The 144,179-nt window shown below is 41.3% G+C and overlaps 2 protein-coding genes and 1 long non-coding RNA gene across 3 annotated transcripts; all 3 read left to right on the top strand.

Annotated features, from left to right (window-relative positions):
- The first annotated feature begins 66,284 nt into the window (after nucleotides 1-66,284).
- Nucleotides 66,285-76,461, top strand: GHITM (growth hormone inducible transmembrane protein). The gene is made up of 9 exons (XM_083866058.1): nucleotides 66,285-66,377; nucleotides 67,777-67,936; nucleotides 69,422-69,521; nucleotides 69,736-69,847; nucleotides 71,143-71,284; nucleotides 72,320-72,428; nucleotides 73,501-73,689; nucleotides 74,234-74,405; nucleotides 75,243-76,461. Exons 2-9 carry the CDS (start codon nucleotides 67,808-67,810, stop codon nucleotides 75,328-75,330), a joined length of 1,041 nt encoding a protein of 346 aa, XP_083722184.1. The 5' UTR covers nucleotides 66,285-66,377; nucleotides 67,777-67,807; the 3' UTR covers nucleotides 75,331-76,461.
- Nucleotides 76,462-85,223: 8,762 nt separating this feature from the next.
- On the top strand, nucleotides 85,224-92,366 carry LOC310911963. Its single transcript, XR_014590606.1, has 3 exons — nucleotides 85,224-85,321; nucleotides 87,370-87,426; nucleotides 89,970-92,366. It is a non-coding gene; the product is annotated as an uncharacterized lncRNA (long non-coding RNA).
- A 9,672-nt stretch (nucleotides 92,367-102,038) lies between these two features.
- On the top strand, nucleotides 102,039-143,036 carry CDHR1 (cadherin related family member 1; the record flags this gene model as incomplete). The annotated part of the gene is made up of 17 exons (XM_083866934.1): nucleotides 102,039-102,099; nucleotides 102,872-102,967; nucleotides 110,902-111,047; nucleotides 111,872-111,922; nucleotides 112,751-112,840; nucleotides 113,341-113,427; nucleotides 114,940-115,056; nucleotides 116,635-116,778; nucleotides 119,063-119,141; nucleotides 121,979-122,079; nucleotides 123,799-124,002; nucleotides 127,019-127,171; nucleotides 130,102-130,266; nucleotides 132,319-132,386; nucleotides 134,811-135,039; nucleotides 135,927-136,181; nucleotides 142,485-143,036. The coding sequence occupies 17 exons, from the start codon at nucleotides 102,039-102,041 to the stop codon at nucleotides 143,034-143,036; spliced, it is 2,598 nt and encodes an 865-aa protein (XP_083723060.1).
- Between the last annotated feature and the right edge of the window lie 1,143 nt (nucleotides 143,037-144,179).

The following is a 144,179-nucleotide window of genomic DNA, read 5'->3' as shown; positions in this document are numbered from 1 at the left end:
GCCTCCTTGCTGTATCACAGAGAGATTCTGATGATGCTGATTACTTTTGTCTCCATCTGTTTTGATTGATAACTCAGGCAATTATTAGCATTCTGAACACAGCAGGAGCTTTTCTCAGCTCGTAAGAGGACAGTGGCAAGGAGGAAGGGAATTTGTAAGCAGAATCCCAGGGAAAAAAATAACCTACAGGGTCAGAAAGCATTAATGAGAGAAGTGCTACTATAATTAGATGCTGTGCATGTGTACAGTACACACATCCTGCATTATGCTCTTCTTGGGGGGCAGCCCTGGAATCTCACAATAACCAAGATGAAGATACCTGAGGCTTACCTGCAGCCTTCCACAGTGTTCCCTGCATGTGCCTTTACAGGTGAAAGGAAGGGTAACACTGGGCTTGGATTCAGTGGCTGAATATGGGATTGCCATTGGAATGGCTCTTCCTGGGCTGACTGATAATTCATCATTTATTACAAGGACTGCAGAAACAGCACAGAAAATTAGTTTGCAGTGCTCTGTAGCATTACCCTCAGAGCTCATCAGAAGGATTTATCTTAAAATGCTCCAACAGCAGAAGGGGGATTGAAGTAGCTGATTTTAGGCTTCCCTAGTGCACCAGCAGGTACATTGGTCCAACAGTGCTTGACATACTTTGAAGCCTTCCTCTTCCTACAAAGCCTCCCCCTCCTCCCCACAATTCACGTGGGAGGCTGGATCCATCTCCAGTGCCAACACTCTGGCAAGTATCTATTCCATCAGAGTGTCAAAAGAGTATTAAAGTCATTGTGGCAGAAAACTGAAAAGCAAAGAAGCTTTATTGTGGTTGATGTATGACTCCAAGAGTCTGGGTTTCAGAGCATGCTAATAATGCCTTTCCATAATCTAGGTGGTTCTTTTGGGCTGGGAGCACAACCAAAAGTGTCCCTGAGTTCCTAGAGCAGGGGAATAACTGAGAATAATCAAAAAGCTGCTTGACTACATAAATAGGCAGATGGAAAGTGTAGCTGTTGTTCTCAGATCACAAGTAGTAGATTAAGTAGTGAGTGTGTGTTCTTGGCTCTGGCTGGCAGGCACAGTGGGTGAATAGGAAATGAAAGTAGTAGGGTGAGCTTTTTGGGGTATTTGAGCAATTAGAGGTTATTCCTAAAAGAAAACTTAGTTTATATGTTATAACTTTCTCCCCTGACTGGACTAAGGTCTCTGCTGCTTTTTTATGAAGATGATGTCCCTGGTTGTGTCATTGGGTGGGCATGGTCATCTGGGGATGAAAGCAGCTCATTTTACTGGCAGGGTCACAGAGACAAGGTTCTGCCTCAGGGAGCAGAAACTCTTGTGTATGGCAAACTGTGGACAAGGGGGAAGAACAATCACCAAAGAAAATGAGATATGCCCACAGAGCTTCCTCCCACTGCACAGCTCCAGGATGAGCCAAGCACAGCCCAGTGTGTGTAATTCCCACAGCTCCAGGGCCTCACACTCTGCTTCCACAGCTCTCAGTGCCTTCCTGAAGGCAAAACTGGGCTTGAGGGGTGCACGAGGGCTCAGCCTGGAGATCACACTCTGCCATCTCATCATGAGATGTAAATCTCTGAGGCTGGAGTTTGTGTTCATTGCTGATTCAAATCCTGGCAGCTTTGGGAAACACAGATCTCATCTGAACCTCTAAAGCCCACTGACAAGGATGCTGCTAAAATCTGTAGCTGGTTTCATGGAGTGCAATAGGATTTAAATCTGCAAACAGTCTGCTCTGCACAGGGGCTGATTTGAGATCTCTTGGCCAAATGGAGTACACTATTTTTTTTTTTTCTACATCACTTTTTTGCTCTTTTTTTTTCACATATAACTTTGCTCATATCTGGCTGGTGTTAGTAATAGTGATGAAAAGACTTGATGAAAGGATGTTATTTCCTTTTAAAATAAGGACTTGCACTAAAAGGGCAAGCCCAAATGAGGGTGATGTCTGAGCTATTGATGGACCTCTAGTGTTACTGACTGGATTATTATGTCAGCCTGAAGTTAATGGAAGGGTAATGAGGACCTAACCTTAAACAAGCTCACTTGAGGAGAAGGGGTGAGAATGTTTGACACTGGACTGACTTTTAGGGGTCTCAGGTGACAACTCGAATGAGTCATTGATGTGCTGTTCCACTAGGGAAATTCACTCAGTCCACTATCAATTTCCCCTGACACACACAGCCCTCGCAGGGTTTATTTGTTACCAGGCAAAAAGAATTTGATTTTCATACTCCTTAAGTGAAACAAAGTTGGAGAAATGAATAAGACAAACAAGGTCATCTCCCGTGCATGGTTTTGTAAGTTAGATTCCATTTCATGCACACACAGAAAAAGTAATAGCTGGTTTTCTTATTTCTTTACAGCTTTACTTTCCTTCAAAGTAATGTGTGGGTTTCTTATTTTTTAAGCCAATATAAAAGACAGACAATAGGTGAAGCAAGAAAAATGTGCAGCTCTTTTCAGAGGGGGCATTAATCTCATGATACAGAATTGCTGACTTCTGTTGGCCTTCCACAGTTCAATATCGATACGTATTTTGAGGGCCATTAACACTATTGCTAAACAGCTGCTACTGAGGCTTTTCCAAACTGAAATTCTTACGTGCCAGAGCAGGATTATTTCTTGTTTTACTGTGTGATGGGTAATGGTAACAACTGCATGAAAAACAGTTTTTGGGATGGCAGCCCAGCTCTGCTAAAATCACCATCTCAGGTGAAAACCACCATGTTACCAGGACTCTGGTAATTTGCAGTGAAGTATGAAGCACCCAAGTATTAATTTCGGATGAAGCTGAGTTGCATTTTGCTGAAGCAAGAACCTAGAAGAAAGCAGTGATGCTGTGCTCAGAGATGGGGAGGATGGCTCCAAACCTTGTGCAAGACTTCCCAGGCACCTTTTACATAAGAAAATAACTTTCTCAAAAGGTGCTGAAAGAAGTAAATGTGTCCCAAAGAAACCTTACCACAAAAACATCCAGGCTCATTTGTGTGAGATGTGGAGGTGAACTGGGGGATGTTAAAGCCGTGCTTCTTACTCTGTAGATAAAAGTATCTGTGTTTAGAAAGTGCTTGTAAACCCTCAAAAAGTGCTCCTGAAATATCCTTCAAGTGCAGCATGGTAAAAATTTAGAAAGAAACAGCTGCCTTCTGCAATGGTTTTAGATGAAGAGTAAAACAGGATAATGATTCCTCCCAGAATGTCAGGAAAATTTTTTAAGCAAAATTTTCTTTTAAGGTTGACTATTACATTTGATGCCTTTTTAATGACAATCTCAGGTTTGTGAACCACAGCATAAGATCACTGCAGATGAAGACATACAGATGAGACTTCTATGAGAGGTTGTGTTCATTTTAACTTCCAATTTTTCTTCCGCCAAGTTCCGTTTGTCAAACACGGTTTAAATAAAAATTCAGGACATCAAATAACAGATAGCAAACACTAGGATATTAAAAGCAAAAGGCCCAATTGCATTTCAGTTCATATTTCCTTGGAGAATCTTTAATGTTCTTGTTCAGTAAGACATTGCCTGACCTATCTCTTGTACAGATCCATGAAATGTAATCAAAGCAAGGCTTCTCTCAGCATCTCTGGCTGTTCTCTGACTATGCAGAGATACCTGTTCATATTGGATCAATCTCAGCCAAAAAATAATCTCTGCTACATTTATGCTGGCAGAAGACCAATAATATCCAGGAACAATGGCTCATAAAGTAGGAGAAGGGATTTTTTTTTTTTTTTCTGTGTATCCTGTTATGTCTTTTCTTTACCTTGCAAAACATGAATGGTATCTGAGATAGTGAACAGTGGCCTTTAAGTGACAGTGCTCTCAAGAGAAATGCAAAGTGGTGCACTTGGTACCTCAGTTCCTCAGGCTGTCTTTTCACTTGCCACTACAAGGAAACTGTCTTCAGTCTTCCAAATAAGCAAATTAGTTTAATCTGAAAAGTGCCAAATAGTATTAAGCTTTTCTTAGGAATTAATCTAGGCAAAAGGAAGTCTGGGCCCTCTAGGCAAGGGAGTTTTGTATCTATAAACTGCTGCTGCTCATTCTGTGTGAAGCACTACAGAATTAGTATATTGCTGATAGCTTTATATTTTCATTTGCCTACTCAGCAGTTACATTCCAGTAGCTTCCCCAAATTGGATATTAATGATTCACACTCTGCAATTTGTGTATCCACGAAGTGGAATTGCATAATCTAAAAGAACCAAAGACCATACCAAGGCACTAACAAGATCTTCCTCTTGATTTACTGGCTGATCCTCCATTCAGCCTGATTTAATGGCAGTCAATGCATTAGAAAGTTTTACTGCATTATCAACCTAAAGGAGGGGCCCACCAACATCCCTGTGTGCAGAAATGGTAAAGGAGCATTGAACTTTTCATCCTGAGGCTCCAGAAAGTATTAACCCTTTTTTGGAGCACCCTGTGGTGATGAGTAGGAGCTGTAGTGTGCTGGACAGAGAGAGCTGGAAGCAGAGATGGTGTTGACAAACCTCTCCTGGTCACTTGTGCATGGAGCACTGCAGGAGCACAATATCCATTCTCCTGGTTCCTCTGGGAAATGTGAAAGTGTTTTGTTTGGGTGTTTGGGGATTTTTTTTTGTTTGTTTGTGGTTTTTTTGTTTGTTTGGGGTTGTTTGTTTGTTTGTTTGTTTTGTTTTGTGGGTTTGTTTGTTTGTTTGTTTGGGGATTTTTTGTGATTTTTGGGAAATTTTTTTTGGTGTTTTTTGTTGTTGTTGTTGTTTTGGTTTGGTTTTTTTTTTAGCAGGTTCTGAGTGCAGCAGCTCATTTTCCCTCTTGGTTCAAATGAGCTCAGTTTTCTGCTCTTGGGGCTCTTCACTTCCAGGGTATCCAGTGCTAGAGAAAAATCCAACCTCCCAACAGTGGGATTCAGCTCTTGCCCAGGAGGGCATTGTTAGAATTGAGGAGGGTAATTATGCACTGCTCTATTCCCTTGCCTTATTCCACATGCCATAAGAAATTGTGCAAGGAGATGAAGTAGCAGCCATGAGCTGCTGATATTAGCATTACTTACACAGTCATGAAAGCAAAGAGCCCTTGCAGACAGCTCTGCCATGGATTTGTGAGCCTTGGTCACCCCTGGGTCTGGAGTTGTGCCTTTGTTTCTTACCTGCAGTGGCCTGTTCCTCTTCCTTACCTCAGCACTACAACAAATTAGACAAAAATTATCTCTGTGCTTGCACAGCTTGTGCTGAATCCTTCGTGTGCAGGAGGATCTAGATCATTGCTGGAACAAGATACAAGCTGATAATAACCCCTGCTATAAGTCCATTTAAAATGGGTCAAAAAGATGACCTAATTGTGATAATTGCCTTCTGGCATTGCTTGTGCAACAAACCTTTTGGCTGCATGTGTAGGCCTGTGCCCAACAGTAGGCAGTCCTGTCTCTAATATCTGAGCTCAAAGATTAAACTTGCATTCCATAGAGCTGCCATCTGCTGCAGCTTGTGTCCAGCCACTGAAGAGCCTTGATCACTGATCTTACACACAGCACTGGCCTTGTCTCTGTGCTGGTTCATGCCACCTTACTGGGATGACTTGTTGTCTTGAATTTTTTTGCTTTCAAGTGTTTGAATCTTCGCAGCATTTGTGATAAGAAGATAGGATGGCACTATTTGTACTGAGCCAAAAGGAGCCCAGGCTACATTTGCACTCTCTTGTGCATGTTTCTGTTTGCTCTACTTTGGTGGTGGAGAGACCTGCCATCCCATCTCCAACAGAGCCGAAATGCAGCTTTTTTAGCAGACTGTCATAAATTACATATTGGCACTTTAATTAATTCCATTCACTGCTTGGAGACATTTAAACTTGGAATCCTTGCAGGCATGAAAGCAGCTACACCCCAGCACCAGGAGCTCTGGGGCTGGCCCTGGACTTGTGGACTTTCAGAAATGATGTGCAGAGACCAGGTCTGGGAGGAGGTGACTCTGGACTAGGATGTTTGCAGTGGGTCAGTGATGAGGACCACCCAGTGCTCTGGACTGAGTGTTTTGAGTGGCAACTATGTGGTATAGTAATCTCTGAGAGCCAGATGGAGTGGATTTAATGTCAGGAGACGTTTTCCAGGGATCAAAGCAGCTTATAGAAATATTTTTTTTTTTTTTACCTTTAAATTAAGAGAAATATGATAAATGTTAAAATGGCCCTTAATTCATGAGCTTCACATCCCTGGGGTATGATTAGCACCAGATAACTGGGTCTCCCTGCTGTGCCTTGTTGCTTAGTTACGCTGCACAAGTACACTGTGCTTTCATTTTCTGTCTCATGTGAGCAGAAGCAGCATGATATTAAAGTTCAAAAAAACCCTGGAAGACTCTGAGAGGACTCTCAGCTGTATTCCAAATCACTTGGGCTCCAGCAACACCACATGCCCTGTGCTTGCTGTGAGTGGAAAGAAGCTTATCCTGGGTGTAAGTCAGTAGAGACCCCATTAGGTGCAGCTGCTGGAATAAAGCAGTGCAGAGTCAGAATCAGGCCCACAAGACTGATCCTTTGTACAAGCAATTTGTTTTCATTAAGAGAAATTAGCATCACATTGGTGTGATAAACTTAAATGGCCTTGGAAGTGCTATTATTTTTCTTAAGTAAATATTGCTTCCTTTAAAAAAAATTAAAAAAGCAGATTGCATATTAATCTCCTAAAACAGAATTGCCTTGAAGAGATGGATACTTGAAGAGTGCACAGTGTCTTCCTTTTTACTGGCTTTATTAATGAGGGTTTGGTTGTATCATAAAAAATCAGAGCTGGCCTGTGCTGGGTCTCATGAGAGCCATTAGTCTGGTGCAGCTGGGAAATCTGGGGAAAGCTCCATGCAGGAAAAACATGAGGACCTGAAATGGAGAGAGGGACATCAGTGGCTTGCAGAATAAGGCTTCTGTTCACTTAAGAGATTTTCTGCTGACTGTATGGAGAACATGTCTTTCACAACGCTTTCTTACTGTCAAAATACTTATTTTCCTATTTCCTTTGTACTGTTAATGGATTCTTAAATACAGGAACATAAAGGTCTCGTAGGAATTAAGAGAAAGCACAGTTTTGCTTAATTTTTTTTTTCTGGCATTCCAAATGGTTTTGCAGAAATTCTGAAACACCTCACTCTAAGTACCTGGCTGAGTGATAACTGCAGTTTGCTTGGGGGATTGATAATATTTCTTTGCCCACAGTGGCTACAAAGTCTGTTAACACCAGCTTCTATTAATCCTTTTATTTCATAGCTGGGTCTTCAATTACACAAAATCAGAGAACAGGGAGGTTAGTAAATGTTAGTTAGTTAATTCCCTCAGACTGAAGTGGGTCAAAGATCCTTAGATTCTTCTGTATTATTTTGGTCAGCTGTTAAATTTGACTTTTGGGGGGGTTTTTTTGGATTTTTTTTCAAAGAGAGCCATGTAAAAGATGCCTCAAATAGTAGTTCAGCAGTAGTTTTTAATAATGATTTAATAAGTGTATGTGTTAAAAATTAATTTTCCACTTCCAGTGGGGGAAGTGAGGGAGATGCTGACATAGTAAGGCAAAGAACTGGCTAAAGAGGGGATTCTCATGAATTGGCAGGTCTGTTCTAGGTTTTGGAGGGTGAACAAAAGATGCTGTTTTCTGGCAGAGAGCAGCTCTCCTGATTGCCTCATCTAAGGGTTATTATCAATCAGCCATTGGTTTTTTCAGAGCTGGGAATACCCAACACTGCTGTTGTTACATGGACATGGTGGGAATGTTCTCTTGCCAAGGCCAGAGTAAGCAAATCCAGGGAATCTTGAGGTGAACAATTACCATAGTTTTCCTTCAATTGACTTTTGACTGATGATGGCTCCAAAGTGGTAAAACCAAGGCAGCAGCTTTGCCAACTTTATTGCTTTTATTTTCCAGTATTTTTTATGTGATGATACATACACTCCTCCCTCAGATGTATTCCCCTTATTCTCAAACACATTTTACACTGTGATCCCTGCTTTTAATATCCTTGTATTTAGACAAGCAGCCAGCCTTTCTGTAGCAACAGATAGCTGTGTGATTAACTGAGAAAACACTTCCTTTCCTGGATACTTAATAATATGGAAGAAGTTTTTATCCCGGGGAGCCAGTCGTTCCTCCCCTGCTACCTGCAATAGATAAGATATTGCATATTTAACTAGAAATGAATAAAGACAAGATTTTTTTTTCATTTTCACTTGTAATATCTCCAAGGTACTCATCAGCAGGCTCCTTGGCTGAGAGCTTTTGCCTGGCTCTCAGCTGACAAGCCAATAAAGCTGCAGGAATGTGGGAATGCAGTTGGTCCATGTGGATTTTACATATTCATCCCATTAGCAAGGGACAAAGGAATCTTCCCTTTTAGATTTGGGTGGAGGGTTGTTTTTTTTCCTATTTGATGTGAACACATGCAGTCAGTAAGATAGTAATCAACCATGTAAAAATCCTTAAATGAAAGAGGAGAAAGAAAATGCATGCCAGTAGAGATTTTTAATTTTTTTTTTGCCCTAAAGTGGAAATCTCTAGATTTCTTTCTCACTACTTTACTATGCTTCAGCACAGTGACTTCCTGCTTGATGTGGTGCAAAGTATGGATGCTGGAGCATTTGGTGTATCATTTAAAAACATAACAAATAGCTTTAAATAAATTTAAAAAACCCTCAGCTAGGTATTAAAGACAATTCTTTTTTAACCACGTGCATCTTACCATAACTGTAATTATTACCCAAGAGAGATGGCAAGGCATCATTTTGAAGCTAAATATCCCCTAGGACAATACATATGCTATCCAGCAAATATTTGGGTTGCCTTCCTGAGGAGAAGTGCTTCAATGGGAAAACCTGCCCAGTCAAAAATGCTTCCACAGTGCAGAATGCTTCCTGCATAAAGGGATAATATCTGCCTCATATTTTTTCCTAAGTGTAACACCACTGCAGTTTGAGATAGGTTTAAATCAATGTGGATGATATTTAAGCATTCTGGTTTAAAAATGAAAAATTGATTTTCACCAGGAGGATATTTCAATAAGGTCAATAGGGGCACGACGATTGAGTAAATCAGCTTTTGTTCACAGTTTACAAAACCTCTGTCACAATAACTTAGGCATGTAAACATTTGTAAAACTAGTGTCCCTTGAGGGAAAAGGGTTTTCTCCTAGAGAGAGAAGAGCTTGGCTCTATTGCTTATATCAATAAGCATTGATTGAGTTCAAAGGAGGTCTGTGGATTTACATATCCAAAAGTCCTGTTAAGGAGATTAGACACATCTGAGCTGTTCTGCTTTCTACCTCTGATACCATGTGGTTCAGATGGTGCAGTTTGGTGTCCTCACTGCCCTGGACAGAGCAGAGAGCACACCCTGCCTTAGGACTTTGCAGAGCAAAAAGATCTGCCCAGTGATTTGTGGTTGGACCTTGCCCTCTGCTCCATTGGGCTTTGGCTAAGGAATACCACCCACAGTGTTTCTTGCTCCTTCAGTAGTCATCAGAGATACAGGATGCTGTATTGATTTGCCATAGCCTGGGTTTTGGCAGTGAGGGAGCCACACAGGTGGCTTCTGTGAGAAACTCCTGGAATCTTCCACCATGTCCAGCAGAGCCAATGCCTGATGGCTCTGGAGATGGACATGCTGCTGGCCAAAACTGGGCTGATTAGAAAGGCTGATAACCCCTCTGTGATAACATTTAAGAAGGAAATCAAAACAAAGGACACACGGTTTTTTCCTTCCAGTCAGAAAAGAGGAAGAGGTGAGAACATGTGAGAGAGAACAACATGGAGACACCAGCTTGAGACCAGTGGAGCATTTTGGACAACTGCAAAACTGGATCTAAGTTCTGGTAACTCCTGCATCAAGGAATAGGAGTTCTGTTTCCCTTGGGCACTTGCACAGATTTAACAGGCTTGGGATAAGTAAGGTATATATTCATCCAACCAATCAGTGGGAATAAAGGGAAACACCCCAGATCCACATTTTCATGAAGAAAACTAAACCCTTCCTTTTCTGGCTTACCTGTTTCTAGTTTTATCACAAAATTCTCTAGGTTTGCTCTGTTTTCACCAAGGAACTGCTTTTCTGTTGTCACAGCCAAAGCAAATTTCAGGTTTCATGAACTTCTTTTCAACTAATTAGACATAAGCAGTTCTAGGAAGCTGTTCTTCCTTTTATCCTGGAAGGTTTCAAAATGTGAGGATCAGTAATAGAAAGTTGTAGGCATCAGCTTCAGAGAATATTGTAGTTCTGAGCAGAGCTGATTGATATGGAAATGCTGAGGATTAGCAGTGGAATATTCACTCTACCTCTGTACACATTTTACAAGTGGGAAAGGCAAGTGGTGATTTTTTTTTCCCCTCTAGAAGTTTTGACTGGAGATAACTCTAAATGCAACTTTTCTAAAACTTCAGTGATTGTAACATGGGGAATGCAGATGATGGGGAAAAGTTGTACCCTGTTAGCTTCTTTTATCTGGCTGGGGTCTGTCAACAGTAGAATATAAATAAACCTGTTATAACAGGAAAGCAGAGTGGGAATGGAAGGAGGAGCTTAGCAGAAATCCCAGCCAGAGACTATTTGAACTGAGTGACTGTGCAGCTGGAACCTGAATTAACACCACTAGTGAACACTAGATGAGAAAGCTCTACTTGGGGACAGCTCTGACTAACCTGCATTTTAAACCTACAGTGCAGTTCTGCAAAGCTTTCTGTCTTTGTAGGTCTCCTGATAATTTCTTCCTTGCTTAACATACCATGAAAAAGTTTAACCTTCCCTTATCCAAACAGACACACACTTGAAAATTGAAAGAGCCTCCTGAAATTCCTTCTCCCAAATAAGTTTTGTTCTTGTTTTTTTGGTGGCCACTTGTCATGGTTTGAAAGCAAAATGAGTGAGAGGCTCCAAGTCAGAAATACAATTTAATAAGAAGAAAGGGAAAAAGGTAAAATAAAATAAATGCAATAACACAAAGGAGCACTGACAGAGTCAGAACACACCCTGAGCAGGGTGGTGGCAGCAGTCCAGGTGAGGGGCTCTTCCTGAAGCAGTGATCCCACAGAAAGGTCTGGGAGCTCTGCTCCTCTGGGAATCCAGTGGCTCAGGGCTGCTTGTCCTGTCCCAAATCCCAGATTCTCTCCAGGTGGGAATGCTTGGCTCCTCCCCCTGGGCATTGGGAGCATCTCCCAATGGGATGAGGAGTCGTGCAGTGGCTCCTTGATGGCCCATTAAACAGAGAGAGCTCCTGGAGGGAGTTCCCTGTGAGTCCTGGGCAAGGCATTGATGGGCCATGAGCAGAAGAGCCCAAAGGAGGGGCCTGGGAAAACACTGCCCCACCTGGTTCCAACAGCTCATGGGGATGGGGAGAGAATAAATACTGTGTGTACATCCTACACTGCAACCCAGGACAACACTTGACAGTTTAAGCACCTGCCTAAAGGAAGTGGATTGTCAGCCCTGCCAGTCCTCACTGGGGCTGTGGGGTGGAGCTGTTTGCACCCTCCCATCCCTGACACATCCTCCCCACCTCGGGGAACAGTCCTACAATGCGACCTCTTTGTGACACAGGTGCTCATTTAATTTCAGCAGTTGCTCACATGCAGTGAAGCCAAGCGTGGCTCCTGGGGAATTCTGTTGACTTCAGGAGATTTACCGTTGTGTAAATCAGAGGCCAAGTGACAGAGGAAGCCCATATGTTCTCCTGGAGTGCTGATTACAGGGGAAAGGAACTGGATCAGAAGAAAATGATTGCACCCAGATTGTTTTCAATGTTTTAATGACTAGCTTAAGGCAGCAAATAAAAACAGAATCAGGGGTGATTTATATTTTTTGCTGAAATCTAAACAGGCCTGGCCCTAGGCATTTGCATTTGTTCCTGTCTAACACTGTGGCTGACTTCAAATCTCTTGAACTGCAAGAGCTGCCAAAAGAGTGAAGTGAAAGCTGCTTGGATAAATCAATGTCAATACTCTCAGAGGCAACATAAAGGGCATGAGGGGGGATAGGTATGGGAAGAATTGGGTTGCAGAGGAGGAATATCATATTTGTAGGGAAAGCACTGCTAACCATGGGAAATACCCTCCACTCCCCTCCCTGATTAGCAACAGCTACTCTGGTAAACCTGTCTCATTGAGATCAAGAATTATTACAGAATCACAGAATATGCTGAGTTGGAAGGGACCCACAAGGAATATCAAGTCCATCTCCTGGCCCTGCACATCATCATGCCCAAGAGTCACACCACGTTCCTGAGAGTGTTGTCCAGACACTTCTTGATCTGTGTCAGGCTTGGTCCTGTGAGCACTGCCCTGGGCGGTCTTTTCTGATTCCCCAACCACTCTCTGTGTGAAGAACCTTTTCCTGATATCTACCCTGATTCTCCCCCAGGACATGGTTGGCCCTCCTGGCTGCCAGGGCAGTGCTGAATCATGTACAACTTTCTGTCAACCACATCCCTTTCTGCAGTGCTGCTTTACAGCATCTCATTCCCAGGGTTATCCCAGTTTGGGTGTATCAGTGTCCTCCAGGATCAAGAAGCTCAGAAATGCAATAGCCAGAACCCCTGAGCGAGGAAAAAGGGCTGAAGCCCTTTCTATATAGGCAGAGGAGAGTAGAAAAATCTGCATATTAAATGGATGTTTGCTTTATACATGGAATAGTGGATCCTTCTTGCATTCAAATTCACATACAAGAAGAGGTGAAGTCTGTTCTTCCTCACCCACTCAGAGATGTGCTGTGGGTGTTTCAGTGACACACTGAGCTCACAGCACCATTTCTCAGCTCCCTGTTAATGCCTGCCACAGTAGAAATCTCATTCATGGGTGACACTGATCTTATCACAGATATTGATTCATCAGCCAGAGCTGAGTATTAGTGCTGAATTTTTCCTACACAGTTCTTTGATGGCTCTGATGTCTGATACCAGTGGAATAGGCTGCTGTTGGCTGATTTGGAGTAGGTGGTCTCAATGGAGATGTTTTCTTTCAACTGAGGCTTCTCTGTGATGCTGTGAAGACACGATGTGTGGGTTTGGGTTGCGTATTCTTCATCAAAGGGACTCCTAATTTATTTTTCCAGCAGTTTCCACTGAACTCCAAGTGTCTATTACAAAACAGCAGATCAAAATGGGGAGGAAGGGTGAGGTGACCTGCTGACATTTGCTGGTATTAATTGGAATGACTCTTCCAAATGAAATCTCTCATTTAAAAAATCCATTTTAAAATGTTAGTCCTAGAAACTGGAATTTGGGGTGTATTGGAACAAACAATACTAGGGAAGGGAAAGTGTAGCTGTTGGAATAATTTATGGTTTTGTCTGTTTTTGTAGAAGAAGGGAATACAAGTGACCTGGCCCCTGATAAGCAACAGCTGTGTTAATTACCCAATACAGCCTCACCCCTGATGAGTCCCAGCTGTATCCAATAAAGACAAGTGTGATAAAAGGAGTGGGTGGGCTGGTGAGGGAGAATCGGGAGGAAGGAGGAGCCTTGAGGAAGAGGGAACTAGAAGGTCATGAAGAAGCAGGATCCTGAGGTGAGAGAATCACTGCTGTGAGGTGAGTCTGGGTGTGCAGTCAGAGCCTCTTGTTGGAACCTGCAGTCACAGTCTGGCTGGGTAAAAGCCTGCAGTCAGGGTTTGTAAACTGGTCTCTGCAGTCAGAGTTTAGCAGGAAATATCCAGCAGTCAGAGGCTGCAAGGGAAACCCCCAGCAGGAGCTGTTGCAGGCAGAGTCAGTGGATGGTTGGAGTTAGGATGGCTGAGCTGTAAAGAGGAATAAACCAGGACCCTTTTCATGCTGGGATAAACGAGAACTCTGTGTCTGGGCTCATTTCTACCCTTTAACAAGAGGGCTGCTGCAACATGTTTTCATTCTGTTTAGGGATTATGGGGGAAAACAAGTGAAATTTGTAGTAACCATAAGGCATTTTAGCTGCTTTAAGTTTTGTGTTACAAATTTGCTTGATGCTTTCTTCCCTCCAAAAATTCTCCCTTAATTTGTCAATCTCATCACTTTTATCTGGAAATCATCTGTAAAGTAGATCTGAAAGATAATGAGTGACGTTAGGCTTTTGAGCAATTCAGTGTTGCCTATTTGTGGCATTAGTTATCTATGGATCAACAAAAAATAACAGGTGAAGACCCCTAACTCACAACAGCTCAGTTCTGGGCTTTTCAGGTCTTACCACTGACAGTTTATGGCAAGTGTCCATTGCTGAAGTAAGTCCATCTGGCATGTCATATTTGAGTCCTCTATAGAAGCTTCCATATGAGGTCAAAGCAGCAAAGAGGAATGCTCTTGCATTCTCAGCACTGCATTTATGAAAATGAAGAGATTAATACCACAAGTGCTGTTCCATCCTCTCACAGAGACACGCATATACAAAAAAAGAGAATAAAAATGAAATAATTCAAATTTTAGGGACTCCACACCAAGAGTGTACAGACCTCTCAAGAGAGGATGCTTTGAAATGGACATGTGCATTTCTCAAGTCAAATCCAGCTCAGTAAGTGTGAGGAAGATGAAAGGGTGGGAATATTTGAGGTTCTGCTGCTCTGGAATGCTCACACATTCATTGCCAATCAAAGTTATGTGGATTGTGTGGAAAGATGTTAATCACAGAGCAGGTGTCAGTTAAAGGAAACTTCCCATTTTCTGCCAGTTGTAAGGGAAAGGGATGCTTAATGAAAGGAATTCTGTTTTGAGCTCATGGCAAGCAACCCAACAGAGCAGTGCAGTCTGCTCTTCAGGCAAACAGGGACTGGGGCACAGATCCCCTTCACTTCCACCCAAAATCTTTATTAATCCCTTGGTTACAATAAAGATTTGTCTCAGTCACAAACTCCTAGTCAGACTGCCAAAATACTGCCCAGCAGCAGGATGGACATTGGAGCTGGGGAGACAGACATCTGCCAAAGTATAATTGCAGGACTGGGGGCTTAGGTTAATCAGAAGTTTGTTCCCAGATCTGTTAAAACCATGAAAAAAATTCAGTGGCTTTGGATTAGGCCTTCATTTATGGTATTTAGCTACCATGTGCCAGATTGATTTCTAAATGGCTGGCTTAGGTAGGTTTTAAGATGTTAGTGTCCACTCCCTTCAGGTTTTAGCTTGGAAGATTCATATCACTTGGGGAAAGATTATTCCATAATTACTGTGAATCCTGGTTATAAAAAATTCATCTCATTAGAAACGTGTTTTCCTTGCTGATTTTTCAGGAGGAAGCAGGAGAAAAATTGAAGTTTCTGGACAAAATTTTGGAAGCATTTTAAAAGAATCTGTGGAGAGAGAGAGAGATATTCTAAGTTTCCAGGTGCCATGGGTTTGGGGGTGGTTTTGTTGTTCTTGTTTTGGTTTGGGTTGTATGTGGTCAATTTTCTTAGATTTTTCTTATTATTTTTCTTTCTGATCCCTAATGAAATTTTGGCTGGTAAAATCCCTCATGAGACATCCCAGACAATTTCACCCCGTGTTTTACATATTATCAAAATACATGTCTCCAGCCCGTGCAGCTGCTTGCTGTCAGGTTTATTCCATCCTGAGCATCCATGCCCCCCAGTGATTCCTGCTGGAGCCTCTCTCATTCATTGTGGGAGATGACAGACCCTGAGGAGAGCAGCTGATCCTCACAGAGGTGGGAGTGGAGCTGCCAGATTATTGTCCACAGAGGGCAGTAGGCACTGAGTCAGTCTGTGAGAAGGAGGATACAACAGGCAGTTGGTTTTGTCTTTCTCTGGAGCATTTCATTCACGTTCCTGGATGACATGTGCTTTGTCTTGCCTTCGTTGCACATAATAAACTGACAATGGCTAAGGATTTTAAATCTTTTGTCCTTTTGTTTCCCGTGTGTTCCTAGAAATTGGAGAGGGAAGTGATGCTGTGTGTTGCAGACAAAGCCAGTTTGTCCTCTACAGAAAAGCTCAGTGTGTTTTACTGCATGCAGTGTTAAATCATCCAGAAGTGCCATCACAAACAATTACACCTCGGTGCTTTACACTCTCAAACAGAGAGGTGGGAGGGTGTGTTGCAATGTGCATTTTGGGTTTTCTAAAGTTCTGTATGATTTTTGTTATTGAGTTCCTGTAATGCTTCATTCCTACGCCCTTCCTTAATCCATGTTGTTACCCCCTCAATAGGCCTCTCTTTCTCTCTCCATTGTACCCCCTTAATAGCCTCTCTCAGTCTATTGTACCTTCTATTGTATCTTATCAATGGACACACCCTGGTACTTGATGGCTCTGGCAAAGCCAGATGGTTCAGCCAAGGCTTCAGGTATCCCCACACCCCTTTTGCCCCAAAATGGTCATGTCAATGCCCCCTGTACCTAAATCACTCCCCCTCATTTCCATCAGTAATGCCCCTGTACTTAAGGGCAGGGGAGAGCCCAAATCCTCACTCACACTCACACTCTCACACTCTGGGCTTTTGCCCTGAATAAACACCTTAATTACCACCAAGTGTGAGTCGGCTCCTTCTTCCAAGCCAAGATCATGTCTCAGTCTGAAATCTGGATCCAAAGGAATAACTCATTTATATGGTATCTAAAGAGCAGAGTTGGCTGGGAGACAAGCTCAGAAGAACCATAGGGTGGACTTTTGGAACACACTTCTCCTAAATACATTGGTGTAACTCCACAGCTTAGGGAATCATTGCTGCCCTGCAGAGCCAGTTGATGCAGGATTGCAGTTGAGGAGTGTGTGTGTGTGTGGCACACACGTGTGAGCTGTGCCATTTCCTGCTCAGTGCCCTGTCCTGGAGCACACATGTCCCCCTGTGACCCAGGGGACACCAACAAGGCAGTGGCACTGGGAGGTTGGCAGTGTCACAGGCTGACAAGAGCTGCCACAAAGCTTTCCCAGCAGGGGAAGAAGTTGGCATGGCTGCAACAGCTACTGCCTTGCTCTGGATGGGTGGGACCTTTTACCTGAGAGAATGAGCAAAGCTGTGAGGTACACAGGCCAGCAGGATCAGCAGTGACCTGGGCTAGTGACCCCATGGTGAGGAGAACCATGAGGGGGAAAAGGGCACCTGGATCTGGGCCAGCACTGCAAAGGCTTCACCTTTAACATTTCTGTGCAAGGCTGAGGATTCAGGTTTGCCTGGAGCAGTATGAGGTGTAACTTGACTGTTAGTGCTTGTTTTAAAGTCCAGCTCTCCCCACATGGCAGGATTTTTAAATGACAGGTGTGTGTGCTTCTATGAAAACATTGCCTTATTTCCCCAAACCCTCAGCTAAGTGATCTTGTCAGGTGAACAGTCAAAAAGAAAGGCAGGAGAGGAACTGTTGTTGCAAAACTACCATTTACAAAGGATGTCTGAGTCGTCCACAGTTCATCCAGGTAGCTGATGACTGAAGATCATTGTTCAATTTAAAGTGACAAGGGAATTTGAACAAAAATTAATATGATTCTGCACCTGCAGATAGACAAACATGGGATGGGTGAATGTGAATGTTCAGTCTGACACTAAGGGAAAAAACACAGTGTTTAGCTCATCTGAGCATTCGGGTCAAGGATTTCCCTGCCTCCCACTTCATTACAGCATTTAGTGCCTTGTCACAGAAGGGCTCTCTGAGGGCTGCCTTTGTGATCACAGCCTGAGTCCTGTGGCAGAACCCAGAGAAATACAACATTGTATTGCATCCCCAGCAGAGATCTGAGCTGACAACAGTTGTGTTTGTAAACTTAGTGCCCTTTTATGTTACCCTGCACATAAAAAAAAAGAGCAAATAACACTCAGAATGCATCACCATGAATCCTTCCTTCCCATAGGAAAGACTAAGGACTAAGCAGAGCAACTCTGATCTTCACTCTGGCACTGGCAGAGGGGCACTTCCATATCAAACACATTTCAGGCATGCTGTGCATTTGCTGTTACCTGGAATGGCTGTTTAGCACAACACAGAGTCTGGTGCAATTTAAAGCCTCTAAACCAGAACCACAGACATTCCCTTTCCTAATTTGATGCTGGCTCAGGTCCCCAGATGACTCCAGCACATCAGGGCAGATCCAGTCCTGCCTCTGCACCTTCTCTGCAGCAAATCCATGAGTCCAGATTATTGATCTGGTAGTTGTTGGAGGATTATTTTACGTTTGAGAGGTCTTTTTGGTTGAGTTTTATTGTTACTAGGATTTGGGGGGTTTTTTGGGGCAGAGGAAGAGAGAGGATGAGGGGTTGGATCTTTTTCTTTTCCCACCTTAGGTCATCTCATATCCTTCACTCTTCTGTGTGGCTCTTCCTCATGTCTAAATGTGTTTTTAGTAAATCTATTACTCTCCACTCTGTTTTTGCAGCTGCAAGTGGTCTATCTTCCTCCTCTCTCAAAATAATAATTGATTTTGAAGAGAAAGTTCATATTTTTTATTTTCCTTTATAGCTATCCATTGCCTCTTCCTCATAATTCAGTATTATCCCTTCTTCTTACTTCCAGGTTAGTGGCAGCTCTTAGCTTGAATACTTTGGCCACCTCTAATGTGATAACAAATTGCTGATTATCAAAGGAGTGGGAGCACTTACTTAGACCCCACCACACACTAAATCTAGATTAAGGAATATTAGAAATGAAATGTAGGGAAGAGAATGGGTGGTTTCTTAATCAGAATGCCATTAAACAGCAGATCCACAGCCCATTACTGAGGGGAAAAAAATTAAGAGATATAATGGAATATTTAATATGACAAATATGATTAAATAGACATCTGTTATAGCCTATCATGTTCTAAAATAAGCAAAGAAGAGGACAAGTGAAGAGTGTTTCTCCCAATGGTTATGGGAAGGGATTAAAACCTGCCTTTTGTTTTTGACTGCCTTTATGGAGAGTTCTGTCTGTCTGGTGACTGTTCCACTGTCCCTCTGCAAAGTGGCTGTAGCAACACCTGGTTCCTTTACTGCACCAGCTCAAACCACCCAGTCTGTGGAGTACCTGGGATTTTTTTTTTCTGATTTTCTCCTTCCAAATGAGTAATAATGTGATATTTTTAGTTCTTTATCTCTGTTAGTTTTTTGGTTTTGGTTTTTTGTTTCTTTTTTTTCCTTGAGGACATCTTAAATTGAAGCCCATATTTAAGAAGAGATTCTGTTTTCATGTCTCCAAGTTCATTTATAAGAATGGCCATTTTAGGACAGCAATTCCTGTTACTTTAATTCTATTCTATGCCTTAGAATTTTTCTTAAACTTTAATTTTGGTGCCAAGAAGTCTCTGGGTGTAAGTATCTCTTATAGAAACACACATTTTTGTTTTCATACAGAAAGATCAGAATATCTGAAAAACATAGCAGCAGTGTATATAGATGCCAGGAAAACAAAAAGAAACTAGCAAAATAAGCCAGGTGATCTGGTTGTTAATGCGAGAATAAGAAAAAAGGTTAATGTCTTTTGAATGATTATGTTAAGAATGAGTTTTAGGGCTTTGTTTGGAATTAGTTTTGGAGGCACTCCTTTTTGCTTCTAACTTGCCACAGAGCAGTACTAACTCTTTCTTCTGTATTTTTTTTCTCCTGTCTGAAAGAGCAGAAAGAGGCACTTCTATTTATTTATAATCCCTTAAACTGAGATACATAGCCTGGTGTTCTTGGCAGATTGCATAAAAGACCCATCTATGAACCAATAAAGAAATGCTCCCAGATTGATTAGACACTGGATAAGGCTTAGGCTGAGGGGAGCTGGCCCAAATCCATTTTAAGTTGGGTACAGGTCTGAGTTATGCTTCATCCCTGCCTGCCTTTTCCTGCCTTCAGCTGCAGTCCATTGGAGCTGTTGTCTAGGATACAGGCAGGCTTATTTTATTCAGCCCATGGTTTAAATGCAGAAAGAAGGATGGTTTGGGGACTGATGCAAACATCCATGTGGCGTTTAACAAATCACTTATCAGAGCTGGTTTCATCTTTCATGTGGGAAGCTGCAAGTTCTTAGGAGGGGCCTTGAAAGTGCAGTGATAGAGACCACAACAGGTGAGAGAGAGAGAAACAAACATCCTGATGTCTGCATCCTACAGCTACATCCTTCTGTGTTCTGTATTGGTGTTGCACAGCTGACAGTGGGGATAAAATCTTCCGCTTTATTCTCTAGTTTCACTCAAGTGTGAAACTTCCCTTCCTACTCTCCTGGAGAGCCCTAAGGACCTGAGAAGCTGCAGAAAGTCTCCAGGGACCATCCTGAGCAGCAGGACACAAGCCTCTCTGTCTGTGGCCATCCCTCATGAATGGGTGAGAATTTGAAAGCCACATTCTGTATGGCTGCATCCCCACTGAGCAGCTTTTCCTGGCTGCAATGGGCACAGTCAGCATGTGAGGAAGAGGAAGGGTAATATCCTTCTGCTCATGGGCTTTCCTTGCTGGGTGATTATGGTGAGGAAGCAGGAGCCCATCATTTTCTGCTTGCTTCTGTCAAGGAGGGTCATGGAACTCCTGCTATGACCACTTCCATTAGGGAGAACGTTCACCTAAGGAAACGAAATCTCCTGTGTCACAAAACATCATAAAATTACTGAAATTCTACTGCAAGTGATTGATTTTGAGACATCGGATTTTCCAAAAAGGGTGATGGGTTCAGGCTAATATGTAAGGGCTTGTGCAAGTCAGCCTTTCCCTTCCTCTGGTGCAGGAGTTCTCTATGGCATGGAAGACAAACTTTCAAGCAGAGAAATTAGCCAGTGTCTTTGGAAAGCAGTGCTCTGCCTCTCAAGAATAAGCACACAGGAAGGGTCTGGTAAGACTTTCTGAGCTACAGAGCTTTAATCACAGAAGAAACTGCAGGGAAAACTCCATTATTTTTCTAAAGATTAGCAAGGGGAAAGAAAAAAAAAAAAAGAACAAACAAATCCCCAATAATAACAGCTCATAAATTCTTCATGGTGTGAACAGTCCTTAGGTAGATACATCCACCATGGGAGGTATGTGACAGCTCCTAGGCACAAACTGCTGCCCTCGGTGTGGCCTACAAATTGTTGTGTACACTGGCTGACACTTTGCTGATGGGCTGGGCTGTTTAACAGGAAAGAGCTCTTGACTGAAAACAGGCCATTTTTCTCCTTCCAAGCAGATCTATTTTCTCATCACCACCTTTCATAGTAATTCAGCGATACCCAGTTTGCTGTGCCAGCATCATTTTCCCTGGCTGTTTAATACCCAGGCTCTGAACCAGAGCTGCAGAGTGTCTCATTATTCTGCTCCAAAGGTAGGAGAGGAAGGGGAAGATGTGAAGAAAAACATCTGTTTCTGAGCATGTCATAAGTAAGGTTATGCTGCCAACTGCAGTATAGTGTCTGGGATGCTGCAGTCAGTATCCCTGCAGCAGCTGTAGGAGAGGAATGAAATGAGAGGAAAGAAAAATCAACGTGGAAAAAACATTATTGATTTCTTTTCTGCGGCGCTGAGTTTAACCTGAGTTTAATATTACTTGAATTTAAAATATTTGGGAGCTGCTGCTTGCTAATCCATTTGCAGAGTCAGGTGAAAGCTCCTATTTGTTGTCTCTGGAGGATTTGCAAAATCAGAAGGCTCTGCTGACGTTCCCCAGTGCCTCAGAAAGGAGATCTGTTGACTCATATGTCCACTAGGGAAGTCAGAGCATTTTGAAGTGTTATGAAAGCAGCATCCAAGGAGAGCTTCACTGCTGTGAGAGAAATGTCCTTCAGAGCAGCACAAGGGTGAAAACTGGAATATAACAGCCTGCAAAGATATGTGGATCAGCTTTCCCAGTACAAAATCTGGAGTCTGGGGTTAGTTTTAGCAATGTCACAATCTGTGACACCCAGGGCCAGAGGTGCAGAGGCAGCAGGTCAGAGAGGCCAGAGGAATGGCACTGCCATCAGCTGGCACTGCTGATGTGCCCCAGCAGGGACCAACAAATCCTGAGGCAGAAAGAATTGATGGATGCAGCTGAAATGTTTGGCTTTTGCCTTTTTGCCTCTCTATTCTCACAGGTTTTTTCAGAGCACCGGTCTGGATTTAATCTGGTTGCTGTGAAAGTCCAGAGAAGTGCTTGGACATGACACCAGGTCTTTTCACCTTCTCTACATAAACCACATTTAATTTTAAATAAATTTCTGATGGGAATATTTGACATTAAATTTCTCAGCTGGCAGAGCATTGCCCACCACAAGCTGTGTCTTTCTTTCTGGATGTTAGAACTACAGGAAAGCCTGAAAATTACTTTCTTGTAATGGGACTGCCTTCTCTTCACTAGGTTTGCATTGATTTTTTTCTATCCTTTTCAGCCATGAGTTAGAGGACATTTCAATCCTGCCGCTCCAGTATCTGCAAAGGTAAAGCATTCTGCCTGTGGTATTGCAGTGACTATTTCAGCATGGCTGGAGTTAGTTGAGAAAAAGTACTTCAAAGGTGTTTTTAGGATGACTTTGCTTTTTTAGCTGCCTCTTTGAAAACAAAGAAAATATAAAAAAATATTAGAAGTTCTATAAAAGGATGACTAGGGGAAATGTGGACACTTTGTGGAAGGAAATGGGAGACCTGGTTACCCAGGTCATGAAGAAGTCTGAGGTCCTTAAGGACTTTTTTTTCCTGTCAGTCTTCACTGGTCATGAAGTTCAACAAGGCCAAGACTGGGTCCTGCACCTTGGTCAGGGCAATCCCAAGCACAAGGACAGGCTGGGTGGAGAAAGATCAAGAGCAGCCCTGAGGAGAAGGTCCTGGGGGTGTTGGTTGATGAGAAGCTCAATGTGACCTGGCAAAGTGTTTGCAGCCCATAAAGCTGTGTCTGGGCCTGCACCCAAAGCACTAAGGGCAGCATCTTGAAGGAGGTTATGTTTCCCCCCACTCTGCTCTGGGAAGATCCCACCTGGTTTTCCTCCCTTTATTTACTTACTTTCTTCAACAGCAAAAGAAAAAAAAAAAAAAAGTACTTTCTGTATAAGGGAATACAGGTGACCTGGCCCCTGATAAGTAACAGTTGTGTTAATTACCCATTACAGCCTTGCCCCTGATGAGTCACAGTTGTAGCCAACAGAGTGTGATAAAAGGGAGTGGGTGGGCTGGTGAAAGAGAATCATGAAGGAGGAGGAGCCTTGAAGAAGAGAGAACCAGAGGGTCATGAAGAAGGATTCTGAGGAGAGAATCACTGCAGTGAGGTCAGTCTGGGTCTGGAGTTAGAGCCTCTTGTTGGAACCTGCAGTCACAGTCTGCACACCAATCTGTGCAGTCACAGTCTATCTGGGTAAAAGCCTGCAGTCAGTCTGCACGCTGATCTCTGCAGTTAGAGTCTATCCAGGTAAAAGCTGCAGTCACAGTCTGCACACCAATCTCTGCTGTCAGAGTTCAGCAGGAAATATCCAGCAGTCAGAGGCTGCAAGGGAAACCTCCAGCAGGAGCTGCTGCAGGCAGAGTCAGTGAATGGTTGGAGTCAGGATGGCTGAGCTGTGAAGAGCAATAAATCAGGACCCTCATCATGCTGGGATAAGCAAGAAGTCTGTGTCTGGGCTCATTTCTACCCCCTAACAAGAGGGCTGCTGCCACTTTCTATTGCTAAGACAGGAAGGTTTAGTATAGTTGTTTAGTATAGCTGGAGGATTCAGGAGCATCATTCAGCAAGTCCAAAACATTGGTACTTTCATAACACCTGTTAGACTGTTTAAGATGGAAAATCTTGCAGCAAATGAGATGAGCCTCTTTCAAAAGGTCTCTTTGTTTTTGAAAGCTTTTGGAAGACTCCTGAGACATGAGCCCAGAAGGCTGCCCATTTAATAAATGAGAGACCAAATTTTGTTTAATATTGTCTGTTTCAGAGAAGATGCTCCTGGCAGATGCTGTTTATTGAAACAAAAGCTTGATGGGTTTTGCTAATGATGGTGTATCCTACAAAATATTTATGTTCTGGGAATACTCTGAGTTGTGATCTTTTGGTAGGAGTTTTTATTGATGGAGTCTAGTAACCCATTATGGCAAATTTATCCTTTGCTTAGAGTTATATATATAAAACCTTTCCTCTGTCATTAGTTTTCCTGTCTCCAAAATGAGAATTAGCATTGCAGGATATTATGGTATGGGTGAAAAGATGAATCGTTACTCTTTGGAAAGGTAATTAACCTCCAAAGGCATCTGCCAGCGAGCTGCCATTATACCATCAGCTGCACTCTGTTTCAGCTTTAGCCTTTTGCTGTCCTCCTCCAACTCTCAGAGGTGTGTTGTTTATCAGCTCAGCTCAGAGCAGGCAGGAAGATGGATACCTGCAGCACAACACCTGCAAGGAGCAGGGTGACAAATGTGGGGCTCTCACCAGAGGAGCACCCTGTGCTTTGCTCTCTTGCCATCAGGATGCAGAGCAGAGCTGTGACCTTGGCAGTGCATCTGGGCAGGTGTTGGCAACATCCAGTGATGCTGATTAATTGTGCTGGCTCAGTGCAGGGAGGGCTGCTCGTGGATCCAAGACTGTGTCAAGGAAAGAGGAGACCCTTAGGACAGGGCCCTTAGGTGAGCCCTGCTGCTCTGTGTCACACAAAGACAGCTGTACAAAAGGCACATTGACTTTGTGGCAGAGAGAAGGGGCAAGAGCAGCTCTCTCACTGGCAGCTCAGGTGTGAATCCAGGTAGGAGTTGTGCTGTAGCACTGAGAGAGAAATGCTTAGCCTGTCTAAGGCACTTGTTTGGTAGTAAACAAGAAACACTGTTCCAAACAGAGATGATCAACAGTGACAGAAAAATTTAGGAATTGGGTAGAAAGCTTTATTCTGCCTTGATCACAACTACCCATTATGTCAGTAGGTTCTGATTTTTTTCAGACTAATGGTAGGTGTACACTCATACTAACGTGAAACTGTGCACTGATCTCATCCTCAAGGGACTGGGGATTTATCTCTAATGCTGTCAGGTTTATTTATAAAAGATAGGATACACTTACAAATGCTCCATTGTGCTGTTATTTGGAACAGAGTGAAACCTGGTCTCAAGGGATAAGGCAAAACGGAAGAGGGGTTTTAAGTCTTTGCCCTCTCAAATGAAGTGATTTTTTTAATTGAAACCTTCAATGGGTTTCTATCAGCATATATGGAAAAAGGAAAAGACAATGAAGATTTCATACAGAATCCCTGGTAAAGAATGTACATTTTGTGGCAATGTTAGAGGAGTGCTCAACTTCCTGTGACAATGATAGCAATAACCAGTCTGCTGCTTCTTCTGCTGCAATGCATGTTTTCCTATTTAGACAGTTTGGGTCTCTCACCCTCCAGTGACCAAATTGTAGTTTAGCTATAGCAAAGAGCTGGAAAGATGGTGGAGATGATCAAGAGACATCTCAAATAGCAAAAACTCTCATGTTTCCTGGATGTCTTGTCTTCTTGGATGCCTCTGATTTTTTTCTTAGACACTTCTTTGCGTTATTGCCTACCTAGGTTTGTACATGCAGTCTCTAGTGCTGGAGAGAATGCTCTTGCTAGATCAGGAAAGATTTCCAGAAACTTTAAGGGGTTTTCTCCCTCTTCTTATGTCTACTGCAGCATGTTTATCCAGATGTTTGCCTTCCCCATCCATAATGTGGTTGGATTTTTGTGCAGGTGGGCATGTGAGTATCTGTTTGCAGAAAAAGCGTGGCTTCTTGTACAAAAATCTCTGCTTACACAAGAAGCACACTGTTCTCAGCAGACAGTGAGCTCTCTTTAAACCTCAGCTCTTCATTAAGATCCAAATGCCACAGTGACAGGATTGAACTCACTTTAGTATAAAGACACTAGGAATGCATCTAAGCAGTACTTGAAGCTTTCAGGTATGGGTAAGTGCTGCTGCATAAGAAAAAGCAATTCTTTCCAAGCTCTGTTGGTGATTTTTTATTTCAGTGTTTATGTTGCATTCAAAGCATGAAATGATGCACCTCCTGAGGTGCAATGCTCATTTGAATCCATGGGTTCCAGCCTCTCCCAGTCAGTGGGAGTCTGTGCATTGATCTTGGCAGGCTCTGGACAAGTGTAGGCGGAGAAGACTGATTGTGTCACCAGAATGATGAGCAAGCTGCACCTCCTCTTCTGTTATTGAGAGCTCAGCTCACACAGGCATTCTCCTCAGGTTCTTGTTCTTTCCCAGGTAGTAAGCAGGTTTCACATGTACATCTTTGCATCCCTATGCAATCCTTGCCTGGTAAGGAATGCTTTGTAAACAACCGTCCTTTGCCAGAACAGTGCTTTTCTAGGGCTTTGAGTCTGACAGTTTCTGCAGGGGAAGCATTTCCTCCCAACAAACTCTTTTGTATCTCCTGACAAATGGCTCTACTAAAAGAATTGTGAATTTGTGTGGGTTTGTTTCTCTTTGCTGCCTCTGCTGCTTGAAGTATTCTCAGGGAGGTCAACTGACCTTTATCAAGCCCTGGCCACTGGCAAGATGATATCCATAATGAATGTACTTCAAGCAGCCAGTGCTCCAGCATGAGTGGTTTAACATCTGACCCCTTCAGTACAAATAGTGCAAGACACAGAAGATACTTGACTCCTTTTCCTAGAGGAGAGCAAACTCCAGCTGTGTACCAGATAGGGTATAAAATATCATGACCTAGCTAGAAAAATAATGCATCCAGTCCTTTGCTCAGTTAAACATAACAGTTCTTGCAGCTTGTTTAGTTTTTTCACTGTATGTGTGACCTGTGCTGCTGTCTGGAAAGATGCAAAGCTTTTACTAATTTCCTGCTAGCGTTTAGGTTTCTTTTAATGTCACTTGCCCTACCCTCTAAAGGAGAAATACCTTAGTTAAATCATTAATATATGAAATAGTAAAATGAGGGCAAACAGCAGCCTTGAGGATGTAACACATAATTTTCACTTTCTGTGATACAGGACATAACTCCTGCTCCACACTGACCAGGGTTTTTACTAACACTGACGTTGTGTTTCTCAATATAATAATGGAAACTTTTTCCCAGTTAAGCAGAAGTGGAGCATTTAAGGCACCTTGTGATGAGAGCTGACTGAAAGGTGGCAGTATGGCAGTGTGGGCCTTGAGTGAATACAGTGAGCTGGAGCATAAATGAAGCACTTCCTCACTACTCTCACAGATTTTAATCCATGGCTTTTTTTCTTAAAATTAATAAAATGGTCCATATGAAGCCAAGCATAATGCAAACATGTTACTGAAGTAATGCTTTGTCTGCTGTAGGGTTTTTTCCACATGAGCTCTCAGGCCAGACAAACATAGTGTGTACCACAGGGAAATATTGATGGGAAATCACTGTTCTTCCCTGTGTTTGAGGGGACAAAAATGGGGAGATCCCCTCTGAAGGGGAAAGGCTCATGCATTGACCTTAAAATTTTTAAATTTGCATGTGTTATGACATTTCATTATCTTAGTAATAGCATGACTTTCTGCTCATCACGAGGTGTGGTTATTGCACTCTCCTTGAGGTTTTTGTCTGATTGTCTCCTTGGGGAGAAGCAGCTGAGGTTTTGAGGTGGACTGGGTTTCTGGCTTAGTGTCATCTAACAGCTTTTAAAGGAATTACATCTTTCTCTTTGAGCACTGAAACTGTGACGTTATGATGTATGATTTATATAGGGAGAGACCACCCATGCCCACTGCAGTGTCCTTATTTTCTCATTTGTACATCCAAATGTACTTCGGTTCTATGCTATATTCATAAGTGACCTAAAATTAACTTGGGCTTTTGCTGTTGCACTTAGTTACTGAGTTTAATGGCAGAAAGAGTAATCTGGATTGATTGTTTGGGATTAAAAGTCTCTGACTCCCTTTCTCCACTCCCTGGTTCAGCCAGTGCTGTCCTGTGACACTGGGTGGTACAAGAGTTTGCCTCTCTCTGACATCGGGAGGGCTGAATTCAAATCACTCTATGTGGAATTTAACTTTCTCTGAAAACTGAAATAGTTTGTCTCCTCTGTGCAGAAGGTGTTGTTAAGTGATATGCATTTCTTATAAGAAGATTAGCTCTGTAACTCCATTTTTTGGGTTTCACTAGTACCCTGTAGTTGTGCAGCTGTTGCACAGCTAAGAGCTCTGCCCAGAGGGTAGAGACCAAGTCAGCCCATACGCAGAGGTGATCCCTTGGAAAAGGGAAGAGGGCAACAGCAATGCACCTGAACTGGGGACTTTGAAGAAGTTAATTTCTTCTCATTTCCTCACCCAGGTGATACTCTGAGTTTACTGGAGCACTGGTTCTGCAAATAAACAAGGCTAAATGCTTTACACAAGAGATGGAAATAAATAACTGAGGTTAAAACTTACTAGGATACCTACACTTCTTTGACTAAAGACTAAATTTCAAATAAAGATGTTACCAGCATGACAAATATGTGACTTTTTATATGCTGTCTGCAGTGCAGCCATTTTTTCAAACAAAGGAGGGAGGATAAAGCCAAACAGATTGGGTAGTAACAGCTGTCACTAATCAAAGAAACAGGAGAAAGTAGAATTTAATGAAGAAAAAGTCCCAGCAAATATGTCAAGATAGGATCTACACTAAGTAGGCCAGGGGATGTACTTGCCCCAGTGATCCATGTGTATATTATGTAGCTAACTCAGTTGCTAAAGCAGACTTCCATTTCAAAATCCTGATCAAAATCCATGTGTTTCAGGTTGGTTTGGGTGATAACCAAAGGTGCCAAGTGTTATTTCCATTCTGATAAACCGAGTTAAGGTTTAAAACTCAAGCAGGTTTCAAAGGCATGTTTGTATCTGGGCCATTTGGGTTTTGGCTACTTTAAGCTTTAACTTAAATCTCTACTAGATGTTCTTATATCAGCAGTGTTTGCTGGGGGTTTGTGTGTTGAGGCTTTGGTGGGGATGAATTTGTTCTGGAGGCTTGTTAGTTTTTCTTTTTGCTCAGGAGTCAAGTAGTTCCTCTTGTGAGAGCACAATAACCCTTTTGGTAGGGGGTTTATACTGACATTTGATCATTATGTGCAGGTAGATTTATTGTTGGGTATAATTTTAAGGACAGCTAGGCTTTGGAATACTCTCTTCCACAACCAGAGGATACACAAGAAAAGTAATAGTGGTGCAATCATTTGAAATAGCTTCTTATACTCAGAAAATTATGATCATTTATTCCCTGTTCCTAATTCAGTACTCATCCTGATTTAGAGATTTTAATTTTACTTGTAATGTTATTACCAGTTGTTAAATTATAGAAGTCTATTTTTCTTCTGTACCTCTGATCTAGATAAATGCATAATCAGAAGTTACTTGAGCTCATTTGAGATTAAATAAAAGAAAAATGAGAGAGAAGCTTGAGGAGGTGGAAGTATTTCAGGATGTTATCACATATTGCCTGAGCACTTAGATTCCAAGGTGATACATACCTAAAAAGGCCAAAGACAGATGTATCTGGCATTATCTCATCCTCTAAATGCTTGGTAAAATTACATAAAAAGTGAAACAATAGAGAAAAGAGGGGGTTTTTTTCTTCTTTTTATACCTCCACCTGTGACAGTTACCCTGAAGAAAGCCTGTCACATCTTTTGATAAAAGGTCCATCTCCAGTCTTAAATGGGAACTATCTATGCTGAAGCAGAGATTCAAAAGCACTTTGTGTAAACAGCCCCTTGGGAGCCTTTAGCTCGGTGCTAACACAACAACAACAAGAGAATTCAGCTGCAGAGTGGGGCTGTCCCTGTCAGGGGAGGCAGGGGAGCCTGAGCCAGCTACAAGCTGGGCTGGGCAAGGCACTGCCCTGAGCAGGGTGTCAGTGTAGGAATCAACACATAATCACTGGAGATGATGGTATGTGGTGCTTTATTGAGAGCTCTGGGAATTGGGGGTCCTGGACGTACCCAAATCTGACTCCACCAGAAGTTCAAAATAGACACAGTTTTATACTTTTCTTGTTACATATTAATCATTAAACCCCATTGTTCCATTGATTCTACTCAAGCATGAACCTGTAACAATGATTCTCGTGATTCTTGTTTAAGACAATGATCATATTCAGTGATCAAACTAACGTTACAATTAACAATGATGTCATTTGTCATATTGATGATTATACAGGTACAGATCCACCTGACCTATCTAACTTTATTCCCAGGACCTACATGTTTAACTAAGAATCACAATCATCCCCCCTCTCCCCATTACCCAGGCAAAGTCATACTTAATTTGGTTAAAACAATAGCATGCAATAACATCCTGGTTGCAGTGAAGTCAATGTCCTGTTCTCAGTCCTGCTACCTCAGAAATCATTTTAACTCTGCACTATCACAGGTGGGTTCATCTGCACTCACAGGGGAGCTCACAGCCCTTCTGCACACACAGGAATTATTCCAGCCTGGGAGGGGGGAGTCAGGCATGGGTGGATTCCTCTTCTCTCCTTCAAAGTCTGAGGCAGCACCGTGGAAGTAAATGAAGCTGCACTCTGCTCTCACAAGCAATTTTAGGGATGTGGCAGATAAATTTCTGTGGCTCTGGAGAAAAAGAAGCAAGAGCTGAGGCCAGGTCCTCACCATGGGCAGCGTGGTGCAATGTCTTGCACTTTCAGGGAACTGTGACCGTTCAGCCCAAGTGAGGATTTGTCCCCAAGTCTGCAGGCATCTGTCCCTGACCTCTGGCAGCAGCAGCTGCAGGAGTTTGGATGGGAGAGAAGCCTGTAAAGAGCCCAGATTGTCTTTCTCCTCCTTTTAGCACAGGCTGTTATCCAGGACACTTGCTTGCAGAAAATGCTTTTTGTGCAGTGGTAAAAACTCCCTGAATGCTGGTGAAGGACAGTTTTTCTTTCCCACACATGCACTGTGTCCAGTAGAAATTGCTTTAGAAACCAACAGACAGAAAAAAAAATCCTATCCCAAGAGGCATCCAGGGTGAATTTTCTAATTTGTTCATGTGGGAGGGAATGAAAAGCTCTGCATCCTGCTGGTTACTTCTCTGCACTGAAGGATCTCACCGGGTCTGCAGCACAGGAGAAAAGGCAGTGATGGACAAACAGAGCATGTCTGTGAGCAGGAGGGAACAAGGATCTCTGTGTGGCTGCAGGATCTGAGGAGAAAGAGTGAGTAGCAAGAACCTCTCCTTTGAGACAGAAATACTTAAAAACGTTTTTCTAAAAGGGGATGTCTAGTATAGACTCAGTGGGAAACACACACAAAAAAACCCCCTTTCAACAATAGAGCTGCTGCAATGGTGAGCTCGATGGTGCCACCCAGAGTACCTTTTTGAATAATATATGATGCTCTGTGTGGGTCTGGAGACTGGGAAGATTAAAGCAGATGATCTTTCTGCATGCAAAGCAGCCAGAGACAGCATGATGGATTATTACTGAATACATTTCTGACCGTGCATAATTGTGTTCTGATCTTCCTTGTTGAAGTTGTACCACCATCTCTCTGCCAGACTATGTTACTTAACTCATAAGAGCCAAAAATACTCTCTACTTCTCCATGTTGTGACCTTAGCTCTCTCTGGGGTCACTTGCATTGGAAGTGGGTTACTGCCAGCTCCAGTAAAATACTAAAATAGCATCAGGACAACCTAGAGCAGACCAGCAAGGTGAATCAGGTTCATGCAAAGCTGCATGTCAAGTCTGGGGAAAAAAAGTGTTTGTTCAGATTTTGATAGGCATGAGCTCTGTTTAACACTTTCTGGTTATTTCTGCACTGTCTGATGTCTGATTTGCACTGAGAATGTTACTGCAAAACAACAGAGGGGGATTGTTTTGTCATTTAGTTTCCTGTCATTTCTATTTGACCTTTATCAGACAAATATTGTGCAGTGCAATTACCAAATAGGGGTTAAATAATCCTTAATGTGTAGTGGTGAACAATACAGAAGAAAAATTCTCTCTTGCTGACAAATGAAAAACAAAGTTAAAATGAAAGTGGGAGTTTCAGGAGCCTGAGCTGCAGCTCTCCTGGGGACAAGATTTCTGGTGATGTGGTTTGTACTGCTGTCCTCTGCATTGCTTAGAAGAGATTTATTGCAGGCTTGTCAGTGTGGATCATTACCTGCCTTTACACCTGTGGGGTGTCACCTTCTTCAAATAATCTGTAATTTATCCCCCGCATTAAACAACTTTTAATTGCACGTGGTACCTATGAACACTTAAGTGCCTTTCACTTTGTAATAAATACAAGTGGGAAATGCAGAAACTGCAAGAAAATGTCCTCCTCCTTTCTCTTCTCTTCCCTAACTCAGTAAAGAAAAACTGGAAATTTAAGGAAAGATTTAAATCAAACCTATGTTTAGATATTTTTTTCTCTGAAATAAATAGCAAAAGTTATTTTGAAGCAAGGCTTAAAATGGAGATATTACTCCTTCACTCAAATCCCAGAAGCATTTAAACAGTCTTTATTTCAACACTTACCATATTGGCAATTACTCGAGATTTTATATATATATATATAAGTATAGATATACCCACAAGCAGTCTTCCATTTACATTTAATATTACTGCTGGTCCTTAATATCAGGCTGTACTAATTAAGTTGTAATGAACAAATGTGCATCATTTGCTTTCCAAGCTTTTTTCATCTAAAAATGTGAGATTTTTATGTTCATTAGAACATTAATTCTCCACTTGCATACTGTTACTGAGCCTTTTGGATATAACCTTCAAGAATATTGATGCTTTCTATTTTCAACATTTTAATTTCTAGCCTTAAAAAGGGATGTCAACAGGTGAAAAGTGTACTTTAATGCCTTATTATGCTGCTCAGCTCTGTCTCTAATACTGTGAATATTTTTCATTTATTGAAAATGAAAGAATTTTTGTCATAAATACACCTTAAATTATTTTACGTAATAAATAAACGATACAAATAATACATTTCTCACTCTCAAAGACATAAGTATGGTTTAATTTGGATGAGCACAGAGCTAGTAGGGATATATAATTCTTTTGGATGCCTCCATTTTTTTCTTTTAAGATGTCTGGAATTGTCTCATTCCAATTTGCACAGGACTCCAATACAAAATGACACGTTTGTAGAAAGCAACTGGTTGCCTCTAGACAGAAAAAGCTTGGTTTTTCCTGACCTCAAAATGTTTGCTTGTCATGAGCTGCAGAGAAAGGAACCATTTGGCTCAGCTCTGGTTTTGGCTGCCATTTCCCCGAGCTGTTCACTGAGCTCCTCCCTGTCCCCCAGTTGCACTGCAATATGTTCAGAGTGGCTGGAAATTTCGTGGCATAAATTGTTGCCATGCTCAGCAGAGTCTGGTTGTGTGGCCCCGAGGAATAAATTGCAGGCATATTTTCCATGGGGCAGGTTTTCCACGTGTGTTCTTCTGTTTTGGGCAGTGCCAGGAGAGCACCCCTGGTGCTTCCCTGCGGCTGCACCTTGTTATCAAACACTATGTTGGTGCCTCCTTGCTGAGGAGAGTCAGTGAAAAGAAAACCTGCCTGCAGGATTAGTTGTGTCTGTGAAATTGAGCACTTGTGATGGTTGTTCCTTTTGAAGCCAGTTCTCCCCCCTAGAAGGATTCTGAGATGCAGTTTCTTGCCAGACACTCCTGTGTTCCCACTTGCAGACCAAACCACAAGGGCTGGCACCAGAAATAACTCCATGGTCCGTATCCTAAAGGATACCTGTACTGAATCCTGTTTAAAATACAGAATGTGTGCAACTTCCCTGTGGTTGCAGTTGTTTTCCTGCCTCTGGGTGACTTGTGGTGAAAGCAGCTTCTCTTTCAGGAGTTGTGCAGCCTGTTCCTGCAGCTGGGGGGAGGTGGCAGCAAAACATGCCTGAGTACACATCAGAGCCCCCAAAGCCACAGGGAGACCCTGATGTGCCCCAGGAGATCAGAAAGCCTAAAGAGATAAAGAGATGTGACAGCAGTGTCAGTGTTGAGAGAGCAAGAGAAGAATAGGGAGAGCATGTGTGGTTCTCCCTGCACACCATCCCCTGCTAGGTGCATGTTTCCCCTACATGGCACTAGGAAGTTGCAAGCAGGAACTTCAGGCGTGGGGAAAAAATGGAAACAACAAACCTGTCCTGCAACAACCACAAAGTCTTTTTCTTTTGTTCTGATGGCAGCATCCTACTGCTGTCTGGATGGGCTAAGATGTTTTCCCTTTGGGATTCGTGGGGTTTTCACTGTTTTTACTCTTGTCTGTCATCTATGTCTTAGGCATAGTCCCTTTTTCCTCTAGAGAATGCACTGAGGAATTAGTTCATGCAAGTCATTCCTGAGCACAACCAAAAAGCCTTGAAAGTGATGAAATGTTTTTGTGTCATCTGTGAATGCATTGATATTTATCCCTATTATCCTTCACATTTTCAATTCAAGCAGCACATAATTTATCAGCTCTGTTGTCAAATGCTGCATGTAATTGTGTTAAATAGAAAGCTTGGTGGGAGAGAGGGGAGAACAGATGGGGGGAGATAACCATTCACTTTTTCCCCAGGAGAATTGCAGAGTAGACCTTGCTTTGGATTTGGTGACCATCTACTCTTTTCAAGTACTTCCATGGTACATGTTGTAAAAGTTGAGAATGTAAAATGTGAGAATGTAGTTCAGCAGGGGCAGCACAGGTAAATGTCTTACTGGGATTATGCAGAGCGTGAGACTGGAAATGCTTCAAGGGTTTGCCAGGCTGAGCAGTTGCACAGCAGCCCCTTGCTCGTGGACATCTCTCTGAAAATGAAGTCCCTTGGATGCAAGATGCCAGTACACTGCAGTGGTCTTGGTATCAATATTATGCTGCTTTGAGTAGAATTTAGTTTAGTTCTTTTAGTCTTCCTCATGAAAATGTGTATGATACAGTTAACAGATGGCGCCACTTAGACTGGGAATGTCAGCTGCAAAAGAGGCTGGAAAAAAGCTACTGACATGCTTTGATTTCTGTAGGAGAACATGGCTCTGTGTTCCCTGGTTGTTCTGTGGAGTCACAGCAGAAGACCTGACAGTCAGATCCCTTAATGTGCACTTTGCAGAGTTGCCAATTAAGACACACATTTAAGGAGCACACCTATAAAGTATGGCTATGAAAGTAGCAAAGGGGACAACCTGGGGACAAAGGTCTCCACTTTATTCCCCACACTAAGGCTACTGCAGTCTGTGTGACAACTGATTCTTCTGTGGCTTCTCCCTTTCTCCATTTCTCACCATGACCTCTGGTGTGTTGACAGAACAGTCCTTCTGAAAGTATTCTTGCTTATGTCTTTGTCAGAGACACATGGACAGATTCTCACCAAGGGTTTTTGCATCTTGTAGACCTAAAAAATGACACTGAAAACATTTAGATCTTCCTGCCAGCTGCTGTCTTCCACTCTGGAGGAGCTGCAGTGCAGGGAGTGTGTTGGGAATTGACAGACATCTGGATGGGTTTCCCTGGACCTGGTAAAGCTGGTTAGGAGAGAGCCCTTCTGCAATTCCCTTTTTCCAGCACACTTACAGGAGCACTGAGGAAGTACATTGCTGTTGGAAGAAACAGACTCAGTGCCTGCAGTATGGGGAATTTTAAGGGTACTAGGGAAAGAAATCCTTTCTCTTTTTTATTCTTTTGTTCCTGAATGGAGATATGGAAATTGCAACAAAACTCCCAAGGAACTTTGCTCATGGGAAAAGGGAATGTTGTGACCTGGAACCTCAGCATCTTAAGAGCTTCAACATTAAGCCTGTTCTTTGACTGTGATGTGTTTAAAAGAGGAGATTTCTATAGTTTGGATTGGTCTCCCCATTGGAAGGATGCTTTCCTTTCCATGATGCAGAGCAGTACTGTGGTATTACTCCATTGATAGAAACTTGTAGTAGGGCTTTGTCTTTTCCCCTGCTGAATGCTGAATCTGTGCTGGGAACCTTAACTGGCATTGCCTGCTTGAATTGGACAAAACAAGGCAGTTACTGAGCTGTCACAGGTGTGGGGAGGCTGGAGAAGAGAGCCCCATCCAGGCACCAACTCCCAGCAACCACACAACCCTTCAACCAGCCTGGAGGGAAAAGCTGCTCCTGCTGTGATGAAACCATGCCCCATGCACTGACTGCACTGACAAGTTTTGTGCTGGAGCTTGAAAAGAAAAAAGGGACATAGGATGTGGTCTGCTCTGGTGTTTCATCCATTTGGGAGCACTAACAGTGATGAGTGCCTGTCTTAGGCAGAACAGGGGCTGTGAGGGATTTGAGCAAAAAGGGTTGCCAGGCTGATAGTTTGATGTCAACCCTCACTGTGCCAGAAGAGCAGCTTGTCCCCTGTCAATAGATTAGCAGGAATTTCTGTGCCTCTGCAGCATATTAACAGCAGTTTGCCTCCGTTTTGTTACATAAATAGATTAAGCTTTAGCTGGGCTCCTATCAGACAAATTTTCTTTGCCTTTTTTTATTTTTTGTAATAGTAGTCAGATAGTCTCATCAGTTTTTTCCTACAAGCAAAGCTTGGAAAAAACCCTGAAGAGCTGACTGAACAGTTGCTTTTCTTTCAGCATCTGTAGCTGTTTAATATTTTGCTGGTCTGTCTCTTCAGGTGCACAGGGGAGAGAGAGCTGCTCTCTCCAGTCTGTATCAAGACAAGCAGAACTTGATCAACCAGGGAGAGAGGATGAACTGCCACAGCAGTGCCAAAATTTCTGGCTCATGTTCTTGAGCTCTGCTGTTCTTGTGTCAAAAATTCAAAGTGTAACTGGGTGAGTAATCCTCAGGCCATAAAATTCATAAGTGTTTGGGTTTCAGCCAGCTCTTTAGTGGGGATTTTGTGTGTCCAGTTTTAATTCTTCCTTCCATTTGACATGGGAATCGTGTAATTTATGCAGTTCTGGAGGTGTGGAACCAGGCAGGGCTTTTTATCATTTCTATTTTATTTATTACTTTATTTAAATGCAATGGTGACCTGTTCCCCTCCTTACAAAGTCAGAATTTTACAGTATTTAAAGCAAACTGTAGAATGCATCTGCATTTTAAAGTATTTAAAGCAAACTGACATGTGAATGAGCATTGTATATACTTCTGGATACTCACTCCCACAAGCTAAATGGACTTATATTTGTTTAAACAATAAAAAACATCCTGATACTGCTGTTGTAATATAAACACCTGCTATGGTGAGGTCAGGCATCAATGACAGAGCTTTCTTTAAGCAATTTTGCAAATAGTGATTGTTTCTTTCATGGACAAATTGCTTTTTGTGTCAAATCTCTGCTTCAGAACCTCCTCTAAAGTCAAATCACTACAATGCCACAACAGTACTTAGTATCTCCTATAACTTTTAGCCTAATACTTACCTCTTGGCAGCCTCTTCAGGCATAGCCAGTAATGAATTCAAGAGATATTTTATGCCTCAGCAGGGAGTTTATTTATCTCTCTTCTGTGGATCCACAGAGTGAAAAGACAGGGTATTGACAGCATGTCTTGCTGGCATGTACTGAGAATTATATTGAAAACATATCCCTAACTACTTTTATACATCTGAATCCTGTGCAACAATTTACTCTCTAAGTAGCTCAAAATGTGTCTGACCTTCTGTAGTGAAACTATATCAGCATGAAATGAATCTTCCTTGGACAATGGTGAAAGGAGTTAAGTGCACTTCAATTTTTTTTTGATTGGCTGGTTGATTTTGGTGGGTTTGTTTTGTTGTTGTTTTGTTTTGAGTTTGTTGTTGTTGGTTGGTTGCTTTTTCTGTTTGTTTTGGGTTTTTTTGACACAGACTTGCGTGCCTGTGTTGAGGTCCTGATGCTGTAGGCTCTCTATGTGACGTTGCAGAAATATATTAATATTCATGACCTAACCTAGAATGTTATTAATGCTCTCCTGCATTCTGCTTACAGTGTGAGCATGTAGACATCTCTCACTAATTCTCCAGAGCCAGTAATCCAGATTTAGTCTTGCAGAATTTGCTCTTATACATGGTAATAAATTGTGGGAATGATATCTGTGGTCATCTTAAGTATAAAAGCATTATCAGCTCTTGAAGGTTGAGCTACAAGTTATTTCCACGAGGCTGCCTAATTTTATTTCTCTTTGTGTAGAAAGGAGAAATAATAAGAACAAAAGCTTTTGAGAGTAGCAGGTGAAGCTTCTTGGAAATTTTTTCACCTAAATCGGTGATTCCTCTGTAGTAATCAGATGCTGCTCATTTGCGCTTTTTTTATTATTATTACAAAAGTATTGGTTTTGTGGATTTTTTTTTTTTTTTTTTTTTTAATCACAGCTGTGTCAGCCCTACTTCCACCCCCTCATTCCCTCAGCAGTGGATGAGAATTTGCTGCAGTGCATTCTGATAGCCTCAGTGCTTGTCCTTTAAGTCAATTCTGTGGTTAAACAGATACTTTGAAAAAGATGACAGAATCCAAAGAGGATGAAAAATCATCCCAGTTTTCCCTAGGGAAATAATATCCTTGATGTAGAGTCTGCGTTACTCAGTTTTAGTCCGGTATCATTTTTGTGCTGTCTTATTTTTCCCCTTCTCAAAAAGACACAGGGATCTTGCCAGGCACAATATCAGCAGATGAACTACAAAGGGCCCTAAAATGCATCTCCCTGCGTGTCAGGACAGCAGAGTAAAATACTGCAGCTTTCTGTGAGAGTCCATTTTGTACCACTGGATTACAAGAGAGTGTCACATAAAATTTATTCCTATTTTCTGACCTAGAAAGACAGATGAATAATGTAAGATTGTCATAAAAAAGAAAACTAGCTCAAGATTTATTCTTTAAAAGAAACAAATACTATTAATTCCTTCCTCTCTGGTCCCTTCTTCTTGACTAGCTCCCTAGCAATCACTTCTAAAATTCAAATTTGCCTTTCTGCCAACTTGGCATGCTATATAGAAACAAAGCCTTTCAATAATATATGTGCTGTGCCTGCTCTGAAAGCATATTTTGGCAAGGGCTTTTCTGACTCGAGCTGGTATCCTCTGTCAGAGATTACTTTTCTATTACTATTTAATTTCAGCACAGCCTGAGAGAAGCTGCTGTCCAAGGTCCTGGAGAGCAGCGTTACACAAGCAACTGCTTCCTCCAAGAATTTAGGGGCTATCAAGGAGCCAAAGCAGCAGCCCTGGAAGTTTAAATCCTGAATGCAAAGAGCAAAGCTTTCCCTTGACTGTGCTCCCAGTGAGGTTCAGAGCTGTTGCTCCTCAGGGATTTCTGGGGACTCATGAACTTGCTACATCCAGAGAAGTTCGGTGCTGAAGGTCTCTGCTGCTGCTGATCAGCCCCAAGGGCAGAGTTGGACACTGAGACTGTTAGGACAGCCTTTCAATTTCCAGCACTCCGTGGGGAGGGTTTTTTAAGAGGTTCCTACTGATTTCTGTCTTGCCAAAACCAGTTTGTGGGCCAAAATTATTGCTAGTGAGAAATCAGTTACGAGGAGCATATCCACAGATCTAAGTCCTGGGGGCAGGTTCTTAATATTTTCTCTGATCTGCTGAATCACAGAAGATGGACACAACATGGTCTCCTTGGGTTTTCTGGTTGTTGTTTTTTTTTTTTTCCCTTGGGTTTTCTGGTTGTTTTTGGTTTTTTTTTTCCCTTGGGTTTTCAGGGTTTTTTTTCCTTGGGTTTTCTGGTTGTTTTTTTTTTTTTTTCTTGGATTTTCTGGTTGGTTTTTTTCCTTGGGTTTCCTGGTTGGTTTTTTTTCCTTGGGTTTTTTGGTTGGTTTTTTTCCTTGGGTTTTTCTGGTTTTTTTTTTCCTTGGGTTTTTCTGGTTTTTTTTGTTTTTGTTTTTTTTTTTTTTTTTTTCCTTGGGTTTTCTGATGGTTTTTTTTCTTGGGTTTTCTGGGATTTTTTTCCTTGGATTTTCTGGGGTTTTTTTCCTTGGGTTTTCTGGTGTTTTTTTCTTGGGTTTTCATAATCTGAAATGATGATGTGCTTACTAGTTCTTACTAGGATGAATACAAACTCGTCCCTGGATTTAGTCCACCCTTAGAAGCCTACCATTCACAATATGCTGTAGGATATTCAATTGCTGGATTATTTATGCTAAAAAATAGAACCATAGAAGGGCCTGGGTATTAGTCATGGGTATGAAACTGTAAAAGTCTATTTTAGAAAGTTATTTTAGAAAGTGTTTGTGCCACAATGTAAAATTAATCTCCTCAGTATATTGATATTTGTTCCTAATGTGTAATTCTGTGAATAATTTTATAGGAAGCCATGTGATAGGGTGAGTGCTTTTAGGAATTTGATACTAAGAGATACAATAGACTACTTTTTTTTATATAAGTAAAACAATAATTACAGCCTGTTCTTCTTACAATTCTCATGGCTTTGTTTCTGAAAACCAACCAAAATTAAGAATTGCTGAGGCATGAAATGCTGGCAGTTAAAATCTATATTTTTATTCTATTATAGAGAAATACATGTGAAAGAGAAACTTCAAAAGGATGAGGATTTTTAGTAAATCTTACTTCAGAATGAACATTTTTCCTTATTTTGAGGTTTGGGAAGAGTTTTTTCCCAGTTAGATTGTTTTTTCTCATTTGTGACACTGACTGTGTACTAACACAAGTTGATGATATGCCAAATGGTGTGTTTATATTTACCAAAAAATTGATAAAACCCTTCCCATTTTAAGACTTTTTTTTTCTTTGTTCAGTGGCAAAACAGTTTTATTTTTCATGAGATAGAATTGCAAAAATTTTTCAGTATTTTTACATAAAGTGATACAAGCTGCATCACAAAACAGCTTCCACAGAAAATTTAGAAAAAGTGGTGAAAAGCCGTGCAATGTTTTAACTTCAGATTAAACCCCAGCATTTCTATCATTAGGAAAGTAACGGTAAAAATGTATGGCCACCATCAATTCTCAGGATCAGCAATCACTGTAGGGAGTTTTTTTGATTTTCTGTTGCCTTACTCTATCAAATTGTTGCATTTGAATATTTAGCTCAGCTCCTTTGACCTCCTTCCTCTATTCAGCTCACGTTTCTGTCTGTACTTCCTCACATTGACACATAATGAGGAATTATTTATAGATAATCGAATCTCTCTCAGTTTTCTAGTCACTGTGAGCCTGCTATATTGCATACATTTGTCAATAAACTACAGCGTGATTTATTTTGATGCACCTAAAGCCATCTTCACAAACAGAATTCACTTGCAAAAAAGATGTTCACCTGCTTTGCAGAATTGTTCCTCTCAGGTACTGCTCTCATTTTGACAAGCTTGAACAACAAAACCAAAGCTAACAAAGTAGCTGTAGCAGCCTCTCCATTGTGATTATTGTTGGGAAATACCAGTGATTTTTTTGGAGTTGGGTTTGAGCTTCTCCACAGACATGCTCTTATGGCTTGCCTTCCTCAAAATTCCTTCACTTCTCCATTTTGTCGCCATATTTTTTGATGGTATTTACAATACACTTGGTGCATTCTCAGTTGCAAGGCTCTGTGATCTGTGGGCAGTAAAATGGGATCAGCTTTATGCACATTTGTGGAGCAACTTGGTATGGCTGGAACATGTACAAAGTGCACGTGGGAGAATGAGACAAGTGTATGGGAAATCAAAGGCAGCAAAAATTAATTTGGATCTCTTGCTTATTTTCCTAAGCACACTGGCATCTCTCTTTACAAGAATGTTGGCCACACTGCCAGAGGATTCTCCTGTTAACTATACTGCCATACAGTGAGTTTCCTGCTTATCACAGCTGTCTCATTGCTGAAGTGTCCAGGGATATGAGGCTGTCATCTTGCTCTGTGGAGCCAGAGCCATGTCAAGCAGCTGCCACCCCATATTCATAACCCATCTTGAATCAGTCTGAAGGCTGCTTGCCTAAAGGGACACTCAGAAAGTCCTTAAATACCCAGATTTTCTTATCTAAAAAAGAGATCTTGTAACTTATAGGTATCACCTTGGTAGGTGTATATTTAAAGTCCATTTTTTTTCCCCTTCTAACATATCTCAAGTTTGCAGCAAAATCTGTATTTCAGCAGGCATGCAAATATCCAGCCAGAGCCATGTCAAGCAGCTGCCACCCCATATTCATAACCTATCTTGAACCAGTCTGAAGGCTGCTTGCCTAAAGGGACACCCAGAAAGTCCTTAAATACCCAGCTTTTCTTATCTAAAAAGGAGATCTTGTAACTTATAGGTATCACCTTGGTAAGTGTATATTTAAAGGCCATTTTTTTTCCCTTCTTCTAACATATCTCAAGTTTGCAGCAAAAATCTGTATTTCAGCAGGTATGCAAATACCCAGTGCACATCCAGTCTTTGACCGTCTGTGTGGATGCTGTTAACATTATTTATACATTACCAGACATGGGCTGGAAGCAGCAAGATAAAAGCTGTATTTTATGAGTGCTTCCAGAATGACTACCCTCAGTTGCATAATTACCTGTGGCATCTGCTGGGAGACCTGTGTTACCAAACAGTGGGAGCTATTAATTTGCATGCAACTATCACTCTGGTTTTCCCCCATTTGTCAACTGACCACAGCACACTCAGCAGCCTCTTCCTCATCTAGAGGAGGACATTATCCCTGCTTTCTTCTGAAGCCAGGCACACAGTGAGCAGCAGCTGTTGGGAAGGGAGAGGAGGGAGGTGGAGGTGTCCCACATCACTTGTCTGTGTGCACAGCAATGTTTGGTACGTGCCTGTGTGTGCAAGAGAGAGGTGGAAATGGGTTGAATGTTATGCTGCAGGCTTCCTGTTGGCCTCCTGCAGTACTAGGAAGAATTGCACATCTTTAATCAAGCACATAACTCTAATTAATAATGAGGAAGGCCATCCTGCCTAATTAGGGTTTCCCTGCTGACCCTGCAGGAAGTTACTTATGAACCTCATCAAATCTGCATTCATTCACTCAACAGAACATCGTTCATGAATAACTTTTCTTTTTGCCTGATGCTTCAGCTGTCTGCCTTTCTCTTCCTAATACCATCTTTTCTTGTCCCCCTCCACAAATGCAATGCCAGACAACACCTATTTCTTCCACTCTTCTACAGAAAGCATTAGTCCAAACTAATGCACTTCATACATGCATTTGCATTTTTGCAGTGGACAGGAGAACAGGATTTGCATTTGAGAGGAATAAATGCTTTCTGACAGTGAGGAAGATGAAATAGACTTCTTTAGGTAGGTGGTCTCCCTTGAACTAAAAGGCTTTAAGAACAGTTTAGATTATTTTTCACCAAAAGTGCTGTAAGATGTAGTTGAATTTGTTGGGAGGGCAGGAACTTAAACCTGGTGATCATTCAAGATCCCTTGCATCATCATTATTCTTGCAAAATAAATTCTGCAGGTTCAACTCACTGCCTGCCACTGTTTCCAGTTAAGAGTTTTTTGGGGTTGGGGACATAAAATATAGGATGATTAATTAAACTGGCAAAATTTTCAGTGGCACTTTTAGGTACCTCCAGGCTCTGCTGTATGCAGAGCACCACTTAGAGCAGGTGAATGTTATCATATCACTGAAAAGTGTGATGTACTCCCCCTGACAAATTTCAGCTCTGGTAGTTGAATTCTTTCTGCCTACATTCCCCTTCCCATTTCAATGGAGACAGGTATACTTCAATTCTTTTTCTAAATATTTATGTAGGGTTAAGGGGGGGAAATGAAATGTTTCTTGCTGTCCATTCCTCATTTGGTTACAGCTGAGCAGTGAGAGTGTGAGCCATCTGTATCACTACATTTGAATGGTGAATTGCTTTGAGAACTTTAGGGCATTTCATACCAAACCTCACCCCCAAATGTGTTTCATTAACTTCTTACAAAATACTGTCTGCTCTTAATCTTGGTGGAATGACATGGAGGTCTCTAATATACACTGTAGGTCTGTGAAGCAAGACAAGATACAGGTAATGAAAGGTGAGTCTGGTCTGTCAAACCCAACAATTGATCAAAAGTTGAATAATGCCAGTGCCTCTCCAGGTCCACAATTGTTTCTGGAAAATTTCTAATTGAAATTGAAGGCTTTTCCTGAGTTTCTCCCAAGCTATTTCTAAAGCCACTGATGTTATAAATGAACAGAACACACTTTTAGTACTTATTTTTCTATATATTTTATGGTGGTTTCTTTTAAATGAGCCCAAGTATCTACAAAAAGGAGAAACAGTCAAAACCCCACATCCAAAGGAATTACAAGAGGAGAAATCCATAGTATTCTAGTATAGAATGAGGTCTGGTAATAAGCCTATTCTAGTACAGAACAGTGGTGCCTCATTTTCAAAGCTCTGTTTTTTTGTAAAGGGCTAAAGTATGCAGTTAAGGAAAGTATATAAGCAGATTTGATTTGCTGGAGAGCAGTCAGCTGGGATGCCAGCAGCTTTGTCCCTGCAGGCTGCATCAGCTGGCACAGCAAGGGACATTGTGGTGACTGCAGGGACATGATGGTGACCTGCCTGTGCCTGCAGCCCCTCTGTGCTACTGCCTGTGGCTCCCTGCTTTGGTGTCTACTCAAAACCCTGCTCAATGCCTCAATGTTACCCCAGCTGGTAAGATTCAGTGTAAGTGCTGGAGAGTTTCTAGAGTTGAATCAATAGTTGCTATGGCTGCTTTCTGCCAAGACTTTAACCTTTTTTTAAGGCAGTTGTGCACAACGTTTATGAGTCTCTGCAAATAGAAGCCTGTATTAAATTGGCACTGGAGTTTGTGCCCTGGAGTTTGTTCAGACACTAAATGCAGCTGAAGGGAAAGTCTGAGTATTATTCTAAAATGTTAAGTACCCAGAATTTCCTCTCTTCTTCAGCTGATGCACAGCAAGTCATCCCTTCGAAATGACCCTGTTAGCTTGAGTTAGAGGCATTTAGTGTTATGACTCAGCCGTTGCAAGCTGTATCTATTTAATTCATTCCTCATCCTCCCTTCCACTCTGAGGGCAGCTGATGGATGCAGAGATGGGGCTGGGTGAAATGCCAAAAGCAGCTCTCAGCATGCTGTGAGCATTCAGGAACCAGCCTTTATCTACCAGGATTGTGGGCTAAACTGATAGGCCATGTGTATGTTCTCTGCAGTGCACACACACCTCACACACAAACCTCTGCTCAGAATGTAAGTCTTTATGGTATTTCTGGGAATTGCTCAGATTAATGAGCAAGATGCCTGAAATGATGCTTTCAGCATTCTTCATATGAAAGGTTTGTTTAATAATCATTACATCTTAAGTCTTGAATGGCATTTCAAGCCTTTTTTGCCATGGCATCTGATTATAGCTCTGTTTGCTTCACAGACAAAATATGCAAATCCCCACAACACATCTCTACAATGAAATGAGAAATTATCAGAATTTTATTGCTGGTTTTCTTCTCTACTACCTCCTGGACAAAAACCACCTTCAGATAGTTCCTCTCATCTGGTCGGTATCAGCTGGGCTGACAAAGTAAAACCATCAAGATCAGAAATAATTACAAAAGCTTATGGGAAATCTCAAGTGTGCACATTCTTTGGAAAAGAGACAAAGCACATTTTCCAGATCACTGAAACGAGTGAGCATATTCCATATAGGTTTTGTTAAATTATATATTTAAGAAAAAGAACCCCTCATCTTGTCAATTGGACGGAAGGAATCAGAAGGATTTAAGTCTGAAAGTGGGACATGATATGTGGATTATTAAATGCAGAAAAATTTAAAAGACTTTGCAGGATGGAAAACCAAAATGTGACAAGCTTGGTCATCTGTGGCACTCAGGCTTCTGAAGACACTCATGGTTGATTGGGAAGTGCTACAACAGGGTAGCGGGAGGACCAGGCTCTGCTGGGCAAAGCAGACTGAGGTAAGCATTTCAAGGGTAAAGCAGAGGGAGGAATGGATCTTCCAGCATCGAGGTGGATGTGGAAGGATCTACTTCTGCTTCCATGGACCCATAAAATTTGTTCAGTACTGCCTCCATGAACACTGGGGTTTTTCTGGTGGGATACTGGAAGCTTTTGTCTTCTCCCATCTTCCCTAGCAAGATGAAAGGAAGGGAAGCTGATAATCCTGAGAGTAGGGGTGCTGGGAGAACAGAGATTCCATGGTTCTGCATGATGTGGGCAGAGAATAGAGCTGTTTAAGATGAAGCCAGCATGTTGGCTATGAATCTTGGGACTTGTGGGCTCCTAGGATGTTTGGGGCCATCAGCAGATGGCTTTCCTCAGTAATTGCAAGGACACAGGAGACTTTGGAGTTTATGGAAACATGGGATTATAAAGCCATTGGTGTAAAATAGTACAGTTTAATTTTCTGAAATAAAATTTTTCTGAAATTAAATTCTGGTCCATTTATTCCCTCCCCACCTAAATATCAGTATTTTTAAAATATCACTTAAGTGAGTGACATTAAAATAGGTCTAGACTTCCAGTAAAATATTGATACAGTTTTTCATTTCATGGTGTTTCAAGATTTTCACATCAGGTTGGGTTGGTTTTTTATAGTCTATGCAGCCTGAAGTAGAGGTTGGAGATGTTACCTAAGACTTATTCCAAGTGAAGGGTATTTGGTAGTGGTATGTGTTTGAACTTGCTTGTTTTTCAGAGATTTCTTTACTTAGCACTCCCTCTGAGGTTAAGCTGCCAAATAGCACAGCTTGGACTCTTTTACTGGTTTAGGAAAGACAGAGAAAAGTTTCCCCTGAAGACCATTAGAGGTTAGATCTCTTCCTCTAGATTTAATTTGCTGAACTCCACTCGTATGGAAGGAAGGAGCTTTAGTACTCTTGGCAGACAACTGTATTGTCATTAACAGCTCAAAATAAGCAGTTATCTGATAAAACTGATAAATGACTGCCTTGCAGGGAGTGTGTATTTAAGAGGCATTACCTCAACTGAATTATAAGTTGGGTAAGAACACCCCTCCTTCTGTGTGAGTGGAACAGAAGGGCACACTGCATCTCAGGTTATGAGATTTATGCTGCTCCACACTACAGCATGTTAGAACAATCATACAAATATTTCCATGCTGCTTGCAAGCTGTTGGAAGGGGTACACTTGAGAAGTGGAAAAGGATGCACATTAGTAATGTTTTTATCATGTGTTTACTGTTTTGTATATTTAGAAGTATGGGTTTTTAGAAGCTTACTAAAGGTAGGCTGTTGCCTAAGAAATTGCAAGCAGAACCTCCATGTTGATAATTTTTCAAAGCAATCAACACATAAATCCCACTTCAAGTTTTCCTTTGGTGTGATGTTGGCATAGAGTCACAGAATCTGAATCCAGATATAGGTTTGGAACCTCCCTAAACTTCAGGGAAAATTAGATCTGAAATTTGCTTTTCATCATTCCTCACTATTTCTGTTGGTGTGATACCACCAAGAGACAATTCCCAGTAGAGAGGAAAGGTGGACCCTATGTCTGACTGTGGTATTTGCTAGATCTGAGCATAAAGAGCATTAACATTTAAAATCAATCCTTGAAATTTGCCCTCTCCTGCTGGTAGGAGATGTTGACCAAAACCAAAATTCTAGACTGGTGAAATTCTCCACACTTCAGTTGTGTGATGAGACAGGCCATGCAGTCAGGTTTAGGCTGCTCTCACATTTGTGGCTTGTTTTAGACACATATCTTTGATGGAATCATGACTTGGCAACCAGTGCTATCTGACAGGCTTTATGAGAATGAGATTGAAAGCTTTTCCATTTTGTACATGTTTACAAGAGCAGTTACTCTTCTTTAATACAATAAAATGTTTTATTTTGCTCCTGTAGTCACCTGTACAGACATTGAAACCCAGCAGTTTAGTAAAATAGTCTGGAGGAAGGTGTGGTTATTGAATTTAATTGTGGCATGTAGTTTTCTGTCTCTGAAGTCTCTGGGTATGATGTATAAAATTGGGGTCTTTCAGGATACCAGCACTCTTTCTCCCATTCTTATGCTTCATTTGTATAATGGGGGTTTTTCTGGCCTTGCTAAAGTATCATTAATCCATCTGAGTTCACTTAAAACCTCAGACTTTCCCAGAAGAATATTCATCTTCTCAGATGCAGAAAATCCTGCTGATCTTGTGTCATTAAATATCGTGGAATATTTTCAGGCAGAGTAGGATGATGATCCTTTTGGTTTGGACAAAACATGGGTCTGACATCCAAAATTTTTCAAAGAATTCAAGGAGTTAACAGGGTTTCTCTTTGTATTTCCCTCTACAGAGTCTTGTTATCAGCAGAGACAAACATAACTCTTGTTCAGTCCTAGGCCCTGATTCTGAGAGGGCTTACACATATGATTAGATTTCAGTGGAGCAGCTTGTGTATAAATTTAAACAAGAATTTGTTGCAGGGCTGGAACTATTGTGAATAGGATGCATATTACCCCTGGGATCTTTTGATGAAAGGTGTTGTAATCAGTATCACTCAGATCAGATATGTTGCTTTTACATGAGTGCTGTGCTTGTAGTCAATTCATTTTCTAACATTTAAAATAAAAGATACAAACCCTGGATGACCTGAAAAGAGAATCAACATATCACAGGCACTGCATATAGATTTCTCCTTAGCACAGCTGGCTGACAGGTATTTCATGGAGTTAAAGGTCATACATTTTTGTGTGTGTCAGGCTACAGTTTGCACACAGATCAGGTATCTTTGATGTTTGTATTCACACACTCCACTTAAAAATCCTTCCTGCTGACTGTTATGGAGCTCAGATTTAGCTGGCTGGCTAAATTCACACAACCTGATTTTTCTTTTGTGCTGCCCACCACCACTGGCTATTATTAGATGTGGCAGAATTATCAAAATGCTCATAAGCAGCCACCGATTTGTGGCCAGAGCAGGAGCCCTATGGATAGGCTTGAAAAATGTCATATGAATAAAAAAGCATCTGCTGCTTTCCTTAGGAGGTAGTGCAAAAACAATGATTTATTTTCTCTCCGTGCAATACAGAGATGGAAGGGAGAGCTGCTTGCAGCTCTTTTCTCACTGGAGGATTCAAACTCATCAGGCCTCTGAGAGCCCAAGACTGAAGCTGTCATTTGCCTCAGTCTGTGATCCCTGTTATATTCTGTGGGCTGAACATCAAAATCAGTGAGCTATCGAGATGGGCTTAAGGATCTTGTCATTACTTGAAAGATCACCCCAAAGTTTCCTTTGTGGTAGTTTTATCAGAAATGCCATTTCTTCATTAAAAGGCTGACATCCTGAGCTTGTTCAGGATTGCGTGTTTTGCGTTTGATTTCAGTTGAATCAGGATTTCACCCAAACTGGTCTACACGTGGTGTCATTGTAAAGTGCCCACCACCTGAGTGATGTAAGGTGTGTGTTCTTTCAGGAGCACATTTTGTACAGATTTGCCTGGTTTCCTCCTCATTCCTACTGAGATATTGCTATTTGCCTTCATACCCAGTCATTCTATGTAGAGCTAAAGAGAAGGTGTATTTAAAGTGCCCTATAAAGAGCACCACCAATGGGTTCCACCCTTTTCAAAGCCAGAGGCTGAAGGTTGGATGTGTCTCAGAGCCAGTGTTTACATGCTCCCTTAGTCAAAGGATAAAAGTAGCTGTTGCTACAGCATAACCCACCTGTGCTGGTTCCATTTCTACCTCAGGAGCAGATAAATCTGGAAATGGCTATTTCTCTCCATGGATGAAATGAGAACGTAGCCAGAGAGTTCAAATACTTGTTTTGTAGACCTGTAATTTGCATACACAAATTGTGCTGAGCAGGAATAAAGCCCTAGTGGGAAGTGGGATAAGCAGTGCAAAGTCTCATAACCCTACAGGTTGGAACAATTTTGTGGACAGAACACCTGTCTGTGAGGCATTTCAGCACATAACTGTATTTAAAAGTCACCACTGCATATGTTAATTAACTAGCTTTTCTTCATTTACTTTCTAGTATAACTGTGCATGTAAAACTGAAACAGTAAACTCCAGGAACTTTATCTGTGGGTTTAATATGGAAGATACCAGTTTTGTCTATGAACTTGGAGCACTTGCCATACATCTCAATGAAAACCAATAAAGTATCTTTTGTATCAAAGATAGGGAAAATAAAAATCTACCTCTGTAGTGCAGTGAGCTCCGCCAGCAAAAGAATGTTGGGATAGTTTTGATTGCAACAATGACATTATAAAAAACATTCTAAAGTAAAAACTTCTTACCACCACATGTTAAGGGCCAAGAGTGAACTCAGAGCTGCAGAATTCTGTCTTTGTGCTGCACTGCCATTGATATGTATGCTCATCAGGGGGAAAGTGATTCACCCAAAGTAGGATGTCGACAACTTTGCTCTTTCCCACACACTGTCTTTGAACTAAGGGGTTTTTATTGTCAAGGTCCCTCAGGATCTTAGTTTATGAGAAACTTTATGCAAGTTCAAAACCTACTTGAGTCTTTTCTTGGTGCTGCTACTTAAACGAGGCAGCTTTCTTCAATTATTTAATTTCTACTTTCTACCAGCAATGACTGGCTTCATTTTTTCTTCAGGTGCTTGGTTTTGTTGCACCACTGAAACCCTGGTATTGCAAGGGTTTGGATTGGAGTTTGTTGTTTGGGGATTTTTTTTCTGAGGGTCATATCAAGGATAGCTCAGCATATTGAAAAACAACATACTTAGCACTGAAATAAATAAAAACAAATCTAGAAAGGCATTTAATTCTGACACCTAATGGCATGCCAGGATCACACACACACACTACATACCTGATAAAGCAACAGCTGCAATCGAGTGAAGGGGATGGGTTTCAAAATGAAGCTTCTTTTAATGTTCTTGTTGTTGCAGAACATCACGAAATATTAAAAGGGACCAGTAAAGAAACAGTATCGCTTCCATCAGGAAAATGAAAACCAAGTTCATTGCACAGCCACATGACTCCCATCAAGGGCTTAATAGACATTCCCTTTACTGCTGGATCATGCTATAAATAAGCAGATGGTGGTGATTTGGGGTCCAAAGTGTTGGATTTACATACAAAATGTCTTTGGATAGCAGGAAGAAGGTTGAATAGCTTTAAATTAAACAATAAAAGCATACTGTATTTAAAAAAAGAAAAAAGATGGAAGCAAGAGCAACAACACTATCAGTATGAAAAGCTCAAAGTCTGCAGTTCTGGCAAGGTTTTAAAGCTGAGTGAGATAATACATAATTAAGATTACTCAAATACAGTAAATTGAAAAATCAGTGCAGGCTTGTTGATTTATAGCAATAGAGTTTTGCTTTTATGCTCTTATGATTTTATTTTCAAGTTAAGACTTCAAATACATTCATTTAAAAATATTTAGTAAGCTCTAGGCATAAGCCTATTTTGGATGGTTCTGGTTACACAGCTTGCATCTGAAGTTTTCTCTAAGTAATATTTGTTTTTAACCTACTTTTCAATCAAGCTGATGGAAACCTGCCTGCCTTGTTTTACACCCTCAGAAGGATTTGTGCCATAAGATCACTCCTGCCTGCTGTTGCAATGTGATCCTGCCCCAGCTCTTACAGCTCATAAAAGAACACACAAATGGAAAAACTCATGACAGTGTTGCCTACCTGATTGACTTCAGTCCTGAGCAGCAGTATCTACATACAAAAAGCTTTATGCCAATGAAAAACCATGTTATATTGATGTCTTTTGCTTCTCTGGATTCATTGTGTCTAGTGTAGATGTCTCCTGGATGCTTTTACATCTAGATACTGCTGCAGTGTTTTGTAGAAGTGTTCAGTGTGCAGTATTTGAGAGCAGCATGGGCAATAGCACATGGAGTATTTGCCCTGGAGCTCATGGACCTGCTCAGTTGCCCTTGAATGACAAACAGAACCTCCAAGAGGGACAAATGAGAAGGCAGCCACATCACTGAGACAGGATAACCCTGCCCAACATCCCTCTGCAGCTCATGGCTAAACACCACATGTTGTAGAGGAAGGTTGCTTGTAGCAGCTTATGTTCTCATACAGAGGATAAAACTACTTTGCCTGCTGAAAACGTCCTCCCAAGCATGAGCCTTGTGACCTCATGAGAAGGGACAGCTTTCCCTCCAGCTGCTGTTTTCATTTGGGTAGTTAAATTCCAGATGAATGTAAACTACTGGAGGGGAGTAGAAAAGCTGGAGTTTGTCCAGGTAAATATTGGCATGTAATAATTGCAAGTGAGTTTGTGTTTGCTTCTCTGGGAACAGGTCATGAAATCCATGTACAGGCTTTGCCTTACCCACAGCTTAAATGCAGCTGCCTCGGGGGAAATATGGAGGTTATTTAATAGTGCCCAGCAATGACACAAAACAACTTAGGGCAGGAAGAGAGAAGGCACCATATTAAATTAAAACTGCACAAAGCAAAATTTAGGAAGACAGAATGTAATTACCTAACTTGGACCCTGGCCAAGGCACTGATGCTAACACCTTTATTATTAAAAAAAGGAAAAAATGCCGTGAGAGCCAGGAAAATCAAAAAGAGATAAGACCTTGCTTTCAGTCTCTTTTCTGAAAGATGGCACCTCAAGTAGCAGAGTGCCTGTTAGCACTATGCCAAGGTATTGATTCAGAACCTACTAAGAAAGAAGAAGGCCACCCACTGAAGAACATGCATAATTAAAGCTAAAAAAATGAGCTGCTTTCTCTGTGAAATACAGAGTTCTCGTTGCAGTGTTTCCCCAGGAATAGACCATTGGGGGGAAAAAAATAGTTTGCACTTCACCTCCAAGGAATTTTTCAAAGGTCAAACACTAGAGCCAGTTGGATGCATTATTTAGTGACTTGACCATTTTATTACTGAATATTTCATTTGGTTTGTTTTTACAATCAACTATTTCTGTTCACTAAATCCCATTTTTACTGTGGTAGACAGTGAGACAGAGGCAGCCAAAGGAAGCAGATATAACTAGTTGTCCTTGATGTTCAGCAGCTTCCAGTTCTTTTGGGTTCCTTTAGTAACTCCCACCTTCCAGTGATTCTCTTAGTGTTATTCTAGGAGACTGCAACAGAGATCAGGATCCTTGTTCCACAGAATTACTCCAATTACCCCATGAGGCCCTGAAGACACATCATGGAACACTTGCAAGGTTCTGTGGGTGTGTGGGAATAGGGAAAGGGAGAAAATGAGTTGAAGGCAGAGGCACAGTTTTGTATTCTCTGTGCAAACTAGAGCCACACAGACTGGAAGTGACCCATATGTTTACCACAGTTATGATTTCAGCCATGGACTCAAATTCGCCCTGGAGGTAGCCATTGATCTTTTACAGAATAAATGTCTTATTGAAGGAAAATCCTGAGATTTCACCTTGATCAGAAGTTTCATAGTTGCCTGAGAAATCCTTTGAGATTTTAAGCTCCATGTTGGGCAGAAGTTCTTTTCTGGCTAAAATTCAATAAGCCTGTGTCAGATGGTTACTCAAATACATTTTTTGCCTTCACCAGTCCATTGTGTTGTTTTGCTGAATGGGTAGATCTAGAGTTTCAGAAAAACAGACACAGAAGGCATAGACAGCCTATGCAAAAGTTGCACATTGTCATTTATTTCATGTTCAAAAACATGGGCACTATTTATCTCAATTCCTTGCATGTTTGTTTGGTTTGGTTTGAGGGGTTTTTTGCTACTGGGATATTTTAACTTTCCTGGGTGCATGCTAAATTATTTGTAAGATCAAAATTGCAGAGCAGAGCCTGCCTTTTATGAATGAATACTATTAAGCACATTATCTACTTATGCTAAGTCTTCACAGGCAGCAGCTTCTACTGTATAGCTTTTCTATATAATATGCCCTTCAGAGCCTGTGCGTACCAATGTGATTTTATGGGTATCTGTAGTAAGCTGGAACATTTTAGATTAATAAATTACACAGCAGCATTATTATGTGCAGGTTGTGTTTGCTCCACAGTTACAGCTGAGAATGATTTTACACTGTGAACCCAAAAAGCACAGCTGCCCTGAGATAACCAGAAAAGCTCTATCCACTTTAAGTTAAGTAAAAAGTTGTAGGACACAGAACAGGAGAATAAGAGGCTCTGTATTCCTCAGGCCTCATCTTAAATGCAGAACATTACATTGAGTTGAAAGAATTTCAGAATATAACAAATACAGCCACAATATACCTGCAGTATCTGAGGAGAAAATTCTGCAATTAAAAGAGGTTTTTGCAAACATAGATTTGCATGGGTCCTGCATGAGCAGGTCCTTAATACCATTAAGAACTCCTGTTTGAAAAACCACTGCATGCTTTCAATATTTATGATTTATCGTGGATGAAGGGTTTTTCTCTCCACAAGACAATTTCTTGACTTTTGGGAGCTCTTTTTTTGATCAATGCTGAGTGATCAAACTCACTTTTCAGAGTCCTTACCTGTGGTGTGTGCATGAAAAGAAATATAAACTTTTATTCAATCTTCTTTACATACAGAGTCTTCCTTTGTTAATGAGTTGAAAAGGCTAGAATGCTTTTCTCTTAATCATATAGTAATTTCACTAATTCCAGCTTTCTTAGTGATCATACCACAAACCACAAAAACATGCACTTTAAATTTCTTACGAGACAAAGAGAATACTGTATGGGGTCTTCATTAAGATACCAGGCACTACCCGTTATGATGAAGCATCATTAAAAAATGAGTGAATATGTTTGTAACCTTCTTGGCCGGTGGCACACAATTACTGCATGTGTATAAAAAGGAAAATAATGATCTGATGCCGTAACCAGAGATACAGATTTACACAGTGAGTCAAGATCCATTTTATTTGTTGTCATTGCTGCGTTTGGAGCTTGGATGTGCAGGGGTGTCTGACAGCCAGAGACAAAAAGGAAGCAGTGGTTCATAGCTCTGAATTGGGATAACTTACCTGGAGTTTTATCCACAGTGGAGACTCACCCCACTCCTCCACAGGGCCTCTGCTGTGGTTCTGCCACACCCAAAGGGCAGTGGGCAAGAAGCTCCCCAGCTCTCAGTACTTTTCATCCCATGTTAGTGCATGAAGGGTTGATAGTCTGTTGCCTGGAAGGCTGACCTGAAACAGAGAACTTGTATAAGTTTTGGGTTATTTGCATATTGGGCTTTAATTGTCTAATTACAGCTTCAAATTGTGAGATTTTATTTGTTTTGTTTTACTCTTCAGTCCACTGTTGTTTGTGCTTTTGGGCTTGAAATGTGTCATTGGTGCTCTGCAGAAAAAGGATTTGTTTTGTCTACCTGTTCTGTGAAGAGAGCTGAGTGACACTTAATATGAGGCTCAGAACTCCATCCCTAGGCAGCACAGAATCTGCAAACATGGAAACTAAAACTTAAGGCATCAGTCACAAAACTGTACCTTTCCTCATCCCAGCACCAAGCTCTCCTCCAGCAGGTTCTAGCAAAGCCATCCACAGGGGACTGAGCTTTGAACCGTAGCCAACCCTTCCTGCTGCTACATGGGATGGCCACAACATGCCCCTGAACTACAGAAGCAATGCTTTTATAAAGCTCCTATGTAAGAACATAGTGACAAAAATAATACCCAACATTCATATATTGGGATTGCTGTAGAGGCTTCTTCAAGATTTTTTTTTTTTTTTAAATTACGTTATTTTGCAAAAGTATTCGAGGCAAAAAGGTCACATTTTGTTGGAGAGGTACCATCTTGGGAAAGGAGAGAGATGAGGGTACAGCCATATCCACACTTCTGAATGTTTGGCTTGGCATCATGCTCAGTGTTTAAAGTAAAGGGAAGAAGGAGGAATGGAGGGATATTTGGAATGATGGTGTTTGTCTTCCCAAGTAACTGCTGGGAGTGATGGAGCCCTGCTTCCCTGGGGACACCTGATTACCTGCTTGCCCATGGGAAGTGTTAAACTAATTCCATGTTTTTTTCTTTCCTTGTTTGTGTGGCTTTTACTTTCCCTATTAAATTGCCTATGTCTCAATCCATGAGTTTTTCAGCTTTTACCCATCTGACTGTTTCCCCAGTCCTGCCATCGTGGAAATGAGCGTGTGGCCATGTGGGGCTTGGTTGTTCCCTGGGGTTAAACCAGGACAAGGTTACTCCCCACCCAAAGAATAGCCCTGATTCAGCTAAAATTCTCACTCCCATAAAGAGGAAAATACCAGCTTTTCTCTGAGACTTGAGATTTTGTTATTACTATTGATTTAATAATCACCTTTTCAGATACTGCAGTGACAAGAAAAAAATTACAAAGGGGGTAGATAATAGGTAGTATCCAGTCCAGGATTCTATCTGAGTTCTTTCAGTCTGTTTTAGAGTGATGCAGTAAGAATAATAGGACCGAATTCAGTGCAAGCAACTGTAATAGGGTGGAGAGCCAGCGATCTTCTCATGGTAGCTCTAGTAAGTACTCCAGTATTCACTAAAAGAGGAAATCCCTCCTTGCCTTCTTTCTTATATTTTGTAGCTTTTAGTTATGAGCAAAAATGTAAAGGGTTTTGGTTGTCTTATTTTCCCAAAAGGAATGATTCTATAGAAAACATCCATTACTGCTTACTCTTTAACTAGATGTTATTCCCAAGTGCTGTGTAATCATTAAGTGAGCTTTAATTTAACAAGTGTGCTGCTCTTAGCACATTTTCACTTATGTAGTAGTAAATTAGCTATAACAGATTGTAACTGTTCTCCATCATTTAGCAATAAGTAAATCTTCCCATAAATATCTTTAAAACTAAACCAAGGTATTTTTATGGCACTTGCTCACTACTCGTTCTTATTTCTCATCACAGTTTAAACAATATCCATTTGAAAGAAAAGATTATTTTTCATGCTGAGGTTTAAAATTTCAGTTCATTTGCATTCTGGTTACTGGGAAGGAAACTGCACCACCTGAGGTATGTCTCACTTGGCCAGCTCTGGTAGATGAGCAATGCTTTGATAACAGGGATGGGAGCACTTCAGTGGCCTAAGTGAATTCTCTGGATCAATGAGGCATCGCTGCATTTCCACAGTGATTTCCTTCAGTGTCTCATAGTTTCACACATTTATATCACAGATTTTGCTTTGGCAGTAATCAGCAGCAAGTTTGTGAATTGCTACAATGCTAAGGGGCAAATCCCAAAAACACAGTAACCAAACCAGAGGCTGATATTTAGAGGAGCTCTCACATTTTTTATCTGTAGCCTTCTGGGTTTGTATGTTAAGTCAAGCCTCTATGCTTGTGTCTAAAGGGGGGAAAGACTGTCCTTATGTGACACTTCTTCTCTCTGTCCCTATACAGATAGGGAATGACCATGATTAATTAGAACAGCTACTAAAGTAATTTCTTGAGAACATGATGATATTTAACTTGAATATTGTTTTCTCCGGGGCTTTGCCCCTATCCTTTAGGACTGTGCACTTCAAAGGGGAAAAATGGCTCTGGCACTTACATTTATGCTGGGCTGACATTGTTGGTTTGCTGCCAAAGAGACACATCACAGAGGCACCAGCTGAGGGATCTCAGCCACTGAACCTTGGTGCTAGCCTTACAAGAAATCACTTAAGTGGTGACATGGAATAGCTCTGTTCATTTTGTCCTTAAAGTTACAGAAATGCCAAGTTAAATCACAGCTTTCTCATGTAAGTACATGACCCTTCAGAATCAAACTGATGCCATCAGCTCATTTCACAATTCACAGCCTGAAGCAAAGTCTTAGAGGATGAAATTTTGCTTTATAATATAATATAAAAATCCTGTTCTATCCTTACTCTCTTATTGCCCCCTTCATATCACAGACCTCTTCATAGGACATTATCCTCATAGGACATTATCCTTTCTCTGGAGTTTTCTGTATTGTGGCTTTGGGTTTAGTTTCTGCTTGTTGATTTTTTTTTTTTTTATATTTTTAAGGGTAAAACCAAACATGACATTAAAACAACTGTTATTCTCCTGACATCAGGAACAAAAATGGGTCTGCATTTTAAAAAGATTGAATTTTCATTTTAAATCTGTTTAAACATAGTGGCCTCTTGTCAGCATTCTCACTCTGAAATGTTTTTCTGATTATTTGACACCTCTTTCTCTCTCAGTTCATGGGGATTTCGGTCTCTAGCAGAAACCAGCTTGGAACAAAGGAGCTAAAAGAGGTTAGTGGAATCTGAGTTGCACATGGATGTTACATTCATTATTTTTCCACTGAGTCCATATGTTCTTCTAAATATACAGAATGATGGCATTAGATGTGTAATAATCAGTGATTTCTCTCAGTAGTTTTAGCTGAATTGTGAGATAGAATTGTTCCCTGGAAGCTTATTTTCACTTGGCAAAAGGAAATACATTCATCTAGTCATGCAACTGCAAAAGCAAGACAGAACAGGAATCTGGCCAGCATTTTCAGCACTTCAATTTTTTAACATGCAGAAACTTAGCTTTTCCTTTATAAAAAAGGAAATCAAGACAAAGTCTTTCTTTTGGAATCTGGGGGGGTTTTTTGAGGGGAGTTTTGGAAGTGGCCCACTATCACTAGAAAATTCTATAAATATTGCATATATTTATTTATTTTATAAATATAAATATATGCTGTATTTAGGATCTGGATTTCTGTCTGGCCAATGTGTGTGTACAACAGCACTGTGTCCACTCCTCTTAAGGATTTTAGTTTGTCAATCCACATTATATAGATTTTTATTATTTTATTATTATGCTATTCTGAAAAAGGAGAGAAAATATTCATAGAGCATTGTATTTTTTCAAATGTTAACATTTTTCATTTGTAAACAGTACCCTTTAGAGTCTGTAGAGAAAGGCATGTGTGGGCAAGTCCAATACAAGTTATTTTACTCCTGCATCTCCATTAGGTAACTTTGTTCTCAGTTCATGTGGTGCCCTCTGTCTGTCTTGTCCTGGTGTATTAAACTACATCAGCAGAGGTTTGATCTGTATTATGTTTATGTGGCTCTGCTAAAAGTTATCAAAGGGCAAGTTCTTTAGGACAGACTTCTCTCAGTAGTGGCACTTGTTTCACAATATTTTGAGAGCATCTGTTCCCTCTCAGTCTTTTCTTTGACAGCCATAAGTCAGAGGGTGCTGCAAGCAGAATAGCCCAGAGTCACTACAGGTGTCCTGGTGATAAGACTGTGCTATGACTCTGATTGGAAAAAGATTTGAAATTTTCATCAGATATGTAATATTAAAAGCCTGCCGGATAAATTATGAAAAGAAAAATGGAAAGTAGCTGAGTTGTTTAACACTTTAAGTAAAAGGAGAAAAAAATAGGTGGATCAAAGAAGCCTAAAAAGCAAGTCTGTTTGCTCTTTTATCATCAGATGTTACTTGGACCCCGGGGGGTTTCATTATCCAGCTGGAAATTATGGGGTTTGTTTATCAGAGTGCCAGGGCTCACACTGAGATCACAGCCTGGTCTGCAATCCCTACAGGATGGTGTGGGCAGAGTCACAGGCACAGGTGAGCTCCCTGATGCTTCACCTTTGGCTGGGATCCTTGGAAACTCTGGTGTAGCACAAGTTCAAAACTTCACACAGTCTGTTTCCTCAGCCCTTCATTGAGAACAGGGCCTTTGGCTGCAAACTCCTTTTGCCAGCCTTTGATTTCTTGTCTGCACCATGTGGCTGCTATCAGTTTACAAATAAAGAAAAATTAAAATTGGTTTGTGAGCTGTTATTATTATTATAACTGAGTTCTGCTATTAGCTAGGTCTAAATGTTTTCATATATTCCACACCTCTGTTGCCCTTTGAGATTTTTAACTGTTGTTTTCTTGTACATTAATAATTTCCTTGTATAATTGTTCCCAAGAGAATGAGCTGAAAGAATTATGAATTAATTTGCATCTTTTAATGTACTAATAAACTTTGCAAGTAGAAAATTTCACTTGATCCAGGTGGAAACCAATCACTTTAAATCAAAGCTTACTGAATTTCAAATAGGTTTTTTTTTTCAGGAAGTTGCAGAAGAACAGTGCTCTGCATGTTAAAAGTAATTAGAAAGCACAAATAGCAATTTCAGACAAAGCCCTGGGTCTTTTTTTTTTTTGCTGCAGCATAGAGTTCACAGGCACTTAGGAAAATGAGTATTTGTTGGATTTAAACAGAATGAATGGCAATTTCTTGGAGGTTGTGAGGTCTCAGGCTGTAAATGTAGATTTCACCCTTTCATTGGAAAATATTTTTAAACTGTTTTAGCTTTTTTATTGTCTGATGTAAATAAATAATTCATAGTGTAGCCTCTAAGACAGCGTTCAAGAAAAAAAAATGTCTTTTATGTACAACTTATTCAAACAGAATCTCAAGTGAAAAAAATGTTCTATCCCATGTATTCATTTATAACCAAACAATGTCAGGTCCTTGTTCACCAAAGCACTCAACTTCATTTATCTCTGAGCACTTGAGAAACCAAAGTTTTTCTTCTGAGTAACTAAAGAAACAAGTTCTGAGGCTCTTAGTTTAATACGTGAGGGTGTTACTCACACAGTTACTCACAAGATTAAGCAAATTACTGAACTGGTGATTTGACATCCAAGTTTATTTGCCTTCATGTATTGTAGCCTTGGTTAAATCTGGGAATAGAAATGCAAGCTCTAGCCTCCATTTTCCTCATAAGACACAAAATATATATAATATATAATATATATAATATATTGAGATATAATATATAATTAATGGAAGAGATGGGTCTTGATATCAAGTTTCTGATTTTGGAAGTTTATTTTAGTCGTTGCTAAAGTTTAGCATTAGCATTTGACAGGGGAAAAAAAACATTTGTTTAAACCATCAGGGCCAGAATGAATCCCAGCTGGTGTGGGGAAGGGAGGACAGTGCAGAAGAGGGAAGGGACTGATGAAGGACAGAGAGAAAGAAAGGATAAAACAGGGCAGGTTTGGAAAAAGGCAGAAGAGTGTTGGAATTGTGACCAAGAGGAGGCCAAGGGAATGTCCCAAGAGGTGAGAAAAGGCCAGGTGGGGACTTGCTGGGGAAAGAGTAAGAGGAAATGGGGATGTCAGGCCAAGCAACAAGGCAAAGGGAGCTGTGCCTTGTCACTTTAAGTCTTTTTGCTTTCGAGTGTTTGAATCTCTGAAGTGGAATTTCTCACGCACTTTTATGTAAACTATGGATATATTTAAAACTTATCTATTTGTTTACATATTTCTCCTCTGGAAGGAGAAATATGATTGATAGTGATGTTCACCAATGAAGTCAAAAAGGTAGCAACCTGTGTAGCCAATCTTTTGCCTTCTGATCTAACTGTATATAAAATAGAATCAAAAAATTAAAATAGAACTTTTCCTGCCTGACCTTCTGTTACCTGCCTCGTCCTTTGTGTATCCAAAATAGCAACAGTGCCTCTTCCCTGAGGGAGCAGATGCAGATTAGGGGCACAACTTCATCAGGATTAAAGCCCAACGCAACCTGGGAGACGTCTCCTCCTGGAAAACAGAAAAACAAAGTAATTTCTAAAAATATGATCAAAACACTGCATGCAGGGATTTTTCAGCAGATCTGGATGTTTAGACTTTTTATGCCCCTTAGGGATTTGAAGAACATAAGCTTCTTTACCAACCTAGCCTGATAGGATGCTCTTTTCTTTAGAATGCCCAAGAAGGAAAACATTGTATTGACTGAAGACACCCCCAAGAGAAACTATTTCTCCCACAAAACTACCAGGCACACACAGGTTTCCACAAATTCTGCCTGAAAGTGTTTTTCTGTTTTAAGTTTGAAGTTTGCAGAGTGCTTGCAAAGCAAACTTGTACATGTGCTCAGAGCACTGTTTGTCATGAAAAGTACTGACAGCAGCAAAACACCCTTAGCAGTATGAAAATACACATTTAAAACAGTTGCTAGTTTAATTCTTTGAGATGTATTGTTTGATTTTTTTTTTTTTAGTCTGCTGCAGAGACTACACACAGGTATATTGTTTGTTTTCCATTCTTAAATGATTTTTATATAAATGTATATATAAATTAATTTTTTAATGTCTATGGTAATTAAAGGCTAATTTTCCTGTGCTCAAAACAGCATTTTTACACACAAAACATCCAGCTATCCTTTAAACAGCCCAGAAGACATTACTTGACACCAGAAGTGTCTGCCATGATGGATTTGTTTTCTTTTAGCAACAGACAAAACATGTGAAATTCTTTATAGCAGACAACTTTTCTCCAATTCCAGACTGGAATTACTTTTGCTTAATGTAAATACGTAGGAAAGTCCTCAAAATATACAAGTTGCAGTACAAATTTCAGTGCAATGCTTTTTAAAACAGGCAAGGTGAAAAAATCATGACAGAAAGGAGGGAAGACTCCTCAGAGCCAGCACAGTTCAGTACCACTGAAATGAGGCTTCTGTCTAATTGAGATGTTTTGAGATCTGGCCAAATAATCCAACACCCTGAAAATTATCACACCTGTAGAAAATATGGACACTGCTTCACTTCTGGCACATCCCAGCTGCACAAATTCCTGCATGGAAGGACTTATTCTTCCATGGTAAAGTAATACTCTACTTAATGACTTTTTTTTTTCCTCACCAGGCTTTAAGAAACTCATCAGTACTGTCTCCCCAAATTCCCTCCACACTGCAGTGTTTAATGGTATCTAATCTAAAGCAAGAACATGGTGCTTAATGAATATTGATTTGTCACACGAATACCAGGAATAGATTAAGTCCAAAAGTCCCCTGGAATCTGCTGGGAGAGATATGTGGAGTGCTGGAGTCAGCATAGCCAGAAAACCCTCAAAGTATTTTTCTTCAGCACTAATTTGAACATTTCAATGGCAAAGTTTACCCTTAGGAGAAATGGTGCTAAGCACAGATTTATTTATTTCCTGCTGATGAACATAGCCATGTGAACAACTGAGATGTTTTGTTTGAGGTTTTTTTTTTCTTGCAGGAGGGTGCCAGAGCTGTCAAGTTAAAAGCTTAAGCTTCAAAATTGACATTGGCCCTATTTATTAGCATAATAATGGCCTTGTTGTGGCTCCTGTGGCTTTCCAGGATTGCAGAGGGTTATATGTAACTGTGGTTTTGCTGTCCCAAGGCAGGGTGCATGGTTGAAAATACACCCTGTGGTGTCTCCTGGAAGATGATGGCATTACTCCTGATCCTCACTTTCAGGGCAAGGCAACAAAATCCCTTCAGAAACTATTTATCTCTGAGAACAGGCTGACTTCGTTTTTTGAAAACACATGGTGTTTTTCCTGCAGGACTTGGGGAGCAGAGCTTGGATGAATTTCTTTTGGAGTCAGGCAGATCAGCTTTCCCCTTGGGCAGGGCAGTTGGAGGCCACCATCCCTTAAGCCATTTGTGGGAATATCACTGCTGGGAATTAGCAGGGTTGGGAAGCAGGTGCAGAAAGGCTGTTCCTCACCTGGTTCCTGTCTGGAAGAAAGGTAGGATTTGGAGCCTGACTTCACACTCCCCTCAGGATACTCAAGTCCCCTCATAATGGCATTTTCTGATCTTGCAGAGAAGTTAACCTTCTAATATCAAACTGTATTTGACCTTCCCTAGAGAAATGTAAGATTTCCAACACATGCAAAACATGTAACATGTTACGTCATGAAAATGTGGCCTATTGGAAAAAAAAAATTGTAAGAATTTTTACGTACAAGTAAAAATTTTCAGTACAAGTTTTCCTGTTTATACTTTTGATGGCTGAGGAATTGTTCACCTATTTTCAAAAAAATGGTATCTTCACTAGGTTTCATTTTTATTTCTATTACTTTTGTTGCTTTGAAAATAACTCTTTTTTTACAACTGCTTACTGTTTTCCAAACACCTCCTATTGGAGCATATAAGCCCTAAAAAAGCCATAAGTGCTTCAGATCCTTCAAGATTCATCAATACTTCATAGAATCATAGAATAGCTGATGTTGGCAGGGACCTCTGGAGATGATCTAGGCCAACCCTCCTGCATATAAGCAGGTTGCTCAGGACTATGTCCAGTCAGCTTTTGAAAATCTCCATAGAATGATTCCACAGTGTTCTGAGCAACCTGTCCCACTGACAGTAAAAAAAGAAAAAAAATCACCAAAAAATTTATACATTAAAAAAGAAAGTCTTACATTTCAGTTTAGGTCCATTGCCGATTGTCACCAGAAATCACTGAGGAGAGTCTGGCTCCTTTGCTTCCTGCCATCAGCTATTTTTACACCCTATCATCCTATATTCTAAACTCTAAAAACTACTTTTCTTATCTACTTTTTCCCTGATGCCTTGGCAGGGTGGAGAGGGGCTGCACCCTTGGCTCCTTTTTTTTTCTGTCCTTCAACTTATCTCCAGCTCATCCCCGACTTCCTGCCTGCCATGATCACATCTCAGAGCTGCCCCTCATTTCTATTTCACTCACAGCTTTTACATGTCCAGTATTTCTTACCAGGCAATCACATCCACAAGCCCTTCCTGTCCCATCTTTCCCAACACATTTGGTCAGCTGGAGCACTTACAGGTGTTCACCCTCGAGGAGGAAAGGAGCATCTCTTAGCAGGAGAATTTCTGTGAGAAGGCTTCTACATCTGAGTTTGCTGCAGGGTGGGCCCTGTGTAGATTTGGGTTGCCTCTGACAAAATTATCTGTTTAAGAAACAGTTTGGGGAAAGGTTGAGATAAGGATCTTACTTGAAAGTCTCAGGAGAGTTCTTTACATGATTATATGCTGTGGTAAAGGAGATAAGTTTGATTCTTTGCATAAATTATTACTATTAATAACTTAATTAAAAATTTAAATATTAATTATTATAATGAATCCTTTAGTGCCTAACAATTATAGAGTGTTACAAACTCTGAAATAAGCACTACAAGTCTCTAAATAAACAACATTTTCATGGCTTGAAACTGACTTTTTTTTTTTCCTTGCATTGTAGGAGACCTCAATACCACAGGCACCAAACCTCTGGATTTTCACTTACTCCAAGAAAAAGCAAACAAGTGTCACAATAAGAATCGGATCTCAAATCCCAGTAGGTCTGGCCTCCTCTGATGGAATTTCCACCCTTTTGTCATGTATTCTTCTGCTTCCTTCTTCTAAATTCAAATTCTTCCTCAAGATCTTATATGCTGGTGCACTTTCAGACCTCCTCCATATCTGATCTCTACTATCTTGACTTTCATTTTGTGAACTAGCAGGTCACTGTATTTCCTTTCTTACAGCTTAAACAAGGAGGCTCTGAGATAAAGAAAGGCTAATCTCACAATTCTCAAAAGCATATCTGTGAGTCTAATTCTATTTCTGGACTTAATTCTATATTCAACGCATCTTTTTTTATTATTTTTGTCTTTGATCCTGCTCAGGACTCTTCACAGTCTGTTTTACTTGGCAGTGAAGAACCATGGCCATGTGTAGTGTTAAGGCTGAATGAAACTAGAGAGCTGTGGCTGGAGTGGAGCTGGAAGGGGGCTCCCAGAGCAAAATTTGGTATCAGTTTGAGGATTTGATAGTCCAGGGAAGTGCTACTCTGTCGTTCCTAAAACTCAGTTTAGGATTAGAGTTAAACTTGGAAAAAATCTCAGCACTGCATTTGGAGTGAGGCTGGAAGGAAGCTGCTAGTAGAGAAATAGTTTAGCCCAAAATGAAATGTTTAGCCCTGGGAAGGGCTGTTGAGTGCTCCTGCAAGGCTGGGATTAAAGCTGGCAGCATCCATTTTTGTAATTTACATCCACAACCCTGCGTTTTGTACTCATTTGGCATGTAAACACCAGCCTTAAAGTTGCACAAGGAAGAGAAGTGTCCTTCCAAAGAGGTTACAAATGGGGAGATTGACCTCCCACTTCCAGAGTGTCGTGCTGTATGGGAATGAGATGCAAAGGTCCTGAGCTTTGTGACATTGGGAAGGACAAGCCTGGAATATTCACAGGTGGAGAGCAGAGGCCATGGGCTGGGCAGGCATTGAACACCTGCAACACTCATTGGTGCTGCCCTACTGAAACATCGCTCCGTTATAAATGTATGTCATAAAGTCGGCTTTTCACAAGATTAATGACGTTGTGGTAAGGATATAAGTTTTTTATTTCTGCTATTAGTAAAGAAAATTAGGCATAGTGGTAGTAGTTGCTATACTCTGCTTAAACTGTCTGTTTGGTTGGGATAACATCCAGTGAACATGTAAAGAAGACTCTGCTATTGATACACCAACTCTCAGCATCTCCCATCTGAAGAAAGTCTGGCCCAAGGCCCAGCTGGAGGTGATAATGAAGACACAGCCCAGAAACACAAATGCTCTAAAAAGGCAGAGCCAAGGAGGAGCCATGCAAAACAGTTCCTGGGATATGGAAACTACTTTGTGGAAAAATATGAATATTCAACAGATTGAAACAATAGAAAAGGTACTTAAAGAATGTCTCTGATTTAGCAGAGTGTGGACTTGGCTGAATGTGAAGTCACCCGGCTCGGCCGTACTTTGCTCTTTTTCTATCTCCTAACTGTCTTATTTTCTTATTATTATTCCTTCTTATTATTAAACCTACTTCTTAAAATTTAGAAAGCAAAATTTACACAGAAAGCAAAGCTCATTTTTCACAGCCCTGTTCCCACCTCAGGACTTCCCGTCTGTGGGCGCGTTCCCGCCTCGGGCGCGTCCCCGTCTCAGGCGCGTTCCCGCCTCAGGACCGGCCCCTGGCGCGCCCCCTGGCGGCGGCCCCGCCCTCCTCCCGCGCGCTTCCAGAACCATCGCTGCCCCCGCCGGCCAATGGCGGCCGCGGGATTGGGGTGGGAGGGGTTACGTAGCCGGGAGCGAGCCAGTCGCGTGGCTGGGGCGGCGGTGGCGTCACTTCCGCTACCGGGGCCGGGCCTGGGCCTGCTGCTGCGGGGGCCGAGTGCGTAGGAGGCGGCGGGGACCGCGCGGGGCCGGGACAGGTGCGGGGCAGGGCCGGGATGAAACCGAGCTGAGAACGGGCTAAAACCGGGCGTGGGCCGAAAGCGGGAGAGGGCCCGGCCCGCCCTGTGCTGAACCGGGGGCTGGGAGGGGTTTCTGCGCCCTGGGGTGCGGCGGTGATTCCACAGCGCCCGGGTTACATGTGTGGGAATGTTGTTCCGCTTTTAGCTCCCTGCCCTCCGTGCTCTTGGTGGTAAAGCTCTTGAAGTTACCTTGCTCTAAATAACGGATTCTGAAAAATGAAAGCTAAAATCGCCGAGGTGACCCTGTCTGTTCCTGCAGGCCGTGTCATCCCCGTGGGAGAGCCGCGTTTGGCATTTCATGACCGCGCTCAGAGCAAAGTGACTTTCTCCCATCAGGGTTATTATATTCTGTGTCACTCCCCTGTGACTAACGCGAGGTGTCCGGTGCTGTGCGTGCTTGTTTCTCACCCCTGTTTAAACCTGCCTGGTTTTAGAACACTCTTGGCTTGTATTGATCACTGCACACGTAAGATGTGACTGGGCGTTTGGAGAAAGGCATTGGTGGTTTGGGTGTTCCGTGATACATCAGAGGTTGTGTGTAATTGTAATTAAAGTACATTGAAGTGACTCCAAGGCCTTGGGGTGGGGGTTTTTTTTGGTGGGGTTTTTTTTTGGTGTGGGTTTTTTTTTTTTTTTTTTTTTTTTTTGTATGATGTGCACCATTTGTGGCAGTGAGCTGGCAGTTTTCCTGCTGCCAGTGGGACACACAGGCTGGTCCTGCTGTGAGTGGTGTCACTGTTTTCTGGTCAGAATTGCACCTGAACCTCCATTCTGGGCTGTGACCTTGGCTGAATTCTCTGCCCATAAAGCTGATTTTTTAAAGGATGGCTTAAAATCTTTCTCTGACTATTTTCCACCATACATATCGTGCTGTTTGTTCATTTGGGTTTATGTTTTGCTCATTTGGGTTTATGTTTACATGGAGTTTTAAGTAAATCTGGAGCACAGAGTAGTCATGCAGTGTTTTGTCTCAAAATGAAGGTTAGTTGCCAAAGTAACTCAAACTTAAGTACATGAAGGGTCTTGATTTTATTTAAAGTATTTTATTTATTTATTTTAATTATTTATTTAATTTTAATTTATTTTAAAATATTGTGTGCTCCTGTTTTTGAGTAAATCATGCGAGAGAAGTCTCTGATGGAACTGGTAGACTAAAGCAAGATTAAACTTTGTATTTAAGAAGGTTCTACCTTTTATTACAGTACTTGAATGATAATACTGTTTTCACTACATATTTTCATGAGTTGGTTTGGGTTCTTTTCATGACTTCTGTTATAGCTGAGAATAAGCAGCAAGCATGCCTCGTCTGAAAACCGTGTAACCAAACAGAAAATTCCATTTTCTTGTGCATTTTCAGGAGCAGAGCGAGTTAAGTTACCTCAGGAACCATGCTGGCTGCCAGGCTGGTGTGCCTGAGGGCACTGCCCTGCCACACCATCCGCCCCACCCTCACTCAGGCCTCCCCAGCCTTGAGGAGCTCCAGTATTAAAGTCTACAGGCTGTGGCAGCCCAGCCAGGTAAGGGAATTCTCTTTCAGGGTTGAGTGTATTGCCTAAAGAATCACTTTGCATGGAGTGCCTGATGTGGATGAGCACAAGTCTTCTGCTTGTTTGAGGTGCCTGCTCTGGTTTACTGAGAGGAGGATGTTGTTCAGTCAAAGCACAAGGGGTTTGGAGCAGTTGAAGTGAAATCTTCTGTTTCAGTGGCTGATTTGTGTCTTGAGAATAATGGGCAAAAGAGCTCAAAGAGGTTGTTAGGGATGGACAGGCCTTACTAGGTAAGGTGGGAGGAACAGGAATTCTTGTCTTGTCTCCCTGTTCCCAAGTTAGAGTCTGAAATATAGCATTAAAATAAACACTTTCTTTCCAATTATTTTAGTCCCAATATGTGTTTAGAGCTATAGTCCAAGATAGAGCAATTTCTGAGCTATGGGAGGACAATCACAAATCTAACCATCAGTTTTAAAAACTAATCTGTCATTATCCTGAGGCCCTGTTTATTCTTCATTGAGAGAGGATGTTGCAGAGCTGCAGCTCACAGCTGTTAGGGGCTGTTGCTGCTCTTTTGTCATCTTGATGAAAGTCCTAGTGGAAAATTCTTCACCTCCTTTGTATTTTCCTCTGAAGCATTATGAGTTTGTGGCTACATGGTGGATTTTTTGTGTATTTGTTTTCCAGCATTGGGCTGGATTTCATTAGCTGCCAAACAAAACCAAACTGAAGGGCTCTGGTAAACCCCTTGAATTGTGATGTTTTAATGGCTGATGAGAGTGATGCTCATAGGTTTTGTATTTTAGTGTTGAAACAAACTCATAGCTTGATGTGAGTCCTTGACTTTAAAATTTTAATTTAAAAATTTCTGTAAAAAATGGCCAGAAAACTTCAAAAGTTATTTTTGAACTTAAATTCTGTGTTGATCTTGCAACTTACTAAGATTTTGAGCAGCATATTGTAATCATTTGGAGCTTGTTGACCTTAAAAATCTTGAGTTTCTAGGCCTTCATTCAAGGTTTCTTCTATAATTCAAGGCTAGACTTGAAAGCAAAAAATTTGTGCTCCTTTTCCAGCTTTGATATCTGTAAAATACAAGTATTGTGTAAGAATTTTTTTTTGCATTGAAGTGTTTGCATGAAGAGTGTTTTAGCATAGAAAGCAAAACACATTTTTACAAAACAAAGAAGTAACAAATATGGTTTTATATTTAACAAAGAGGCTTTTGTTCAGTGCAGGACTAGAGTAGAAGAAATGCAGTCTGAAAATTCCAGCTTCTGGAATTCACTGCATTGGTTCTATACTTCTGGAATATGTGAATGTTTTTCATAAAGGTTCCTAAACTTTAATGTTTGCCTGTTTTCCTTGAGCACAGTTGCTTTGTAGGTATGAAGGTGAGCACAGATTAATAAGAGATTAATCAACAATTTTAAATGTAGCAAGTAAGTTGATAAGACTGTCTTCTATTTTATTTCATTAAATATTTCTTATGTTTTTTTCTGAATCTAACAGAGTTATGCCAGCAGAGTAAGAACGAGTGCCAGGCGTGGAAAATTTGGCCAGGAAGTGAAAGAAGCAGCATTTGAACCATCTGCAGAAGCTGCACTTAAAGGTAGGGGAGCTCTGCTTTAAATACTGAAAATCTTTGAACCTGAACTTAAAACTTCCTCTGGAAGGAATATGTTTGTCATTACTGAAACTGGTAGAGAACCGAGTTGAAATTAAGTGAAGCTTTAAGGAGGGGTGCATCAAAATTGACACAAGGATGTTTTTAACTTTCCAAGACAAAACATTAATGAGTGTATGGGTTTTACTTCTTTACCCAGCTGATCGCGTGGGGAAGTTCATTGTTGCTGGAGGGGCTGCAGTTGGCCTGGGAGCCCTCTGCTATTATGGGATGGGCATGTCCAGTGAGATTGGAGCCATCGAAAGGGCTGCGTAAGTACCACTGTTTACTCCTTTATCAAAGCAAATTTCTCCTTAGTCTGTCTGTTCTTTAGCTGTTATCACCCTGCTGCTATATATGCACTGATATATACACTATCAGTGTATACTTAGGCTTTTCTAAGCTCTGGAGATTAAACCTCCACTTATGTCTCTGCAGGTTTTTAAAGAGAAATCAGAATTATTCAGCCTTAGATTGGTAGTAACCTGAGTGAGTTTGTTTTGCTAAATCTTAAATTAAGAGTACAGAAACTTGTCTTATGAGGTGTGCTCCAGATAACTTAGCAGTGCTTTTCAGAAGACCACACTGCCTAAGACCAGTTTCCCTGTTGTTCTTATGAGACTGTTCATCAAACTTTAATACAGCTGTTTAAAAAGTCTTCATTAAACACCATATCTGGCATAAGCTTTGATCTAATAAATCCATTCTTAAAACTTAGCTGAATTGCTTCTTGGTCAAAAAGAGCCCTGGCTGATGGCAAAACTCTATAGTCAGGCTTAAAAGATGGGTAGTAATAAGCATGGACTTGGGAGAAATGTGTGTTGGGAACATTTTGCTTTATTTTTCATTTGTATTTGGAAGTGGCAGTCTGCATTTATACTGAATCTGTGTTGTTTGTGTCTAGGAGAAGCTTGTCATAGATAAAGCTATGTCCAATTTTTTTTCCTGTGCAAGCCTTGAATAACAACAGGTCAAAAGAGTGAAGTGGGAAAAAATGTGTGCACTATGTTTAAATTCAGTGTTAGCAGGGAATCTTTTCTTGAGTGTAGCGTGAGCAAATGATCCGGCAGAAACTCACTTATGGCTGGGTCTGTTGCTATTGTTAGAGCTCTCAAAATGACGTTTGTGTCCTTCCTGTGGTGTCAGATAACAGTGTGCACTGTGACTCAGCAGTTTGTGAGCTGCTTAGTGCCAATACAGGTTTTGCTGACCTTTCACCTGAAACCAGTTTGTTACACATGGACACATCATTCTCTCTTTTTTTTTTTTTCTGTTGTTAAAAGCAGTCATTACTCTGCTTTTCATGCATGCTTCCTGCTTAGAATTGAATTATAGTTAGGAGGATTATTTGTAATTTTCAGTGTTTCTACTGAGTTAACATTAGATTAAATCAACAAGATTGACAAATTCAGTCCCCATTGTAAAATAAACTCACATCAAAAATTGCTCGACCACATCACTATTATGAAACCTCCCTTATATCTATGGCTGTGAATGCACTTAACAGCTTGGTTGTGGTTTTAGCTGTTCTCTATTCTGAAGTTCTGTATGACTGTTTATTTTTCAGTATTTGGCCCCAGTATGTGAAGGACAGGATCCAGTCTACCTACATGTACTTTGCAGGCAGCATTGGCATGACAGCTCTGTCTGCTGTAGCAGTGAGCAGATCTCCTGCACTCATGAGCCTCATGACAAGGGGCTCCTGGCTGGTAAGTTTTGTTATAAAGATAAAAGTGTTTGCTGAGAAAATGCGCCCAAATCGTGGTTGATGTTAAAAAGAAATGAAAAATGTAAAGTACTTGGTGGAAAGTAAGGCAAAACTTAGCCTACATTAGTGTCCTTATCCATAAAGACTGTTCAGGTATCCTGATGGTATTTTGTGATGTAAGATTTGGTGATTCTAGTCACATTCTAACATGTTTTCTCTATACTGCTGTGATGGTTTGTCAAAGAGAAACCACATGAGCAAAAAATGGCTATGCTGTCCTTACCAGCTGTATACACAAGTAAGAACCTCTTAGAAACAGCAACCTAAAGGTAATGGCACAGTTTCTGTGGCTGTCTGTAAATAGAAACTGAGGTCCCTGTGGATTGTAACTCCTCCCTGTGCCTTCCCATGTAGCACTTTGAAAGCTGTCTCCTGTTTGCCAAGGCTGAAACAACACTTAATACATATTCAGTGTATTGGGTGGAGTGAAACAGTAGCAGTTAAATGCCAACACCTACATCACTTGGGAGATAAATTTGATAAAGTATCATTGGTGATAGAAGTTCTACATTTCTGACCAGTTTGGTAGATGTTGAATAATTCTGCTTGGAACTATGAGTAAGAGGAGACACTGAAGTTAAAAAATCATTGGTAGCAAAAGCCTGTAAACTAATTGTTGGGTTTGGGTGGAGAAATGTACAAGAAAAGCAAGAAGGCTAACACATCTCAGGTACCTTAATGAAAGTGAGGGGCAGAACCATGGGTTTTCATTTTCTTACTTTACACAGCCAAGAGAGTTTCCAACTTGACCATTAAATTTGGATTTCTAGAAAACTGAGTGAAAATAAATGAAAATTACTGCAAGCTATAACCTGCAAAGATTTGACTGTAACCTTACAGGAGTAAAATCCATGAATACTCCAGTCGTGAATTAGGTTGCTGTTTTCAGAGTCAGTGTTGACTTTTAGACTAGGAGATTAGAACAGAGACCACATGTCTGTATGCTAACATGAGCTCTGTAATGCTGTTTCTTCAGGCAATTGGTGCAACTTTTGCAGCCATGATTGGTGCTGGAATGTTGGTCAGGAGCATACCCTATGAAAACAGTCCAGTGGCTAAACATGCAGCATGGATGCTGCATTCAGGTACGTGGTTTTAGTGTTTGTTGTACAGATACCTGTGCTTCAGTGTAGCCAGATGCTGACTTTAACAAAACTCTGACTTTAAAGAAAATTTTTATATATTGATGTAGGGGAGTAGAGATATTTCAGAGATCAGTGAGAACTCCTGAATGTCAGGGGAAGATGTCTTAAGTGTCCTTAACACTCTAGTGTTGCTCACAATCTTCTAAAAGTCATGTCTGAGTTAAACTTGAGGTATGTAACTCCATATTGAATAGAACTAGGTGGTTTCATGGCTGCTTTGGTTTCGTGGCTGCTTTCTAACACTACCACTTCTGTAAATGCTCTTGCCTACACCAACCATTCTTCAGATGTGCAGAATAAGGAGGTATTTGAAAACCTGACTAGAAAAAAAGAGATTTTAGTATTAGTTTATTTTTGAATACCAGATGTGTCCATCCAGTATTTAAGCTATGAATACAGATCAGTTTCTCACTAATGATGCCTGCTTCAAATAATAATGGCTCTCATTTTTCAAATCTGTTTTGCCAGGAGTAGTTTGTTGTACAGGAAAAACATGTGGATGTTGGGCCCTGGAATCATATTTGTGTTTCTAGAGCTAACATGTCTGCCAAGAAGAAATTATGTTTATTGTAGTGAAACTACCTAATGAGATGTTAATGGGCTAGGTGCATGTTTCCTACAGATCTCTAGCAAAAAAAATTACTTACTTGCCTAACTAATTGTTGTGTCAGAAATCTGTCCTGCTCTTCAGTGTTGCTTGCTCCTGATGCTATTATGTCCATGGTAGATATCTCTTTTTACCAGCTCTGTTATGAACCAATCAGTATATTGACTTTTGGTGGTCTTTTTTTCCCCCAAGATGAGCTCCCTGAAGAATTCTAGTGATAAATAGAAATACATCATGGAATTTAAGGCTGCTAGTTCATAGTGCTCCCTTCTAGATAAGAGCACAATCAAGTGCACTGGTGTTTTGTCGTGCATGGATTAGTTTGAGCCGTGCCATTGAAAAAACCAAGTGGGTTTGGCGTGTGGTGTTCCAAGTCTTACCTGTGTTCTGTTTTGCTTTGCCCAGGTGTCATGGGTGCAGTGGTGGCTCCTCTGGCCTTCCTTGGTGGTCCTCTGCTGATCAGAGCTGCCTGGTACACTGCTGGCATCGTCGGGGGGCTCTCAACTGTGGCCATGTGTGCTCCCAGTGAAAAATTCCTCAACATGGGAGCACCACTTGGCGTAGGCTTAGGCTTTGTTATTGCTTCTTCAATCGGTAAGATACTGTTTCGATGCTGTCATACAAAGTAGGCTATAAACTTAAGCTACTAAGGTGCAGCTCACAGTTAGTTGCAGGCTGGTCTGCCCAGTGAAGATTTACCTTAAATATAGCCTTTGCAACTCCAGCACAGCAGAAGATACTCTGTTCATATTTGTTCTTGAAAACAAAGTGTGGGGTTATGATTCTGGCAGATGTTAGTCTGACAGCCAAGAGGGGCACCTTTTATTTTAGATATTGCCAGTGAGTAGGGAAGGCAGTTAATGTGATTTTAGTTTTTGATCCACTTGTTTTTCTTCATGTGTTTTAGTCATTGTAGTAGTTACAGGTACTTTCACCTGAAGAAAAATGCACAGTTCCCTGGGGTGTTCCAAATGAATGGATCAGGTTGTGTAAAAGCTAAAACTCTTGGTATCAAACACGCACCACAAACTGAGAACTTCCTGAAAAACGTGTGCTCCAGTGACTGGAGTTGGGCCTAAGTCAGAGTAGCAGCTACACACAGTTATTTACCTTTAACTCTGTTGTATTTCCTCTGCAGGATCCATGTTCTTGCCTCCCACCTCAGCCTTGGGCGCGGGGCTGTACTCGGTGGCGGTGTACGGTGGGCTGGTGCTCTTTAGCATGTTCCTGCTCTATGACACACAGCTGGTGGTCAAACGGGCTGAAACTCTGCCCCTCTATGGCGTGGCCAAATATGACCCCATCAATGCGTAAGTGTTCTCTGTGCACAGCTGGTGGCAGGGGCTGGGTGAGGGTTTGCCTCAGGTTGGGTTGAGGTGTGCTTTAAAAACAGCCTTTTGTTTGTTGTTCAAAAGTGTGTTGCTGTGAAATGTGAAGAATCGCAGGGTTTGAAAATAACAGTGAGAAAATAGTTACTGAAGTTAAAACTGAAATCATTTGTGAGGATTGTGAGAAATAAAACTGAGCGTGTGGTGTCACATTCCTCCAGCAATACCTTCTAAAGTGTATTTTTGTTTTCTAAAGTGTTGGTGGCAGAATTTATAGTTGCTTTCTGAAAATAACTGTCAGTATCAGTTGAGACAAAAAAGGTTAATATTCCCATAGTCATTTAATATTTATTAGTCTCTGTCACTAAATAAAAAAGCTGCTAATGGTGTGATAGGGAAGGAAGGATTGAGTCTTCGGTAAAGATCAAGTCTGACTAACAAGTAACTTTCTTGTAAATGTGTGTCTGATCCTAGGTGAATTCTTACCTCCTTGGTTCTGTTTTATTCTAATTAAAGTATAGAAATGGCTGATCTTCCTGAATATTCTTGGAGATAACCAGATTGAAGTTCAGTATAAAATCAGAAACTCCTGTATGAGAGCAGTATACTGTCTGTCAGGATTTCTGTAAATAGCTCTTCCTGGCAGAGGTGGTAGAACAAAATACAGTTGTTCTTTGACATACAAAGCACTGAGGACAGTCATAGCTGAGTTGTGTAAAGATAGTTCATGCAGGTTCTGGAAATGAAAAATAATGGGTTGAAATGCCAAATAATTCTCTGTGTGTTCAACAGCAGTAATTGTGATTTCTTGTGTCCTAGATGCCTGGGTATCTACACCGACACACTCAACATCTTCATTCGGGTGGCCACCATGCTTGCAGGTGGTGGAGGTGGCAGGAAAAAGTAAACAGAGACTCACCTTTGCAACTGTCTGACAGCCTACCTAGTGCACATATTAAATAAACATTCATGGTTAAAGCAGTAATGCTCCAAGTGACAATTTTAAAGCATTTCAGCATATTGGTTCAGTGCAATGTGATTCAGTCTTAGTTTTTTCTTCAAACACTTTCCAGCTCTGTGTTTAAAATAGTCTGAACTGCTTCTAATTGTACATTATTTTGGGAAAGTAAATTATTTTTAATATATGAATAAAATAGTCCTACCTGCTTTTTAAGGGGTTAGATGGCAGTTCAACTCTTACTTTCCTTTTTATTTTTACTGTTACTACATAGTAAAGGAAGTAATTTTTGAACTGGTATCCCATAGGCAGATAGGGGTACAAGCTACTTCATGAAATGCTGCTTAGATGCATCAATATTCAGTTAAGTTTCATAAATTTTGTTTTAGTGACATCTTCAGAAGAACTGAATCAGTTGTATATGGCCCTAAATGCAATCATGGCTTTGACCTGGGCAGAAATTTCAGAAAAGTTTAAGCAGTTGTTTAAGCAGGACTTGAGAGGTTAGCTGACCAAAAAGTGTAAAGGAGACAAGATGTGGGAACTATGCAGCATTTGTCTCATATGGACTTCAGTCTCCTTCTGGAAGTACACAAGAATTCCTTGCTTTAATGTTGACTGGCTATAATAGCTAGATTATTTTGTTACTAGATTTATAAAAGTGTTGAATGGCAATATAGCTGTGTCTGTCTTTTGGTGGCTAAATTCCTGTACTGTGGATGAAGGTCTATCCAGAAGAGCTCCCAGTGGTCATCTCTTGGAAACTTGTACAATTGGCACAGAAACTGGGAATTGAGGATGGCTGGATCATAAATTTGCCATACTGTCGTGTGCTTTAGTTTGTTTAACTTTTCTCCAAATTGATATGTTAAACTTGTTCTAAAAGAAATGTTCCCTAACAGTGAAATTGATTTGACAGTAAGAAATTTATGTTTTTCAGACTTTATTGCTATATGTTGAAATAAAAGGGGAATTCTTGGGCCATGAAAATTTTGACATAATGTCAGCACCTCATATTTTTAGTTTCTGGTAAATATGTTTATGTATTGACCTATGAACAATAAAATTCTAGCCTCACAAGTTGGCTACTCTCACTTTTCCTCATGCCAACAGAAATATTTTAGTACCCCTGCACTAACAGCTTGGTGAAGAATACCATAAATATATTTCGGTTGTGGTTACAATTTCCTTTGTAAGAGAGTACATCCTTCTCTGTAAAAAATCTGTGAAGATGGTTCTCAGTTTCACTGGCTGGCACCTTTCTGGGGGTGTTTCCCAGTGGGAAGATACTGGCTCCACTTGAAGTGCTTCTGTTGGTTTAACCTGTTGGCCACTTGTTGCAGCCAGTGCTGCTTTTATGTCTGTCACACACTGCAGTATTTTTTGACTCTTCAAACAGGGAAGAAAGAGTGGATTGTGAAGAACCTTGTTGCAGCTCCTCTGTGCCCAAAGATTACAAGGCACAATCTATTTCCTGGCGCTATTACAGCTGGAGTGACATCTGTAGTTCTTAGAAGGAAGAAATCTGTGGATCATGTCAGTTGTAAGTAGCCTGTTCAGAGAGTTTTATCTTTCTAAGCAATTTGATACCCTTAATTTTTTCATAGTTTTACTGTGGTAAAACACACAGCAGTGTGCTTGTCCTCAAAATCTGAAATGTATGGGGAGCTGTCTTAAAATTCTGACATTTGTGCTTGTTACAAAAGAAAACTCAGACAAAAGACCTGTCCAGATTCTGAGGCTGAAGTTTTCAAGGTTGACTGTGAATCAAAGGAGGGATTTTGGACTGTTTGGAACAGTGAGATATTTACACACTGCTTACAGGAGGTGTTTGCATGGAAAGTGAGACCAACAGGAATTCTAATAACCTTTTGAGAAATGGTGCCTGAAGAAACATGAGCATCACATATGCTCAGTCTTGTGGAAAGATGTGACTTGGCTTCTGTGGGTGAGATTACAGCACTAGGAGTGTTTTCCTAGTGCTGGTCTCCAAAAAAAGGAAGAAAACTGAGTTATTCCTTTGTATTTGAAGTCTTAAGTCAAAACTTAAGATGTATCTTAAGACACCTCTGATTTGATGTGAGATGAAAATCTAAAGGCAGCACTACTGACAGTGACACCTGGTAGATCTACTTACAGTCATAAAACTCTGGGATTTTTTGCAAGTCCAGGCATGACTCATCAATATGTAAATTTAATTTGGCTAAAAACTCCCCACCTTCTTCAGTAATTCCTGACTATGTGTGCCAAAGAACATTAAAGACGTAAACATTGTGTTTATTAGTCCACGATTTAATTAAGTTCTGATCTTTGCTACTGATTATAGCTGGTTTCTACAGATTTTCATGATGTTTCCAGTAATTCTCCTTTTAAATCATGGTCTAAATAAGCATCTATATAATGTTTAATCATTTACTTCAATTTTATTAAGAATATAAAGCAATTCTTTTCCTAAGAAAGTGTTCTTCACCATCAGCCAGTATAATTAAGAAGACCAGATCCGACTGATGCACGTATTTTAAGTGTGCACAGCAGAATACAACGTGAAATTTAGATCTCACCTAATGAAATTATTGAATGTAATTAGCTTTGCAATTTTCATCCAGCTTGCCCTGCCTCTAATGCTGCTGAAAGCTGTCAGGTAATATGCACTTACCTTCATAAAACCTTGATAATAGTTCACCTATAACACAGTAACAGGGAATGCCTGGTGCCTTTATGTAACTTGAATTGGTCCCAAGACAAAGATTATTCCTTCCTGTTCCTGCTGTCATTAAAGAGCAGAACGCTTTTTCTTTAACTTCAATATTTGGAAATAATGCAAGAATACAGCATGATTTTCCTTGAACTTATAAATTCCTTGAATTTATGGCTAACTTGGAATTTTAGAAATCGTTGCCGTAAGTTCACTTCAAATTTTGAAATAGACCATCTAGAAATAAAAAAGAAGAATGCATTTAAATAACCCCTCAACATAGTATTAAAGTAAGAACTGGATTTTTAATTCAATATGCAACCATCTCAGTGACCTTTAGTCATGGTTAAGAAAGGGAGATGGGGAAAGCAAGACAGGCTCTTGCAACACAGGAAACGATCCATCAGTCTTTGGCAGTGGTGGGGGTGGCTGTTCACATCTGTCACCTTGCCCTGGAGGAGCAGATGCTGCAAAGGCTTGTCAACCTCATGGCACAAGGTGTTACATCAGCCACTAGCCCAGCATTCACCCTCCCTGTTTTACCCCACCCAGCACAGAACTGACACCACTGACACACAAACCCATCATGTCTGAGAGTGATGGCTTTTAGATCTCACCACCTCTCCTTTGTCAGTGATAAATAGAAAATATCACCTTTGCTAATTCCTTCACTCCGTTTTGACACCACTCGCTGTGTTCCTGCAGACATCATTAAGTTTCTGAATAAATCTTTAGTACTGCTGTAAGGCATTTCTTTTATGAGCTTGTGCACAGGAACTAAACCTTTATGGCAATATAGTGGTGTTGCTTTTCCTTGTATGAATGATCAACCTTGTAATACATTATGTATTACATAATTACACTTTGTGTTCTTGCTAGTGATGAAGAAAAAGAACTATGAAACTGGTATTTTAATTATCACAGTTTCCTTTAAAGAGAAAGCATGACATGTTCTTGTAATGTTGGTCAACAAAAAAGTGAAAGTGGGACAGGGAAGGAAACAAAAAGCTTCTAACCACTATCACAGAAAAAAATTAATTAAAATTTTAACTGGAAAATCCAGGATAAATATAACTCCCTTGAAAAATACTAACTTCACATCTTTATAAATTGCATTTTTATAAATTGCATGATAGTCTGGGTATCTGGGAGTACCAGACTTCTTCTAGACACTAACTCAGCACCACTGCAATGGTGAGATAGCAGAGGCATGATAATAGTAGGGTCTGTAGATACTTGTATGAAGGCAATGGCCTTAGTTACAAGTCTTCCTTCACTCCCTGCAAATCTAAAATCACTGCATCATCCTATTTAGACTGATGTTGCACATCTACTGCTCTTCCTGACTACCAATGTTCCATTCAGACATGAAGATCATTTTTTTCTTCCTAAGCTGTGCAATACATCCTCATCCATCATCTTTTCCAAGAAAAATGATGCCACAAGTTAAAAAAACCCAACTGCAAACCCAAACACGCGTTGTATGTCTTGTAGCACTGCATTCTTTCAGGACTTCTCAAGAACTTGTAAGAGCAAGAGCCACTAAACAATTCCTCCTCCCACCCAAGACAGTAAAAATTCCACATGTTATTACAAATTACAATTGAGTACCAAGAGGATGAGAAGAACTACCAGGTGAGCTGAAATGCGAAAATCTCATTCTTCTGTTTTTATATGTCATACACAGATGGATTCATACAAAACTTGGGCTCATAAAAGCTTCAGCAGAGTTCTCCTGTCCCGTCAAACTTCTATGAAAAAGAAAAGCCATTGCTGCTTAAGTCTTTTTTCTTTTACTCCTTCCTAGTCAAGTACAATTGAGGTGACCATAAATACTTTGGTGGACAGACTGTGTTCAGTGCATTGAAATGGATTTTAGGAAGCTGACAGCAAATCAACAATGGAACATTCTCCTTAGATGTCTCTCTCTAGGAGGTGGCAGGAAGAAAAGTTGAAATTCATACCATTATAGAAATGATCTTTAGCCTCTAAATTCCTTAGTTCAAGTTCTGGACTTTATTACCGACTAATGTTACTTCTGTGGAATGATCTGCATATCTACCATGTACAGAACAACCAGGAAGAGGTGACAGTGGTCAAGTAACAGCATCAGGACAAAACACTCTGTTATCTCTGCAACCATCTCCTATCAGATAGCAGAGACAGGGCTTATTCATGTTTTTAAGGGAGATGAATATGCCAAACACTCTCAAAATCTTTCCAAAAGCCTGGGGGTGACATCTGCACAGTATTTTGTGTTTTGGAGGCTTGCCAGCTGAAGTAAACACCTTATCTATTCAGGAAAACGAGTGAGATCCTGGCCAAGACATTCTGTCATTTTGCCACTTCACTTCCTCCTCAAGTTTTCTGGAACTAAGCATTGGGCAGCCAGACTAGTTACTTTGGACAGAAGGCCAGATAGACTTCATATTCTTCTATCATCTTTCTGAAAAACAAAGCAAAGGAGGTGCTGAGTGAAACAAGGACAAATCCTTTAGAGCCATGGTAAGTGGCAAGAGGGACAACCTTCCCTGCTTGTGTGCCTGTTTTTTCCCTGCTTTATGGGAAGTAACATGCAGTGGGAACAGATCTGCCTCCACAATGAGAAGGTTACACTCCATAATGAGGTTGCACAGCTCCTCTTATCACCCCATCATGGAAGTGTGAGCTCTGGCAGATTAACAGTCAAAAACAGTCTCTTAAATCACATCTTGCCTGAAGCAGAAGACTGGGCTACCACAAGAAAGAAGCGTTTCCATCACACACACACGTTGAACACTGTACCCAACGTAAATGTCTCTGGACTAAACCCTTGCCTCATTTCATTATGCATTTAGGAGCCCACAGCAACCAGACAAACCTCATCACATCTAAGACTTTGAAAAAGCAGAAAGAAAGCAGGTTAAATAAACAGGGAGAAAGGGGAAGCATGTGTTGTTCCACCTTTACCACATTGCCAGCAGGAGGAAAGTTAGAACCAAGCAAAATAAAAAGTGCTGCAAGTTCTGCTTTAATGGAGCTATCCAAGACTGTGACCTGTGAAGAGAATGGTGTGAGCACACAGAGCTTAGACCCCCTGAACAGCACACATGGGACTCACAGACACAGCAGCTGGCAGCTCTGTAGAGGCTTTACTTGCAGGCACAACCTGAGTGGCAGGACACTCCTTAAAAAAGCTCTGTCAAACATGCTTTAAACCCTGTTCCAGGACAGTCTTCATATTGTTTATCAGCTCACCATAAACTGCTAGGAGAAATTACAACCTCAGTCATCCTTCATTCTGATCTTTGCTAGTTACTATATCCCAGATGTTGTCATTCTGCTTCTCACGTTGTGACTGCTACTACAGCCTTCAGTTTCTACACCATGTTCCCTCCTTCAAAAACAGGCCAGCACATGCTCCTGGATAACTACATTGGTTCACCATAACTTGAATTAAATTAACTTTGTATCCTGGAAGTTCTTAATGTTTTCTGCCTTCTCACAGCTCAGAAGTTAGTTTCGTTTAGCTCTAAATTTAACAAGACCATTTGCTCCAGCTATGTTATTCTCCTTATGTCACAAACAGCTGCTCCAACCTGGTTAGAAGAAATTTTTGTATATAAAATGCAGATTCTTCTTAGAATGGCATGACCTTTAGAAATACTAATGAATCTTATATTAGCATACCACCTCCAGAAGTAATGACTCTCTGAAGATTGCAAATTTAAGAGTTTATCTAATTTCTTTTTGGCAAATACAAAAGAAGACTCTGGATTGTACTTTAATTTAACGTTCAGAAATCAAAGTACTTTCTTTAAGATTTTGAGAGACATATGGCTTTTGAACACCAGGTATCAGTGCAAACATAATGCAAATCTCAGGATGCAGCCCTTATTTCCCTGGATTATTCAGAAATACCTTGGCACTCAATTTCCTTCCCAGCCTTTTTTCAACTGGAAAGACATACAGCAGCTGCTGGTCATTCCATAAAATAATGTCTTGCAGAAGACTATCATTCAGATGCCTCAAACTTCCAGCTGACAGACTCTAAGGACACAGGTTAGCAAGGTATTCATTAATTTGTGGTTTTATTCCATCTCCTGTCTCCAGCCACTCCCTTGACACAGTTCTGTCTTAATCTTTTGAATATTCTGCAACCTTATTTAATAAGGACTTTTATCTCAGGACAGGTCTAAAGATAATTCTAGATCATTGCTTCTAGTCTTCCATTTTCAGTTTGCTTAACATTCCCTAGCATTTATAGATGCATATGAAACAGGGCATTAAGAATTACAGGGTTTAACCACAGCAATGATCAGCTTTTACAGCCTGAAATTTAAGATATAAAGCACCAACATTTCTTCTGAAAGTATTCAGTTCAGGAGGAAAAAATCTTCCTCAGCTCTGTTTGTTCTCTAAACTGCTAAGCAAGACATAGTGCTTAGACCCCAATACCTACTCAAATGAATCTAAAGGTTTGCAACTAGACCTCTCAACTGGTAAAAATAAATCAATTGCTTACAATACCCTCACCTCAATAAGTTATATTGATAAATTCATGCAGTATTTTAGTTTTAGAAAGATTTTGGGGTTTCTGTTTTCATTCCAAGAGCAGCCTGACAGTAAGACAGCACAAACTCCTCCAACAGATGCTGTCCTTGAAAAAGTGGGCACCTGTTCTTGTTCCTATCAAACCATCTTTGGGGCTTTTGGGTGTGCAGTGATGACTGGACAGGTTTGCCTTGTTTCCCATCACAGCAGCTGGAAGGCTTGGATTGTTGTAATAGGGGAGACCAAGTAGCAGCCTGCCTCTTCCATGCAGAAAACAAGTGGAGCATCCAGGCAGCACATGCTGTTTTTGCTTGGGGTGATTGGTAAAGTTACAGTGCAGTGATGTATATTTAGAAAAACAAGTCTTTGTAAATACTTCTCTTGCCAATATTATGTTGTAAATACTTCTGAAGAAAGATGGGGGGGTTTGAAGCAGCTGTTGGCAGCACTTTTTGTTTAAATGAGTTGGAAATGTCAGTAGCCATCATGTGATGAGATTCTGTTTTGCAAGTTATCTCCCATCTTATCCGGTTACTTTTCTGTATTCTTTTTTTATTTCTTATCATGCACACAGAGAAGGTGATGCTTCTAGTTAAGGCTAAAAAGACATGAAAATTTATATTTATTTATGGGTATGGTTGTGGTTTAACCCCAGCTGGCAGCTAAACCCCACACAGGCATTCACTCACTTCCCCCAGTACCTGAGCTTGCCTAGAACTTTCTCAGAAAGTGTAATGGAGATAAAATACTGTAGTCACCAAGTGAAACCCTTGCTTCAGTGCTACCACTACTCAGACAGCCTGATTGAATGTTGAAGAAAAATTACTCTCCTACCAATGCTTTTGTGTGCCTTATTGACATTTCAGATCTTCTTCAAACCTTTGTGAGCAGGCTGACCAGCTCCATTTGACAGGCTCAGTTTATGTTGGAATTTATGTCACTTGATTCAGTTTTAATCAGCAAAAGTGTTTGTACTTTAAATGTACAAAATGAGGACTCATATGTTTCAATATTCAAAAGAAGCCTGAGATCAAAACACCAACACTGTTGCTCTGTTGTCATTTATCTTTCTCTGCGTGGACTGAAGTGTAAAAGTCCCTCCTGACGTGCTCAGCAGGGATGTGAACTAACGGCCTTACTGCAGGCTGAGCAAGGTGTGCCAGTGCCAGGCAGGACTTTCATAAAGCACTTGGAAGATAATATTATCTTGTAGCAAGCTTTGTTAGTGATTTGAATCTTGAACCTTGGTAATGCCGGCTTTGGCACACAAAAAAAAGGCTGTCAGGCATTAACAATCTTCACCATAAATGGATATTACCACGTAGGAATGCAGAAATAAGCTTTTGGGGCTAAATTTGGTAGATACAGGGGTTACCCAATTTGGAAGGCTGCTAAAGCAGTGCAAGAAATAAGCCAAATCCCAAATCTGCAATAGGAAACCTTTGGAATTGGGTCTGGGGGCAATTTATGTGCACCAGAGTGAAGCCTTCTATCCTGCTGCACTTCCAAGTCTGGGTGGCTTGCAGATACTACTCCCACCTTTTAAGGCTACATAGTTTATAAGATATTTTGTTGTTAGAGACCCAAATCTTAGCAGCTTAAGCTGGGAGTATTGGATGCTGCCAAATCTTAATTTTTCGCCTTTTTAAGAGACGCAGCTCTATAGTTGATTCCTCCTTGAAGGAGGGATCTTTTTTTCTTTTTTATTTTTTAAAGTACACTCTATGAACCTTGATACTGTGTTGAATTTGATGACTTGTTAATCTGAACTGTTAGCTGCAATCTCCATAACTTAATAATTCAGATATAATAGAAACTGAGAAGTTAATAGTAAACTCAAATCTGTTGCTTAACCAGCTGTCCTGTTAATTACAGTAATAACACACTGGCAATTGCTTTGATTAAAACACCCTGGGTCTAGTTTAGCTTTTCAAGCACCAATCACTGTCCATACAGATTCAGTTCTGCTGTGCTCTCTGCCTTTCCAAGCAGAGGAGCACAGCAGGTCCCCTGGAAAGGGGGAAGCACAGGACAAGGGCTGTGCCTCAGAGCATCCCTGTGTACTTTATGCTGTGGGACTGGTAGGGAACTGTTACTCTTGCCCTTAGAGGGGCAACACGTTGTGATGTGGTGTGGACTCTCACAGAGGACAGCAGGCAGCAGCAGGGTCAAACATGGAAGGCTCTTTATTATTTGACTCCAATTCTACTTATATACATTTTGTACAAAGGGCCCAGATTGGCCCAAGGAGGTTACAGCCTCCTGACTCCATTGGTCACTGTGACCATCAGTCAAATTCTCTCTCAGAGAACAGCTATGCAAAATATACTGATGAAATTTAAGAATACAATATTGTTTACATGAAGCAGTGTGAGAAAGCTGCTGCAAAGGTTCAAACACTCGAAAGCAAGAAAGTCAGAGGCGACAGGGAACCCTCAATGCTGCCTGATTCTGAGTAAATTCCCACTTGAAATAGGAAGTTCTATTTCTTTTCATCTGTTGAAATGCGATACAAAGGCCAAATCTCCACCCATTCTGGCTATGACATTCCTTTGGCTCTGTCTTATAAAAAGCTGAGGTTGTGCTGGAGACCAAGACACTCCTTCAGCCTCCTCAGAAACATCTCGGGACCAGTTGGAAGGATGAAGCTCCTGGCACTTTGTGGCCTTTTGTTTCTCTGTCTTCTGTGCTTCAATGTCTTTGCTGTAGAAGGTACAGTATATAAAGTCTTCTAGAAGAGCTTTCTCTTTTCCTATTCTTTCCTTTTTTGATATAAAATTCGTATTTGCTATGCTAAAGGAAACAGAGGTTGACAATGAAAAGGAGGATTGGACTTAGACTGCAGAATGTGGTAGCATATCAGTGCTTTGGTTTGTACAGTAGTGTTTCCTCTGTTATTGGCTGTTGCCTGTAGTACAGCAGGATTAATTTTACCTTAATCTGTGTTCTGAAACCTGCTCTTCTGAAATTATTTCCTGTTACATTTTCCCAGTAGATAACCAGCCATTCACCAGTGTAAAAATAGTATAATTTTCTCAGTAGTAGGAAATGTATTAATGGAAGAAGTTTCTACCTTATGAAACAAGGGAACATAAATCAGTCAGGTCAACAGAATATATGAGGATTTCTTTACAGAAGAGTGAAACAGGAGAGAATGACTCTTCTGACCTTCAATCAATCAAAACATTTTTTTCCTTTGTTTTTTGTTGGTTGGTTGGGTTTTTTACCACTGATATTCCACACTTCAGTTGTAGTACCTTGAAGCACTTAGTTACCATTTTGCAGTATTCCAAATTCACAGAGCAGTCAAAATCTTGAAAAGAGAGGATTTTCCATCTGTCTGTGGCCACATCTCTGCAGGTGTCATTTGTGCATTTGCAGAAGGACAGTTCAACAGAGTTTTTAAATTGAGATGTGTAATCTAAAGTTACCTGTGCAGATTTGAGGTTTGATATTGTAAATCTATGAGATTCACCATGATTTTTCACAATGTGTATTTTATACAAAATGTAGAGAATAAATGCGAGATAAGGAAAAAACAAGCTAAGTGTCCAAAGGTCAGGAGCAGCAAACTTACCATGCTTGATATTTTCTAGAAACCATCTAAGAATTGCTTTTTGTGTGAATATGAGCTTTGAGAAACATGTGGAAGCTGTTTTCCTAATCGTTAAGGCAGCTGCCTAGTTTTGTCATTTACTGGAGTCTGTGTTGAATGGTAGAGCTATTTGCTAGAGCAGTGGTACCTGAAGCCCTCCTGCTCCCTTTGCCATTTCTACTTCTCTTTATTCAGGTTATTCCATGACCCTTGAGGAAAGCTTAAGGAAGGGAATTGGAGATTTTCTAGATGTGTCTTCAGGATGATAAAGGAAGCCTGTCCAGGAAGGACAGGAGATAGCCATAGCAATAAAACACAAATGAATACCTGCAGGTTCCTGTAATAGTGTTCCCCTTTTGTTGATGTGCATGGTACTTCAGTGAGTCAGAAGGTGGGGAGGAAATGTGCAAAGGACACTGTTCCTTATCTGTAAGTGTCAAAGTGAAAGTGTCTAAGTGTGCAAGATAAATGTACTTTGCATGTTAAACCTGTTATATCAGAACTAAATTATGGTGATAAGGTAGCTCAGCCTCCATCACCAGCCTTGGCTCTAAACTGTGCCACAGGAACAGTTTCCAGGAACATTGACCTATGTTAGATTTTCTTGATGAGAAATCATCTGTCTCTGTTTTTTCTGCTCCACCTCAGCTCCAGAGTAAACCTTTATTTTTCTCTTTACTGTGGCCAGCACATACTATGTCAACTGCAGTCAGCAGCTCACTTATTCAGCTGTGGTGGGGAGGGAATATTTCAGTGGCTTTGCCCATCCAAAGCAATTTATTCTACACTGCTGTGCATCTGGACACAGAGATGCTCTTTTTTCCTGTTGGTAATTTTATATATTTTCTTGAAGTGGTATAAGTATAATTGTATCCTGCCAGTGTGACATTTCAAAGGATAAAGAAATCTTCACAATGCATATCTGATGTATCTGTGAGTAATGATGGAAAAGAACAAATAAATTCCTGTTCCACACTAGGGACAAGCTGTGCAGAGACCTAAAAATCAGTCATGATAATCCTTTGTTTTATGGATCTCTCCATACAAGGGTGTCAGTGGTAAATGCAGTAAGCAAAATGTCTGTGGACTCTGACACGTTTACTGTGTATGTACAGTTATTTGTGTTACCTGTCTCCACTGATAATGTATTACTTTTCATCCTTAGGTCAGAAGAGTAGAAAACTCTGCTGCTCAAAAGGACCCAAACTCAAGAAAAAAACAGGTAAAGGCAAAAAAAGTCTACAATTTCATTAGATGAATTAGGTAATCGTTAGAGAGAAATCACAGCATTCTGGGTATTTTCCATGTACAAACTTTACAGATTTTTCCATGCAGGTACATATTAGTGTCATCGTATCACTGTGAACTTGATCTCTTTTTCTTAGGAAACTTACTGAGTATTTGAATCAGGAAGAAATTAGATTAGAAGAGATTAGAATCCAATCTATGCCCATAGTATAAAACAATCACGAGAAATATGATTACATCTGAATAAAGGAGTATCAATGTTCCTCATTGATAAGAACAGTTGCAAAAGTGAAACTTTATCCTGGCTTTGCCCTGCTGTATTCTATCACCATTCATCTGTGGCTGCATTCATCTTCATGTCTTGAGAGATCAACTTAAGTGTGATTCTGTAACTTCCCAAAAATCCAATTGTTGAACCCACAGCTCTACCAGGAACAAGAATTAACTGAGATTGAATTTGTCCTAAATAGGTGTGTCTAAAGATTCTGCAAGTAAAACTACATAAAATTCCTGGTTTCAGTGAGACCCTGGTGGAAAAAAAGCTAGACCATGAACAAGTCTAGGATGAAAGGATTAGTATGCTCTTTAGAATCTTAGCATTTTAAATCTTAATGTTTCTAAATTCAATAAAATATCTAGTGGTAAGTTTGGTTAAACTCTAAAGATAAAGAATTTGATAGAAAATAGTTTATTTCCTGTATCTAATCTTTTAATCATAAAATTACTAATTTGAGGTTCCAAGTAAATTCATTCTAGCTGATAAAATATCTTAAATGCTGTATTACTTTTTTATATTTAGATTACTTGGGTGGAAATCTTTGTGTTACTCTACAGTTTTTCCTTTAACTGGAGCCTTTCCTTCCTGTCCAGTCTCCCAGTACTGAATCATGGCCTCTATTTTATAGGCCGAGTCCCATTGGTACCAGGAGCAGTGAACAAATTGCAGAATTATTATAGGCCAGGGGTTTATGGCTGTCTGGGGCTCCTCATTTAATCAACAGGTGTAGTAACAACAGGGGACTTGAGCAATAGCAGGTTCCCAGCTGGCCCACAAGGCCTGGGGAGTGCAATGCCAAAGGCACAGAGGTGGCTTCTGTCACTGCTGGCCTGAGCTGGATTGCACATGCTGCTGCCTGCCTGATCCTGTACCCTCTCCATGTTACTGAGGCTTCATGTGAGCAGCACAGCTCTTACTAATCAGTCTAAGTGCTTTCTGCTATCTGCCAAAATAGGGGGTGCTTCAGGCTTTTTCACATGCAACAGGCATGAAAACTCTCTGATAGAAGTGCTTGCAAAGAGAATGCTCCTTTGAAAGCAGCCTGTTGTTTCCTGGGGATGGAGTCCAGTGATGCTTCAGCAATGGAAGATACTGTGCTGAAGGGGAGAAAAGAGTACAAAGGAAACACTCCATTAAAACCTGTAAATTGACCACAAAGATCTCCTACAGAGGCAGTCTGAAATGCTTTCCTCTGCTGCAAACACAGTAATACTTTATGATCTTTGCTTGTCCCATTACACTCTGCCCTGGTTCTCTGAGCTTTCCAATATGCTTAATTGTAATCATCTCCTGTCCTTACCTGCAGCCAAACCTCTTTTAGGTCAGGGATTGTTATTTATTTGCTTCCGTGTAGGGTGCATCTTTCTGCTGCAAAAGACTTCCTCAGATCTGCTTGTATCAAAATGCTTGATCTGAATTGGTTTCTACTCTTACTGAGAGGCAGTTGTAAAAGCTTGGGCCTAATGCAGCACTCTCTGTTTAATGGGCACTTCTTGACTGGAATTGTCCAATGTTGGGTTTGTTTTGTATTGCTACTTTGAGATTTCTGGCTGACTTGTGCTGTCTTTTTTAGGGGGATATTAGTAGCTTTGCAATCTGCAGGCAAAGCACAGGGAGTGTTTTTCAGCACTGCTGTGCACTGTTCTTTGTGCTGGGCATGTGCCATGGGCAAGATGCAAAGCCACTTTGAGACCAGCTCAGTGTGCCTTGAGGAGAGGGTTATGTATGATCATAGATAACCACACTGGATACTTATTTTGAAGCAAAACCACTGATTTCCTAGAATGTTGTTATTCCATCAGAAACAATTGCTGTCCCAGAAAGTAAATGCTTCAAGCCTATGTCAGTATAAGGCTTTTGACCAGGAAATAGGGAGAATATGATGACAGTAAGGGGAAGATACTTCTTAATGTGTCAATTGCAGAATTCAAGCTCTGAGAGACAGTAGCACCATCCTGTGTCTATGAAGACCTTCACCTATGGAAGCTTCCAGCAGCAGCAAGTTTTCAGTGATTGAGTTCTCTCACTAAAGGGAAAACAGGCTGCTGGGAGTCAGTGACCTCCAGCAGCCTAATGAAAAGAAAGAAAATTCCCACCACATCCATTTTCAGATCATTGCTAACCTAGGCCTGCCCATACAAACATGGCTGAACATCAGAAATTAAAGTTTTGTTCCATTCTCCACACTCCCAGTTAAAAAAATCTCTCAATTTTCTCTCTTTCTCATCTTTGTTTTACAGGTAGCTATAAAAAGGTTCCCATAGAGAAAAGGAAACACTGCAAGCCTTGTCTTCCGCAATTCCATCCAGTGCTTCCTGGACCACTTCCACAGCTAAAATGAGCAGACTGAGAGGAGGGTGAAGAAGCATCTTCCTACATGCACAACTGACAGTACTTCACTGTCTTGAAGACCCGCCTTTCACAAATAGGACATGAGTGTACATTGCTTTTTGTTTGGGGAAAGGCTTCAATAGTGTTTATTCACTCCTTCACTCAGGCACCTTTGTTAGTATTAACCTGGCAGAAAGAGTCAGGCAAACCTGTCTGGCTGCCACCAGACTTTGTATTAGTTGAATATTCCCCTGCACCAAGCAGGGACTTAGCTCAAGTAAGAGAATGAGAACTGGTTGAAAAGGTACCTGAATTGCACTGGTTTGCATTTCTGAATTGCCTAAAAGGTGGTGAAGGGCTGATGCTTTTTTTTCTAGGTATTAGTATAAATGCATATGTAACCTTTTCTTTGAATAATTTATTTTTATATCAACAAAGGTGGGTTTTATATGATCATCAATCATTGATCATTTTTCCCGCAGCCCTCGTGCTTGGTGCTTGCAATCCATTTGGAAGTAGATTTCTACAAATGGTAAAAATCTCATCACTTAGAATGGTCTGAGAAACTAGATAAGCAGTTTGTTAAAATAGTGGTGATGGGCCAGTCAAGTAAACTTTTCAATATGTCTTGCAAGGGTGCTAAATCTGACTTTAAAATCAAAGTGGCCTGGTTTTTAACTTCCTAAAGAGTGTCATCAGGTGGTTATTAAAGAGCATACTGAAAAGATATTAAACCTAATCAGATTTCATCTGTTCCTCTGAAGCCAGAAGGCAGCTGTTCCTTCAAGACAACAGAGTTGTGTGATCACCTCAATAAACAAAGCTTACTGGAGCATGAAATAAATGCTAAGAATAATACCAAAGGGCTGAATAACAGAGAAACTGAAGCATTTGCTGATACTTTAGTCACGTATCTTCTGTCCTTTCCTAACTGTCCTCTGCATTGCTGCTATTTCTCTGCCTGGGGGAGAGTCCTTAAAACTGAATTACTTTGTTGTTCATGACTTCAGTTTTCCTTCTAGTGAATATGAGGAGGAGTAGAAACCTTTCCTGCTGCTGGGCAAATTGCAGATTGCAAATAGTAATTTTTCTGTCAGTACTCATAGTACTACTCTTTCTCTTAACATAATTGTCAGTATGATAGAAACGGTTTTGGTGCCCTTCACAATTTGGGGGAGTTGAATTGGAGCAGTCAGAGGTCTGTTGATAACACACAGGCAACTGCAATTCCAAAAGGTCAAGTTTATGGGCACTTACTCAGGGTCCTGCTCTTACTGGGAGTGTTTCTATTGTACTGAGCAATTGAACATATTTCTGGGTCTTCTGTGTGCTTGCTATTACTTTATTTTCATATCGGTTTTGAGATTAGGTAGATCTGACACTCAGCATCCTATTTTTGAAGACCTGACTGTGCATAGCATTTTTTATATCAAGGATAAAGGAACTGCCAGTCTTCCTTGCAAGACCTCTGAAACAGGAGGTTGGTGAAGGAACTGTGTTTCATTGTTCAGCTGCTAGTCAGGGGGCCAACATATTTTATTTCTATTGTCTTGTGGAGCTTGCAGAAAGAATCTGTAAAATATAAACGGTAAGCAAATGTAAAAAGCATTTTTGGTATTGTTTGCAGCAGGGTTTTTCTCTGTAAAACATGGCCATGTGTTTACAGCTCTGTATAAACCATCACTAACAGGCTTGAAGATTGTGTTCTCTAATGTGAGTTTAAGCCCTTTTCTTTTATGTGTGAAAAAAGCACTATGATTTTCCTCTTTGCCTTACACCTTCCAAACACTCCAGCCCTCCTTCAGGCAAAATGTTCCCTCTGATAACAAAAGCGTAAGCCCCAGAGACCATTAACACAATCATTACAGAAATACTCTGGATCTCTGGAGAGATCCCAGCATATAATTTAATGCACTTAAGTATTTTTACTCGCTAAATTTCCCAGACTGGCCTCAATCCCTGGCTGGGGGCTATTCCAGTTAAAGATGGTCCTTGTCTAAAATCCTAACCTTGGCTGAGCAGACTACAGCAGGAACCTCCAAATAATTTCAGCCTGGATTGTGACTGCTGCCCAAATGCTTTGTTGCTTCATGTAGAGGTATCAGAATGTTGTGTGTCCTCTCGAAAATAATTCCTCACCAGAGTTTGATTCTAAGGTACCAGGCCATTTCCCCATGTGCTACAACAGAGTTACCATCTGATGATGATTTCACTTATAGTTCTTCCTTTTGTTTTCCTTTCACTTCTACATTATTTGTCTGGCATTCTCAGAAGAGAAACATATTTGCTCATAGTGGCTTTTCAAAATACACAAGCTGTATGCTTATATAAAGTAATAAATTTATCTTGTCCAAGCTGACAAATGCATTTTTTTGTATCTTGTGGTTTTGTGTGCATTGGGCCATCAAGCAAGAAAATTGCACAGCCCTTAAGTTGCAATAAAGATGTTTCTGAAGTGTCTCTATGCCTGACAGATGTTGAATCCTGGTCTGACCCTGTCAATTAAGTGAGCCAGGTGGCTCCTCACTTTGTTTACAGCTTAATGCCACCAGCTAACACCAAATCAGTCTGTTTCATTTGGCACTGTGGCTGTGCATTGTCAGGAGCACAGGAGAAATGATCCCTGCTGACAGGGACTGTTGGTGTACAGGTAAGTTTTGGGATCTCATTTTTTCTAAGTGGGTAGTAGGAGAAATAAAAGTATCTATTCTTTATACAAAATATTATCCCAAAAGGTGTAATAGGGGTTCTTGATGTTGACTTTTCAGCTCTCTAGACTGGCTCAGAACTGATAAAAGGGCCCAACTATCCACAAGGAATTCAGGATTTTGGCTCTGGAAAAGTTCTTTTTATCCAAAGTGTGGTCTACAGAGGCAACTTCTTGTGATCCCAGTTGCCAAGGAAAACTACACTGCTCCATGATCAATGTAATCTCAAACAATAAACTCAGGTGAAATACAAAAGCAGAAGGATAAATATTTCCTGTGTAGATACACAGCTCACTCTTGCCAAAACTGACTAGAATTCTCATGGTGGTGTCAGTATTCATTGGATCAAGCCTGAGGACCTGTTGCCTGACTCTGTTTTGTCCAAAGTATTGCCAACTAGAGTTTTAGGAAAATATTGTCAGATTTTGGAGGCAGGTCAGATGCATGTGCACTTTTTCCTGAAGTTTTTTCTGATAAGAATTTATCTAAAATTTGTTTTGTCTCTCTTGTATGTTGAGGGGAAAACCCACTTACACAGTCTTTTTTTTTTACCTCAGATCAGCGAGTTGTTATTATACATAAGCAGTTATCTTCATCATAGCAAATTGCTCTGCAGGACTCTTTTTATTTGCTGTTGGGGAGTAAAGAGAGCTCCCTAGTGGCAGGAGCAATCCACAGTTTCAATCCACAGATGCCTGGGCTCCCAGTAGCTTTCCATATTACAAAACTTAGAGCAGCCATTGGATAATCTACCTTGGTTTTGAACACATAACTATTCCATCACGCTTTGTCTTCTGATCTTAGAGCAAGGCTATGAGCAGAGAAGGAATTCCCAGAAATTACTTCTGGTTTCAGTGTCTCAGTGGTGGGATCTCTGCTAGAAAAGTTCAGCATCTGGTTATGGATTTGTTCACGTTGTCATTCAACCTTTGTGCCAGCATCTGTCTGTGTTTCAGATGTACTGACTGGATATCCCTAAGTGTGAAGGACTTAATTCCACATCTTCAGGCTGATGCTCCCCAAGGGAGCTAAGGACAGATTTCCTATAGGATAAGCACCTTACACTCACAGTGCCATCTGGTCAAGGCTCTGAACACGTTATCAGAGAAATCAGGTCACTCTGTGCCTGTGAGTGATCCTCAGATGAACGTGACCACTCTGCCTTCTGCAGAGGCCACAGCAGCCTCAGCTCTCCCAAGGAGCTCTCACAGCAGACCCAGTCGCTGTCAGACACTCAGGCTCCATCTGGGATGTTCCTTTAAGAGCTGATTGCTCCCAGCTGCTCTTCCAGCACAGGCACTCAGGGCTGATGATTTACACCTGGAGCCCCAGCATTCAAAGGTTCTACCACAGTCAAATCCTTGTTTGTTAACTGCCCACCAGGCACCTGTACAATCATTCAGCTCCATTCCTGTCCTCTCCATTTGTGATGTGTGGTCCACTCACAGCAATGGAGCAATGGACACATCCTGGCTGAAGGAACTCTGAGTGCAAAAGCCAAACAGCAGCAGGGCTCCTCTTAAGCACCTGACAAGTAAGAAGAGTGCTTTTCTACTTTTGGTTTTATCATGTTGTTTGGTCTTCAGCACTGATGCCAACCTCAGGTAAAAAGACATATCCCTGAGGCATCCTTTGGTGCTTGTCTGGTGTCTGAAAATCAAATCTCTGTAGCGTGTGCTGCAAATTATCTCCCCAAACTGAAGTGCACTGGAAGAGGCTGTCTTTGCTTGGTGGGTCCTCCACACAAAACTCCCTGTTTACATTGTTTACAGAACACTGTGTCCCAGTCAGTGCCAGTTGTGTGGCCTGTTCACTGAGCAATGTACCACAGATTTCTCCCCAAGGGATCTATACGCATGTATAGGAAGATGTTTTCATCAGGGAAAAAAAAAAAAAAAAAAAAGGAAAAAAAAAAAAAGTGTGGCGAAGTCTATCTCTTTATGAATGGTTGAATGGTGTCAGAGAAACAGTGAGGTGGTTAAAAACAAGATTCTGTATGAGCTGAGATAATGAAGAAGTATCTTCAAGTCCCTCTTTAAGGTGTTTGGTTTGGAAGGTTTTTTTGACTCAGTGGCTTTTCAGTTGTTAACTTCCATTACTTGGAAAACAATAAATGATGGCAATTGTCACTGACCTCTAACCTTGATGTTGTTTGAGTGTACCAAGGTTAAACAATTCAACATTTTCCTTTTACTTAGTTAAATATATACCAATAGTGCTGCTTTATTCTGCACACATCTTCAGGGGTGTGGGTGATGAAAAGAGAGAAAGCACTATGTGTGTCTTGACCTTAACCTTGTAAGCTTCACCTTTGATAGTCTTTGAAATGAATGCCTCTTAAATTTACATATAAGTCAAGACTCAGCAGTTTTTAAAACAGGTCCTTGAGTCTGAGCAGTAAAGTCAACCTGCTCCTCATAATTTTATTATAAAATGTGCTTTGCACTTTTTCCTGTCTTTTGAACAGAACTTTCTATTTCCTTTCTCAACATTCTTCTCATGCTTTCTTTTGTTCCTGAACATGTTGAGTCTTCCTCCTTGTCAGTTCTTATTGAATAGAAAATTAATATTTTCCCTCTTGGCGTGATGGTCCCCCAGCCCTTCTTTGGCTATGTGAGATCTCAAAGAAATTCTGTTGTCTGAATTTCTTCAAGTGCTGAACTAATTAATTTGTCTCCATGAATTTCTGCCCATGAGACTGACTGGAGTGTATATTTTCAAAGAAAATGTTGTAAAATGGTGCTGCATGGCTTTTTTTTGTTTTCAAACATTAATTTTATACAAAGGACACTTACAGGATTTGAACATCTCTGTTTCAAGGCCTCATATAATCATCCTAAAGCCACAGTATGAGAAGGGATTTTTCTGTCATTTAATTTGTATTTCAGCATTCACTGCAATAGCTTTGGACTGTGTAATCTTAGTTAGCAGATGTGAAAATCTTTTCTCAGACTTTTATTCATTCCTCAACCTCTATTGTTGAGATTCTTGCTATGCAGTTCTCTTGATTTATCTTATTGATAGATTGTTAAGAAAAAAAAGGCAAGTAAGTGCAGCATTTTGAGATAAAGTGCTAGAAAATGTGGGAGGAGATGGTGAGAGCACAGTGCTCATAGGTAGAGCCAGTAGGAATGAAGAGACAATCTTTGGGCTCTCACCAGGTTAAATTACTTGATTTGAGAACCATCATACACACACTGATTGTAGAAATCTCTCCAGGCAAAGAGTGGATATTTGATGGAAAATGTAAGTGGGAACAGAGCGATAATCCCATATTTTTTGGAGATAAATTACTTCAAAGCTGAGTATTTAATATTCTTGTAATAGGAAATCTGTCAACATAGATCTTGTTTTCTAGGTTAAGGACAAGCCCTGCTGTGGTATAAGGCTGCCTGGATACTCAGGTCTCTGGACACAGCAATCCAAGGGAAAGGCTGAGGTGTGCCCTGGCCAGCTGGATTTCCATACCCTGAACAAGGTGAGTGCCTTGTCACTTAGTCCAGTATGAGTTGTGGCTTCCTTTTTGAGAATGGTTTAAGGCACACCCCTGCATTCCTAAAAGAGATCACAGGAAGAGCCACCTGTGTCATACATTTCCCTGACTAAAATCCAGGGGCTGCATCAGCCCCTGTGACCAAAGTGCTGGTGTGGTTCAGAGCTGATCTCTAGGAGGGCTTTGGTTCACCTTTAGTCTTTGCATTCATGCCATTCCTGTACTGACAGCTGAGTTTGGTCAGACATGGCAGTGAAAGCAGCATATTCTTCATCTTCACACATCCCCTGGTTCAACAAGTCATGTTACACTCTTGTATGCAGGACCTCCACACAGGGATGTCCAGAGCGTGCACACCAGCCAGGAGATCACAAGTGTTTCTTTGCTCTGCCTAAACAAGTCTCGTTATTTTCCTCAGCCACACTGAGTAAACTATAAAATCTTGATTTATTCATTATTCACACCCCAGCTCTGAGTTCTATGTATAATTTTTACTGGCAAAACAATGAACAATTCTAGTTCTTTCATAAATAACTTGGACTGCCTGTCTGCTGCTAACTGGCACCTGCACACAGATCTGTGTCATGCTCCATAGCACCACATCCATCTCAGATCATGCTGCTGAAATGAATGTAGGCTATCTAAAAATACCTGGATATTCTAGGGACTATTTGTTCATTTTCTATCCCTGTTAAAAGAGAACAAGGAGAGTGATTTGTAGCTCCAAAGAAGCAAAGTTACTGAGTTGTAAATGGATTTTGCAGTGGTCTTTAAAAGCCTCTAAACTAGTAAAATGGATACCAGGAACTTTAATTACTTAGAAGCTGCACAAAATGCTCCCCTTTCCTCAGTTACCTGCAGCACCTTTTTTTTGCAAATGCTCTAAAACACTTTTTGGCAGACTAAAACCAGGAGAAGCTGTTTCTGAGATGAAGTTACCTCTTTTTCCCAGGAATTCCCCAAACCTCTGCTGCCACCCACAGTGAATGACAATAACTCATGATAAATCATGCAGGCAAAGGCTTTGAAATTTTTGGCGTGTAGGCTGGCTAGCATTTTTTTCCAAATGAGATGCAACCACCATCTCTTCACCTGTGTGGAAAAAATGCCCACCCCATTTTGTTGGGAAAGCACTTTATTTTCTGTTTTAAAGCCACTGTAGAAAGGCTAAAACTGGTAAATATTTGCTGTCAGCTCTCCCTCTATTTTCCTGCCATTGTAATTTCTTAGTTCCTTTGGAGATAAGAACATCAAGGCTGAGTGTTTCTGTTCTTGTTATCCAAAACAGGGGGTGCTCAAACCCAAGGGGCTCAAGTTGATATAATGCTTGCAGTCACCTCTCTAAATCTTGGTTTTCCTTTCTATGAATGGGGGGAATGTGTCCCTTCTGCTCTGTGAATCAGTTGAGTTACAAAGTCTTTTTCCTGCTATGTGTTTTATCAGACTAATTTTTTTTCTGATAAAGCTCCTGGTGGCATTGCTGTGTAGTGGGACAGGCTGGGGAAGTTTAGGTGCAATTTTATGTTGGCATCTGCTCCCAGTTCTAGTCTGACCAACATTTTAGGCTGCGCTTTGGGACTGGGCTCAAGAGCAGCTGTCTTTGTGGGACTCAAAATTCCCCTGTTCAGGGTTGTGTAAACAGAAAAAGTGCAGCTCTTGGTAGTGGTGAAAGCCCCTTTCTTATCAGCCATATTTGATGAAGGAGGATTACTAGTCTTAGGCTTAAGGTTTAGGGCTAAAAAAGTGAACACAGTGGGGCACAGGATGTTCCAAGATTCTCAAAGGCTCAGAGATGAGAGATAACAGGGCAGGACCTGGCCTTGTGTGTGGCTGGGTTTGTGTCTGACCCCGTGCCCAGCAATGATCTAGTTTCATGTTGGGAAGTACCTTTGTCTTGGGGGAAGAAAAGCCTCCATGGCTCAGGCCATCCCAGGGGGCTTCAATTCACAATTCAGCAGTTTTACAACAAGGCTGCACTGGCCCCAGTACACCCCAGCTGTGGTCAGGGGCAGGGAAATCTGCCAAATATTCATTGCATTATTGTAGCATCCTTCTATTGTATAAAAATTCAGTTTGTCTAACAAGCTCCAGTGGATATCACTAATCAGTGACCCAAGCTTCTGTTCTGAAGATATTGAATCTTTTCTGGATGTTTTTCATACTGAATAGATAGTAAAGAAAACCCTGGGAAACCAGTTGGTCCAGATCAGGTGGGTATCTGTGAGATCAGATGGGTATATTTCATTCTTCTTTTATGTTTCTTGCTACTTGATGTGCTAAAAATGTATGAAATAGAAAGTTTCTTTTACATAGAGAGATTCTTCCATTCCTAAAAAGGCTGGGACAGAAGGTCCTGCTTTCCTGAAACCCCCTCCTGCCCCTTTGCTTCCAAAGGAGAAAATCCATCAAAATAAGCCTGGATCCATGAGCTGTGCTGGTTTTGATCAAAATATATTTTTTGACAGAAAAAAACTACTCTGTTGAATGTTGCTGTGTTAGGTATGGATCTGACTGTGCATAGACACATATTAACTAGGTTTTCAAACTGTAAGGGGATTAAGAGCTCAAACTCATTGAAATTCAGGAGGGAGGCATTTTGCTTCCTTGGAGATGCAGGCCCTAGAGATTCAGATCCCCAGGGGATGCAACCAGGGGAACAGACAGCTATTAACTTTGACAAGAGCTCTCCATCACTTGTTCTAGGAAAATACTCTGTAGGAAAAAAAAAGCATGTTGTTAGTTCTAGGTTGAAGAGGCAGATGAGAAGACATTTAGGTGCTATTTATGTTTTCTTTTGGGCACCATGCAGGTCTATTTCTGTGATTTTATCAGTGGTTTAATACTATTTTTGACAGTGGTGGGATGATTAAATCTGCAATAGAGACTAAATTTATATCCATCTTCTATATGTGTATCTGCTCCCACACAGTTTTTAGCTTTGGATCCCCATATCATGAATTTAAATGCACTAAAAATACATTTGTTTTTCATAGTGGCCTGCTGCAGGTTTTCCTGAGCTTTACAGGCCCCTGCTGCAGTCACAGATGGGTTCAACATGGAGCTTTTGTAAATAGTGCTCTACAAATATTATCATACAGAGTCAGAACAAAGGTCTCATCCCACAGGAGATGGTCAGAAAGAGATTAAGATGTCAAAGAGCCTTTCTCTGGTTTAACTTCTGAGTTTCTGGAAGGTGATAGTGTAGTGCTGTACTGAGCCAGGGTTTGCATCTGTGTCATCACATTTGTTAGTCATCAGTGAACCCAGTCTTCATTCATTTGTCTGATCCATTTGCAGCCTTCTTTAGTCTTTTGCTCTCTGTACCATTCTCTGGCAAACTCCATTATGGGTGATGAGTTTTGTTAATCCTGGCCTAAGAGTTTTGTTTTTCTCCTTCTGAGAGCCTCCCAGTTGATTTGTTCTGCAGGCAGAGGTGTGCTGTACATCCCAAGGGATCTGCAGGCACCCACAAGGTCTGTCCACAGCATGGGAGCAGCACAGCACTGTGTCTGCAACAAAGGCCTCTCCTATGGCCCCTCCAGCATTTGTCAGAGTAAGATACACCATAAATGTGTGACAGCTTCTTCTGGAGGAAAAATATATTGGAGCTGGCCAGGCTGTCACTGCCCTCCATGAGTGATGAAAGCCATCCCTGCAGCACTGCCCATCTTCAGCTCTGCATCCCACAGATCAGGGCTGGGAGGGGAGACTCTGGGGTTATGTCTAGGGAACAGTGACCTGCTCCCTTCTGAAACTTTAGCAAACAGTGATAAAACATGTGGGTGGCTGAGGGAGCCAGAGACCTCCACTATTGCCCTGTGTGATGCTGTTTCCTGGCTCTGCAGTGTTTGCACTTCGTGTGCCCACCTCACCTGCGCCACTGCAGGCACCCAGCCAGGATCCCTGTCCAGGCAGCATGTGCAGCTCCTGTCACTTTGTGAAGCACTTTGTGATGGGAAATCTCAGGTTTATGGTTTCTCTCTGACCCAAGATTTCAAGCTGGTGGTTCGAGTGGGTCTTTTTCTGCCCTCTGTTCTCTCTGTAATCTCTGAAGGCTTTGAGTCTGAATCTGTGCTCAGCACGAGAATGAATTGGAGTCTCAAGGTCTTGTTTTTCTTGGTTTCTTGTGTTGTTTATTGATTCTTATCTTACAATTCTCTGTGCTGGCCAAGGTGTTCACAGCAGCTCAGACATGATGTGACTCCCCCTGTGATGGGAGATCACTCTGCTTTTATACAGATAATTATGTGGTTATTATTTACCATTTCATACCAATGCCCAGTGCCTGGACTAGAAGGGTCATTTCTACTTTGACCCAATCTCCTCAAACTACCTTGTGCTCACGTCACTGCAGAAAATGGATGCCAAGGGAGAAGAAGAACTCAGGGCAACACCCTAATTCCACCATCTTGTCCCCAAGTCAGCTCCATTCTAAAATCCCAAAACTACAAAACTTTCTATACGGTGATTAGTTACACTACTATCTTTCACACATTTGTTACTCGCAATTCTTCTCTCTGTTGGAAGTTTTTCTCATGGACAGAAATCAAAGCCTGTGTCTTCCTGGGTTCTGTGCCAGGATCTCAAACCCCCTGCACAGACCCCAGACCCTCTTTCTCGGGTCCCAGGCCTCTCTACTGAGGTCTATGACTTTCCAGGGCACCCAGAGGGATGCCCTGGACTCCAACAGGAAACTCTTTGACTGAATAATTTCTTAGGCATTTCTTTCACTCTGACTGTTAATTAAATAACCCAGAAAACTCCATTAAGGCATCCTTAAAGGGCAAGTGCTTTGCCACAGGTCAGGTTTAAAGAGCTCAGCTGCAATGTAAACATCCTGGTGCTGCAGAATGACAGAGTCACAGAATTGTCTGAGCTGGAAGGGACCACAGGGGGCATTGAGTCACCTACTGTCACTGATGGAGCTCCTTTCAAATTGGTTTATCTGTGAACCCCCTCAGTGTGGCTGATTTTTAACCATATAACATATTGGAATATATATATATATATATATATAGTTAGTGCAAACACTTTCTGTATGTCAAAACAAACAATTTTTAAAAGCCACTTTTTCAATGCGTTGATGGTTAAACACACTTCTTAGTATGCTGAAAATTTCTTGCTGAAAGTAGAAGATGCTTTCAGCAATTCATACAGTTTAAGAATTAAAGGCCAACTCATATAAAGAACATTTTGACTTCTGCATTTTTAATATGCAATGTTGTGTAATTTTTTTGCCATCACAAGTGCTTTCTTTAAAATGGCAACAATAATTTCTAATGTTTTTGCTAATGTTAAATTTTCTACTTTTGTAGTTTCTCAAGATTGCCAGAGCTAAAATAAAGACAAACTTCTTTTAGCTCTTAAAAACAGAGAACTGGCTTAGAGAATTAAAGATAGAGTTCAGAAAAAAAAAAAAATTCTACTTTACCTTCTCCCTGACTTGTATGTTTGGACAGCACAAATACAGTACCAAGAGCAAAACACGAGAGTTACACTGATTCCTCCAAATCTTGTCTCAGAGATGAGTCCCACAGCTCCCTGCAAAGTAATTGGTCTAATTAGGTGGTAGGAAGGAGCTTCTTTAAATTCCTCAGAAATTAAGACGTGTCATCCGCTTAACATCTTAGCATCTGTTACTGCCTCTTCCACATTTCTCTGCTACATCAGCCTGAAGGGCACTTTCCTGGACATTTCAGAGATAAAATAAAAATAAGTAAAACCGACAAAAACCAAGCCCTTATAACGCAGAAGAAGTTGGCTCTTTCTTCAGTGGGATGAAGCATGTAAGGCATTTCACCCCCTCCTTATTTCTCAGTTTGGTGCATGTTTGCCTGGGTGAGTACAAAAATCACTTTGTTAAGTAAAAATATAGGAGAATGCAAGAATAACCTTAAATCCTGTAGTTATCCTTACTGATGTGGTAATGTTGTTCTGAGTTATTTTCCTTGTGCAATTGTTACCCTCTGTGTTTATATGCAGTTTTGTTTTAAATGGGCTATTTTAAAATCTCTAACAGTCAGTCAGTAGAATGACAACTAATTTGTTTTTTGTTTTGTTTTGTTTTTTTTTAAACTTTGCTGTCGTCTGGCAGCAAGTAAGTATTTAATTATGGCTAATTGCTCATGTAGTAGGCATAATTTTAAGGCAGGATGTGCTTAGAACACTGGGTAAGAAAACTGAGTAAGGTACCAAGACACTGGGAAAGTTCCAGGCTTGTATGTGTAGAGTAGGGGAGAGGTGTTCCATCATTGAAAGGTGAAAAAGTTAATTTTTCATTGAAGATGGTTGAGATTTTTTTAGGGACATCCTGCTTTTCATTTTATTTCTGTTGATTTGGAGGGGTTTTATATACTCTCTCCATTTCCTGCCGTGTAAATACTGGCACAGTGGCATGTAGAAGTAATTCTATTAAAATTATCTATACAGATACAGCTCTGAAAGTCCAGTGCAGCAACTGGGTGTGTTATTGCAGCAGCTGGGGGTGTGTTATGCACTCCTGGTATTCCCAAAACAGCTACTGTTTACTGACAGTCAGGTAACTGAGCCAGCCAAATAACTGTCACCTACAAAATGCTCTTGTTTGCCTTCTGTTTTGTTTTAATTGCAGTTCAGGCAAATTATGCCCCCTATTTCTTTGATAATGGAGCCAGAAGCACAAATGGGAACATGGCACTTCTCAGCCTTTCGGAGGACACGCCTGTTGGTCAGTATTAAAATCTGTATATTTAAACTGTGAAACTGGAGATGTTTGCTCTTATGATAAACATATACATTTTCTTGTAGGTTGTTGTTATATGCTGTGAACTTACATATTTTTCTCTCAAGCTTTTAATTGGCCTCAATTTAAAGTGACATGTTTGAATTGTAGCTGAATTCATTTCATTTAAAACATGAATTCTAGCTCCACCAATCTATTCACAGCTTCAGAGCACAGACCTTTGGGGTCACAAATACATTTGTGGTTTCTTACCAATTCTGTAAATGCTTATGAGAAGAAAGCCTAGTTTCTAGTAATTTTATCAGCATTGATAAAAACAAGCTGGATATTGAAAAGTAAGGAGCACGATTTTTTTCTAAACACATTTTTAATGTTTATGTACAAATGGTAGAAAATGTGTCCACTTGTAGTGAAAATTGCTTTGTCTAAATAACCAATGATTTTTTAAAAGGTTTAGGTTTTTTTACTAAAAATTCAAAAATTGATACAGTTTTCAGATTTCAGCACTCAGAGGCAGGTCTGTTTATGCTTCTTTTAGTGGTTGCACTAAGTTAAATAAGAACAAAAGGTGATTTATAATCAGTATTTTCTGTGGGGAAAAAAAAGACCTCCTAACACCTAAAAAATTACATTAAAAATATATTAAGTGATGAACATCACCTTTATTTCAAACTTTACACTGAGATTTTATTTAGGATTTTCTTCTGTTCATCTGTAGCTTTCACAGTCTAAATCAGAAAAATATTTAGTTAATGCAGAGTGGGTACCAAAGCACCCCTTTACTTGTGCCTCATGCAGAGGAGAGATGTGGCTGTACCCAAACACCCAGGGCTTAGGCAGCTGGGGAAGGCCAGGATGAGGGAGGGATCAGAGGGCACAGCCTGCTCTGAAAGCCTGACATTGCCACCCACACCTTCTTAAAGCAGCCCAAGGTCACTCTCTGTGCTGGGTTTGCAGAAAGCAGCTTCTCTGGGTTTGCTCTAAGTCTCCATTTCTGACCCAGTGGTGTTAATGTCATCCAAGGCCCACGCTGGAGCTGCTGGAGGGTGGGGAGAGGGGTGTTTGGAAGCAGCAAATTCTCCTTTATCTGCTCAGCTTGTGGAGAGGAGGGGGAGAAGGCAGCACATAGTGTAGAAGTGACACACCTCAATTACAAACTTAAAAGCAGCTTGTTTATGGTGCAGCAGGAATTTGGTATAAACTTGGTCAAACTTAAGTAGAAACCTCATCTTGAAGGCCAACAGTAATGTAGTAAAAAAGCAAAAGCCAGAGGCAGACCAAGGAGCTGCAATTTTTGCTGTACTTCTGCCTGGATTCTCATGGAAACCACACTTAGTTCAGCTTTGGCAATTCCTGCAGTTCTGCTGATTGCTGGAGTTAGATCAGCCAGTGGAATCACTTGTCCAAATGTAGATAAGGCTTGTCATGCCAGACAGCCACAAAATAGGACCCCAACTCAGTTTGTTTGGGGTGTTGCTTGCCAGATCCAGCACTGAAACTGCAGGCAGCACAACCTGCCTGCCATCCAACTCCCACTCCTGGTGTGGTGCCAGCCTGCAGACATTTACAGAGCTCCAGCCTCTCCCTGCCACCTCTGGGAGCCTCCAGGCACCTGCGTGCTGATGAGGAGCTAAAGATGGCACAGAGCCACAACACGGGCAAAAATGTCCCTCCTGTCAGGACTGCAGAGCCACATGGTCTCTCAGATGACAGCAGCACTCCCTGCAGCAGTGAAGTGCAGCAGTAATTTTCACTGCATCTGATCTGGTGCTCCAGCAGCCAAAAAAAAAAGGACAGTGTGCCTCAACAGCAGAACTGCAGTGTGGGGGGTCAGAGCTTGTGCTAGTGTTCTCCTAATTAGCCCAAGTAAGAATAATGAGATATATGTGATGGGCTTTTGTAACATTAGCAACCAGACTAGGGACAAAGAGGTCTCTGGAGAGTTTGTGCTTTGCTTGCAGCAGTGATAAAGCTCAGGCTGCTCTGTCTTGAGAGCTGCTTTGCCTCCTGCCTGCTAGCTTCATCCAGAATGTGCTTACATGTGTTTGAATTCACTGGCTTGTTCTTCTAATTTGATGTATAAATGTGCTTTAAAAGACAAGAGAGAAGCAGCTTCTCTCTGAAAGCTCCAAAAGACCTGTAGAAACCCTTGGAAAAGAGAGATAAGACCTTACATTTGAGAAGACCAAGTGTGGTTGCTTTGTGACACAGCTTCCAGTGGTGTTTCTTTGGGCTAATTCCCAGAATACCTTGACAAACAGCTGTGGGTACTGCAAGGTCCTCTCTTATGAAAGCACTTTCAGAAGTTCCATTGGAACATGGTGCCTTGGGATTTGCTTAACACGAGCTGCTGCTGCCCATGGCAGTGTAGCCACTCCTCAGGGAGGCTTTGGCAGGGACAGTCACAGGGAAGGGCACAAACAGCACTGACACTGCAGTGCTGCAGTACTGGGTGTGCTTTCAGCTTTGTACAGATCTTTGTGCCAGAGCTCAGTGCTAAATGGCTACTTTTCTGTGGCACTGCAGAGGAGACTATTGCTCTTCATCATTTGCTCTGATCTCCTCCAGAAGGAGGAGAAGGAATCTGGTCTCCCATGTCCATGTGCAGTCACAAGCATCCACATTCACAGTTGTCTCTCAGGTTGAGCAGGATGATCAGTGACAAAACAGGGGAATTAAAACTTCCATATGTTTGATTTTGGATGGCTTCACTGAGGTTTTTGTGCTACAAAAATGGACAGGTTGCTATTAGATCCTCCCTGTCCTCACATAAAGTTTGGAGTCATGGGCAGGATGCTTTTCTTGGCAGCAGCTGGTGTCTGAGCTGTGCAATGCCACAGACAGCAGCTTTAATAAACCTCCAGGAATTTTAGTCTTTGACCCTGCTGAGATTGCAAGTGGTTGGCAAAGTAGTATGTGTTAGTTATATTCCCAGACATCTGTAGGCAAGGGACACACAACATTTGGGAACATTGAAAGGACATGATGGATTCTCTGTGTGGCTGTAGGAAGAAAAATTCCAGTTCTGCAGCTGTGAACACATGAGATTCATTACCATTCTCATATCATCCTCAACTTGACCTTCTTTTCCCTTGTGCAATTTTGCTCATTTACAGATAGTTGTAACTTGTGTACCAAGATATCATAAAACCAGCACGTACTATTTCGGCATGAATTCTTGAAAATACCTGCAGATTCCCAGATCTGCAGGGCATGAGACACCTCAGGGTAAGAGGGGACAGAACAGCAGCCCCTTTCAGTGCCAGATTTAAGAAGAATGGGAGAAGTTATAAACTGAAATAGCAGTTGGTGTTTGTGGTTGGGCAGGGCAGGTGGGTAATTAGCTCTTTGCATGTGTACACACAAAATGTGCGTGTGCTCCTAATCAAGGTCTTAAGGCAGGAGTGGGATGCTATTTCAGGTTGTTTGTTTCATCTTACCCCATAATCCCTGTAAGCCTCATCGCAGGGACAGAGTGGGGCTGGGAACAGCTGCAGAGCAGGGGATTGAAGCATACTCCATAAGTTCATTACTCTCTCAAAGCCCAAACATCACCAGCACTCTGTAGATCTCGGCATGATCTCCTTGCATTTCCCTTTCTGTTTTTTCCTTTGCCCCCAAGAAGGCACTCCTCCCATGAAAAGCCAGATTGCAGTGGCAGTTTTTTGATCAAAGCTGCAGCTGCCAGCTACTCACCACTGGGTGACTGATCCCTTCAGATCTCTCCATCCTTGAAGCTCGCCCTGCTCCTGCACCCTCCTGTTCTCTTTTCTTCCCATCACTCACAGCTGACTGTGGAGAGCCTTCTTGTCCCCTGTGGTACCTATCACTCTTTCCTTGTTTCTGTCACCCTGGCCCATCTCTAGGAAAGCTGAGAGCTGCCAGAACAGAAATGTTAAACACAGTCTACCTTCTCCACCCCTGCAGCAGTGCCAGCAGTGCACAGAGCAAAGCCCCCTGCAAAGCTGAGCTCTGCACTGAGATGCTCTGAGGACTCACAGGTGTTACAGCCTTCAATTTTGTTTTGATTCTTCTGACAGAAACATCAGAAAATTGCACTCAGATGGCTTCTCTTTGGAGTTGCTTGCTGAGGGTGCCACAGGGACATCTTGCTGCTGTCCATGGGGTGATGGTTGAGGCATGGACTATCATGCTGAGCACTTGCTGCACTCTCCATGACAGGCAGTGGCTGCTGCAGGGAGTCTTTAGGCTGCTGTATTTGGGCTGCTGATGCTGCCCTGTCTCTGCTTTGCTGGTGCTCCAGGGTGCAGGGAGGGAGCAGGACTCACCTGGGCATGGTCCACAAGGAGTGGTAGCAAATGGGAGATGGGAAAGGATCTGCCTTTGGGTAGTCGTGGTGTGTGTCCATGACCAGGAGCCTGGGGTGAGCTTGGTGTCAAAACAGCCTGTCTGTAGCTTTGTGTTAACTTTCCTTCTCCTTTCCTGCTGGGGAAATGTGCTGAGGCAGGTGGAGAGCAGGCCAGGTGGTATTTGCTGTGACATTAGGAACAGAGATGTCCTGTCCTGGGAGCATGGCCATGCATGTCCCTCTCAGCATCTTGTTAACAGATGTCAGCTGTGGTGGCAAAGGACAATTGCAGGACTGAGCATGAATCCGAAATGGGCTTGGCTTGTTTAACTGACAGGGAGGGGAGCTGATTGCTGAGTGTTGCACAGCAGAGAGGGAGAGCATGTCTTCAATGAAAAAGCAAAACCAGCCCCAGAGGCCAGAGCAGAGACTGTGATTAAATTTGAGTCAAAAATGAAGTAAAATGGAGCAATGGCATCATGAGACAGCCATTCAGCCCAAGTGGCAGAGCAGGGAGCAAATTACTTTTAAGATGGAGTAGGAAAACAGAGTGAAAAAAGCCTGGCATTGCTCCTGGGAGGAAGCAACAGCAGGAAGCAGCAAGGACTCCCCTGTCCCAGCCTGCTGCATCATCCCCTGGGTACTCAGAGTATCCAGCTCTTCCTACAGTGGCATTTGCCATTTCCTCAAGTAAAAACTCTTCTATTCCCATATTTTTATGAGAGGGAGAGGCTGTTTACTTGGTATCCTCTGGTAAGGTTTTAGCTGTCTTTTTCATTTATTTCCTTTTCAGCAAGTAGAGGCAGCACACTGAGAACAGATTTTTAATTGGCATTAACACTCTGCTGAGAAGTGTTCCTGGGGGTGTTAATGATATGGAGAGTACTGTGCAGTGAAATTACTATTTGGAAAAAAATAAGGAATTATAATGAGTTAGAAAATAAATTTTGATCCACAATCTAATTTAAAAGGCATGCGAGTATTTTGTATTATGAAAAATGAAGTATCAGCTTTAGCTAAAAAGCAAACAGTCCAGTGTAAAGATCAATGAAGTCCATCATTACTTGCTCAGAAAGCTCAGTAATCTCAGTCTGTACCAATATTAATATTTCTTCTCACATTTAGCAGCAAGAAAATTCCTGTCTTCCTTACAAGAAAATGTTAAGAAATGAAGGAAAGGAAACTGTGAGATTTAAAGAACAAGCCCAGGTTCAAAAGGGTTCCCATAAACTTTCAGTTTGCTGTTCTCTAGCCCTGTGCCCCCTTAGGAGTAGTGGTTTGCATTTGTGTACTGCTGGTTTTGGGGATTTCAGGGCAGCCACAGCAGAGACCTTGTGCCTAGTGGTTGATCCCAGGCTCCAAGAAAGCCCAGGTGTGGTGTCCATCCTGTTTCTCCACAGCACAGAGAGCACTGCTCAGCAGCTGCTGCAGACATCCACACAAGCTGGAAATAGGTGGGATAGTGTCAAGTGCAAGGGACAGGAAAAGGTAGTAAGAAGGGCAGAAAACAGCTGAGAAGTAGGGACAACTAATGACCAAAAAAAGGCTGCAGAAAAGCACTGTATTTATAAGAATATCACTGAGATGATGACAATTGACACCTTACATCTCCAATTGGACACAGCTGTGATATCAAGACAAAGTTTTTGAAAAACAAAAATAAGTAAGTCAGTGCTGGTGATGCAGGAGCCTCTATGGTTTTCAAATCTCTCTTATATAGATAGTTGTATCAGGAAGCAGGTGTCCTTTCAGGATCCTGTTTTATATCAGTCCTAGTTAATTCCTCTCCTTTCATTTCCTTGTGTTAAGAGAGTTGTTACAGTCAGAAGTGTCTCATCATGCCACTCATTGTCTTTCCCTAATAATTTTCAGGGATCATAGTTACAGATGTGTTGTTATTTTCCATTCTGTTTTGTGGTAAAAATACAAGAAAAATGTGGGAAAATGTTTTGTAGTTTTGTGAATTGTTTTGCCAGCCTTGATTATTTTTTGACTGCCTGAACCAGCTTGTAACAGGGTCTCTTGCTGATGTTCTTGTGGGTGCATTGGTTTTTGCATTATAACATTTTTCTGTACAAAGTTGCCCAAATATTGCCCTGGTAATTATCATATGAGAGTTTACTCCTAAGTGAGCACAGATTCCACACGGTTTGGTATAATCTCTTGCTATGACAGGAAGCCATGCTTTGCAAATATCACCACTGTTGGCTGGATGTCCCATGTCCAGTAAGGCCCCTGAGCATCTTCACAGTTTGCATGTCAAGGAAAAAGCAAATGAGGTCCAAAAGGTTGCCTTGCAAAAGTGAGGAAACCTTTGAGAAGCTGATTTGTCAGTGGGGTGGGCAAAGCTCCAGAATTACACATAAGATCTGGTCAATGATCTATGCTACTAAAGAGAGGAGATGAGAAAAAATTATCAATTTTTGAGTACTGAATTAAAAATCTGCCAAACTCAAGACGACCAGAGTAGTTCAAAACTGGGAGTCTTAGAGTTCTTCCTTAACTTCATGCTAATTTTCTTAGCAGGGATCCTTCCACCCTATATTTGGGTTGCATGCATGAGCAAAACTCACTAATAATCACTTGGCTGTAGTATTTCCAGTGTAGGAGGGCTTTGTTAGATGTAAAAGCATAAAGTTTCTGTGCTTAACCTCTCCAACCTCAATCTCAGGTAACTTACCCAAGGCACAGTGGGTTGGAAGGAAACAACAGCAGTGGTTTATATTTCAGGCTCAGTTAACTGGTGTTTGTAAACTCTTTGAAGTTATTTGGATGGAAGTGGTAAAGCAGAGTAGAATGACAGACATGTAACTTTAAAAAAAAACCCCAAAATAATAAACACTCTCATCATGCTTTGAAAATATAGTTGTTGTAACTCCCCCAGGAATTATCATTTATAATACACAAAGTCAGTTTAGTGGAAAAACTGGCACCAACTTCTCAATGCTTAAAAATAGAAATAACAATCTTTCTCCAGCTTCTGAAGGAAATATATTGATGAGTTTGAAAAATTTAATAATTGGTATGAGCATGAGTGGGTATGTCAAGTCCAAAGAATTTAATGAGAGAGAGCTAATGAGTGAGAGTGAAGTAGGAAAGAAGACTTTTGCATTGATTAATTCTGAAAGTGGGAAGGTACAAAAATGTCCTTGCACCCTCCAAGTTCCAGAGCTCAGAACCAGTCCTACAGGAGCTCTCTCTGAAGGGACATTGCCAGATTCTCTGCACACTAGTTTGCAGTTCTGGTGTTCCTACAAAGACCAGGTCTGTGAGGGTCTTTTGGTTGTACAAATCATCCCTTCTGCCTCACTTGGGCTGAGAGCTTGTCACCTGTGTAAACCCTTGGATATGAACAGTATTGACCTGGGGACAGCTCCACAGGAAAGGGCCTAAAGTGACAGAAAGCAGCACTGATGAGTTTTATTTAACCAGCTGGCTAAAAAGTTGCCATCTATTGAAATGTCTGCTTATCCATATTTCCCAGGAAGTGGGTTTGATTGACAAAACCTTTGCCTGCTGCAGGGTAGCCAAGTTCCTAAGGAACAGACCAGTGAAACACTCACTGATTGAAATAATCACATGGAAATGGTGTTGAATATCAATTTTACAGGTACCCATGTGTACACCCTGAATGGAACTGATCCAGAAGGAGACCCTGTGACATATGACCTGACCTATGAAGCTGGATCAAGGCGTTACTTTTCTGTTGACAAGAATCTTGGAAACGTTACTTTGATTGAGGAGCTCGACAGAGAGGTACAATCAAATGGCACCACTCCAGGTGTTTGTGGGATTTCTTTCCATTTTAATTTGATCTGAGGCTTTGAGGAACAAGGCCAGTTTATTAGTCCCTGAAGCATGTAATATACTTTGCAATTCTAAGACATACTTCACCCTTCTTGTTGCATTCCAGTTGACTCATGCCACTAACCTTGCTATCAAATTTTTTAGCTGCTGTCTGTCCAACTTTTTTTCAAAAGAGAAGTAAATTCTTTATTTCTATCTTCCCCACCCACACCCCATCAAGAGCTTAGGGGAAGGTACAATGGTCACATCCTCAGGCAGGGGACTCTCCTGTCATTAGGAAGGAGAGATTTGTGTGTTTCAGTGTTTCAGGATATTCCTCTAGTATGTCACAGCCCTTTAGCCAGTGTAACTGTGCTGTTTAAAGATGCCTAAAGGAAGCCTTATTCTGGAAACATGGGCATTGAACCCTTCATATCTCCTCACTGAGAAGCTTACACAGTATTTAGTAAATGCTTTAAAATTCTGTATATGAAGACAGAAGAATTTTGAACCAAAGTGACATTTTAGAGAAAATTTCTTGAAAAAGGTGACTGAGCACTTTAAGAAGCAACAGAGATTACCAACCATCTCCAAGAGCAACCATCTCCTGACAGGAGGCACAGAAGGTTCTAGGAGCTGGAGCTTCCAAGGGTCTTCCTGGCCTCTGCTGGGATTGCTTTGTGGTATTAGTTGTTATTTTCCTCTGTCTGCCTAGACAGGTATAAACCTGAGTCCCTTTTCCACCAAAAGGACAAACACCATCTCTCTAACAAAAGAATTTTCTTCATTTACAGAAGGAAGATGAGGTTGAAGTTATTGTCAGTATTTCAGATGGCCTGAGTACAGTAAGTATTTAATTATGCTGTAGCTTGTCAAACTGTCTGTCCTCACATACCTACTCCTATTAAATTATCTTAAAGGGACAATCTCATTTGATCAAAAAACATAATCTCATTAGTCTTACCTCCTGTTCCAAAAGCCACTGAACTCACAGTTACTCAAGTCTCACTTCATCTCCTTGCTCAGCTATTTGAGGATAATTACAATGTAGTGTGAGCTGAAATACTGACTTAGCAGCCTGCTAAGAATTACAGCAGCTTCCTATGAAGTTTCACTTGCCAGCACAGTTGGATTGGTGCCTAAGATCTGGAGGCTTTTTGGAGGAATGTGTGACATTATAGGAACTAGTGTTGGGTGCCCAAGAGCTGCCTGTCCCCACCCCCACAGTGTGTCTCTAGCATGATGTTAAGGAGATTTGCTTAGGCTGTGGTGGTAGAGGTTTTCTTGTCTGCTGCTGGATAAAGCTTTGTTCATGTCTAATCATTAAGGATTTATCTGAGGCACTGAGCATCCAGTGCTACTTCCACAGATTTTCTTGGCATTTTCAATTTATGGAGTGATGCTGTCACAGCCAGGAGAGCAGTCTGCCAGTAGGAGGATGTGGGTTCATCACTAGAGGTACCACAAAAGTGGGACCCTCTTCTTACCCACAAGACTGGATAAGCCTAGAGCTCTTCCTCATCTCAAAGAAATTAACTGAGATTATTGCAAGAAATGTTTGGGAGGTTGCAGCATCCTACAGGCACAACTGCCCTGGAAACCCTCTGTAAACAGGAAATAATGGGATTCATTAATAATGGGAGTCATAATGTGCTCTTCATATTCTACTTCAGGTTTCTGAAAAAGTCAGGATCCTTGTAATGGATGCCAACGATGAGAGCCCAGAGTTCATCAATACACCTTACATAGTCCACGTCCCAGAGGTTGGTGAAGTTCCTTTGCATACTGGAAATATATTTCTGTAGGATGTAAACAGGGGCTAATATGTTTTCAATAACATAACAAGTTGTGCAGGACAGATTTGCATTCTTTTGGTTTAGGCTTTGGGTAGATATTTAATATTCACTGCAAACTTGGGAAATAAGTCTGTAGGTACTTAAGGTGTGCTATTCTGGGGGTAAGTTCCAAGATGTGAGTCAATGGGAGTTTTTTAGAATTGACTACAGTGGGAATTGGGTACACCCAGTCTCAGCTAAAATGTTCTGTTACTTTTATTTCACAAAGTGTTTCTTTCTTCTTATTTTCCAGTTTTAACCTCTTCCCTCTTTCCTTTCTTCTCTTTGGCTCCCTCAGTGCTTTTACATCGTTTCTTTTTTACCATGACTCTCTTTCTCTGCCTCCCTGCATGTTCATTTTTCATTTCTTTTAACTCACCTGGTGAGTTTTCTGCTTCTGTGTGACTGCTAACTCTTTCTGGTCACAGAACACTCCCTCCAGCAGCAGTATCTTTAAGATTGAGGCAATAGACAAAGACACGGGTTCTGGAGGAAGCATCACCTACTTCTTGCAGGTAAAGTATTGTCTGTACCTTCACAAATCATCTCTCATTTACTGAGATTTCAGAATGCAGATTTTAAAAGGATTTTGGGGTTGAGTTGAGTGCACTGCTAGTACCTATAGGACCGATTTTGTACCACGCACAAGAAAATAAGCATTGGCAGAAGGGATGTACAAATAAATGTTTTCTGATTGCCAAAGGTGGTCCAGCAGGCTGCAAACTGGAGTTGCTAGTGGCACTCCTGAAAAAAAGCAAATAATAAAAAAAAATGCAAATTTGTTGCAATATTTAATTTTGGCTACAAATATGGAGACAAGTTAGAAGATATTTACATAGCACTAAAGCTAATCCTGTTAAGAGCTTGAGCATACTGTGAAAGAACACCTTGAGTGCCTTATTGAAATTTAGCTTTGATTTCACAAATTATGATCCATGTGCAGGATTCAATTTTGCGCAGGGCTTTTTACAGAGAGTTGATACCCTGTATGAACCAAGGGACAGCAATTTCAAAATTCTATGTCTAGTTTATAATATATTTGTGGGGCAAAAAGGATAATAAATGTGTATTTGTTGAAAAAAAATCTTGCTATGTCTTTGGGCAGAGTTTCTGGGAATTCTCAAGTTGCACAGAAAAAAAACCTCTCCACAGGTATAATAGAGGCAGGTGGTGATGTCTGAAAGATTATCTGTCAGTGGCCATTGTGTCAGGAACAGAGTTGTTTCTACAGGTATCTCCAGTTCAGAAGAATGGAGGAAGGCATTTTTTAGGCCTTATGTTAAAATCAGGTGTCCTTTAGATTTTATTTGTACATCACAAAAATCACCAGACCACCACTGTGTTTGACAATACGTGACACCTTCCTGCTTTTTTTTTTTTTTTGTTTTAAACCAGTAGAACTTTGAAACAGTAAGGGGTAACACCATTTCTTTTTTTCTTCCTTTTCCCTTCATCTTTTTTTCTGTTAAGTCTCCCTCTTTCCATGCAATTAACTGAGTTAACCAAAGTTTAAGTTTTCACAATGAAACACTAAAAGATTAAATACAGCTACATTACAAGTAACTGATTTATTCTGAATAATGAGAGACCTGTGGTTGGTTCATGAATTGTTCATAAACACACAGAGGTGAAATTCATCAAATACATTATTCACCCAAGCCAAATCATTATTCTCGTCTTCTCCCTTAGCAGATGAAATAAAAGATGAATCCCTATTGCAGACCTATTTCCATATGTGTAATCTCTGGCTGTTCCTTTTCCTTTTCCTTTTCCTTTTCCTTTTCCCTTTCCCTTTCCTTTTCTCTTTCCCTTTCCTTTTCCCTTTCCTTTCCTTTCCTTTCCTTTCCTTTCCTTTCCTTTCCTTTCCTTTCCTTTCCTTTCCTTTCCTTTCCTTTCCTTTCCTCCCCTCATCTTCTCTTCTCTTCTCTTCTCTTCTCTTCTCTTCTCTTCTCTTCTCTTCTCTTCTCCTTCTTCTTTTTCTTTTTCTTTTTCTTTTTCTTCTCCTTTTTCTTTCTCCTTTATTCTAGAACATCCATGCTAACAAGTTCACCATAGACCGTCACAGTGGCGTCCTGCGCATCAAACCCGGGGTCACCCTGGACTATGAGAAATCAAGGACACATTTTGTTGTCGTCGTGGCCAAGGTAAAAAGGCTTTTATATGAGACCAGAGGATCTGGGCTGTTGTGTTTGAGTGGGACCAATTAGTTTGAACACAAGTGCTGCTGGAACATGAAGGCAGCAGAGTTACTCCTGATGTAACATCTGGAGGCGTGGGGGGGCAGAATGGAAAGGTGAGGGAGTAAAGGCAGCAGGTGTTTGATGCTGAACAACAGCTGGAGGATTTGGGAGGGGGTTTCCCACATTTTGTTCATGTCATGAGACTCACCCAGAAGTGAAGGGTTGGTGTATCCAGCCATGGCTTCAAGAAGCATCAGCCTGTGAGCTCAGGGCACAGCCCTACCACCACTACAAGGACAAACCAGACAGGCAGACAGGCCATAGTCATTACCCACAGTAAGACACAGGGCACAGTTAAACCCAGCACAGCACCAATGAAAGAATTCTCCTCTGGAAATATCTGTGGATGTTTCTCTTTTTTTGATTTCTCTGCTGCCTGATGGCAGGAGCTTATTTAAATCCTGCAAATATTGCTGCACATCTCTTCTTGCCACTGTCTTTCCCAGCAGTACTGTGCCTGTGACTTGGCTGAGAATTCATAACAGGCATTAAAAGTTTATATATTCTGAATTCTCTCACAGTCCTGTGGGGACCTGTCACACAGACAGACTCACATGGGTGGAAAGAGGGCAATTTTGCTGTAACTTATGAGAGTTTTGAGTTGCTCATATTTTTTGGAAAATATATGGACCTTTTCATGTATTTTTTTAGCCAAGGTTCATTTGAGGAGAAGTAACAAAATTTGGCTTAAATTCTGCCTTTGAGGCAATAAGGGAGAAAAAAACAACAATGCATCTTTAAAAAAAATGGAATTTTTAGAATTGGTACTGCAGACATGTTGAACAATTCGCACTCTTACACACCAGCATGACTACTGACCTACAGCTGGTGCTCTGAGACTGAGGGTGTTAAAAGCTTCTGAAATAGTGAGTTGTCTTCCTAATTGGCTCTGCTGTATCAGTCCTGGAGAGCTGGTTGTAGCCAAGTCCCCAGAGACTGTTTATACAGCGTGGCTGTCTCACAGGTTTTGGCTGCACAGCTCCTTCTGTGCTTGCACTTTATCACATAGGAGTTCCTAGGAGACTTGGAGCATGTACACTGTTTATTTCCCTCTAGAGTTGCACTACCTTGCTACTCTGCACTGTCTTGTGTTCATGACAGGACTCCATGTGGGATGAGAAGTTGTAGACCTTGGTCACCAACTTTTTGCTTTATGAGTTTCTAGTGTTCTTTTTTTCCTGAAAAAAAGCCTTGAATTCTCTTTCTCCTCTCTAAAGATCATTTATGACTGCATATATTGGTTCAATCACTTTTAATATAAGAAATTACTTATGAGGCACTGCAAGCTGTCTTCCTAATCAGAGAGAGAGCAGGACAAATGGAAAAGAGAAGGGAAGAGGGCAGCACAGATTAATTGGTGTGTTCAGAGAGGGAAAGAATTCCTGGAACTGTGCTCCTGAAGGCTCACGAGGTCCATGCAAAGCCTAAGCTGATTTGCAGGCATGCTTCAGCAGAGGCATCTGACAGTGACTTCTTTTCTAGGATGGAGGTGGGAAGCTCAGAGGAGACAACAAAGTGTTTTCAGCCACAACAACAGTTACCATCAATGTGGAGGACGTTCAGGACACTCCTCCTATGTTCATTGGGACTCCCTACTATGGATATGTCTATGAGGACACACTTGCAGTAAGTTCTGGATTTCATCAATGCAGCCATTCCCATCTCAGCCAAGATGGCCCTAAGGTTTCCAGCATAGGCTTTACTGGAAATAGGATCTAAAATCTGATTTGTCTCCTGGGTGAAATGAGCTGACCAAATCTCCTACTTGTTTGTACTTATGTCTACTGCAAATTTGCCATGCAAGGCTTCCTGTTGTTTTCATTCAAGTCAGGAAGGATTCTGCCCATTTACATTGGTCTATCCCAGACAGTGACTAAGAGCTCTTCTGTAGCTCAGACCTCCAGAGGCACTTGGACTGAAGGTCTAAGCAGGCTGCCAGTCACCTCACCTGAACACATCATGCTTAAAAGCCTTAAAAAAAAGTCTGTTTGCTCTGTAGTCTCACAGTGTTTTAATTTTTCTAGCTCAGATCAGTCTGCTACCAACAGTTGGTTGTACAAGGTGCAGACAGAATTTACGCCCAAGTACTCCACACTCTCTGTGTTGTACCATGACATCACCTGGGGAGAAGCAACCCTGACATCTCCAAAATGCAAGAAGCTTTCTGCTCAGTGATGGCTGGTTAGGCAGATTGGGCCAGGATTCCTAGACCTAAAGTCAACCAGATTATCAGTCAAACAGAGATATAATTAGGAGAACTAGTCATTTTCAGCCACATATTCTTGAAGCTGTAAACTAATGAGTTTTCTCTATATCTAAGCAGTGACATGATTGTGTATGGATCAGCTTTTGCCCTGATACTTAAGATTAATTAAACTTTTCTTCATATATAGGACAAGAAATGGTATCTACCCATGAAATTACCCAACATTAACTATTGATCAGTTTAGCTGTGATTGCACTTTGTTTATCTGACCTTCCCTTTAGTTTCAGGAAAGATTGTGTCTTACCTTTCAGTCCAGAAATGTACCCTGCAGTCCATGCATGACTATATACTGCAGTTCACTGCAGAAGCTGTTACATTTCAGCAGGGCACAGAAGTAATGCTCATGTACTTTGCAGGTGTTTAGAATGAATGATATTATGTCTATTGATTTATTCTGCACAGTTACACATAGATCTTGAAACAACTATCAGGTGCACACAGGAGTTAGTGTTTACTATGGAAATGAGAATCAATAAATGTTAATTACATCCAGCTTGAGCTTATAACTTACACCATTCTGATATAATGATGGAAGAAGGAATCAGTCCTTCTTGGTGTGGGTTTTGCCATTAGAATGAACTCCACAGAGAAAGAGGCAATAGCTGATTTTAGTGGTGTTTGTGCATTTGGTGTTCATTTTGTAAACTTGCTTCTTTTCTCCTTGGTGGAGTTGTCAGGATTTCCAAGTACTCTGTCACCTTCAAAGGGACTGCACTGCATTTTGCCCAGTAGGCAGATTTTATTGCTGCTTCCAGCATAAATGATAATAAATACAGTTCTGCATTTCCAGTTGCTCTAACAGAGCCTTGCTCTTGTTTGAAAAATTCACTCAAGGGTTGTCACGAAAATGTTCCTTGTTGCCATTTGTAATTCACTGACAGTTACTTCAATGCTCCCCAGTTCTGCAGCCTCAAACAGTAACACTTCAGTTCAGAGGTCTGAATTGCACAGCTCATTGCCACTTGGGTGAGCATTTTGATGTGACACTCATCCCTCAGAGCTGATAGGAGCAGTGACATGAGCAAATGGTCCCCAGCACACAAATTCTGTATGTATGGCCCACAGCCATGTTACTTGTGCAGAAGGACAGACAGTGAAGTTTTAAGGGCAGTTAAATCACCATCATTTTTGTCACAATTTTATGCCCTAGATGTTCTGTGGGCCAAGTTGTTCTGTGATCTCTGCTTTGACTGGCTGTGTGAACTTAATTAGGAGGCACCAAAGTGACCAAATGACACCTTGGCAGCTGCCTGTGTCTCAGCACATGGGGCACAGGAGCCTACACAGAAACAGCCACAGGGAATCTTGGTAGTGCCCAAACTAAATTTTGGGATTCAGATTGCTCCAAACCCTCTGTCTTCATCTGTGGCTCCAGGCAGGTGTCCTTGGCCACAAGATCCAACCATTCCTGCCACCAGGCAGCCCCCAGGGCTGAGGGACCCATGGCCATGAGCCATTTCACTCCCAGAGCAGCAGGCACTGGCCCTTTTTGTGTTCCCCATATGGCACAAGCACAAGCACCCACTCTGCCCCCAGCACTTCACTGCAGAAAGACTTACAGGAGTTCAGGTTATTAATGTACAGTTGCAATTTCAATGCTCTGATCTCTGCACAAAAAGAGTGTGATTTCCCATTTCTCCCCAGGGCTCTGAGGTCCTCACTGTTGTTGCTCTTGATGGAGACAGAGGAAAGCCCAACAGTATTCATTACTGCATCGTGAATGGTGAGTAGGCTTCTCTTGATTGAAATTTGAAGGGCACTCAAAACTACACCTGGCATTAAATTAGAACAGAATATGCTAAGGTTTAACAAACCTGAGACAAAATCTCAGGAAATAATGTCAGGTACCTCAAACAACTTCAGGGCCCTGTCTAGCAGAGAACAGCCAAGGTTCAGTTCAGTGAGTTTTAGTTTCTTCACAGAACTGCACTTGGAGCCGTTAATGTTGCTGATTTGTTAGGCATCAGGAGCCTGCTTGTCATTTCAGAAAGTGTAAAGGGAGATGCATTCACTCTTCTGAGCATCTCTATCACTTAATCTGGGAGGTGAGAGAATTCACTGAGAGACCCAGGCATGGCATTTGGAGGGATATTTTTTATTAATACAGTGATGAAAGTGGCTAAACAGTCAAACCTCTGATTTCTTGGAAGAAATTATATTTACCAGTGAAGAGACTCGGGCTGTACACTGAAGTGGAAGAAAGCAGATGTTATCAGAAGATTAATGCTTTCCATCAGCTATTCTGAGAGTGTCTGTCACACGTCTTTTAATAGCAGGGATGTGAAACTTAGCTGGATTGATGATTCATTAGGTGGTGAAGACAACAGCTTAGAGCAACTAAACTCCATGCTTTGGGGGTTTGAGATTTTATACTCTCTCCCTTCCAAAATGAAGCTTCTGCAGCAACTGGGCACCCCAAGTCACAGGTGTGAAAGATCCCAAAACTTCCTAAGGAAATCTGAGATGTGGTTGAAGAGTTATGGAGTAAGTGCTTTGTTTTGTTAGGTGATCTAAACAGCCAGAACAGAGAGATACTCACAGCTGAGTTTTTGTGTTGGTATGGGATGAGGTTCTTTCTTAATGTGAGGGAATAAATAGGTAAAAGAAATGTAGAAACACTAGAGTAAAAAGAGTTGCAGAAGACAATAGACAGAAAATGAGAAAAGGTAAAAAGAAAGGTATAAAATGAGGAGCAAGAACAAGTAAGTGGGATGAAAATGTGCCAAGCAAGGGAGAAACTAGGTATGGAGAACAAGTGAAGGTAGAAGGACCAGAGAAAATATCAAAGGGAAATAAGTTTAATGAGGAAAGATACTGGATTTCCAAAGAAAATAGAGAAAGGACCAAAAGAATTCTCTGGGATAAAAAAAAAAGAGAAGTATTAAGGAAAGAGTGGGAAAGGAAGATGGAAGGGGATGACAGATAAGTAGAACAAAATATGACTTAATGGGGAGCAGGCTTTTTGTATGCCCATTAACAAAAGATTTTGTTTGTGTGAAATGGAAAAGAGGGGAAGGGAATATGCTTTTAGTGCACAGAAAGTTGAAAAACAGAACAAAATATTGCAACAAGTTTCTGCCCCTGCACCTCAGACACTGGCATTATTTTTGACAAGCCATTATTCCAATAACTCCAGGCTGGGATGTCAAAGGACAAGAAAACACTAACAGCAAACAGGGAATTGTTTGTTCTTAATAAGTATTTCTTATCCCAGGAGTGTGGGATAATAATAGGAAATGCTCCAATCTTCTGAACATGCTGTATGGAGGAACACACATACTGCTACATGTACTCCAGGTTACCAATTTCCCCAGGATAACTACACAATAACATGAACTATGGTGGTTTCAAACCACTATTGACTTCAGCTTCTTCTCAGTCAGAATATATTTTGCAAGCCAATGTGTCTTAATAATTGGGTATTGTGAGTCAATATCTGTTCAATGTTGTGTCCAGAGTGCTTTAATGAAGTTGCAGTTATTGTAGGTATTAGCAAAAGAGGATACTATTGGATGGATTAAAAATCAGCATTGGAAATGAGTTTGAGACAAAGAAAAATGACTGGGCTTTGAGGTCATCATCCTTTATTTCTGAAGGCTTGATTTCCTACATTTCAAGGGATTTCCTCTCTTTTCCTTTCAATGCCACAAAGCACAGGATGTGGCCAATCCTCCACAGGAGGTACATCAGGGCTGCCTTTCCTGGGCACCAGCCTGTCCTTGGCTGTGATGTGAGATAATTCCTGACATCCTGATGAGACACTGCTGCCTCTGCAAGCTGGCACTTGCTTCAGCACAAATACAGCACAAATCTCAATAAACTGCTGCCTGGAGCTGCTATTCTCTCCAGATCAGTGGAAGTTGGGCAGCAGCAGCAATGTCAGCCTGCAGCCCTGTCCTGCCTCTGTCAGACTCTGCCTCAGTTCAGAAACTTTGGGCTTTAGCCCAGAGACTCCAAAATCCCCTTTTTGTTCAGGACAGCCTTGCAACAGGCTGAAAGCTTATTTTGACAACTCAATGTTTAGGTCCAGAAGAGGCTTCTCCAGAGATGCTGTCTGAGGGAAGTGACTGTGTTTCTTTGAGGCAGATTGTCAGATTTCTCAGCTTAGCTGATGTTAGTGAGAGAAATGTTCTTGTTTCTCAGAGACTTAATTAAGCATTTGCTAATTACAATGACAAATGTCCGTTTTCGTCTAAACCAGCATATAAAGAAGACAGCCTAATAAAAACTAATACCAAATTTGCATGCCTGGATGCTGAGGCTTGAGGGGAGCCCAAGCAGGATGGGAAGAGGAAAATGCTGACAGTTGCCCATAAGGGAGGAATTCCACTGAGCCATTACTAGGGGAAAAAACCCTTTTTGGCCCTCATTTGTGTTTTCATCTCACTGTGACCAATCATAGAAATGCTTCATTTTTGAAGAGTGGCTTCAGATCTACTGCTAGATATGGATACACATATGGAAAAAGATGTGCTTAGTGAAGTGTATAGTTGATTTGCCCATGTTTGTTTAAAGAAAGAAAGTGTGGCATGTAAGCAGAGCATCTTGATTTCATTGCAGGAAGTGAAGGTTCATTTGAAATCAGCAACACAACTGGAGCCATTTCTGTGATAAAAAGCCCAAATCAGCTCAAGAAAGAAGTGTATGAACTAAAAGTTAAGGTAGGTACTGGGGCCACTTTAAGACTATTGGTCTAAAATGCCATGAGTAGGGCATGATTGTCTAAAATTGTTCAATTTATAGCTGACTTTACCTGTTTCAGAAACTACCTCCTATATTTGAGCAGAGTGCCAACCAGTATAAAGCAGCACTAATTGCTTTGGTTGGGATGTTGGGATGTTTAGTGTCTCAAATTACTTCTTTCAAATGAAATCATTTTATCCTAATTTCATCTCTGAGGCTAGAGAATCAATGTCCTTTACAGGCTGCAGATACCTGTTCTCTGTGTTTCCAGATTTCATTGCTGAACTGGGAATTAATGTCTCGAAAACTCCATGTTATGAGATAGGTAACAGTCAAATCTATGATTAGTAATAGGACTGGGACAGATGATGCAGTGTCATGTCAACATCCACTCCTGAGGGACTCATCAACCACCTACAAATACATGCTCACACCTTGACGAGCTAACACCTCGATGAGCCAGTACTCGTGTGACAGGCTGGGTTATTTTGAGCAGTTTCTAAAGAAAAAGTGTTTTAAAATGTAGAATTAAAATGTGGAGAATGTATCAGTTCTCTTCAGCATGTTGGAACAGCATATTATTGTTGTGGTGAGGACAATATTGGCTTAAAGGCAGCTTTGAGGAATTTGAGGTCTGCCAGGACCAGAGTACAGCATCCCCACTTGCTGAACTCCTGGGTTCAAGCAGTGAGCTGTACCTGGGAGAACACAGGGTCTTCATGGGTTGAGTTAAACTCACCATTTCTTATTCTCTCAGCTCTGCTTCACTGCAGTCACTCCCCAGATGCAGAATGGGTTAAAGCCTTGCAAGCTTTTCTGATCTCCTGGTTATGTATGTGCTGACCCAGAGCTCGTGCAGGCTGCAAAAGCTGCTAGAGGAACCAAAAGGGTGTTTTGTGACCCAGTGTATGTAGTGACAGGCACCTCAGTTGCCAGACTAGTGTCTTCAGAGAAAGTGCCTTTGGTTTTGAGCCCTTTGAGCAAAAAGGCATCTTAGATATGGCTGTTGTGACAAAAATACCAGCCAGTTCCTGTCCTGGCAGAAGAAATGGCTCAGGTTCAATCCAGTGAATCAGGCTGCACTTTGCAGTTGTTGAAACCCAGACAGATTTGATCTTATGGTTCAGAAAAATACCAGATATGTTTGCCTGTCTGTCTAAACTATGTCCACTTTAAATTAAGCTCATCTAAGCATCACAGCAGAATTGTGAATCAGAGAATAAATCTCAAAAAACTACGTACTTTTTCAAATATTTACCTAAATGTCATAAGTAGAGTTTTTCTCACAGTATTCAAGGCTGCAGTGCTTGCAGCAATGAGACAATGAACTGCCTGTGGTACCACAGCAAATTTAAACATTGACTTCCTTTTCTATTCTATCAACACTTTAGGCAAGCAATTACCTTGCCTCTATTGGATTATTTGTTTTTAGAGAACTGTTTTCACCTAGAGTGAGTTACTAAGATCACAAAATTAGAAGGAGAATCAACTGGGGCTCTACTGGGACTGGTTTATTACCATAATCTTCTAATCATCATAAACTTCACTGTGAAATGGACTGAGCTTTTAGAGAAATATAAGTCTGTGCATCTTCCTACAAGTTAGAGTGCTTTGTACGTGTGGAATAATACCTGAACACGAATCTGAAGAAGGAGAAAACACCTTCATCATTCTTTTCTTCCTCTTGGTTGCTGCAGGCATCAGAAGTCAATCAGGAAGGTGACATCTCTGAGCACACATTTGCCATGGTGACCATACGGGTGGTTGACCTCAACAACCACCCACCAACGTTCTATGGAGAAAATGGTCCCCAGAACAGGTTTGAACTGACCATGTACGAGCATCCCCCAGAGGGTGAAATCTTAAGGGGACTGAAGATTACAGTCAATGATTCAGATCAGGTAAATGGAAACTATGTGGACTTTCAGTTTTCCCGTCCTATTTTGCCAAAGACTAGAAAGAGCTGTCAGATGGACAAATGTCATTTTAGAAACTGTTTCACCTGCATTCCCTAAAAGCCTAGGACAGACTGAGTAGTTGTAGGGTTCAGTACCACAGAAAGCCTGGAGCCAGGAGTTCAGTTAGTCTGTCAGGTACTGTTAGGCCAGTGGGAAGCTTGGTCCTACACCTGCAGCCCAGGACTTGTGGCAACTGAGGTTGAACAATCCTGATGAACTTCCCTAACTGGTGGTTGTGTTCAGTTGTTGCCAGTGTATTGTTTGAGAACATATTCCCTTTGAAGATTTTCTTGGAGATCCCAAGCCCTTTAGTAACTTCAGGTGCAATTACTGTCTGCATCTTCTTCTGGCCTTTCTGTTACATTTAGGGTCTGCAGTGCATGGTTTGATAAGTCATTTCCACTGGAGTGATATTTTTAGGTAGTTTTAAAAATTATGCCCAAGCCAAACTAACTTTTAAGAGATAAAGGAAAAGGAAAGAACACTCCATCCATCTCAGCCTGCTGTCTGACTGACCTGTGATGCCTGTAGGTGCTATGGCAATGGTTGCTATAGGGACCCCTAAGCTAAATGCTGTATGAATGACATCCATCTGAGTTAGCCTCAGGTTAGGTAGTGACAAGAAAAAAGCTTAATGCATCTGAGAATTGTATTACTATTGGAAAGAGCTCTCTTCTGTAACTGTGCTCAGTATTGTGCTGGTTTGATGGTATTGTACTTTATCAAACCCACTGGCTTCTTCCCCCTCCCTCCTGCTGCTCTGCAGTGAGCAGATAAATGACTGCTTTCAAAGCACTGCTACGTCTGTCCTGCTGTTGTCACGGGGGATGGTGCTGCAGGAGGGGAGAAACAAAACCCATCTCTTCTCTTTAGAGACAAAATATATATATCTAGGCTGACAAAATATTCAGGCTGCAAGTTAGGCTATAAAATAAGCAGAAAACACTGGTAAATACACTGTATAGATTTCTCAAGAAGCTTCCTAGTACAGTGTAAGGCATCAGCCTAAGGGGGTGGGTTGCCTTTCTTCTAAGGCAGAGAATACAACGTTTTCTCTTCCATCCAAGATGATTCTGTAGAGAGGAAAATTAAACATGTGTCTGTCTCTGTCACAGCTAATAGAGACTTTCTTTTGGGGGAGTGGATGATACAAGTGAGGAGGAGGAGGAAGCTGTGGTTAAGGTCTGGTTTAGGCCTACAGTTCGATGGAAATGCCATGCTTAATGCAAGGAAATTATACAGAAATTTCTCTCTCAGACCTCATCAGGGCTTAGGGCTCAGTGCTGCTGTTCCTCCAGTCATTCCTCTGTCCCATGGCTGTCTGCAGCAGCAAGGCTTGCTCTGAGCAGATCTGGGTTCAGTGGACATCAGTGGCAGAAATCACTCAGCTCTTTTAGAGAGTCAGTTCTCTCCCTATCCTGTGCCACCCTTCTAGTCATGTACAGTCCCATGTGCCACACACTTTGTCTGACTTTGTGTTGTCAGACTATTTTCCATAATCCAGCAGCTCTGGCTTTGTGTGTTTGGCTTTACCAATCCAGCCAAAGAGAGCCCTTTTTCATCTCTGTACCTGGGGAGGTGTGTTTGTGTCACCAAACAACGCAGACCACTGAGTTTGGATCCAAGGTCATTCTGTTTCCCTTAAGGGACTACTGCTGAATACTTTTTCTCCTGACATGAGCTAAGGCTGCTCAAGAACTGCTCATAACAAGCTCTCCAGGGATACAGCTGAAAGTAAAGTTGTCCTGTTTGAAAGTTATTATTAGAAATTCATCATCTCAAGATTCATGCTACAGGGAGAATGTGGCACCAGGCAGACAGTGAATCTGGCTGTTTGTCACTGTGTAAACATGACACTGAGAAATTGGTGCACCCAGAGAGTTTGGTGAGGTAGGCTCAGCTCGTTTTCACATCTTCCCTGTAAGGCAGAAATATAAGAATTCTCCCTTTCATCTTTTCTTTTACATGCTCCACTTTGGTTTAATAGAATTGGCCTGGCCAGCTGGCTCTGGCTCACTCTTCCCAACTTGCCCACCAGTGGTGATAACCTTTTAGATACTGCTGCTTCCCATGTTCTCTCTGGCTAGAAGGTTTATCTCTGTAATGAGATTTGCCTTCTCACTTCATCCGGAGCTGTCAAGTGTGCCAGACTTTGTTCTGCACAAGTGGAGCTCTTCCCTCCCCACAAGTGCATCAACTTCCAATTGAGGTTTGGTATTTGCATCTCTGGGTCCGCTTAATCCAACCAGTGCAAAATGTGGAGTACCTCCTCTGTTTGGAAATTGCCATCTTTGTGATTCTGCATCTTCATCATGCAGAATGCATGAGGAACAGCTCACACAGCATGGGAGTTATTAGGACACAGGCTGGACACTGCAAGTATTCAAGGCCAGGCTGGATGGGGCTCTGAACAACCTGGTCTGGTAGAAGGTGTCCCTGCCTGTGGCAGGGGGGTTGAAATGTGGTGACCTCAAATGTCCCTTCCAACCCAAACCATTCTACAAGACTAGGTTTGTGAGGTTGTGTTGTCCTCACTCGAACTGCTCAGTTGTCTTTCCTTGGTAGGAAGCAGGAAGAGAAGAGGCAGGACTTCCCTGACAATCTGCACTTGATGTCATCTCTGTCTAGCTCCCAGTGTGTGGCACGAAACCCAAGGCTTCTTGCCACGAGATTCCTCTCTTAGCCAGGCCTGCTGCAGGGTTTTTCCATTATGACTGAAAGAATAACCAAGCTTGTCAATCTATTTTAAGAAAAGCTGTGTCTGTCTTGTGACTAGGGCTGGAGGGATTATACAGCTAAGCTTCTTAGTGGTCTCCTGCCCAGGGGATGGAGAGCAGAGGGCTCTAAGCAGGAAGATTCATTCTCATTTTATATAGTTTGAAGAAACAGAGCAATCTAGGCTGTGAGATATGTGCCATTCACTAAAAACAATCAATGCAATGTCTGCTTTTATTCACAGGGAGCCAATGCTAAATTCAACCTCCGTCTTGTTGGACCTGGTGGCATCTTCCGAGTGGTTCCTCAGACTGTCCTGAATGAGGCTCAGGTTACAATAATAGTGGAAAATTCTGCTGCTATTGACTATGAAAGCTTCAAGGTGTTAACCTTCAAGGTACTTCTGCTTTCCAGGTCCTCTTTTTCAGTGTGTACACTATGAGTATGATGGCTTTTGTATTTGATGTGATTTAGCTTCTTAATCCACCCAGAACTGTCTGATGCAGTGTCAGTGATATGATATCCCACGTAAGGGAAACTCATTTCTGCCTCTGGTTCTCCACCTTCACAAAGTTTAATGGAGGCATCTGTGGACTGATTTAGTCCAGTCAGTGCAAAATGCTGATTCTTATCTCCCTCTGGAAACTATACACGTTGGTGGCTCTGAATCATTTTAGACTGAACCTTGAGGGTGTTATTTCTGCACTCACAATGATACATGCACAGGATGAAATCCTAATTTCTTTGCAGCTAGATCTTTACCTGCTTAATGCTAAGTAATTTGATTCATGATCATGCTTTTGAATGTTGGCAGCCTGAAGACCCCAGCTGACTGGAAGATAATTCCCCAAAATTGCTCACTGCCTTTGTCAGAGTCTATCTATCTCTCTGCCTATTTGCAGGCTGACCTGAGGCTCACCCACACTCTTAGCCAGCCATGCAAGAACCAGTTTCATCCAAAAGCTGGAACCCTGCATTATCACCTTCCCTGATGGATTCTTTGGCTCATCAACAAGATAATTAAGTAGACTGGTTTTTCTGTCAGCTGCCCCTGAACATGAGTTCAGTTCTGACTGCAAAGAACTGCATAGACAATCCCTGTAACCATTTTTAAAAAATTGCCAAAATGATCTAGCTCAGTATTAACATATTCTAATTTTGTAATGTACAGAGAGGGGCTTTTTTTTTGCACAGTCCAAAAGCCAAAAATCCACAATTTTGTTCTTTCCTTTGCCATAGAGTTTGCTTTGTGGCCTTAGCAAGTTTCACTTCAGTATGTTTCAGGCCTCTTCTCGTAATGTTCCTAAGCCATTTTGAGCTTTATAGGTTATAGATGCTACAAAAATATGAAGCATCATTACTGTATTAAAGTGGGAGATTCTGAAAGGGCCATAAAGTGCTACTGAAACTAATTATAACAAGTGCACATTTATTCAGGTTAAACTACCAAAAGACCAGTAAAGGAGCTACACATGGCCTCCTCATGAATGCCAATAGAAACCAAAGTAGTTAATGTGATTAGCATGAACACCAAAAGAATTAATTGCCAGGAAAAAGGAGATATATTTTTATAGCTTAAGCAGTTACTAACCATTTTTTAAAAATTATTTCTACTGGAGAAAGACTTTCCAAAATTATTTCTACTGGAGACTACAAGACTTGGATTAAAAAGTGCAGCCTTTGTCTGGATTCCAAATGGAGAAGGTGCAGATGGATGATACGTTAGAAAATATATGGCAGCAAATACTTTATAAAGACCTCATTGCTGGCTTCATTTTCCTGCAAAGTTCAAATCACTTCCTGCCCAGCTTTAGCTGTCAGCATAGTCATTCTACAGCCTGGGACTAGGGGAGGCTGAAATTGTCTTCAGCTGCCAAAATCAAACTCTATTTTAAAAGTTTACCTACCACTTTTAAGATTGCACGTCAGTTTGCTCTTCAGGCACTTAAGTATTAATCGTTGATATGTAGTCTTGTGAAGTAATAGTTTTATGCTATTTTTTTTCTCTCTGCATGAAAAAAACAATACAGGTCTGCATAAAGACACTGCAGGCAAGAAAGCTGACAAAATTTCCTCCCTGAAGGAAGATGCTGTCAGCACGTTGACATAGCAGGATTTAAAGGAGTGGGACTAAAAAATGCGTGTAGAAAACACAGTAAAAATCCTGAGCTTTCATAAGGTGCACTAAGATGGGCTGATTGCAGCAGCAAAGATGATTTAACTGCAGAGGTTATAATTTAGTTATAGCTCCATGTGCACAATCAGCACTAAGATTTTACCTCTGTACTGCTTTAGGAGCTGAGATTTCTCATGAGGAGGCTTTTGTTGATATCTCATGAGATTTCTCATGAGGAGGTTTTTGTTGTATGGCTGTCCCTTCAAAAATTTCTTTTGCTGTAACCACCTGGGACCCCCAAACACAAAAGTTAGCACAGCAATGTAGTGACCAGACTCCCTTTTTAAAGCAGTTGTGTCCTGCAATATTTGCAAGCAATCTTTATTTAATTCTCTTTATTTGCAAACATTATAAATGTTCACAGAGCAGGCACAGCTCTAGATGACACTGAGATAACCTTTTCCCTGTCCACTTGAACAGTTCCCCAGGCTCTGCTTTCACCTCGAGGTGATATCAGCGTGTCGTCTCAGATGAGCAGTTACAAGAATGTGTGATGGCAGAGAGCTTTGTTCTCCTCAGAGACAGTGTGAGGCAATTCAAAAGCCCCCCACCTTATTTGACAAAGTCCTAATCAGCACGAGGCAATGAGGATAAAGTCCCATGAAGTCGGTAGTAGAAATCCTCACAATCTTTGGGAAATGGGATTGTGCTGTACATGCCTGACCATCCAGCATTTGGGGTGGGAGTAATGCTGCCTCAAAACAACAGGTTCCATCATCTTTTTACCCTGTTTGGTGCAGTTTATTCTTCCTGGCTTCTTTTCTGATAAAGAACTTCCTTATGTGGTTATTCAAAATAATTCAGTGCTTTTGTTTCCCAAAGTTTTTCTCGGAGCTGCCCAGGGATGATTGTTTGTAAGCTTCTGTTATGGCTTTTGGATGTGTGTTGGTTAATTGTGACTAGTCACATCTGTCAGATGAAGTCTAACATGAACACAGAGGTTTGAAGACCTCTTCTCACAGTTTTATTGCCCATTACAAGCACATACAAACAAGCCAAAGCTGCGCGCTGACCTGGCTCATCATCTCCTGGTTCTGAGCCATCTGGTCCAACCAGGCTCAAATGCACCAGAGTGCCACGGGTGGTGGAAAAAGCTCCTTTAAGAGAACTAATAGCTGCTTTGTAGTGATTTCTGCTCTTTCTCCTCTTAGCTTCTTGCAATAGAGGTGAACACGCCGGAGAAATTCAGCTCGACGGCCGACGTGGTGATTCGCCTGCTGGACACCAACGACAACGTCCCCAAGTTCTCCTCTGACTACTACATTGCCAGGATCCCCGAGAACTCCCCGGGGGGCTCAAATGTAGTTGCTGTCACAGTAAGTTTCATCCATTTCTTAAGAAATGTTTTCTTTTCTGGGTGTCTGTGGAGGCAGTTCAAGTACCTTAAAAATAGTGGCAAGTAGCAAATCTTTCTTGACTTCTGGACCAAACTTCAATTCCTTTCCAGAATCAACAAAAAAAACCCTCACTTTGGGAAAAAATAAAGCTTTAGACAAATATTATTTAGAACAAGGGCCATCTGCTTTAAGACAAATCACATGGCCTTGGAGTATTAAGAAAGCCTCAGCCAAATCAGTGTCCAGTGGGAAGAGTCAGTTATGGCTAAGTGGAATTGGATTTACTGGATTTGCTTGCTTAAGTATGAGTAAAAAGAATACAAGATGGCTGCTTAGTAGGTATTAGTCTCCTCCTCTTGGGAGGAACCTGGCTGCTAAAGGTATAATTCAATAGTTAAGGAGGGCAAGAATATAAAATTAAAATACTTAGGATTGGGAAGAAAAAGATCTCTATGTATTTATCTTCTCACAGTGGGAAAAACACATCTATAGATTTTCCAGTATCTTGCATTTTCATACAAAGAAAGTCAGGGTATTTCATGGGCCCTGGGTGCTGGAGGAGCATTTCCAGCTGCCTCTCTCTAATGCAACTGCTGAGACTGGAAACAGCTCTCATGTCACAAAGACAAGAAAGCGCCTGCCCACCTGGGCCTCAGTGGGGGATGCAAGTCACCTTGGAGAGGCCACACAGCTAAGGATGGTGGAGGCAGCTTGCCAGAGATCTCCAGCACAAGCTGGCAACAAGCAAGAAAGACAATTAAAGAGTCAGAATAATAAAGTGCTGAAGGCGAATTTTAGCGATAGAAGAATCAATGAAGCAAAACATAAACAATAGAGAAAAGCTTATTGCATGAAACTAATAGAAAAGCTATTAGACTCTTAAACATTACTGTCTTTGAGGTAATAAGAATTAAAAAATTCTAGTACTTGGACAGTAAAAAAAAAAAAAAAGAGACTTAAAAATGTTTGCAGAAGCAACAAAACTTCTGAGCCAAAGCGCACAGGAACATGTGGCTGAGGAGCCCATGTAAAATATAATCATGTGCTGTCAACTCAATACTTAAACCAGATTCACAACTATATGTGAAAAACTAAGGTGTTTCAATTACTCAGAATGGCAATTCTGGAGGAAGTCCCAGATATGCAAATATTTTAAGTAAAGTTAGAAAATACTAAACTAGGCTGTGGTCAAAATTAAGGGGTGAGAGAATCTGACAAGCTCATGCCAAAGAACAAAACAACACCTATCAGTAGGGGGCTGCAGGTGTGTTGTGTTAATCATGCATGAATCAAAGACATTGTTCCAGTTCTCAGATATTTAAACAGGAAGGTGAATGAATCAACCAGCACCACACCATGAACTTTGATGTCCAGATACAGCAGTGTAACACCTCCTCAGAGGAGCAGGAACTTATGGAAATTGCTGCTACCAAATCAATAGATTTCCTAAGCCTGAGCTAAAAAAGGAAGCCAACATGAGTATGAAACAAAGATATCATCCGGCTTAGTATTTGCATTATTAAAAGTCACACAGGCACAAAGAGTGATTAAAATATAAACAAAGCTGAAATACAATGTATAGATTAAAACATTTGTTATTCATTACTTTAAATTGAACCGATTAAAAAAGCAGAAGCTTAAAAAATACTCTATATAAAGTAAATAATTTTGTCTAGGGAATATTCATTAATGTTTAACCGATAATTAGGGAAGGTTTGAGAGCTGGCAGTTGTGCTCACGTCATTGAGATCATCTCTGTCAAAGGAGGGTGAGGTAACTGTGGATGGATGGGGCCATCTAGCGTCAGTGTCCCTGCCAGAGCCCCTGGCCACCAGGGACAGGTTCCTGGGGCTGGCACAGGGACATTTCCTGGTTCTGCACTTTTCTAGGTGCATATTTGCCCATACAGTGTCCCCCAAAAAATGTCATATAAGAGAGTGAAAAGCATTTGAGCTTGTTGTTAAAGAAAAAGAAAACAGTTCTTTTTGCATTTGACTTAAGTAAAACCCTCTTTTTTTTTCTTTCCTTAAGGCTACAGATCCAGATTCAGGGCTTTGGGGAGAAATCAAGTACTCTATCTATGGAACAGGAGCAGATCTGTAAGTAACAAGTCAATAAATAAAACTACATAACCTCTAAGCAGAGTTCTAAAAGAATTTTAAAAGAAAGCCAGCAGGCTCATTCTTGATGTGCTTGTTTCCAAGGACATTTCTGCCATGTTCTCTGTGAGTTCTGGGAACACAACAACAGTAAAGCTACTGTGATCATTAAACATCTGCTTCATGAACCCAAGGAATTCTACCCAAAACCTCCAAAGAGATATAAGGCAGCTGAAGTATCAATACACAGGATTTGTTCAATCACCATTTGAAAAGCACTTGTAAGAGAAAGAAAGGTTTTGGTCTAGTTCTGAAAAGTCAGTTCTACAAAGAATTTCTTGGTCTTTTCCCCTTCCCTCTCCATATGGCTTTACAAATAGCTCTTGTCAAAATAAATCTAGACAAGATATTCAAGGATTTAAACTTCAGCTTTGGAGGTCAGCTGCGTAGGGTGCTAAAAGCCTTTCATATATTTAAACATAATAGTCCTGCATCAGGAAAAAGGGAACCTGATGCTTACTTGATTTGGTAATAATGCCTCCCTCCCTCTCCCTGTCCTTGGCCTCATCTTGCAACACTGGTCCCCTCACCTCATGTCCATCCCAGCTCCCAAACGTGGCTGGGATCAGTGTCACAGATATTCCTGCTGGAACCTGCAGGGCAGAATGCTGGAAATGAATGAGCTTTTCAAGGCACTCATCTCAAGAATCTTTTTTCCTCTGTACGTTATCCACCTGGAGCTAAAGCTGAACTCTTCTTGTAAAGGTGAAAGCTGTTTAGGAGGACAATCAAAGTCCAAAATCCAAGATGTTAAGGGTGAACCTCTTCTGTAGCCAGAAGGAGACACATATGGGAGTATTTCCACCATGGATTATTTTGAGCTCTTCACTAAGTCTTTAAGCTAGCTGCTAACTGCACAGAGAGCAGCAAGAAAAGGTCATGGCATGCAGGCAGACCTCTTAGGTTTAGAATGTAGCAGCTGGTGGAAAAAAGCTTGAGAAGGTTGTTGACAAAGGATTTAGGAGGAGAAAAGATGTAAGCACAACTTTATTCTGATTGGCATTATGGGGATGCTCAGACTCACTGTTCTTATGCTGTTGAATGAAGAAATTATGATGTGAACTTTTCCTTCTTAAGCATTTTTGTTTGTTTTCCTTGTGCCAGAATGGCATAGCTCTGCAAGGCTGGATTGATTTTCTAGCCCTGGCACCTCTAGATCTGCTGAACACACAGTTTGATGCAGATAAGAGAATTTCAACTAGAGGAATGATGTTTCTGTCTGAGATATGACATCAGTGGGTGTGCAGTTGTGTGGGCAGAAAAATGAGTTGTAGTGGAGTAAGAGAAATAGTGTGAACTATTGAAGATGAAACCAATCTGATGGTAATCCTACTTTGGTAATCCAAGCTGCCAGTGGGAGCACTTTTATTCTTCCACTAAAATGGGAATGATGACAATGATATCTGCATGGTTATGCTGGGTGCTGAGGACACAGCACAGGCACTGTCTCTCCTACACAGAAATTCCTACCTCCAGATCTTGGATTTCATCAAGACCTCAATTTTTATTTATGAGAACAATTGAAGAGTCTGGATTACTAAATGCCCCTTTTATAATCACTCTCCATTGCATTCACAGCTGGAATACAGAAAATATTTTGCTACCCTGTACATTGATCAGAGGATATATAAAAAGTTTAATCTGTTTAAAGCTCTACTGCTTGGAGCCTACACTGGCAGTCCATTTTAAAAATGCACTGTGTTGGTATCTCCTCTATAAATCCAAACTTTGGGCTGACACTTTTGACAGTGTCTCTGTAATTACAAATGTGTAAAATTGAATTTGCAACAGATAAATCTGAACACCCACTCCATCCCAGTGTCAGTCTATGGAAAAATGATTATTTTTGGAGAAGATAATTTGCCCTGTAGTTTGGGAGATTTAAGAGCAGGTTTTTTTCCTACCCATTCTGAGAAGTGAAGAGTTTAAATATGATATGCATCACACTTCTTTCAGCTATTTAGGTGATATAAATCAATCTTAATTTATGCAGGACATAATCTATTGCACCATACTTTTAAAGTGAAAAAAGAAAGTTAAAACACATTTAATGTTTTTCCTATTAATGCAAGGAAATCACTCTAGGAGAAGGCCATCACACTGACCATTTACTGAGGACTAAGACTTTTAATGAAAAATGCAGCTAAAATGGCACAAGAGAGAGAAAACTGAGACACTGGTAGTTCTCTGGGTTTCAAGCCTAAAGGAACCAGACAAAAACTAGGTAGAGTGAAGAATTTGGAAACATCATCCAGAAATAAATTAGGTGAAGAGTACCAGTGTCTGGGCACAGCATTTCAGTGTTTAAAGCAGGTTCTAAACACACATTAAGTGACCAAAACTCTTCTCTTTCTTCTTTTCCAGGTTCCTAATCCACCCATCAACAGGTATAATTTACACCCAGCCCTGGGCTGTGCTGGATGCCGAAGTGAACTCCAAGTATAATTTCTATGTGAAAGCAGAGGACACAGATGGGAAATACAGCTTGGCTGAAGTGTTTATCACCGTGCTAGATGTCAATGACCACTCTCCAGAGTTCAATGAAAACATCCAGGAAAAGACGATGATCATCGGGTCGCCGGTGAAGATCGAGGTGAGAGATGTGACAAAGCAGAGAGCTTTGGGAAAGCCCTGGCTCTGCTGCTCACTCAGGGGTCACCATGAATGTCTGAAAGTTGCCTTTTCTTGCAGCTTTATTTTGCGCATCCATTTGGATGTAACAAATGGATTAAAGTGTGGAATTATAGTGTTTACTGACTGCTGAGAAGGAGAATTAAATTCTATAGGAAGAATATAAAGTCCTGTTACAGTATTTGAACAATCAGCTGGTGGACAATCCTGGATTATGTAGTGATCACAAGAAGCCCAAATAGGATAAGTGAATGAAAGTACAGAGTTTTGAACACTTAACCTTCCTGACACCCATTAGTGTTCAACCACACAACTTAGTTCCCTTTATTTTGAAGAACCGTATTCAATAATCCAGTGTGGAACAGAAGGTGAAAAAAATGCAATAGCAATTCCCAGGCAAAGGTGCAGAACATCCTGTGTTACACGCATTTAAATGCATATCATGAAGCCTGATCACACAACACCTAATGTCAGTAGATAAATACCACAGCACAAAAATTAAGGCAGCTATATTTTATGGCATGGAGCTAATCCAGTTGTTCTTTATCACTTCACATTCATCCCCCACACTGTGTGAGAAACTCCCAGCTGAGGACCATTTGCATTCTACAGATAGGTTACAGTTCAGTTTTTCCTCTGATTTTATTTCATCTCAAATAGAAATCACTTATAATGAAAGGAGCCTAGTCCTGCTGTTTTTCCCTAGAAAATGTAGCCTAGCTTCCAAGATGAAATGAAAGCAGCCCAGTCATGGTACAGATACCCTCAGAAGTGAATGCTCAGAAGCTTTTTGTCCTCAGGCAAAGATACAAACAGTAACACCTTTGTTTTTTACACTTCCCCTACCAGGCTATAGACCAAGACGCAGAAGAACCCAACAACATCGTGGATTATTCCATCATGCAAGCAGATCCAGCCAATGTGTTTGACATAGACCAAAGCACTGGGGAAATCAAGCTGAAATCCTATATCAGATCTCTGGACATCATCCACAACATCACCAACAACAAGGACTGCATATGGTCATTGGTGGTCCAGGCCAAGGACAGAGGCTCCCCATCCTTCAGCACCACAGCAGTTCTCAAGATTGATATCACAGAAGAGGTAAGCAAATGTTTTAGAAAAATCCTTATGGGAGGCAATCCCTGAAAGGCACCAATGGGTAGACATTGCTTGCTCCATTTTCTGAGAGTTCCTTGCCAGCTCTGTTTTCTAGAGTGTTTCTATAGCTCTGTGGTGAAGTTGGATTCTACAGCCACAAATGGGAAAGATATTTTGATCAGAAATATTGCAAAGGTACAAAGGTAGGAGCATAATGTAACTGGGAGATGAGTTTTTTGTTAGAGATTGTTAGATATTAATTAAGGTCTATAGAGTTCAGAGAGTAAAGGTAAATCCCAGCTGCTAAATTTCTGCTTTTTTATTTTCATGCAGAAGGGAAAAAAAATCTTTTCTCCTTACAAAAAGTGAGTGGAAAGCAGCTGGGGTCAGAGTGAAATAAATCAGATAAATCAACCTAAGTGACATAGGAAAAGTGAGAAAAAACTTTTTCAGAAATCCTTTAAAGTACATAGAACTTTGAATGGGAGTTTAATAATTGCAGTATTATTAGCAGATGAAACAAGAGGGCTCTAAAAGAGTCTTGCACAGGTAGGTTGAGATTTTCTTTAGTCCAGCTTTTACATCAGCTGAAGAACAAGCAGCGATTTATGGTGTACAGTGCACGCTTGCACGATTCTTATTTATTGTAACTGCCTTGCCATGCCTTTTAATAGGTACCAGCAGGGAGGAAATGGGCTTTAAAGCAGATGAGAAACACATCATTAGCCTGACACTCTCTGGACCACACACATAAACTGGGCAAAGATGCAAATCTCATGCTACAGACAGCAGCTGGCCTTCTCTTTGTTTGGTCACAATGCTCCCACTGCACTTAGGTCTGTTATAATCCTTTTCTGTTTTCTCCATCTCCTCTTCTTCCACTGATACTCCTTATGAGGCACAATGATATGATAGTTTTTGTGCACAGTTCAGAGCCTGCTGGACTGCCAGGAGACATGGATCTGCCCTAGCAGGGCAGTGCCTGGCATGGGGCTGCCTTCTGGGGCCAGGGCTGGGCTTGCTGCTGCAAGGCTCTGCCTTGTGGAGTTGGGGTGTCTCTGCTCAGTCTAGAGGCTTAGCTGTTCTTACAGATCCAAAGGAAACGCACTGCTGAACACTGGGATTTCACATGGAAAGGAAGTTCTGGTGGGTTTTACACAACAAACAGCAATGGGAGTACTTGCCCTCCCTGCCTTCCTTCCAGGCTTCTCCCAGGCTACACGTTTCAGGAGTTCATGGCAGCAGGCAGACCCAGGCACTGTCCTCAGGCATGTTCCTGCTGGTGGCCACCAGCCTTCCCTCCTGGGTGAGCTGGAAACCTCTGTCAGTGTGTGGGGCTGAAGGGTGTGAGTGGAGGGAGGTGCCCCACACCTCCCCTGCTGGGGAACAACATGTCTCTGAACATGGGAAGCTGGTGAAGGACAACTAGAAGGAAAACAAAACCAGCTGATACTTTGGGATAAGGAGTTCCCTGAATTTCCTTCCAGTGCTTGAAGCAATAGCAGTACCTGATGGAAGATGGTGTCTTGTATGAAGTCCCCTGTCTGCTTCCTTTTCTCCCCCTCCGGGGGTACATATTTGGCACAAAGTGAGGGAGAGCCCTCCTCATAAAATCTAAAGGGAAAACAGAGAGGGCTGTGATGACATGGATTTCCTCACACACACACAGTTTTTTCCTCCTTCCCATGCTCTTCTTGATGCCAGTCCTGACAGAGAGTCTGAGATAGCAACAGCATCTTCTTTCTTTGAGTAGGTTTCTTCAGCAGGATTTGGGCTACTAATCCAGTGTCACATCCTCCATAACCTTTTGTATATGTCTCTATTACTTCTCCTATTGCTTGCAATGATTTGGGTTGGTTGAGTTAGGTTTGTTTTTTTTAATTCCATAGCATCCCATCTGTTTTGCAGAAACAGATTTCAGTTTGCATATATGAGAGATGCAGTGCCAGTTTCCAAAACCCTTGGTCATTCCCTGTGTCCCAGGGACAGCACAGTCACTGCTAACACTTTGTGAAGAAAACCATCTCTTGGTGTAGGCATATTGCATACACACACTCTCTCTCTTTTTCTCTGAGGCTGTTACAAATGTGCATTTCATCCCTCTGTGCTCCAGCTGTACAAAGGCTCTTATTTTGCTGTTTGGTGGGCATTTATGTATTACTGATTTTGGATAAGGAGGATATTTTTGAATGCATCCTCTAGAGGTTTCCTGCAGTGTTAATCACAGTAAGTAATTAAACAGGCATATTTTCTGATTAACGTTTACCATTGCAATTAACACAAGTCTGTGCCCTTCGAGATGGATGCCTTGTGGCTAAGTTCAGCAGTATTGCACATCAAAAGGACCTTCTTCTCTTGGAATAATAGAGTGCTAAAAGCATCCAAAGGCCTTTTAATTTAACTGAGTCTGATTTTATGGAAATTGGTATTGAGGGGCATCTGTTAATATCCTATCCTTTCACAATAAATAAAATATATCCTTTCATAGAATAAAAAACATATGCTGGAAAAGCCAGTCTTTTTCCATCCATATGTCTCACTCTATTCCTGCTGCCTGATATTTTCAAAGACGACTGATTCCCATTCCTGTTCCTGAAGGTTGGCCTGATGGGGGCATCCCTCAGCCTCTTGATGACTCCACTGAGGTTCTGCAAATGTAGAGGGGGCGTTTATTTACACCTCCTCATGGACTGAGGCTTAAGTCCATATTTAGACAGCATAATCTGTAGTTCTTAATAGCTTTGGCCACTCATTTAGACTTCTAAATATAGCTGGTGAGTCTCAGATTTAGATTCTTTTAACTGAAAGGCTCAACAAAAATCTTTGCAGTAACATGGAGATCTCTTCTCTCATACTAACTGCAACCTTGGGAGCTGTGGTTGGTGGCCCTGCACAGCCCTTGCCACGTTTGCAAAGCAGTTAGCCTCTTCTTTCCACAGTTTCATGGACTTGGAAAAAAACATTGGTTTGATTTGAGAAGTCTTGCCTCATGCTGGTTTTTATATTGCAAAGTGATGCAAACACAGCTTTCATATACAGTGATAGCACTGAGCTTTGGGATAAACACTGCAGGGGCAGCTGGTGTTCTACCTCGGATCAGGAGTCACTTCTGAAGCAAATCTCCTGATAATCCCCACATACTGTGCCTGTGCCTCACATAGCTCCAAGCATACAAGGTGGACTTCTTCCAGAGGAAAATGTGTTTGGGGAGCACCAACAGGCAGTTCCTCCCTGCAACCAGGCTAGAAAAAACCCCAGGACACTGCAATAGCTTGGGCTCTTTACAGGTTCAGCTGCTTAGACTCCTAAATATTTCTGGTGAGCCTTGGCTGCTCTTGTGGTTGAATTCAACCACACTCCTTTTGGGTCCAGCTTCCAACTACTTGGCCTGTGTGCTCTGCTTACTGCAGCCCATGCATTAGGAAAGGCCTTTGAGAAGCTGCTACAGCAAAAAAAATCAGCAGAGCATTATCTTCTGTGAGCAGTGGTATTTTAACTACTTTAATGTCTGTTAAAAAAGTGTGTCTTCCAGGTCCTGGCCCACAGAGCTATGACAGCTTCCATTTTATCATGTATCTGCTTTTATTTTATGCTTCAAAATGCAGCATGTCTTTTAAGAAAAAACAACAGCTTCAGCAATTGCAAAGTGGCACTATTTATTGAGCTGGCTACATGGCACTGCTGGTAATCAACAAAAGGACTTGAAGATGTTTTAAATTTATTTCCCATAAGTCTCTCTGCAGCCTGGCTAAGATTATGACATTCCTGGCTTGTATTGCAAGTTATTCTTTGTATTTATCTTGCCAGTGTCATGGCCATGACAAACAGAAACTCTCTCACTGTGTGCTTACAAAATGCCTGATGTCTTTGTGCACAACAGTTGTCATCCAAGGCTAATTCCAGGCAAAGCTTTGTATAGTAAAGGTCAAGTAACTAGAATAGAGGCTGAACCAGCTAACTGTTAATGGGTTTAGTTTTGGTATTAATCATCTCTTCACCATTGGAAGTTCTGAACAGATGCCAGACTGGCTGAGACCAGGGGACTGAACGAAGCCACATGCTGAAATTCTCCTTTACAATTTTTATCTGTTCTCACCTCTGCAGCTGTAGTACATAGGCAACATGTACTTCTGTCTAATCTCATTTATTCAAGGTTTTCAAATACCCAGCCAAATACTCTTCAGCCATCAAGGCCTTCCTATAAAAGAGATCTTGACAAAAGTCGTAACAGGTGGGCTCAGGTCACGTACTACTTAGCAGGGTTTATCTGGCACTTAATTCATCTGACTTTCACATGAAGTTAAGTAAGCCAGGGTAGAAGAATTTCTATCATCTGATGGGATTTAAGTACAAAAAAAAAAAAAAAAAAATCCAAGTAATGCAGAACCACAAAGCTGATGTGAATCTAAGCTCCACCAAAGTCACAGGCTGCTTTGCTTTGGGTTTCTAGTTCATGTCCACTCCTAATTAAATACTGGAAGAACTCTCTGCACAGCAAAATGATGAAAATTTGTCCCTACCTGCCCAGTGACATGGTCTGTGAGTTTCACTAGCATTTCTTTGCCCCTTTCTTGTTTGCAATGGGACACATTTGGGGTAGGAGAAGAGTAGGCTTGATAATGTGTTTGAGATAGGTTGTGAAAACACAGAAATTAAGGAGACGTTTATTAGTTAATTAACATGCCCCAAGTTTACAGATGTGACATTAATGACAAGAGGTACTCTAAAGCACACTCCCAGACTGGAGGAGGAAGAGAAGATGGGCATCCTAGATTAGGGTCATACAGGGAAATCCATCTGATCTACGAGTCAGAGGTTCAAATCCAAGCTAATCACAAGGTTCTCCTTATACACCCTGCCTTTGATAACTATTTTAGCATATGGCGACTCCTGCTCCAGAGATGTCCTTTTCTACCCATTGACCAAAAGCTGGGAGCTTAGACCTCTAACTAAAATGCAGATCATTAGATGTGCAAAGTTTGGGTGAGGATTCTGGCATGGAGACAAAGACAGGGCCCTGGGGCAGGGTGGGCAGCCCTGTCTTTCTGCAGCCACGCATCACTTTATGACCAGCTCTCAGTAACCAAACCTGCATGTGAATGTGTCATTTCTGAAGCATCTCCTGGCCTTGCACAGCACTACTGTCAGTTCAGATACCACTGGTATTCACAATGAACTTCTCTTGGAAATGCAGTCCAAGGATGGGCTGCATGCCCTGAATAAGGGTGATCTATGTGCCATGTCTCCAACCTTTATTCCCCAATTAGCCCAGGTGTTTATATGTGCTTCCTAACTTCTTTTACTATTTCTGGATTCAGTTCAACATCATTACAACTGCCTCCTCTCCTGTGCCTAGTTCAACACTTAGCTCCCTTTATTTTATAGGCTCTCTAGCCTGTACACATTTCAGCCTAGTTCTCCAGCTGTATTTATAATAGATACTGGCCTCCTTCAAATATAACCAAGTGAGGGTTGACCATTTCTCTTATTTTTGATATTTCCAGATCAAGTCCAGGGTAAAATCCTATATTTTAGGCCTCAAGAAGCGTCCATGGACAATATATGGAATATGCATGAGTGGCGTCCTTTCCACCATTTCTGTTACAATGGTGATCTCCACCATCATGTACTGGAAAAGTGTGAAAAGATCCAAGCTCCACCCGCAGGGCAAAATCCGCAAAATTATACGGGGACCTCCAAGACGCACAGTGTGCTGAGCTGGAAAGTGAACTGGCCATTCATTTGTCCTTAATATGCCATATGTAGCTTATGTCATTGCTGATTTCTTTTCTTTCTATAAACAAAGCTCTTTAGCTCCACTTATCTCCCCTACCTCAAAGAGTTTTGTTATGTCTGTAAAAGAGTACTTGAAAACAGAATGCAGCACATATCTGCTAACTACTCATTTGTACGTTGACATTTTATAAGCAGAAGTTTTCTCCTAATCCTTTTCAATGCCATGCTCATTAATTGAGCCAATTATTTTCTTGCTTCATTCCTGCAAGTTAAACACTATGGTGACATGCAGGAATCTGCCCTAATTTGTTGGCAATACTTCTGTAAGCTTTTGTATTCAAGTTATCTACCTCACAGTACCATAATGTTTACCCAGTCTCTGCCCCATCTAAATTCTACCCCCCTGGGCTGGACTGGCTGCGTGACTCTCATATATATATATATATATATATTTTAGAGACAACTTCCATCAATCAGCTCTACTCATAACATATTTTGGACAAATGAAATTTCTGGGTCACTGTCTGTCCCCCAGAGTAAGTTATGTGTTTTCTTTGTACTCCTTTACAGACTCTTCACAAAGGGCCTATGGCCGCCTTTTTGATGCAAACTAAAGATAACCCCATGAAAGCCTTAGGAGTGCTAGCTGGTGTCATGGGCATAATGGTGCTGATAACTATCATGATCTCTACTGCCATGTTCTGGCGCAACAAGCGATCCAACAAAGTCATGCCGGTGAGACGGATCATAAAAAAGAGACAGATGCCGCCATCCCGGACAGTCAGGATGGAGTGGCTCAAGTTCAAGAGGCCTAGCAATGCTGCAGAGAAGTTTGTCGTCGAGGAGGACGTCAAGAGCCTGCACAATGAGAACAGCAACAACAACGTCCAGGTCATCCCCGTGCCCCCAGCAGCCCCTCTGCCCCCGCCACCCCCTGCCCTGGCTCCCCGGGGTGATGCTCCAGCGTGGCGGGTGCCAACTGTGTCCGGATCCCTCACTCCCAAGCACGTCATCAAGCCGCCAAAGAAGAAAAGTCACAGCAGCACCCACAATGCCCTCGTGTCAGAGCTCAAAATGAGGTTTGAGAAGAGGAACGCAGCTTTTGGGGAGCCCCACATCTAGGCGTTCTCAGCAGCCCCCAGAGACTGCAGACTGTGGCTGGGCATGGATGTTTTTTACATGCTGTCTCTTCCCCGTGTTTGTCAGCGCCCTGTGAACCAGAGCAGCTTCTCGCTGTCACAGCCACCCCTCACCTTGTGCAAGTACCACGTGCTACAGAGTTACCCACCCGTGTCCAGTGGCATCTGTGGCTCCTCCAGCCGTGTCCCATGTCCCTCCCTGCAGAGTGTCTGACCACAGTGCTGAGTGCACCAGCCACAGTCTCCACAGGTGAACCGGGACTCAGGTTGTCCCTGGTTTGGAGGTCTCTACCCAGAGCTTGGGTTTTCAAACAAGATGCTCTGCAGCCAAGGCCCTGGTGGATGCTTCTTCTGACCTGGTCTGGCAGGTGGGTTTGAGGTGTCTGAAAATCCATCACTTGAAATCCCAGACCCATTTTTTGAAGAGGTTGGCCTGGCTGTGGCAGCAGCACTGAGTCGAGGTGCAGGTCTCCTACAGCAGTGACACTGCCCTGTCCCCAGAGCATAATGGGCAACAGCTGGCAGAGCGATGTGCTCGTGGCCTGAGTACCTTCATTCCCAAAAGGTAAGCGGGCAGGCTTGGAGAAGTTCTTTGTTTTCCTGCAGCTTACACTGCTGGGTTTTGCCAGAGCACATTGACATGATGCTGCACTTTGCTTCTGCCCTGGACTTGCCTGCTGAGGAGAGATGGGAGGGGCACCTCAGCCTCCCCTGGACCAGCAGGGGCAAGATTTGAGCACAGAAGTTGAATATCAGTGCTCACTCAGCACTGCCTCCTTCTGTGCCCCAAAAGAGCAGGAGTCCAGCAGGAGGACATGAATAAAAACACAGGGAAGACAAGGTAAAACTGAGACACAAATCATAAGTGGAAGAAAGAGACAAGTGCTGGAAAGTTGCATATGTTGGTCAGGGAAGTGTCTGGAAAGATCGTGTGGTGTTGTGCACTGCTAGCAGAAGGTGTCGAGGAACATATTTCATCACCTCTCCTGGCTTGTTGCAGGGACTGGTGTGTGCAAAAGGACATTTCCATAAAATATTCAGGTTTTTCTTATCAGTATTTTTGAGTGAATTAAACAACAGTTGATGGGAGGGGACTGGCAGGGCAGCTGATAGGTTTTTTTTCCTG

This window comes from Zosterops lateralis, assembly GCF_965231275.1.
Source record: "Zosterops lateralis genome assembly, chromosome: 8".
Classification (NCBI taxonomy): domain Eukaryota; kingdom Metazoa; phylum Chordata; class Aves; order Passeriformes; family Zosteropidae; genus Zosterops; species Zosterops lateralis.
Note: the sequence above shows the minus strand (reverse complement) of the source record. Positions and strands in the feature narration are given on the sequence as shown.

Bases quoted from the DNA above. Each gene is read 5' to 3' on its own strand.
- GHITM (XM_083866058.1), top strand. From the start codon at position 67,808: ATGCTGGCTGCCAGGCTGGTGTGCCTGAGGGCACTGCCCTGCCACACC. The intron at 69,522-69,735 runs GTAGGGGAGCTC...TTCTTTACCCAG, and splicing joins TGCAGAAGCTGCACTTAAAG to CTGATCGCGTGGGGAAGTTC. The intron at 69,848-71,142 runs GTAAGTACCACT...TTTATTTTTCAG, and splicing joins GGAGCCATCGAAAGGGCTGC to TATTTGGCCCCAGTATGTGA.